The 121,896-nt window shown below is 53.6% G+C and overlaps 1 protein-coding gene across 5 annotated transcripts; it reads right to left on the bottom strand.

Annotated features, from left to right (window-relative positions):
- Positions 1-60,755: 60,755 nt before the first annotated feature.
- Positions 60,756-121,488, bottom strand: PTPRU (protein tyrosine phosphatase receptor type U). Of its 5 annotated transcripts, XM_051637748.1 has the most exons (32): positions 121,408-121,488; positions 106,011-106,136; positions 100,288-100,559; positions 100,109-100,190; positions 99,376-99,491; positions 98,993-99,167; positions 97,885-98,178; positions 97,238-97,546; positions 93,286-93,395; positions 92,692-92,893; positions 91,986-92,088; positions 91,620-91,893; positions 89,890-89,926; positions 89,300-89,438; positions 86,990-87,019; positions 86,128-86,285; positions 84,493-84,683; positions 83,235-83,307; positions 81,873-81,949; positions 81,144-81,161; positions 80,490-80,526; positions 80,076-80,173; positions 79,869-79,985; positions 78,335-78,489; positions 76,266-76,401; positions 76,021-76,170; positions 75,718-75,891; positions 74,930-75,070; positions 71,687-71,812; positions 68,795-68,952; positions 67,627-67,762; positions 60,756-63,810 (listed from the first exon to the last, which is right to left on the bottom strand). In XM_051637748.1, the coding sequence occupies exons 1-32, from the start codon at positions 121,478-121,480 to the stop codon at positions 63,748-63,750; spliced, it is 4,350 nt and encodes a 1,449-aa protein (XP_051493708.1). In that variant the 5' UTR covers positions 121,481-121,488; the 3' UTR covers positions 60,756-63,747. The 5 variants fall into 5 exon arrangements, with proteins under 5 accessions (XP_051493708.1, XP_051493710.1, XP_051493709.1 ...); XM_051637750.1 differs by lacking the exon at positions 86,990-87,019; XM_051637749.1 differs by lacking the exon at positions 81,144-81,161.
- Between the last annotated feature and the right edge of the window lie 408 nt (positions 121,489-121,896).

Genomic DNA, 121,896 nt, shown 5'->3' on the forward strand with positions numbered 1-121,896 from the left:
ACTGAACATGTTTATTATAGGGCAGATGGGAATCTGGTAATCAGTGGCAGCCCCATGCTCCCCTCACTTGTCCTTCAGTTTAATGGGATACAGACATAAATCATAGATCTGATACTGCACATGGGTCCTGGCTATATTTTTTTATAAAGAACATTTGCTCTGATTTATAGTGCACTGGGTTTTGAATTAGTCTAGCTTGAAAACTGAATCAAATCTTTCCATCAAGTCTGTTTTTTTGCATTATGAATGGCTTAGCTCTTTGGTAATGGAATGCCAATCAGCCTGGGCCTCTCTCCATGGGCAATGCTGGGGAGATCATTTTGGAACACAGACTCTGTGATTAACTGAAATGAACTGTAAAATTGTATTTTGTTTAAAGCTCTCTCTTTCGCTGGGAGATTCCTGAGCCAGTCGCAGAGTCGTCTCGCTGGTGGCACCAAGGGGGTGAAAGGAGGAGGGGGGCACAGAGGGGAGATGTGAACTGGTCACCTCCTCTCCGCTGGAGTTTTCTCGTGTGGGAAATGAGGATGATCACTTCCTTCCTTCCAGGGGTGTCTTAGCGGTTAGGGCCAGACCTGAGGTTTGGCCCACAGGCTCACACGGAAGGGTAAGAGCTTTTTGCTTCCTTGAAGAGCAGCCTGTTCTCCCTGCGTGGGGCAGGAGAGGCAGGGAGGCACAGCACTGCTGAGCCCCAGGGGCTGGCACCAGCCCTTGTCTCTGCACTCCTGGATCCCCTTGGGATCCTCAGCTGCCCTTGGAGCTGCTCCCTTGGCTTTGCAAGGAGACAAAGCTGCAACCCAGACCCCTGTTCTCCATGCAAGCCCCGTGTGGGGCTGGTGCAGCTCCTCATCACAAGCTGTCTCTAGGTGCCTGGGGACAGGCAGGTGAAAGCAAGAGCTGGCTGGTTACTGCTCCCACACCCACTCCCTCCAAGCCTGGCTTGATGCAGAGCATCCCATGGACACGAGCAGCAGATCCAAGCTGACACAAAAGCCTCAGCCAACAGCTTCTGCCCCAGCCTCAGAGCTGCACTGCAGCTCCAGCAGCCCCCAGGGATGTCACATCCCACCCAGCAACCCCTGGGGGTGACACATCCCACCCTAGCATGAAATATGACAAATCCTCAAAAAGCCCCCCATGTCCCCAAGTCCTCCAGGCTGTTAATTACCCTCCCCAACAAACGTGCCTGCCTTCCTCTAGTCAGAATTCATCAAGCTTCAGTTTTAATGACCCTTTTGCCACAGAAGGCCCTTGACACCAAGGTGACAGAGCTCTCCACCTTCAACTCATATTTGTTGCTTTGTCACATACACAGGAGCATAAAAATAAGCTGGTTTTCAATCAAACCACCCAAGGTTCTCCAAGCCTTTCATATGCAACGGGAGTGAATTATTCAGTGAATTATTTTGCTGTATTTAATGAGTTCCAGTTTGATTTGACTAAGTAGAACTTTACAAACATGTCCTGTCTGCTCCCATCCATCTCCATAGCAGCTCTGAGATAGGTCTTTAAACTCCTGTTTAGTAGCTTTGCTTTAGGTCTCATTAATACAGTGATGATTTTACTGAAGAGCTCACATGTTAAACCCACTCTGCAGAATATATTAATGAAATCAACTTTAAATGGGCTGAAAGAAATACATTTCTGGAGCTTTCATGATGCAGCTCCAGAACACCTGAGCAGAAATATGCTGGAATGGTGAAGTGAAATCCATTTTTTTTCTGTAGAGAAAACTGATGGAATTGCAGGTGAGAGAATGTCAGGACAGACACAGGGGCATGATTGCAGGTTGCTGATGGGGAGGAAAGAGTTCCTGTCTCATCTCAGCTATTGTTATGCAAATTGGGGCATTTTGCCTGCTGCACTTGGTGCCTGGGTTCCCTCTCCCAGCCTCTGCTCAGCCTCCCAGGTGGGTTTGGCACAGGTTCCCCTCCCCATCCCTACACACCTGCATGAAAACAATCATTCTGGAAAACAAGACAGGAGGGAAAGAAAATACTTACATGAATATCAAAGTCCAGGTTAGCTGGTTTCCTGCAGATTGGTGTCTCCTGGGTGACTGTGAGTTCTTTCCATGTCATTAAGTCTCCTCTGTCCTCCTCCCCACCAGCCCGTGCTGTGGCTCCAACCTCCAGTCGAGTACCTGAAGATGCTGTGAGCTCCACTTTCATGGGGACTTCCTCTTCTGCTCAGCTGCTGGTGACAGGAGATGGCAGAACCATCACCAACCTCTATTCCTCTGCCAGATTTGCTGGACAATATCACAGCATCACAGAATCATTCGGGTTGGAAAAGACCTTTAAGATCCTCAAGTCCAACCATAACCCAACTCTACCAAGTCCAGGGTTTAAACCACGTCCCTCAGCACCACATCTGCACGTCTCTTAAACACCTCCAGGGATGGAGATATCTAACACATTTTAAAAGTTACAGAGGTGGCAGGAAGCACAGATACTTGGACACGCAGTGTGTTTCTTTTGAGCTTCATTTCCCTAGGAAAAGGCACTAAACACAGAATATCTTGGGTTGGAAGGGACCTCTAAATGTCACCTAGTCCAACCCCCTACAATTAACAGGGACATCTCACACTAGAACAGGTTGCCCAGAGCCCCACCAAGCCTGACCTTGAATGTCTCCAGGGATGGGGCCCCCACCACCTCTCTGGGCAACCTGTTCCACTGATCCACCACCCTCATATTAAAGAACTTTTTCCTGATGACCAACCTAAATCCACCCTTTTCTAGCTTAAAACCATGACCCCTTGGCCTGTCCTTACATGCCCCTGGGAACAGCTCTTCCCTTCTTATAGGCCCCTTTCAGGCATTGGGAGGTGACTATAAGTTGCCCCCAAGAGTCTTCTTCAGGCTGAACAACCCCAACTCCCTCCATCCTAAGAGAGTTGCTCCAACCCTCAGATTCCTATTCACAAAGTCATCTCTGTGTGTGGGATCTCACCAGGAAGACCATGTCAGTGGTCAACTGACCAGCACAGCAATGACTGCCAGTGCCCCTGCCTCAGTTTCCCTCCTGGCGAGGTAGGGCTGGTGATGCAAACCCCCCTCTTTTTCACCTGTTTTTTGAGACTGAGAGATGGAAGAGCTATCCAAGGGCAAGGCACTCCTTATTCATTCACCAGTGGGCAATTTTGTACCTGGGAACAGTATCTGTTTGATTTTGTCAGTGCCAATGGATTGCAAGTTCATAAGGATGTCCCTGGAAGGAGCCAGGGCTGGGATCTTTCTCAGTGGGAACAACCATGAGCTGTGATGTATCACTTCACTCTGGAAACATTTATAGCCTGTTCCTCACAGTGGGCATCTGCAAAGCAGCTTCTTAAGCTTTTATCACAGCAGGGTAATATTGACAACCAATGAACTTTCCCTCTCTGTAGCAGTTAGAGAGGAATAGGTATTAAAATCCTCCACCCGCTCGGCTCCCCGTTGACTTTCATCCCTGCTAAGCAACTGGTTTATCATGGGGTTATCTCTCACCAGGAGAGGGGTGTTTGGCAAGGCACTGCCCTGGAGGGAAGCCACCAGGGGGACATGACACACCAGCCCCAGCCAGCCCAGCTGCTGCACATGGGGGTCAGTGCCCTCAGGGTGGGGCAAGTGCCCCCAGAGTTCCCTAAAGCTGGAAAAACAGCTGCAGGATGACACCCAAGAACTCAGCTGCAGCACCACCTACCCCCCTACAACCAAGAACCCCACTGCAGCACCCACCTCACACCCAAAAAACCCCTATTGCAGCACCCACCTGCCCACCTTACGCCCAAAAGAACCCATGACAGCACCCACCTACCCACCTTACACCCAAAAATCCCATTGCAGCACCCAGCTTCCCACCTTACACCCAAAAAAACACACTGTAGCACCCACCTGCCCACCTTACACCCAAAAAACCCCTATTGCAGCACCCACCTTACACCCAAAAAACCCGTTGCAGCACCCACCTTATCCCCTGCCCAACCTGCTGCCTGTCAGGGTGGGCACAAAACCACAGGTGGAAGACAAATAAGGGACCACAAAAGTGTCCTTGTGATAGGGACTGACAACCTTGGCACTGGGTGATGGGAAGGGAGAGTCTGAAGAGGTGGAATTAAATAAATTCAGACAAACACAAGATGTCCCTTTGATACTTCCCCTCCTCTCCCTCTGCCTCTTCCTGCCTGTCTCTTCTCTTTGCTCACCACTTCAGCCAAAGGTCATTAAATCAATAAGCAGATTTCCTGGTATCCAACAATTTGGGGTCAGGATCTTTTAATACCAGGGGGGGATTGTGCCCCTGCAAAGGAGCTGGGCATCCAGCACGTGGCTGTATTTCTTGTCTTGGTGGTTATCATTGAAATATCACTCACGATTCCTCCATCGATTCTGGCACAGGGAGCAGGGATTGCAATCTGAGTTAAAATAACAGCTCCTCTGCAGAGCTGGTATTGATGGACCAGGAGCAATAACATTTCCTGGAATGAAAGGCTCAGGGGGCTTCAAGGTGGCCCAAAAATGCTGGGAGAGGGAAGGGGCAACGTTTGGGACTAGGCTTCGTGCCAGGGTTTTGGGAAGAGGGCTGGAAGGGGAGTGGACAAGAGGTTCACAAGCTGGAGGGATGGCCTGGGTGGGATGCCTGCTGGAGATCATAGAATCACAGAATCATTTTGGTTGGAAAGGACCTTTAAGATCCCCAAGTCCAACCCTTCCCCCAGCCCTGCCCAGGCCACCCCTGCCCCGTGTCCCTCAGCACCACATCTACACTCTCTGAAATCCCTCCAGGGATGGGGACTCCTCCCTGGGCAGCCTGGGCCAGGGCCTGACAGCCCTTTCTAGGAAGAAATTTTTCCCAAGATCCAGTCTAATCCTCCCCTGGTGCAACTTGAGGCCATTTCCTTTTATTCTATCCCTTGTTCCCTGGGAGAAGAGACTGACCTGCCCTCGTTCCAAGCTCCTTTCATATCATTGTGAAGATTCGTGGCACAGCTCCCAGCTCCTAAACATCTCTACCTCTGCATCCTTCTCCCTAAAAAAACCTGGGGAACTTACCACTGAGCAGCTCCTGGAGCCTCAGTCCCCAGGCAGAGGGAAGCTGCCTCCTTTCCAAAGCTGCTGCTCTCACAGATGGACACAGGTCCTTGGGGTCAGCTCCTGGTGCTGTCACCTTTGGGTCAGTGCAGCTGTCCCAGGGACAGAGCAGGACCTGCCATGCCTGCAGATGGGAGGAGCAGGATGTCACAGGCTCCAGCTGTCTGCTTTGATTCATGTTGCAATTCCAGAGGCTCAGAAACACCACGTTATTTGCAGAGACAAAGCCGATGCAGTGACTGTCCCAACAGCATTCTGTGGAACCATCCCGTGCTCAGGCCTGAGGACAGGGGACATGAGCAGCTGCCAAGGCAAAAAAGGAGATTTTTAATGTTTTAATGTGTTTTTTTTTTCCCTTCCTCTGAAATGAGTTCCCTCCAAAGGCAGAGCCTGAGCCAGCAGGGCAGAGCACAGGGTTGGCAGCTGCCCTGGGCACACAGGGAGCAAGGGCAGGACAGGCCTGGCTGCTCCCAAAACACCACGTCCCTTCTCCTTCTCATTCTCCACAGGCACCTTTTGAGGACAAATAAAACCTCTCTCTCTCCACACCATCCTCAATTCTTTCTCTCTCTGTCTCCTTACTTAGGTTTCCAGCTATTTATCTGCTTGTATCGACTAGATTAGATAAAGATTTAGGTGGATGGATGGATGGAGATGGATTGGTGGAAAGCCACCCGACCATCCATCTGCTCCTCTAACTATCCATCTCGCTTTTTAAATCCTGATACATTTCCCATCATAAAGAGAGAGCTCTCCTCCTAGATGAAGACTGAGGGTAGATGGATGGATGGCTAAGTAGATCTTTATTTAATCCATCCATCTATCTATCCTCCCAGACTGACCTATCAGCCCATCTTGCCTCCTAATATTTCTCTGCCTGTCTATGCTCAGAAGCCCTGATCCATCCAGCTCCCAGTTAAGGATTGACTGCAGCTTCTCTCATCAAAGAGCAAATGTGTTTGACCCTTTTCATTACCTATAAAATTACGTGCATGGCTCCTTGGTTTTGGTTTAGCTTGAAGAGAGAGGAGCAGAGCCTGCCAGCCAGCAAACACCCAGGTGCTCTCCCCAATTAAAGACTGGGTTAATTATCACCCAGAAGACAAGAGCAGCATTCCTGCAACCAGGCAGGGTGCAGCCAAGGGTGCACAAGGGATCCCAGCCCCAAGGACCATATCAGAGAGAGCACCAGTGGAGCACATCCATTTGGATGTCACCAACAAATTGCCTGGGAAGAGCAGCCCTGGGCAAGTTTCCCATGAAGGAGGAGTGAAGATTGGGTTCTGCAACTTCTTGATGTGGGGCTGATGAAACACCCTGCTCCTGGCCTGTCTCTCTCAGACCACGCTGGGTAATTTATGAGGGCTCACAAGACAGGACTGTAAATGTCCCCTTTTGCTCTGGCAGCTCCCTTCCCTCCCTGTCACACTGTGCCCCCACAGTGAGCTCAGCGAGTGACCATTGCTGCTGCCCAGGAAAAGGTTCCAGCAAGACTACATCACACCTTCAAACCCAAGAAAATTAAAGGAGGAGGAGAAAAATATTGACCTGGAGGCCAATTAAATCCTCAGCACGAGGAGGAAGCTGGGACTTTAAAAAATGTCTGCTGGGTAAAACTGAACATTGACACAGAGGAGGCTGGATCCTTCCCTCCTGCCTCTGGGACAGTTTTGTCTTTGCTCACGTGGCAGCCTCAGTATTTGCAAAATAAAAGGGATTTCTGGTTTGAAATGATTCTGCACTTCACAATGTTGAGCTGATGATCGTGAAATTAATTACTACAAACAGAAAGTTCACACGGCAGAAAGGGAAACAACCCCCCCCCACCAAAAAAAAAAAAAAGGGAAAAAACCTCCCCAAAATTGCCAAGGGAATTATTTGCACAGATCAAAAGCAATTTCCTCTGCCAAGCTTTCCTACTGCAAACCCTGTTTGAGAGCTTCTCTCTCCATCCCAGCATGGTTGGCAGAGGAGGTTTGTTGAACTCAAACTATTTGGCAGGGCAGGATTTTGGTGTTGTTTTTTTTTTTTTTAATCCAGATGAAGTGTGGGGCTGGTTCCTTGGAGGCTGAGAGGGTCTCAGCAGGTTGGGGAGCCAGACCCAGAGGCCTGAGAAATTTCCCTGAGAAAAACACATCGGCCTGTTCCCGTCTGCAATTCTAACACCAATATTGCAAATTAAGGACCAGGAGCTGAGGGTGGACGAGGCAGAAACATTGCACAGCAAGGGTGAACTGCCCTGGGTGCAATATATTTAGGGAACAGGCAGCCAAAATGCCTGGGCAGGCTGGAGGAGCCAGCAGGCACAGCAGGCAGAGAGAGGGCAGCTGCCTGTCTGCAGATCTGCCATCCCAGGCAGTTTGTCCTTCATTTCCTGAGTCACAAATTCACTTGGACACATGTTCTGAATTTAGAAAGATGCGCATTCAGTGGAATTCATATTTTATGAGGCTCCTTTTAGGGGCATATTGTAAAAGAAATTACTGCATCTGATTTCTTTCCCCATTCTTTCCATCCCCTTAGAGCCAACTGACGAGTGTCAGGAAACATAAAAGGAGCTGCTTAGGCTGTGCCATGAACCAGGAGGTACAAGAGCCTGTGGACATCCCAGAATCTACCATGTGCCAATGAGACATTAAGGATTAGAGGGTGGCTTTTCCACCCATAGCTGTCCAAGAGAGCTTTGTTGTTATCACCCTGAGAACTGATGTAAATCTTACAGACCTGGAGCTCCAGGAGTGTGTTCCACCCCTGCTGTGTGGTCCCAGAGATGGGGTTTCATCTGCTGCTTTATTTTTCATTACATCTTACAAATGGCACACACAGAATTACATCCAGAAAGGTTGAGGCTGTAAAGTCCAGCACTCAGACCTCTGGCAGCTCAAATCTGCCATTTTAATATTTGTAGATACAGAGATATATGTGCATATGTACACTTAAGCTGTCCACTTAGTGCTGACAAAATGTCAGGGACTTACCTCTTCAGAAGTGTTTTGGCTGCCTGAGAGGATAAAGCAGAGACATGTGACCCAGAAGTGGGTGTGGAAAGCAACAAATTCCCCCTGCCAAGGGCTTCTCCCTGGAGATGGAGGATCCTCAAAGCCACAGCTCCCCTAGAAAAGAAGGGCAGTGTTGGTGTCCTTGGCTATGTCCACATTAATAATGACATTCCATGAGTTTGGGACTGGCCCCAGCCCTATCCCATGGTCTGGACATGGCTGGGATTCTCCCAGAGCACACATTGGACTGGATCCAGCCCCTGCTCTCCAGGGTGGCTCCAGGTGGTGAACCAAAACACAGGTGATGGGAAGAGCAAGGAGGGTCCCTTCACCGACACCTCTTCATCCCAAGGGACAGAGACGTCCCGGGAGGGCCAAGCCACCATCCCTCACCCCAGCCAAAGCCCAGGCTTGGCAATTCAAGAGTGCAAAGTTTCTATCCACCCTCTCTGATCTATAATCATCCCCTTGCCATTTGTTTGGGGGAAATACATGGTTCCTGCCACGAGCAGCGTGAGATAAAGCATCACAAGTGTTACAACACGCAGCTAATCCCTCCCATAGATCTCTGGCTAGTCATTCCAAGCCTTGCTTCGGCTGTGCCAGGGCCATTATCCCTGTGGATGATGTCTTCAAGGTGGCCTATCTGCTGTGTGCAAAGTTTCCAAGTGGGGAGCTCCCTTAGCATGCAGCACAAACCAGCCAAGCCCCTTGCAGAGCCCCCGAGCTGGGGAGGCGTCAATCTGCCGCCCGTCTGGCGGCGAAGCAAACGCTGCCAGGGAGAAGAAGGAAGAGGGCTCCACACCATATCATTTAGCAGCAATGATCTCCAGCGTGGCTGCAGGGAGGTGGAATTTCCTCCTCCCCTGACTAGCGAGACGGTGCATTTTCTCAGCAGCCTTGGAGGACAGTTTGGGGAAGGGGAGAGTTGAGCTGATTGTCACCAGAACAAACCCCCGTCCCTTTTGCGCCTTTATAATTGGTGTGCTTGGGCATGTTGAAGGTCAAGCAGCAAGGTTTCCTTTCTGACCTGATCACAGGTGGATTTTTAAGAGACTACAGAGAGTAATTGAGGAGCCTCTGTGCCCTTCCCAGAAGTTAACGGGCCCTGACGCCTCGCAATCTGGTGCTGAGAGACATCAGAGCTTCAAGGATGAGCCTCCAACTGGTGTCTCCCCGTAGCCTTCGTGAGTCCCCAGCCACCAACAGGCTGTGTCTGCAGCCCAGCAGCTTTCGTCCTCACAGAAGGCAGGGAAGAGCCATGTCTGAAGGAGAGGGATGAACTGACAGAGCACCTGGAGAGAGTCCAGAGGAGCCACAGAGATGATGCAAGGGCTGGAGCAGCTCTGCTCTGGAGACAGGCTGGGAGAGTTGGGGTGTTCAGCCTGGAGAAGAGAAGGCTCCAGGGAGACCTTAGAGCACCTTCCAGGGCCTGAAGGGGCTCCAGGAAAGCTGGGGAGGGACTTGGGACAAGGGCAGGGAGGGAGAGGACAAGGGGGATGGATTAAAACTGGCAGAGGGGAGATGAAGGTTGGAGATGAGGAGGGAATTCTTGGGTGTGAGGGTGGTGAGAGCCTGGCCCAGGTTGCCCAGGGAAGCTGTGGCTGCCCCATCCCTGGCAGTGTTGAAGGGCAGGTTGGAGCAACCTGGCCTGGAAAATGGAGACTTGTTTTTTTGTGCGGATTGAGCTGTGAAGCACGAGGGTGGTTTGGTGGGAGAACAGCTGAAATGTGCTCATCTACCCAGGAAACAGGCAGCCTGGCACGAAGTGTTGCAGTGCAAATTACACTTTCCTTTATTTGGGCCTTAGATTATGGAACTAAAATTAAATTTAAAGTCTTTGAGGAAAGGTAATTTTTCCTAATCACTCACACTGCTGCACAGATCTCTACAACTTGATTACATTCTAATTAGATTAATTGGATGGAGAATAATTTCTTTCTCCAAGAAGATCAACTACAAAAGACAAGCAGTTCTATAGACTCTGCAGGAGAAAAAAAAAACAACCACAAAACCAACAACAAAAAATCCCAACCCTCACTCAAAGCTTTAAAACCAAAGCACAAAATGCACAGTAATTAAATTGTTAAAGAATTTATGAGCATATCTGGGTGAGCTAGGGGTTGTTTTCTTTCCCTTTTTTCCCCTTTCTCGTAATTTTCCCTTGTGTTCTCCCTCTTTTTCTCCTGGCCATAAAATGAGATGTGGAATTCCAATTCCTTCATTGATTTTTGAGATAAAAATTTAAGAAACTCAAGTAACAAAAGGTTGCACTCCCACGTTCTGCATGTGAAATGGATTGCCTTTGTTACAGGGGCAGAAAATATTGAACTGTATAATGCTGTGAGGTCTTTGGCCTGAATACTAATTGTCATAGCTTACCAGAAATGAACACAAGCCAGGGAGGTTCAGCATCTCCCAATTGGCTTTGGCATCCCAACAAAGGGAGTGAGGGAGGGACCTGGGAATCAAAAAGGGGTCCTGGACTCAGTTTGTCTCTGCCTGGACCAATAGAACTGAGCTGAGCTGCCTGTGAATTGATGCCCTGTGAATGGATGCCCCCTCAATTGTTGCTGCAGGGATTTTTTGCTGGATACATCTGGTGGGCAGCACATGTGGCCGTTTCAAAACAGGCTGCAAATGTGTTATTAGGAGGTTGTGTCCCTCATGTCCTCACTGGGTCCTCTCACTTGCCCCAGCTCTCCAGGAGCTCCACGTCCTTCCTGTGTCGGGGGCTCCAGAACCAGACACGGTTCTCCAGGTGGGGAATGAGAAGACACATCTTGCCCAAGACGATGGGGAGTGCAGTGGTGAACAGAACTGGGGTTTTAAAGCTCCACTTCAGGGTTTCAAGGCCTGGAGGTGCTGCCAGCTGGCGGGTTGGTGGCACCAGGGTGCTCTTCCCAACCCTGAGCGTTGCTGCGGCGCTCAAGTGGGAGGGAGTGAAATCCTGCAGCAAGGAAGAGTCCACAGGGAATTTTCCTGCTGTCTATATTGCCTCTCCACGTTAAGAACCAAAATTAAAGCCTTCAGATTTATCTGTGCAATGACATATTTCCAAGACAGTCGCTTTCCACCACGTCAGGAGGTTTCCAGGGCCATAAATAATAGTTCAGGAAATCGGAAAGAATTAAACTGGCATTTTTTGGTAATTTTCTAAATTATTCCTTTGGCTTTCAGCCTTCCCATTTCCACTCAGCCGAAACATTTCACTGCAGAGACAGCTTTTCTTTCTCTCTGGGAAAGGTTTCAGGGGTGGGAGGTGTTATCACCACTCAGCTCATCAGTGCATCAGCAAAGGCAAAGACAAAAAGTGTCACATTAAGCTGCATTAAATCTCTCTGAAGCTGGCGAGCAGAAAAGCTGCCCTTCACCTTAGACAGCTGCAACCATTACCAGCACCTGGATCTCAAAAGCCCACCCAAAATCTTGCCCCAGTCCCCTCTGCTCCAGCCCACTGCCTAGATATAAATCATCCTTCCAAAATTCAAGCAACTGCCTTCCAGGGATGTTCAAATCAGATCTTGCTGAGCTTGGGCCAGCTGCTGAGCCAAGATCTCCCCTGAACTGCTGAGCTTCACCCTTGAAACCCCAGTTCCCATGTTCACCAGTCACAATCCAAGCAACAGAGGTGGTTTTGTGATGGGGCACACAGACACAGTGTCCATGCCCTCATCCTTGTGTGTGCAGCCCAAGAGGGGGCAAGAACTTTAAACAGATCCCATAAGAAGTTCCTACTCTCCTTAAACCAAAATCTGAGGCCAAGGGGTGGAGAAGACATTACTACCCTCTTAGTTGCAGGAATACCCAGTTTAGACTCATTCCTATTGCCCAGTCAGCAATAAAGAAAAAAAATGAATAAAATTAAAAGGCAAGGGAAAAAAAATTGATATTGGTGCTATCGTTCTCAGCTCTATGAATTCCAGAACATTTTTAACATTGTCTGTAACAAAACAAACAGTTTCCCACCCTTTCCTTCTTTTTTTTTGCAATTGCTCTGGAGCATTTTTAGGGGGCAAATCTTTTTTCAACAGAGGAGAGAGGAGTGGGGTGGCTGCTCTGCTGTGACACTGTCCCCCCCTGTCCTACTTCAGCCCTGGCTGGAGCAACAACGATGGGGATGAAGATGTTGTCTCCTCAGGACACCCTGTGACCACTCAACACGTCCCTTGAAGGAAAGGGGTGAAGGGAAAGGGAAAAAGAGACAGTGGGAAGGAGAGTGAGGAAGAGAGGGGGGAGAAATGAATTGCTTAAAACTTCTATTATTCTTCATTACCTTCTGTTTTATGTAAGTTCCAAGGTTCATTTACCAGCTGTAAGGAGCCCAGTGCCTTTGTGTGTAGGAGTTGTCATGCCCACTGCTCCCATTAATGTACTGGATGGAAGTGAGGGTAGCTCAGCTGCTGCTGGGAAGCCAAATCAAGGTGACTGATGGACCTCGTGCAACAAATCCCTAATTGTCCATTGCTGGATGAGATGGATGAGCTCTGAGTGTTTGGTGAGGACAGGGATGGAGAGGGAGGTTTGGAGCTGGAAGTGATGGGGCTCCTGAAGCTCAGAAGGTTGCTTCAAAACCTTCTCTCCCTTTGGTGAGAGGTGGCCCAGGTGATGGTGTCAGTGGCCAGAGGGGTTGGTTTGGATGAGTAATTTGAAGATCAAAATGTGCTTTTTGAAGAGGAGCTTCGGGATTTCTTTCCAATCACAGAATCTTTAGGGTTGGAAAAGGCCTCTAAGATCACTGAGTCCATCCATCCACCCAGGGGAAAACAAAACAAAGAGAAAAAAAGACAAAGAAAATAACAACAAACAAACAAATCCAACAACAAAAAAGAACCCAAACCAATCAAACAAAACCCAAAACCACCAAACCATCAAACAACAACACATCACCACCCCCCATGCCCACTGGAGCATGTCCTGAAGTGCCACATCTACACGTTTTTTGAAGCCCTCCAGAGATGGTGACTCCACCACCTCCCTGGGCAGTTCCAGGGCCTGATCACTCTTGCAGTAAAGAAATTCTTCCTAATATCTGGTCTAAATCTGCTGGATCTCTGCACAGCCCCACTGGTTGGGTATGGCCAGGACAGCCAACATCTCCATCTGTAAAACCACCGTGGGCTGAACTCAGGAGAACATTCATATTTTACCTGAGGGAACAGAACTTTTTACTCTCTATTTCCTAGCACATAAACCTGCTCATGCCCTGAGCTCCACTCCCACAAGAGGCAACTTGGAGGGATTTTTCTCTGGGCCTCTCTGGACAGAAGAAATGTTTTTCAAGAAAAGATTGTGTCACTCCATACTCAGGTGTGGAAACTTCTCCTGGTGATAATGAGACAACCTGGATTATTCAAAGCCCTTGGCTTTTCTGGGTTTGAAGTTGGGAACTGAGGTTCTTTGTCCTGCCAGGAGCTCCCAGGGTTGGTGAGGTCTGAGGTTCACTGCCTGTTTTCCTGCTCCAGGTCCAGCCTTCATGGAAATGGGCTGAGTTCTCCTGTTTGCAGGCATCAAAATAGGTCCAGAGATAGGGTTGTGTCGTGGAAATACATATTTTAGAGAAGCACTATAAATATTTTGGGCTGTCATTCATTAAACATGTGTTCCTTCAGAGTTTGCTGGGAAGGGAGGTTGCAATAAGCTGTGAAGGACACAGCAAAAACTGGTCCCTGCCCCAAAAGACCTTGGAACTGAAACGCATGAGAAGTTCAGAGAAGGAAGGAGAAATGAGCACTGAGAGGGACAGTGATTTACCCCAGGTCACCCAACAAATCAAAGGGTTTTCCAACCCCCACAGAAGTCCCTCAAAGCACAAAAATGTTTTCTTGTAATGCAAAAAATCCTCTTTTCTATATTGAGCTGCAGAATTACTCCTGGAACACGTCAGTTCTCCAGGCTCCTTGGACAAAATAATGTTATTAGGACCAAATGCCAGTGGAGGCAAAGATGATTTCATAGGATCATAGACTGGTTTGGGTTGGAAGGGACCTTAAAGATCATCTAGATCCAACCTTCTGCATGGGCAGGGACACCTCCCACCAGCCCAGGTTGCTCCAAGCCCCATCCAACCTGCCCTTCAACACTGCCAGGGATGGGGCAGCCACAGCTTCCCTGGGCAACCTGGGCCAGGCTCTCACCACCCTCACGCCCAAGAATTTCCTCCTCATCTCCAACCTCAATCTTCCCTCTTTTTGACTTTTCACTGGAAATTGCTCCCAGGACTACTAAGGAAGGAGAACTTCCTGGTTTGTGCTGCAGGCATGAACTCTTCAGATTTACACTTTTCAGGCAGAGCTGCTTGCAACCTTTCTGCAAAACTGGAGCAGAATGTCATGCTTTCCTCACCCTCCTTCCCCCCTCTTTGTCTCTTTACACTGAGACAAATCTCCAGGAAAATTCATTACGTGGTTTAAGTGATGGGATTTATCATTCCATTCAGCTTCTCCAACTCGGAGCTCTCCCTGCTGTCACACCAGCCAGGCAATTCTAATTTGTTTCTTTCATATTTCCCCCATGAAGGGGGAATGAATGACAGGAAGGAAATAGAGATGAGAGCCTAGAATGGCTCAGGGCTAAATGTAGCTCTGCAGGATGTTTTTCCACCAGCTGGGGCTGAGGAACCTTTGGAAAAGGGGAGACACTCTAGGCCAGTTCATGGGGACCTCATGCAAACCTCTAGCAGGGGTCCTGAACAGCCTTGGTGCAAATCAGAAGCCCAGATGGATCTATCACTTACCATGGAGGAGGTTTCTCCCCACCAAAGCAGGGCTGCTGGCTCAGCTGGCTCTTGTGTGTGGTGGATTTCTCAGAGGTCTCCCCATGATCACAGAGCTTCTTCCCATCCAGTGTCTCCTCCCTGCAGAGCACGTGGGTGAAAATAAAGCCCTTCACTCAAGGGACTCACAGATCTTCTGTGTGATGAGAAACCTCTGCGGGGTAGTCAGCATCACTGGGAGGTCACCATCCTCCTGAGACAGGACTAAAGAAGTCCCACGAAGTGGAGATGGGCAATGGCACAAGCTGGAGCATTATGAAAAAGCCACCAGAGCTTGAACGACACCAAGGCAGCAGTGTGGTCAGGACAGATTAAGCAGCCCCACTCCTGTTCCTCATTATCACTCAGGGTCCAAGTCCCACCTCTGTTGAGATGACAGTCCCTGCATCACATCCTTCCTCCTTCAGGCTTTCCAGGGGTGGTGAACCTCAACAAGGCACCATGAAGCTGGGGTGTTCAATATCTGTATTAGACAAGACCCTAAATCTGGCACCCAAGCTCTGTTTTCACAGAATCAGACTGGTTTGGGCTGGAAGGGACCTTCAAGGACATATAGACCCAACCCCCTGCATGGGCAGGGACACCTCCCACCAGCCCAGGTTGCTCCAAGCCCCATCCAACCTGCCCTTCAACACTGCCAGGGATGAGGCAGCCACAGCTTCCCTGGGCAACCTGGGCCAGGCTCTCACCACCCTCACACTCCAGAATTCCCTCCTCATGTCTCACCTCAATCTCCCTCTTCCAGTTTTCATCCATTCCCCCTCATCCTATCCCTCCCTGCCCTTGTCCCAGGTCCCTCCCCAGCTTTCCTGGAGCCCCTTCAGGCCCTGGAAGGTGCTCTAAGGTCTCCCTGGAGCCTTCTCTTCTCCAGCCTGAACACCCCAGCTCTCCCAGCCTGGCTCCAGAGCAGAGCTGCTCCAGCCTTGCATCATCTCTGTGGCTCCTCTGGACTCTCCAGGAGCTCCATGTCCTCCTTATGTTGGGGACCCCAGAACTGGACCCAGCCCTGCAAGTACCTCTCACAAGAGCTGGTAGCAGGGAGGTTCCCCTCCCTTGGCCTGCAGGTCATGCTGCTGATGGTGCAGCCCAGGATCATTTTAAATGTCTATGTCCTTTATTAGCTCTGGCCTTTATTTAGTGTTCACACTGAATTGATGGGGTTTCCTATTAGCCTCATATAAATACATCCTTGTCTAATAAACACTGTGACCATATACCCAGAGAGTTTGTTTCTATCAGCCTGGAGTTATCACCCCATAAACAAGCAGCTGCTCCACACCATCATCTAATTGATATATTTTGCTTGATTCCCAATAAGCTATAAAAAGGTGCATTTATTGTGAGGCAAACTAGACTTTTTATCATCTTCTGCCTCATTTTCAGGGAGGGTGCAGGGAAGAAATCCACTTTATGTTTACTAAAATATTTAGAAGAAGCTGTGGAAGGTGGAAAACATTTTAGAAGGACTCCAAGTGGTATTAATATGATGGTCTGTCCTTGAGAATGAAATGTGGCCATAGGTAGGTAGGCAGCTATTAAAGAGATAAAGAGATCTTACTTTAAATTGGCATGTATCTTATTTGATTGCAGCACCATTCCCGTGCAGTTCCAACCTTCTTTCTCCACTACCACCAAATTAATTCCTTTTGATTATTGTTATTGCAGCACCAGGGATGAGCAGTGATGGATCAGGCCTGTACTGCTGGATTTCCCACCTCCTGTTGAGACACCACGAGACCCTGTGCACAATAGAAAGCCATAAAAGTGATGGAAGAAAATGGGAAGGAAAGCAGCTGGCAGATGAAAAAGGTTCCTTGCAAGGTGGTGTCTGCCAAACTTTGTGCAAGACCTAAGATCATCCCTGTGACCTACAAACCAAAGTGGGGTTTTTTGCCTCGTTTAACTCCATTTTTGGCTCAGGAAAGGACTGAGCCTGGCACAGGGCTTGGGCAAAGGGCCATTTCTGCAGCTGCAGGAGAGGCTGCCCAGTGGAAAGGCAGATTTCAGGAGGAGAAAACCTCGCAGGGCTTCAAAAAAGCAAATCAGGTCTGGACAGCAGCTGCAGGGCTGCCAAGGGGTCTGAGATCCCATCTTGCCTGTACCGTGTTTGCAGCCACAGGATCACAGAATCCTGGTTTGGGTCCCTGCTCTGCCTCAGGTGGGTTTCAGCCTCTCTCTACCCTCACAAAGGAGGCTTTTGCACTTTCCTAATATCTGGGGATTGGTAGGAAAGCAGGCATCAAGTCCCACCTGTAGACCAAATTCACCTTGAAGGGCTAACACAAGGCACAAGACCCAGCAGGAGCCTCCCCTAGCACAGAGACCTGCCCTCAGGTCCTCTCCTGGCTCCTGCAGTAACAAGCCCAGCAGCCTCCTCTGTGCCTGGTGCTCCCAAGGCTGGGTCCTTTGCATGGTCAGGATCATCTCTGTCCATTCAGGAGCTGCAAGACCAATGCAAACGTTGAGAAGATAAAGCCACCGTGGTGCAGACACCAGTTCTTTACTTGCAGACACTGAGGAACACCACGGTGCCATCAGCATCCCAAGTCCTCAGCCATGTGGAGCAGGCAGGGAAAAAGCAGCATCACTTCTCCCTCTGTTCAACACAGTGGGAAGGGAAGGGCAGCCTTAGTAGAGAGGAGAGAGGGAGGTGGCCATGCAGGAGGGAGCACAGGGAGGGCGACACCGTGGCTGGCAAAGGATGTGTCCCCCATGTGCCAAGGCCACTGCTTGTTCCCTTCCTGTATCTGAGCCCAGCTGGGTTCCCTGAGGGGTGGGGATGGAGGGGAGGATGGTGGGGTTGGGAGGGGGAGGGACATTCCTCCTGCCAAGCATCCCTCGGGGGTGAGGTTTGAGGGGGACTCTTTGAAGGGGGGTGATCCCAGCAGCTGTGATTCCAGCAGACAGAGCCTGGGAGGGAGGGGAGTGCCCACATCTGCCTCTCACAGCCTCCAACCAGTCTCAGCGTGGCCCAGGCTGACCTAGGCTCCTTCAGCAGAGCTTTCCTTGCCATCCTGACCACTTCGGGGCTCCATTGTCCCTCCCCTCTGATGTAACTCAAAGCCTCTCCCTCTCCCCCTTTCCCACTTCCAAGAGATGCAGCTATTTCTGTATTACAGGGAAGTTTTAGGAGCAGAATCCATTAGGGGCTCATTTACAGCCATGCCCTTAGGCAGAGGCAAACCTCACTTCTCTGAGATGATAGACTCATCCATCAACTACTTCACTGCTGGCCTGGTCTGTCTGGAAGCAGCATTTCAAGTCCCCAACACCAGCCTGTTCCTCTTTCCTTCCTCTCTTTGCAGCCTGGACCTTCTCCAATGCTCCTCATAGAATCACAGCCCGGTTTGGGCTGGAAGGGACCTTAAAGATCATCTAGATCTATTCCCAACCTTCTCAGATGGTTGTGCATTTGCCCAAACAACTCTGTCCCCTTCCCCCTGCAAATTTCCACCAGGCCACTTCAGCTCTGGGCAGCCTTTGATACCTTGGACTGATGCAGACCTCATCACCACTTGGCCTCAAACACGGTTTCAGTGCTGAATGGTGATGCTTTGTTTTCTCAGAGCTCCCTCCACACCCCCCAGGTGGTGCCAGTGTTCCTTGGGCTGGTTTCTGAAGTAGATGACAAGAAAGGAAGGGTCGGGAGAAAGAAAAAGGAAGTTCCCAGCAAGAGAAGGGATCAGTACACACCTCCATCCTCCTGATGTTGAACACTGCTGACACAGGCCCTGTGCTGCACAAATCTGTAGCTTCCTTTAAATTAGCAGTTCCACAGACACAGTAGGAGCTTGCATAAGAATTGTCCATAAAGGGAAGAAAGTCGCAATATCAGCCGAGCATGAAACCCTGGTTTCTGCCTTTTAATTAAGATTTCAAGCTTGTGTCTCCCCTGAGGTGCTGTGGAAGGTTTTGCCAGACACAATAAGCAGCCAGGGTCCCTCTCAACAAATTGGCTTCTCATGGGATCCCATCTCTGCTCACATACCTTTTAGACCCAAATTCTCTCTGCCAAATTTGGGGTACAGCATCCACAGGGAAGTAAAGCCCAGAAGTTGGGAACAGGGCCCAGTCCTGCAAGGATCCTGCTCCTTTTGTAACTTCTCCTTCTCCTCCAGGTCCTGCTGATCACATGAGGAAGCAACAGGACATGAGTACACATCACTCTCAGTGTTAAACAGAAGCACAGGAACTCTTAGGATGTCATTTCCAGTGGGAACACCTGTTTTTATGTACTTTCAAAACTGTTCTTCCCTCTTCCATGCTCTCTTCATATTCTCCTGGAACTTCTCTTTCCCCAGCTGCTCCTGCCTGCCACACATCCCTGCAGCTGAAAATGAAGTCAAAGAGACATCACAAATCAAATAAGTTCTCTTCCAGCATTGAAGGCAGAGGTGGGTATTTGCACTTGCCCTGGTCCATTCCTCCATCACAACCCTGTTCTCCCACCTGTAAATCCAGAGCAGAACCTTGTGGACCATAATCACCTCCAAGATGAAGCAGCAGCAAAACTTGGGCTCCCTGTAGAGTTCCAAAAGAACCTTACAGGCAGAGGGGTCAGAACCAGAACCCCTTGCCCCCCTCCCTTTTACATCACTGCTACTTTGGGAGGACCCAGAGGCACCACAGAGACCCAAGCATAGCTCTCCCTGGCATCAGGATGCACTGCTGGGAGCATCCATCATCCCCATCACCGCTGAGCTTTCCTCAGCCAACAGGAGCTCCCATCTAGCAAACACCCCATCTCCCCATGTCTGTGCCTGCCTCCCCACAGGCAGGGCTGGATCCAACCCCAGAGCAGGGACTTTGCTGCCATTAGAATCCCAGATTGGTTTGGGCTGGAAGGGACCTTAAAGATCATCTAGATCCAACCCCCTGCATGGGCAGGGACACCTCCCACCAGCCCAGGTTGCTCCAAGCCCCATCCAACCTGCCCTTCAACACTGCCAGGGATGGGGCAGCCACAGCTTCCCTGGGCAACCTGTTCCAGATCCTCACCACCCTCCTAGTGAGGAATTTCTTCCTAATGTGTCATCTAAATCTCCCCTCCTCCAGCTTGACATCACCCTCCCCCCCTATTTACAGCTGAACAGGGTCCCCATCAGAGACTTCAGAGCCACCTACAACGTGGAGAAGCATCTCTGAGAAACACATCCCACTGCTGGCAGCCACCGTGTGGAGGAGCCAGAGAGGAAGGTTGCACTGGAAGCACCTCTGAAGGTTTCACAATCACTCCCATAAAGCTTTTAATGTGCAATAAAAACAGCAAGTGAGTTATCAAGGGCTGGCGTGGAGAAGGAAGCTAATGCCTGGCCCTACAGATGTTCATAAAATATTAAGTAACTTTAAAAAAAACGAGGAGGGGAAAGGTGCAGTTGGATGGACCACAGTTACAAGCAATTCCACCCTGCCAAGCAGCCAGTGAAAGGCAGGATTTCTTTAGGACTCATTAACTCCCATGCCAGGGTTAATGGTCCTGCAGCCGTCCCTCCCTTGTTCTCCACACCCCACCAGAAGCTTTATTTAGAAGCTGAGATTGGAGCCCAGCTCCACAAATAACATCTGCCTGGATGGAATCAGGCATCAGCAGAGCAAAACTCCCCAGCCAAGGGAGAGTGGAAATCCAGGTCAGGTAGTTTTCTGCCCACGGCTGCCTCCACCCAGCTTGAGAAGGAATGGATTTGGGAACTGCAGGCAACTGTGTGGAAAGTTTAGAATCACAGAATGATTGGGTTGGAAGGGACCTTTAAAGGTGATCTAGTCCAACCCCCTGCAGTGCACCGGGACCTAAGTAGATCAGGTTGCTCAGAGCCCCATCAAGCCTGACCTTGAATGTCTCCAGGGATGGGGCCTCCTCCACCTCTCTGGGCAACCTGTTCCAGTGCTTCACCACCAAAGTGTTTCTTTGGAAGGAATGAGCTGGCTGCCCTTGGTGCTGAGCTGGAGGCTTGCATGCCCACCCTGCCATGGGGTTGGACCAATTCAAGCCAGAGCCACCCAAAGAAGACCTGCCCAGTTCCTTGTCCCATTCTCCCAATGGATTTGCAACCAGGGCTTCTTCAGGCAGGGCTTTTTCCCCTCCCTTTCCAGGTGCAGGCAGCAGAGGTGAGACCAGGCACTGGTGGGCAGCTCTGGGCAGGGCTGTGCTACCAGACCTGGGCAGGAAGGAAGACTGAGGAGCACCTGCCTTCAATAAACGAGGGCAGAGCAAGTGACTGGTGTGGGAAGAGCTCTCCCAGGAGCAGTCAGGAATCAGGGGAGATGCTGCAGCACCAAGTGCACCTGATCTGTCAAGCCTGGGTGAGACAAAGGAGCAAAATGGCATTGTCTGAGAAACTCAGAGACAAGAGGCAATAAAAATCCAAAAGTTCTGGTTGGACATTTGCTTGTCTCAAATGAGGACAGAAAATGAAACACAGGCAAGGAAGAAATAAAGTGGCCGAACCAGAACCCCATGCAATTTCCATTCAGATATGTCAAAACTGCCCCTTTGGGCACAGCAAGACATCAACCTACCTCTGCCCACACTGGAAAGCTGTGGGGCAGGCACCAGGGCTGGGCTGGTTCCCTGGAGCCCAAAGTCCCAAAGGAAAAAGGGTCCATCATGACCCTGAACATCCCCCTCAGGGCACGAAAACGCTCGAGTTCTCATTTGGCTGCAACCCAAGTAAGGAGGAGAAAAGCATTTTGATAGGAATAAAATCTATTCATTAGACTGAAAAGGCTCGTTTGGTTGGGTTTGTTTTTTTTTTTTCCTTTTTCCACTTTTAGTGGAAAGGCATTAAGTGTCAAAAAAGGAAAAAGAGTCCTTCTGAATTAAGGCTCATCTCGTTTCAAAACTGTTGGATGGAAGAACACCACGTGTTGTGTGGAGGCTTCTATGTTCACTGTCACAGTTCCTACACAAATTTGCAAAATACTTTGACTCAATCCATTCTGATTTTTCTGTCCAAAACATTCCAAGGTGACAATTTCACCCAGAAAGCTCCACTTGTGGCAATTCAGACAAAACAGCTTAATGTCAGCCTAAAGGGAACTAGTTCGTTCTTACTTTCCTGAAGAAAATAAATGAAATGGTCCAACAAAATTGACACTTGCAGGGGGAGATATTTTGCAGCATTCGGACTGGTTTGGGTTGGAAGGGACCTTAAAGATCATCTAGATCCAACCCCCTGCATGGGCAGGGACACCTCCCACCAGCCCAGGTTGCTCCAAGCCCCATCCAACCTGCCCTTCAACACTGCCAGGGATGGGGCAGCCACAGCTTCCCTGGGCAACCTGGGCCAGGCTCTCACCACCCTCACACCCAAGAATTTCCTCCTCATCTCCAACCTCCATCTCCCCTCTGCCAGTTTTAATCCATCCCCCTTGTCCTCTCCCTCCCTGCCCTTGTCCCAAGCGCCTCCCCAGCTTTCCTGGAGCCCCTTCAGGCACTGGAAATTTCAGTCTCAATTTGTACAGAAACCCAGCAGATCCAGGATGTTTTCATGGAAAAATCCTTGTGGAGATGCTTTTTCTTGGCATAAATGTGCATTTTTGGACTGGCAAAGCAGGATTGCTTCCAGGCTCACTGTGTGAATAAAGGGAGTCAAGTGATGTGCATTAGAGCAGACCCTAAGCTGGCCTGATTTCAGCAGACCTGCCACCAAAACAGGGCTGGCATGGGAAGGAGGAACCTTCCAAATGATCCTCAACCAGTGTTGGATTCATCTGAGCCCCACTCAGTCTTCCCAGGTTCCTGTTCCTGATTTCATTGCACATCTTGGTGGAGAGACCCACCAGTAGGGAATGGCAAAAGCAAATGGAAATGCCAGAGTTGATCTGGGCTTTGAGGACAAACATGGGATTTGGCTCTCTGGACCACTGGGAGTCAGACTTCACAGCTTGGCCTGTGTGCTGGGAGGAGCCAAACAGCCAGTCATCATCTCTGTGTGGTGTTGTTGTTATTACTATCATCATCATCATTATCATTGTTCTTGTTGTTCTCGTTATTACTCCTACTACTACTATTACTACTATTATTACTAGTGCTATTACTACTACTACTACAGCTTACCACCTTGAAATCCCCATCAAGCCCCTGCAGAACTGCACTGTTTAACAAATAAAGGAAAAAAGGAAAAACCCTACAAACCTATGGATGGTCCTTCCAAGCAGGGTTTGTATTTTCTTGGCCCATCCTATGATTCGGGTTGAGCCAGATCCTAAATTCCAAGAAAATCTCAGGCATCCCCCCCTTCTGTTTGAAGGGAAACTGCCAACATGTCTCACCAATCATCTGGATCTAAGGAGAGATATCCAGCTTCCTGACAGGAGGCAGGCAGCCACGTCCCCCTGATCTGCAGTGAAAATCCTTCAGGGACACATCCCTCAGCCCCTGTCCCCAAGAGCTGAGCTGGTTGTTCCACAGCACTTGTCACCAGCAGGGCTGGATTCCTATTCCTCTCCTGTGATTTTCTCTGATTAAGCAGGGTGGAAGAGGAAATGAGACGAGTCCTCTGTGCTCTTAGGCTTGCAGTGATGTGTCTGAAGCAGCTCTGTTTAACCCATGTTACCTTCCAAACCAAATTCCCTGGGAGGGTTCTCAGTCTGCCCCTCCTGAGCTTGGGCTTCAGGCTCAGGCACCTCCCCAGTGGGGCAGGGCAAGGCCTCCATTTCAGTATTTAAAGCCAGCCCAATAAATCCCTAAATGACTTCCTAGCAGTGCAGTCAACTCCTCAGAACATAATCAATGCACATTAACACAGCCAAGAGGTTCGTGAGGGGGGTAAAGCTCAGACCATGAATCTTCCCCATGTTGCTGTTGTACCAGGCAGGAACCTCCAACTCCCTGATGGCATTTGACATCTAGAAATGGGAAACACTGCCTAAAGCTTCAGAGCTTAACCTGGGTTTTTCAAAGGGGTCTTTTGGAGCAGAGAGGGCTAGGTCTGGTTTCTTTTTAAGGTACAGGACTAGATTCAGGTGCATACAAAAAAGGATTTCTCCGTATGAAAGAACCACAAACTAATTTTAGGCTGAAGGAGCCTCTGGAGGTCTCCAGTCTGATCTCCTTCTCAGAGGAACTTCAGCCAGCTTCAGTGTTAGCTCAGGTCCTTGTTCAGTCACCTTCTGGCTATCTCCAGGATGGCAGCTCACCACCTCTCTGTGGGGCCTGTCCCAGGGCTGCACCCCCCCTTGAAGGGAACCTTGGTACCAGCCAGCATTAGGAGCTTCATGAGACCTCACCTGGAGTTCCCTGTACAGCTGTGGAGCCCTCAGCATAGGACAGACATGGACCTGTTGGAAAGGGTCCAGAGAAGGGCTATGAAGATGCTCAGAGGACTATGAAGATGCTCAGAGGGCTGGAGCAGCTCCGCTAGGAAGACAGGCTGAGAGAGCTGGGGGTGTTCATCCTGGAGAACAGAAGGCTTTGGAGAGACCTCATAGCAGATTTGCAATACCTGAAGAGGCTACAGAAAAGGTGGGAGAGACTTTTCACCAGCGGGGGTAGTGATGGGACAAGGGGTAATGGTTTAAAACTGAAAGAGGGGAGATTTAGGTCAGATATTAGGAAGAAATTCTTCACCATGAGGGCAGGAAGGCACTGGCCCAGGTTGCCCAGGGAAGCTGTGGCTGCCCCATCCCTGGCAGTGTTGAAGGGCAGGTTGGATGGGGCTTGGAGCAGCCTGGGCTGGTGGGAGGTGTCCCTGCCCATGCAGGGGGTTGGGACTGGATGATCTTGAAGGTCCCTTCCAACCTTAACTACTGTATGATTCAAGGGATGCCCATTCCCCCACTGAGAGCTTCTGTTTAGTCCTCTCCATCTCCTGGGGCTCAACACCACAGGACCTGTCACTGATGACACACTGGACAAGAAGATACTTAAAGGACCTGCTTGCTTTTTCTCTGTGTGCCAGCAAAATAACTCACTTCTAAACTTTTACACCTTCAGGGGAATTGAGCCCTTCTCTCAAAACCCAGACTTTGGATCAATTTAAATTACACACCTTCAGCTCTCTCTATAATCCTTACGGAGAAAAAAAACCTCAACAACAAATCATCTCATGCTGCATTCAGCTCTAAGGTAAACTCTGGGCTTGGAAACCAGCTCCAACTTGACCATCTATCAGTGTTTCAGGCCAGACAAATCCTGCCCCTGGACCACCACTAAGCTCTGAGCTCCAACCAGGATCTCCAAGTCATCTCAGTGCCAGTATCGTTATGGGATCCAGAGGTCCTGATTAGCCACAGCACCAGGAGCTGCTGACAGACACAGAGCCAAGTCCTGGCCCAAAAAAGATTGCAATAAAAGTAGAGAAGACAGGTGGAGGCCCAGATTGATGGGAAGTGACACAGCAGGTTGGAAGCGAAGCTGAAACGCGGGCAAGTAGCAGGTCTGAGATCCCTCAATTAATGCTTTTTCTTTGGCACTAAGGCACAAACCATGCACTTCAAATTGGTCTAGCCCAGATGCCACCTTGAATTCAGAGCCCAGAAAACTGAAAAGGCTGTTTCAGAGCTAACTGGTGCAGAGCCATCGTGCCTGAAAGCAGCTACAGCCCCAAACTGCTGCTCCCAAGACCCACCGTTCATTAATGTCCCCAGTTTTCTGTTTCCTGTGACAATTTCTTCTGAAGCTGAGCATCCCTTCCAACTCCCACAGCTTTCCCCGGGCTCTGACTCACCAGACTAACCTTTTCCCAAACCCTCCTTCCTTTGGAAATCAAGAGCTGTTGCCACAGCCTCCTGAGCTGTAACAGCAGGTAGTGGTACTGATCAATGTCAGTAACGATTAGCCCAGCAACCAGGAGGAGTCAGCTTTGTGTCCATCACTGCAGGGCTGTGTTTGTGCCACCAGAACACTCACTAATAGCATTAATAATAATTGCCTCACTAATAGCACCACAGTTGTGAAATGTTGACATAGCATCCATCTGCTCAGAGACCCACTCTGACAGAGAAGGCTCCAACCACCTGGCAGCGCTGGGTGCCTTTGGCTCCTACTTATGGCAAATTGGGCAGACATCTCCACACCAGGACCTCCCACTGGTTTGGACTCATCATAAATCACCTCCAGACTGGAGAGGGAGACAGGAACCCCCAGGCAACATTTTGGAGCGCTAGGAATTAAAGCAAGAGAATCATAGAACCATGGAATGCTTGGAAAGGACCTTCAAGATCATCTAGATCCAACCCACCTACATGTTCAGGGACACCTCCAACCAGCCCAGGTTGCTCCAAGCCCCATCCAACCTGCCCTTCAACACTTCCAAAGAAGGGATAAAATCATTAAGGTCAGAAAAGACCTGTAAGATCATCAAGAGTGCTTCTTATTGCAGGGTGCAAAGAGGCCTGGAGATGGGAATCTACAAAACCACAGTGAAGTAAGGAGAGACACACCATGGCAAAAGCACAGCCACTCTCCCAGCAGTTGGTGGTTGGGTCTCAATTGCTTTGAAAAGCAGCCTGGGAGTGGTTTTGGCTTTGGGAGGAGTCCCTCTGTCCCTGGGCTGGTGGGTACTGCACAACAAACCCAGCACCCCTCTAGATGCTGCAGCCAAGGTGGTGTTTAATGCCTGGAAAACATCCAATAATGTAGACATCTCACCTGCTTCTGTGCAGGGCTCCCCATCAGACTCACAGCATGGTTGACCACAAGTCCTGGATCCTGCAAGGAACATCCAAGCACACACACATGCTGAACTGGCCACAAGCATGGCTGACTATGGGTGCCAAGTGCCTGGTGAAAATGGCTAAAAACACCCCAAAACTGGATCTTCTTCAGCATCTCCCTCTTTTCTTCACCCCCGTGACCAAAGCAAGAGCTTGAAGGTGAAAGGAAGAACAGTTAGTCCATGTTCTCCTACCATTGGAAAACCCACAGGAAGAAGCTCTTCAGGAGAATTCACTGCAGCTGGAGCAGCAACAACAGTCTGGCTGGGGAGTTTTGGTCTTGGTCAAGGTCTCATGAGCAGGATTTCAACCCAGGTCTTTCTGAGGAGGTCTCCCAACCAAGCAAGTCTGAAAAAGTGTTTCAAACAGATTAATGTTCAGTCCTGCTTCTCATCAACCCCCAAACACTTCCAGAGGAGAATTCAGCACCTCTGCCCCTGCTGTGGCTCTGCAGAGCTGCATGAAAATGTCTTACAGAAAGAACTTCATGGCCAGATTTGGGCTCCTCAGGCAGGAGGTCCTGCAGGGATGGACAATGTGACAGCAAGACCAGCCCCCCAGGAGGTTCAGGATCTCCATATTGGCTTCATAAAGCCTTGGAAAGCTTCTATTTCCTTCCAACACTGAGATCCTCAAGCAATACACTGATCCCAGGCACTAATTCCCTGAGCCAGCCAGCAGGGATGATGCTGTTTACCTGCCATTAGGAAGCTCTCTGCTCTACCCAGGCAAGTCATTCAAACAGCACTTGCAATTTTAGAAGATTCACTTTTACTTGCTGTAGCCAAGACAACCTAAAAAAAGGCTGGATTGCTGGAAAAATCTCTGCTCCTGGCAGCTGGAGACACACTTCATGGCAAGCTGGGCACCCACTTCTGATAATCTTGCCCCATAGAGAGCAAAATCACAGCAAATCCCAAGCAGAGCTTTGTGCCAGGGGGGGGGAAGAGATGGTCTCTGCCTCAGCAGCTCCATGGGGTTTGCCCATGAGGAAATCTAAAGCAGAACAGTTCAGTTCCAACCTAGAAAATGAGCTATTGCAGTGAAAATGGAAGAAATCGGCCCCAGAAAACTTATCTTCACAAACCTCATAGGAATTCCTTTGATACACTCTTTGAGTATTTTTTTTTTACAAGTTTTGGGCCTTCCACAAGAATTTCTGCTTGAACCCCAAAAAGACCTTTTCTTGTCTTGTTAGAAATGGCATTTGAAGGTCAAAGGGTTCATTCCAAGACAAAACACCTTCCAAGTATCCTCATCAAACCAGGAATAAGTTTCAGGCAATCTGGCTTTTTATCTCCATGGAAAAAAAAAAAACCCACTTTTGACCCCACCATGTTTTTTTTCCAGCAGGAACATCTTTCTGGTACAATGATGTCTCCTTCAGGAAAAGCAGCAAGACACGACTGGTCCCTGCTCACCAGACACCCCAAAGTTCTCCAGCTAAAATGAGGTGAAATCATGACAGACAAAAAGAAAGAGGGGGAGGGAAGTTTCAAACAAACTCTCTTCTCTTTGTGGCTCCTCCCAGCTCAACTGCAGGCTCTTCAATGTTTCTCCTCTCATTGAGTTGAGTCATTAGTCTTCAGATAAGTGATGCTTGAGCCTCTGATTAAAATGACTGGGGAGCTTCTCTGCATGATTAAAGAGAGATAACACAATAAAAGGAAGAGGACTTTACACCAGTATTATGGCAAATAAGTGCAATTCCCGACCTGAGAGCTGCATCAACTTGTCTAATGTCATAAATGCTTCCCCTGATGGAAAGATGGCAAACCAGACTTCAAGGTGTCAGCCTTCCCTTTTCCAAGGCCTCGAAGCTTTTTGGGATAAAAAGCTGGAAGGTGATGCCAGCCCAGTGAGCAGGAATAGAGGGAGCTTGTGAGCAGCTGCCAAACACCAGAGCAGCCTCTGCCACCCCCAAAGGTAAGAGAAGGTGCAGGTAGAGATAGAGAGATGTGGTGCCCTATGGAGACAGGCTGGGAGAGTTGGGGTGTTCATCCTGGAGAAGAGAAGGCTCCAGGGAGACCTGAGAGCACCTTCCAGTGCCTGAAGGGGCTCCAGGAAAGCTGGGGAGGGGCTTGGGACAAGGGCAGGGAGGGAGAGGACAAGGGGGATGGATTAAAGCTGGAAGAGGGGAGATGGAGGTTGGAGATGAGGAGGAAATTCTTGGGTGTGAGGGTGGTGAGAGCCTGGCCCAGGTTGCCCAGGGAAGCTGTGGCTGCCCCATCCCTGGCAGTGTTGAAGGGCAGGTTGGATGGGGCTTGGAGCAACCTGGGCTGGTGGGAGGTGTCCCTGCCCATGCAGGGGGTTGGGACTGGATGATCTTTAAGGTCCCTTCCAACCCAAACCATTTGTTTATTCTATAAAAAAGCAGGGTCCTCCTTCTGCCAAGGCACCTGGAGGAGATGTGGTCCCAGCTGGGGCCCCACTGTGACCATCCATGAGGTGAAAGGTCTGGTCTCAGCTCCTTGGTCAGCATTTCAAGAGCTGGTGCACACTGAGGGCCTTGCATTTTTCACAGCTTGAGCTCCCTGCTTCTGGGAGTGATTTGCAAGGGTAAAAATAATGCATGATCCAATCTTCTCAAGGCTTTTCACTTCCTGGAGGGTGAAAATACCAGGCAGAGAGGGGAAAATAAATAAATAAATAAATAAAATATCTTGGATTATTTCAGCCCCACAAATTGCTCCCTGAGGCAAGTGAATGTTGTAAAAAACATACACAAATATTCAGATTCAAGTTTAACCAAATACCAGGACGTTGGGATTTATTCAGGTGTCAGCAGCCCCCAAGGTCTCCCAGTTATTTTGGGCTTCCTTCCATCAAGCAAATCTCTTCTGCTTCACAGAAACTCAGACTCAAGCCTAGGGGCTCACAGGGCCTGAAAGAGTCAAATAAAAACATTCCCTGCCTGGCCCTGGAACCAGCTCCTTACCCTCCAGCCCTCACACTGCTCTCTAGAGGGAAAACAGCTCCAGTGATTGATGGAGAATCAAAGCTAAAATCCCATCTGTTTACAGAGGCAACACTTGGCTTTGGGGTGTTGTTTTAGAGGGGTGAAATGGAGTGAGACATGAAGACAAGAGCTCCTCAGTCCCACCTTGCCTGAGATGCCAGTCCCACCCAAAAGCCAGCCCAGCCCTCCTCTTCTCCAGCACCTCTCCCAGGTCCCCTATCCCATCCATCACTTTATGTCTTCATGGGCACCTTATTTTGAAGCACAAGCTCTTGTCTGACCCGTGCTCCAAATTCCAAGGCTGCTCTGAGCCTTTAGGCTAATATTTTTCACATCTGAAAAACCATCCCTCCCCCCCTCACACATGTGCTCTCATTCCTTATGTTCTCCTTCCCCTCAGGGCTCTGTGGGCCTGAAGAGACAATAAAATTTCAGTAAAATAGGTGTTTCTTGGGCATTTCCTAACAGGTCATGACCCCCTTTCAATCCTTTTGAGAAACACAGTAGGATGCATCACATCATGCTGAGAAAAGATGGGTTTGAGTTAATTGCTTCCAAAACATCCATTGATGAGAAATCCAGCAGTATCAGCAAATCATTTCCTTTCCTGGACTGGGCTGTCCTGGCCAAGCCACCCAGTCCCTGGTGCTGGGACAGCTCTTCCCTGCCCTGGTGTGAAGCTCTCAGATATGATCATTTCTCTTCCCTGCAGGTGTAGTGGTGCCATCAACCAGCTATTACCCTCTTTTTGCTAAATTAAGCAGATCACACTCCTTGATTTGGTCTCCAAAAGGTGTGATTTTCTTTTCATTAGTCTCTTTCTAGCTTTCCTTTGAATCTCCTCCAATATTTCCACACCCTTTTTCAACTGTGGCCTCTGTGCCAAGTACAGAGGTAACGTAACCTTCCTATGCAGAGCTGGCTGGAGGATCACAAGATGCTCATCAATGACCTATTGTCTCCCCAGGGCTTTCCTGAGTCACCCCTTGCCCCATCCTGCAATTATTCTCTGCATTTAGAGACTAGAGATTGGGAAGAATTTCTTCACCCACTGGAATGGATTGCCAGGGAGGTGGTGGAGTCACCATCCCTGGAGACCTTCAAGAAATGTGTAGATGTGGCACTTCAAGGCTTGCTGTGGTGGGCATGGGGGGTTTTCTGGGTGGATGGCTGGACAAGGTGATCTGAGAAGTCTTTCCCAACCTTGACAACTCTGTGCTTCCCTTGCTGCACAGCTGGGCTTCCTTCCCAAGCTTTAGCCATCTAGGAGTCCCAGGTTTTAAGGAAACCACTCCAGTTTCTCCGCATCAGCAGAGAGAAACAGGCATTAGCCAGAGGAGATTCAACACACTCTGAGAGATGTCTGAGATACAATGAAGAACTCATGCTCTGGAGGTGCCTCCACCCCTCCTAGGACTAGAAGTGGACCCCACACCCATCCTGCTTAGATGGCCTCAAACAAGTGAGATGAATGGTCTGACATTTGACTGTATCCAAATGCCATGTTTCCCTGCCCCAGGGCTGCCAAGCCAGCCCCAGCCTCTCTCATTAACTGGGGCTGCTTTTCTGCCCCAGTCTCTGTGTCACTTTCAACATTTATCCATAAGGATTTAAGATTCTTCTCTTTTTTTTCCCCCTGGCTCATTGCTGGGGACATTAAATAGGATAAGGTCAAGACCTGCCATTTAGTGTCTCCACAAGAAACAAAGCTGTTTGGTGTGGACTCTCCTTGCAGGATTGCATTGGGGAACCAATTACAAATCCCATGCATTTAATGTGCACTGTGTTGATGTTGGATGGCTCCACTTTATCCATGAGGATGTCCTGTGATATGAAGCCAAATGCTTTTTACAAGTTTGCCCAACTTAGGAATAAGTGTGGGGGGTGACAGCTGCCTCCCTGAGACTGATGGGCTCTGAGAGCAGAAAGGATGACCACAACTAGGGCTCTGACCTCCTGAGCCACACTGGCTCTAAAATTCCATCTACTAGGCTCGTTTGAAAAGCCCAACTATAAATCTTCCAGATCCAATCCTTTCCCCACCCAGCTCCCCTGGAAGCACCATAGTTGCTCAGAAAGCTCAGGAGGGTCCAGCTCCAGCCACGCTCCACTCTCTCCTACCTGCCTTATCCTCCCAGCAGAGCCCCAAAGGACCCATATTTCCCACACTGCTAATTTTAGGCCTTTTGCTTTCCAACACCCACAGACTTGGAGCCACAGCCTGCTGCCTCACTGCAGCTTCAGCTCTTTCTGATGGCTCCAACCCAGAGATTTACACTGAGCCAACTCGCTTGGAAACCCTTCCATAAAAAACGCCTCCTGCAAACAGATTTGTTTCATTAGTGTTGGGCCTGAAAGTGCCTGAAGTAACAAACAACTTCCAACTCCTTCAAATTTATGGTGGCACTGGGTTTGCACTCCATTTAAATCCTGTGTCACCTGTCTGGGGGGGTGGGAGGGACAGGCAGGGGAGTGGGGTGGAGAACCCTGACGTAACGTGTCCCTGATTGTGGTGCAATAAATATTGGATGGAGGGTCTGTGATAACATCTATGACTGCTTTATGAAATATTGATGGTGTCTGGAGACATATTGCCTCCTGAACAGCTCGTTCTGGAGATGTTTAATGAAAGACATCTGTTGTTTCACCCTTCAGTCCACACGCAGGCCAAGTGCAGTCTCCCTCCTGCCTGGAATCCCAGTGAGGGCTTCCAGAGCCCGTGAGGAAATGGGATGAAATGTTCAGGCTCACCCATGCAGAAGGGTGGCAGGGAAAGAGAGACTCTTATGAGTGCATGGAGTCTTTTGTTTTGGAAATTAATTCACTTCGTGCTCCTCTGAAATCGGTCCCTGCCCAGGCAACTGGTTTTGATGGGACCAATAAGAGACTGGGCAGGCTGCTGTGGGGAAAGGGTGGGAGAGAATAGGGATTCCCAGGAAAGTCAGCTCAGCCTTCAGGCTTTCAGCCTTCATCATAGAATGATTTGGATTGGAAGTGACCTCAAAGATCATCAGGTTCCAACCTCCCTGCCATGGGCAGGGACACCTCCCACCAGCCCAGGCTGCTCCAAGCCCCATCCAACCTGCCCTTCAACACTGCCAGGGATGGGGCATCAACAACCTCCCTGGGAAACCAATTCCAGTGTCTCACTGCCCTCATGGTGGAGAATTTCTCCCCAGTTGTGTGCTTCTCACCATCTAACCCTGAGTACAGCACCAGGACAACACATCCCTCCCCTGCAGGATCCACACTCACTAATCCCTGATCCACATTCACACCCAGTGCTCAACATACTCCCAAATTAATGACACCTGGTGATGTGTCTCCCCTTGTGAGCTCCCTCCAGGCATGTACACACATGCATACCCAGAAGCACCTCGTACACTTGATTATTTTTATCTTTACACCACAGAATTGCCTTGGCTTTTAGCACAAATCCCAGCCTGCCCTGCTCAGCTCCTCCCAGCCCAGGGAAACCAAAGCACACTGAAATTTGGGGGGGGGAAAAACTTGCTCTCAATCTACAACCTCCTTCTTACTCTCCTGGGGAGGGGGGAAGGTTTGACTGGGGAAAATAAAGGTTTTCATGGCATCTTCACAAACAGACAGAAGGCCTGGGAGGATATGTCCTGAAGTCCTGTCCTGGGGACAAAATTCCCACAGGCTTTGCAGGTGTGGGGAAATGTCCATGCAAAACTGCCTGTCAGCATCATCCCTGTTCCCTGCTCCTGTCCCTGCTCACACACTCTCATCTGGAATTAATCCTTTCACTTTGGGTTTTAACTAGAAAGGATAAACTTTGCCAGCTCAGGAAGCACCAAACGGAACCTCCTCAATCATCCAGTCGTCTCCCCAAGGATCAGAACAGTCATGAAACCTTATTTCTCAGAGTTTACCTCCCCCACGCACAGGATCCTTCCACTGAACCACAGGCACTCAGGACAACACCAAAAGATGAATCAGAGATGAATGTGATGCCTCAGACACACGTTTTCTGCAGCATCTCACAAGCTCAGTCCCCACTCAGGAGCCAACACCTCCCTGGGAACATTTTCCCCCACCGTGAACCAACTTATTCATCCAGCAACAGCCAGAGTCACCAAGGGACAACACAGCAACTCTCCCACATTTTGTTACCACGCAGGAGAGTGTCTTGTATTTACAAAACCAACACACTGCACTTCCCAGCTCTCTGAACTAATGATCGTTGTTCTCTTTCCTTACTCAGCAGGAGGACCCAGCACTGGAGCCACCTCTGCTCAGTGTGCAGGGAACCTTCTCCTCCTCAGCCTGGGTGTGAGAGAAAAACGCAAAGCACTTGAAAAACATTGTCAGAGCTGTTTCTTGGTCCTGCCTCTTTGCACTCATTTCATTTTCCTCCACATGGGCTGTGAGGCAGGAGCAACATCTCACTCCATGTATAGAGGCTGGCCTGACAAGAAATCCAGAATCATAGAATGGTTTGGGTTGGAAGGGACCTCAAAGATCACCCAGATCCAACCCCTGCATGGGCAGGGACACCTCCCACCAGCCCAGGCTGCTCCAAGCCCCATCCAACCTGCCCTTCAACACTGCCAGGGATGGGGCAGCCACAGCTTCCCTGGGCAACCTGGGCCAGGCTCTCACCACCCTCACACCCAAGAATTTCCTCCTCATGTCCAACCTCCACCTCCCCTCTGCCAGTTCAAAACCATTCTCCTCTATCCTACCCCTCCCTGCCCTTGTCCCAAGTCCCTCCCCAGCTTTCCTGGAGCCCCTTCAGGCACTGGAAGGTGCTCTAAGGTCTCCCTGGAGCCTTCTCTTCTCCAGGCTGAACACCCCAACTCTCCCAGCCTGTCTCCAGAGCAGAGCTGCTCCAGCCCTTGCATCATCTCTGTGGCCTCCTCTGGACTCTCTCCAGCAGCTCCATGTCCTTCCTGTGTTGGGGGCTCCAGGAAGGTGTGTGGGTATAAATAAATGCAGGTGATAGGTGATTATCTGCTTTTGTTGCTGCTTTGTTTTGTCGAGGGTTTTTGGGGTGTTTTTTTTCCCAGTTTCATTTCTTAGTCTAAAAGATGTTCTGTCTTTAGTGAAAACTCAGCTTCTCAAAAAATTGGCTCAAATTAGCACTCTTATTTTATGAAAATGAGTGTAAGATTTTGCCTCTTCCAGGAAATTCTACCACTTTCTAGTTGAGGTTTCAAACCAATTCACTGAACACCCTGAGAGCCCTTATGTGGACATTTCTTAGCCTGGTACCTTCAGTGGGTTGTTAAGTAACATCTTCAGCTAAATAGATGCAAGTTTAAATAGTATCACAGAATAATTCTGGTTGGAAAAGACCTTAACCCAACCATTAACCCAACTCTACCAAGTCCACTGCTGAAACCATGTCCCTCAGCACCACATCTACATGTCTTTAAGCACCTCCAGTGGTGGAGACTCAACAGTCTCTCTGGGCAGCCTATTTCAGTGTTTAATCACCCTTTCAGTGAAGAATTTGGGGTTTTTTTTAATATCTAATCTAAGCCACCCCTGATGCAACATGAGGCCATTTCCTCTTGTCCTGCTCCCTGTTACTTAGGAGAAGAGACCAAGCCCCACCTTGCTACGACCATTTTTCAGGTTGTTGTAGGGAGTGAGACGGTCTCTTATTGACATAGGAAAGACAAACACACTCTCCTACTGATCATTTATCCACTCCCTGGATTGCTTTCCCAGTTCCAGTTTGGGAGCCAAGTGCTCCAGGCTCTCAATTGATCCATCCCCAAGCAAACTCAGATGGATGTTGTTAACTGCAGGTTCAACACTGACGTGCACCATGGTTGGTGTTGCTGTTTCCCCTCTCCTGAAGAGGAAGGCCCACAGGCTCAACCCATCCCGTGTTAAGGCTTTCTGTCTGAGCACACACTCCCAAAACGACCCTCTGTCCTTTCCCATCCCATCCTCTTTCACCTTCCATCTGCCACAACATCCTATTTCTCCTACCTCCCTCCGCCAAACCCTTTTCAACGGCATTTTGCTTCCCGCTGCCAAATGGACGCTTAGGAGCTTGGAGACACTAAAACACTGCTCTAATGTCCCTTGCTGCTGCAGAGTCTCCTCCCATTATTGGTATAACTGCACTGTTAATGGCCTTTCCACTTGTTTATAGCTCCTCTGGCATCGTTTCTGGATCTCGCACCGCTGGTTTACACCCCCTCGCCTCCCCTCAAGCAGCAGGGCTCTCATGCCACGTGTAATTCAACTCACAGGAGCTGGCAGGGGGGTGTCACCAGCAGCCAGCACCTCAAAACCACACCACAACAGAGCCAGGGAACCCCATCTTGGACAGGGTGGGGAGCTGGGGGGGAAAGGAATATCATAATTTGGGGGGAAAGGGAGTGAATAATTCATAGGCGAACCACTGATACGATAAACGTCTCCGTTCCTCCTTTTCTGTGAACTGACAATGAACAACTTTCCAATTCCTCCCCTCTGCATCCTCATTACCCGGAATTACTCACTAAACAATTGCTTGGAATAATTCTGAGGAGCAAATTCTCTGTTGGGAAGGTCAGCACTGGTGTCAGAGGAGCCAGCACCAGCAGGAGCTGCAGCTCAGAGGCAACGGGCTCACCCGAGCCTTTTATCACCAGGATTTGGCCTCTAGGTTTTGAGTCCTGCTGATGAGCTGTGGCAGAGCACGGTTCAAGAGAGACAGGGAACTGCTGGAGAGACTCCAGACGAGGGAAACCAGGGGGACTGGGGTTTGGAGCATCTCCCTGATGAGAAAAGGCTGGGAGAGCTGGGGCTGTTCAGCCTGGAGAAGAGAAGACTGAGGGGAGACCTTCTGAATGCCTGGAAGTATCTAAGGGTGCAGGGAGGATGGAGCCAGACTCTGCTCAGTAGTGCCCAGGGGCAGGACAAGGGGCAATGGGCACAGGCTGGAACATGGGGAGTTCCATTTAAATATGAGGAAAAGCTTCCTTACAGTGAGGGTGACAGAGCCCTGGGCCAGGCTGCCCAGGGGCTTGTGGTGTCCCCTTCTCTGGAGACATTCAGAACCCACCTGGATGCAGCCCTGTGGGATGTGCACGGGGTGAAACTGGATGATCTCTAGAGGCCCCTTCCAACTCTGACAACTCTGTGAAGGCAGAGGCTGTTTCTCTTCCACTGGACCAGCAGAGCTCTGCAGATGAGGTTTTGCAGCGTGCACGCTCACGTGTCCAACCTGCCGAGCTGCGCTGGCGCTTCCAGCTGCCCTTCTGCCAGCATCTTCCATCTCCAGCCCCGCAAGGCCTGTGGGAACAACATGGGATTTCAACATTTCCACTTCAACTGCTGCAAACGAGCCCTGCCCTTTCCAGGAGAGCTCCTCTCCCTGCCACCCGGGCTGGCTGAACCCACCAGTGCCTCTCGCTGCCTCCGATATTGATGGGAAGCGAAGGAAAACAACCCGAGGTTTGCTTTTTAATTTCATGGGAAATTTGGAAAAGTGGCTTTTGCTCGGTTCTGCACTTCATTTATTCATTTACAGACTGACCCAAACCCCAGATGAACAACTCAAGTTTTTCAGTAGACTGCAGCTCTGACTCAGAAAGTCCTTGATATTTATCTCCCTGCAGTTTCCAATAAGTTAAATCCGGCTGACCTAAAATACCAAATTCCAAGGGAGCTCTCTGGCTGATGACTCCCAGTATCTGACAGCGATTGTCTGGGGTGCATTTTCTGTATTTATTTATTGTAAATGAGACACCTGACACCATGAGATCATAAGCAATTTCCAGCTCTCTCCAAATCACTGCTGGGGTTCTGGTTCCGAGCCTCGCAACATCATCAATTCTGCAGCATAACTTTCTGTGCTGAGGGTCAGTTCTTTGCAACATGTAACTGGGAAGGAGAGAATTGCTTCCTGTTCTCCCCTTCATCTCCTCCTGAAAATCAGCCGACGTTAGGCAGGCCAATCAGACTGTCAAAAATGTACAGGTCTGGGGATGTGACTCTGTTCTTTGACATGTTTCAGGTCAGTGGCAAAATATAAACGTCACATCCGTGTTTCCAGTTCTGCTTCAGGGAGGATATTCACTTCCTTGGTCATTTCTGATTCTGATCCATCTGTTTTCCCTGCATCGTGCCCCTGAATTTGGATTTAGGTTAATTCCTGTCACCATCCTAGACCTGCATGTTTACACAGTTGACAAAGTCATTTCCCAGCAAGTGTCAGGGGGTCATACACATAAAACCAGTTTCTGCAAAAAAATTAGGATCTTTCTTTGCTGCAAATAAAAAGCCTCTGGTTGAAAGTTCTCCCATGGCAGAGAGGAGAATTTTCCATGGAGGAAACACAAGTGCAGAGCAGCCAGCTGTGCTTCTGCTGTGCAACAGCTAATTCCCAAACTGCTGGAATCTTCAGAGCCTTTTTCTCTTTGAATCCCACCTTGGTGCATCACTTCTGCACCTCACAGCAGGGCTGCCCCAACCTAGCTGGCCACGTGTAACCTGTTCCCCTTTGATCCCAGAGCTCCTCATCTGTTTCCCTACCAGGAGCAACATCCCAGAAGGAATGTGAGTCCCCAGCTCCAGCAGGGGTGCAGACAGAGCCCACAGCTGATGCATCAACCTGAGCATCCTGGATTTTAGCACAGGAGCAGGACACATCCATGGGGTTATAGTTTCAATCTCACTCTTTTTAGGAGATCATAGAATCATGGAATGGTTTGGGTTGGAAGGAACCTTAAGGGTTCTCACTGCCAGGGTCTCACCACCCTCACACTCAAGAATTTCCTCCTAATGTATCATCTAAGTCTCCCCTTTTCCAGCTTGAAACCATGACTTCTAATTCCTCCATCTCACTACCACAACCTCCAGCTCCAGGCTCAAGTCCACCCAACTCCAGCTCAACTAGTAGCCAACAGCAAATGCCTTGGGAAGGACACAAGGCGGGGATGTCCACACAGAGGGGCACTTTCCAAAAAGCCTCTTCCAGCCCTTACCCTTTTGCAGCTTTGCACTGGACAGCCCTGGCTGGACCCTTCTGCCCAGTTACCCTTGGACTCCTCCCCTTGCTCACATCTCTCCATTCTCTTCTTCAGGACTTGCAGACAGGGACAAGGGTTGTCTCCATCTACTGGGACCTGGTGGGGTTCCCAGAGGAGATGACAACCACCCCTTTTGCTCTAGTGGTACCTTGATCCCACGGGTAGAAAGAGACCCAAGAAAGCCTCAAAAATAAAAAGGCTGCAATGATTGAAAGCAAATAGAAGGTGCAGGATCAGGCCTTGCACCTACAACCTGGAGTCAGCTTCAGGTACAAACCCCACTGTAACTCATCCCAGTTTTTCCTTCTGCTGCTCTGAACTCTTGGTGGTTTCATAGCACCGAATATCCAGCCTGTTCTGTGTCGTTTCAAAGCCATTATGCAAGCTGCTCTCTCTCTCTTCCCCCCATCTCTCGATGTCTCCAGTCGATGTGTCAGAACCTAATTAGCTCTTGATGGGATGTTAAGATCCCTTGAGCTCCTGTGGAGAGGCAGCCTGGGGAGAGGGGAGGCAGCAGGTTGTGATTGTCACTCCCCATGGTAAGTGCTCAAAGACCCTGCAAGACTTATTTGCAAAAATATAAAAATACAATCAAAGAAAGAAAGAAATAACAATAAAATCCCAAAGCAACGTGCCCAACAGGCTGTGGTTTCAGTGAATGAAATAACTGAGATTTTTTTTTTTCTTTTTTTTTTTTACCTCTGTGCTTTCTCCTGCTTGGAGGAGAATGTGAATTAACTGTCTGATGTCCTAGAGAAGAGGGCCAGGATGGGGCCATGGTCAGGGCTCAGCCCAAGAGGCTGGGAACATCCTGAGCTGTTTCATTCCTGCAGTTCTGACCCAGGCTTTGCTGCAACCAAGCTCATGAACATTCCTCCATCCACACCAGGACCATGTCCTTCATCCCAAGCCCCCAGCTATGCCAGGCAGGACAGTCCAGGCAGGCAGCAGCAAGGGCAGGGGGACGTGATGGTTTCGTGCAACCATCTGACCATGGCAAGGTGCAGCCCCCAGATTATCTCCAAATAAGATGGCACTTGATGTCCAGCTCTGCAGTTTGAGGGTAGTTTGGTGCCTCTAAGCAGGGTGGCAATCTCAGCTGCTGGGGCTGAGCTCCTCCAGTGCTTATAGCAGCAAATTGCAGCTTTTCATCATGGTGAGGCAGGACAGCAGGTCCTGCATCCCAGTCATGGGAAAGGTGCCAAGACACAGGGTGCTTTCACCAGGGGACACCATTCACCAGCAAGGCCAGTTACTTGAGCTTCTGGTTCATCATATCATGGGATCATAAAATCACAGAATAGTTTGGGTTGGAAGGGACCTTAAAGATCATCTAGATCCAACCCCCTGCATGGGCAGGGACACCTCCCACCAGCCCAGGCTGCTCCAAGCCCCATCCAACCTGCCCTTCAACACTGCCAGGGATGGGGCAGCCACAGCTTCCCTGGCCAACCTGGGCCAGGCTCTCACCACCCTCACACCCAAGAATTTCCTCCTCATCTCCAACCTCCATCTCCCCTCTGCCAGTTTTCATCCATCCCCCTTGTCCTCTCCCTCCCTGCCCTTGTCCCAAGCCCCTCCCCAGCTTTCCTGGAGCCCCTTCAGGCCCTGGAAGGTGCTCTAAGGTCTCCCTGGAGCCTTCTCTTCTCCAGGCTGAACACCCCAACTCTCCCAGCCTGGCTCCACAGGAGGGCTGTTCCAGACCTCTGATCATCCCAAAGTCCCTCTGGCTGAGGGATCCCATTGGAAGAGAGAGGACACCAGGGTTCTGGAGAAGGACACAAGTCCTTATTTAGGTGAACCATGTGGGTGTTTCAGGGATTATGGCCCCAACTTCAGGTGCTGCAACTCAGAAACCTGTCCTGGAGCTTTTACAAAAACAAATACATATTGGTGCCACTTCTCCAACCTCACAGAGCCTTTCTGATGGAGCCCTGCAGGACCCGCTCCCTAACGACCCATCCAGGAGGCAGCACATCTTCAGAACCTTCTCCACTTGCTGCAGCCCATGGCCACATCAAACCAGGCTGACAACTCCCCCAGAAGAAGTTATTTGCAATCTGGCTGGGCCTGGATGTTCACAAGAGCATCTGCCCTGGCCAACAGCAGCACATGGAGCAGTGACACCCCTGAAGATGGTGCTTCTGTCACCAAGCAGTGTGTCTGCCCACACCCCAGCCCTGCCCCAAAGCCCCAGCAGGCTCAGGGTGAGGTTGGTTTGGGCAGAGTCTCCACTGGTGCAGACAGAGGTGCCCAAGTGAATCCTGCAGGATGCTCCAGGAAGGGTTCAGGGCAGCCACATGGACATGCCCTAAACACAAACCTGCCACAAAGCCCTGCAAGATGCAGGTGGCCTGACATCCATGCAGCCCTGGCTCTGAACTGGCTGCTGCTGTGAAACACAGACACATCCAGTGCAATAACCAGCCATTCCCACCAAATGCCAGTTCAGCTGGATAATGGGCCATATTGATTGCTTCAAGGGCCAGACCAGTTTCACTTGTCCTTTTAATGATTATTATGACATTATCTACATTATTTCTGCTCAGCAAAATTAATTCCTCTCTCCCCACCCCTTGGTCCCTCTGGGTGTGAGACCATTCAAGTCCCCATTCCTGCTGAGAGAGAAGCTGAGGAGAACTCTGCAAGGACTGGACTTAATTCAGTTCTAAAGTGTTGTCAGGCAATTGGATTTCTTTTTTACTCTAATACTGCCACTGGCATTAATGGAAAGAAAACAATAAATGTATCTGGTCACCTAAGCAGTCAGCCTCCCTTTCCCTAGCTCTGCTGACATTTCTGTCACCAGCCTGGACAGTAATGCATTCCATTTTAATTTTAGCAAAATGCTCTCTTTATGACCAGAGACATTTTTCATTTGTACTTGTTTGCATCTCCCTTAAAAATTCAATATTTCATTTGGGGCTGCAGTGCTGCAGCTCCTCAAAAGAAAGCATTTGTGGCACAAGGATATTTCAAATTATTTTCTCCCATTTCCTCCACTCAAGAGCAGCAATTGCCTTTCCAGCCACCCCAGGGAGCAGCCAAGAGGAGCCAGACCCAGTCCCTGCACAGTGTATGTGACCAGTGAGGCCACAGCAGGGCTTCTTGGAGCTGCCCTATCACCAAAATAAAGCCAAAAATAAAAGGAAGAAAGAAATTAAAAATGGTTTGAACATGTTTTTGTCACCCTGAGCCAAACACACCCGTGGCTGCATTAACTTCTGTAGCAGAAGTTGTGATATGCAATAGACCTGTGTCATTCTGGTATCAAACCATCAAGCTGGTGAGATTCCTTTGCAGCAGCCTGCTCCTCCCTCCCCTGCCAGGTTCATACAATCCCAGACTGGTCTGGGTTGGAAAGGACCTTAAAGATCACCCAGTCCCAACCCTCTGCCATGGGCAGGGACACCTCCCACCAGCCCAGGCTGCTCCAAGCCCCATCCAACCTGCCCTTCAACACTGCCAGGGATGGGGCAGCCACAGCTTCCCTGGGCAACCTGGGCCAGGCTCTCACCACCCTCACACCCAAGAATTTCCTCCTCATCTCAAGTTAAGGCCCTGCCCAAAGGCAGAGCAGCAGAACCTGCCCAGAAGCAGTTTCCCCCTTATTATCCACACCCAGGGATTTCTGATTCCATGTCATTCAGCCACTTGGCTTTTCCCCAGTGGGAGCAGCTGCTGCTCCAGCAGCCCCTGGAGCCCCCAAGGACCCACCCACCCCCTGTGGGGCTGGTGGCTCTGCTGGATCCCCCTCTCAGCCACAGAAACATCTGGCAAAGCTCTCCTGAAACCACCTCTCTTGTGCTGTTCTTTTGCTTCACTAATTTCTGGCAGCTTTACAGGACATATTATCATCTTACTCATAGGTTGAGGGTTCATCTACTACACCAAGATGCTACCTCCCCTCTTCTGCCACCCTGCTTTCTCCCAGGCCTGATCCTCTCACGCCCACAAACATCTCTATTTTGGTTTCTGGTTCAAGGAATTACATTTTTCATCCCTCCCCATCCTCAGACACAACAGAAGATGTCGTGCAATTGTTTAACATCCACAGCTCCATCAGCTCTGCTCCTGAAAACATCACCCACTATGAGCCCATCAGTGCAGTGCCTTGTGTGTCTGTCCCTCTGGATGCTGAAGGACATCTCCTCTGGTGAAGAAGAGCCCAGCAATAACAATCCATAAAACTAAACTGCATTAAGAAACCCCCTAGACTCATCTTCCCATCTCCAATTAATTTATTGCTACTAACTAGCCCTATCATCCAGCCTTTTCAGGTTTTATTACAAGCTTTTTAATGGAGTTGGAAGGAGAATTGACTCTCCCTTGGTGGAGGGAAGTGAGATGTTAAATGTAACTCCCCAGAAAAGTCAGATAATCAGTATTAAGAAAGGAAAAGAAATGGGGAAAAGAGGAGGGAAGGAGAGGAGACCAAATGAAGCCTCCTATGATAGAGAACATTTACTGTGCCCACACTGCCAGATAAACCTGATTTGAGCTCCTAATTTGTTTCAAGCCTGCCAAGAGCAGGCAAAGATCTTTCTCTTAATCAGCTCAGCCCTGTCTCTCCTACAAGCCTGATGACACCAGCACATGAAAACCACGGAGATAACAGAGGGTTCCCAAGGGCCTGGAGCTGGCAGCAGGATTTCCTTGCTGTCTTGAAACCACAGCAATCAACAACCATTTCTACAGAGAGGTTGGTGCCTCCTGGCTTTTGTTTCCATGTTCTGCTCTAACCTATGTGGTCTCCTTCACCCCGAGGTCCTGCCCTGCCAGGCTGGCCCCGAGGAGCAGAGCTCAGGTTGCAATGATGTGGCTCCAGAAGACTGCAAGCACAGAACTCCCTTGGCTTGGAAAAGATCTTCAAGATCATCAAGTCCAACCCTTAACCTGACACTGACAAGCCCTTAACTAAACCATATCCCTCAGTGCTGTGTCTATAGACCCCAAATCCCCCCAGGGATGGGGACTCCACCCCTGCCCTGGGCAGCCTGGGCCAGGGCCTGACAACCCTTTAGGGAAGAAATTCTTCCCAGCTTCCAATCTAAACCTCCCCTGGTGGGACTTGAGGCCCTCTTGTCCTGTCACTTGTAACTTCATTGAATGGAAATCTAGGGACAAGACCTGCCCTGGGGACACCAACACACACCAGGAGTTGCTCTTTCTGGACAGGCAGCAGCAGATGTCCCAGCATCCATCCACTTCATGCCTCTCTCAGGTTGCACAAAGCCACATCACTCACCCCTAGTACAAGATCATTCCCACCATCATTCCCATCACCTTTAAGCTGCTAAAAGTTTCAGACATTCTGCATAACCCTCAAGTCCTCACAGCCCTTTCCCTGGGAATACTGATGGGGTTTTTCCAACCCCCAGCAGAGGTACCCATGGAAAACTTGCTGATCTCTGCTTCACCAGATTTCTCAGCTGGGGAAGCTCTCTCCCCTGCTCTGATCAGCCTCCCACCAGCTCCTGTGTTAATGCAGCTACCCCTACCACCTCTGACAAGAGCCCACTTACCTGCTTTAATCATCCTCAGATGTTGCATTTACCTTCTCCAGGCAGCTTCTTAAAAAGGATCTGTTGATGCCTCCATCGATTTCAGGTGCTCTTCCCACTCCATGTCCTGCTTGGGAGTGGATTTCAAGCTGCTTTTGCTGCAGAGCTGCTCCCCTCCCTCAGGGGTGCTGGCAGGGAGCCCCTCCTGTGTCCCTGCTCTTAAGTCTCAGCTGCTTCTTCTATTATATATATTTTTTTTATTTTTTTTTTCATGGAAATTTGGTGGCTCTGAGTCCATTGCAAGAGCAACTTGGATTCTCCAGCTTTGGGTTGGCTGCATCCCAACCAATCTGGACCCATATCTGGGCTGGCTGCTTGACCCCATGGACTGTACTTGTGAGCTGAAGGTGCTCACGCCTGGTGCAGCACCTTGTAGTGAGAGTTTTCAAGTGAAAAGGGCCAGAAGGAGCCCACCCACCAGCTCACGTCCCCTCTTGGAGGAACTTTTTGTGTGTCAAGGAGGGACTTGTTTGTCTCTGCTGTGAGGTGGCCACTAGTAAGAAAGGGGAGATGGTTCCTCTTTGCTGGGACTGGCTGCAGGGTTGATGCAGGCAGGAAGGATTCTCCAACCAGGGGCACCAGGGAGGTGTTTGTGCCCATTTCAGAAAGGTGAAACCCCCTCTTTTGGGCACAGGAAAGAGTGGGAAGAGGCTACCCACCTGCACAGGGCAGAAAAGGGCTGATGGCACAGGCAAAAACCCTGGTTGCAGCTCTTCTTGCTGTCCAGGCTGGTTTTAATCCAAGCTGACTAAATGCAGCTGCAGAACAGACCAACAATTCATGCAGTTAAGCCCCCCTGAACTGATCCCTGTTAGTTCCCCTCATTTTGTGTTTTGCATCTGGGTGTTTATCAGGATTTAATGGCCACCAACTCATTAATATTTCAGCAGCAGCACATGTTGCTGTTCTGGCACTTTGCTCTCCAGAAGAGAGATGCCCTGGGACTTGCTGTTGGTTTGACTCCAGGACCTTCCAATTCCAGAATAGTTCCCAGGACATCCAAGCAACCAGGCATCAGGATCTGTGCAGGACTGCTGGGTTTCATCCTGGCTCTCATCCCTGGGCTAAGGATGGAGCTGAAGGTCTCTGGGCTCATTCTACCCCTCTGAGCCCCTCCTCAGCTCTCCCTGGACCACCCTTGGCCCCCAGGGATAACATGGGGGGTGGGACACAACCTGTACCAGGCCAACTCTCCTCCAGCCTCTGCTAAATCCACCTCCACCATTCAAAGGACACAGCTCAACAGGGAGTAACACACCAGCCCTGTTTCCATGGCTGGGAGAGAAGAGAGTCTGAGATCTACTATCCATTATATCAGCAATAAATGTCAGCAACTAAAAACCAGGCTTCCATTTCTAACTGTTGATTTCCAATAAAAAAGAAAGGCTAAATCCCAACCAGCTGAGCTAACTTGCAGGCAAAGTGACAGACCCAAGCAGCTTGGCTTCCTCTAAACCCCCTGGCACCTGAGCACAGGCTCAGAGAATGTTGGGGGTTGGAAGGGACCCCCAAAGATCATCAAGTCCAACCCCCCTGCCAGAGCAGGACCAAAAAAATCCTAGGGCAGGTCACTCAGAAAGGCATCCAGACAGGTCTGGAAAGGCTCCAGAGAAGGAGACTCCACAGCCTCTCTGGGCAGCCTGTCCCAGGGCTCTGCCACCCTCACAGGAAAGAAGTTCTTCCTCATGTTGAGCTGGAACTTCCTGGGCTCCAGTTTGAACCCATTGCCCCTTGTCCTGTCCCAGGGCACAAGTGACAAGAGCTTGTCCCTGCCTTTTGATGCCCTCATGTATTGATAGACAACAGACCCTCATGAGAAGTGGGTTCCCCTCCTGTGTGTCCTTAAATCTGAGTAAGCACCAAAGTCAAACCTCTTCCAGTGCAAAAGGTCTCTTATCCCCCAAGTGCTCTCATATTTACAGCATTTCTCCCAGTATTTCTTTTTCCTGGCATTTCTGTCCAGCCCAGATGTAAATGACTGAAGTAATAAAGCTCCCATCATTTCCCCTGGAAGATTATTCCATGGTCTAATAGACTTTGCCATTTTTTATATTTTTTTCTCCCCTTCCTGACAGCTGAAATTTGATGCACTTTAATTTCATCCTGTTATGTCAAATATGGAAAGAAATGAGAAAAACCACAAGTGTAGAGAAGTGTCTGAGAGGGCAGAGGGACCTGGAGTGGGGACACAGAAGGGTCTTGGCAAGATGAGGCCAAGGAGTGACAGATCCTGTTCCAGTCCCAGTGCTGTTCCCAGCCCAGTGTTGCATCTCTAATCACAGAATCCCAGACTGGTTTGGGTCAGAAGGGACCTTAAAGATCATCTAGATCCAACCCCCTGCATGGGCAAGGACACCTCCCACCAGCCCAGGCTGCTCCAAGCCCCATCCAACCTGCCCTTCAACACTGCCAGGGATGGGGCAGCCACAGCTTCCCTGGGCAACCTGGGCCAGGCTCTCACCACCCTCACACCCAAGAATTTCCTCCTCATGTCCAGCCTCCATCTCCCCTCTGCCAGTTTTAATCCATCCCCCTTGTCCTCTCCCTCCCTGCCCTTGTCCCAAGCCCCTCCCCAGCTTTCCTGGAGCCCCTTCAGGCCCTGGAAGCTGCTCTAAGGTCTCCTCAGATTCTTTTCTCCAGGCTGAAGAAGATGATTCTCTAATTGCACTGGGCCACATAGGAAAAAAATAATTAGTTGCAAATGAACTGCTTTGATTAAAATGACTGATAATGGAGCTGTTAAGACACAAAACTACCCACTTTACAGGAAGAGCTCTTTGCAGGAGCTGGTGGCTGTAAAATTGGTTTCTCATCTGCTCTGAGATCAGAGCAGGGGTGGTAACTTGAGAGGGACAAGAACTTCCTCTGCCAGAACTAGCATGGCTGAAGCCTTCTGATTCATGTCCCCTTGTCTGGGGCTGGGGACACTGGCCAGGGCCCCTGCTGGCACCAAGAGTTCAAGCTTTCTCTGCCCACTTCAGGCTCCTCTGAGGTGTCCAGTCACAAGCAGAACAGAAGCACCTGCACCCACTATTGAGGATTTGAGTCCAAGGGCCAAATTTTTCCTCTGGGTGAATTCACCTGTGGGAAAATTCTTGAAGCAAATTAATGACATTTAAGATGACAGAGATTTCAGCTCCTCACCAGGCCTGTGGCATCAACAAGATGCTTCATCTACCAACCAGCAAGGTGACTTTTCTGATCCTCCATATGGCTAGGCCACCAGAACCTTCCAGCATCTCCTCTTACTCGGGTTTTCAAGGCAGCCCTTGAGCTGAGAGCCTCTTGCTCTTGGCCAAGGGCAAAAAAATTCATTGACAAGGAACACTGAAGCTCCTTGGGAAGCATCAGAGGCAGAAGCCATTCTCCAGGCTGTGGAACTGCTGTCGATGCTGGGCACCAGCTGCCCTGGTTGGCCTGTCTGGGCTGTGGCCAGCAGTGGGGTCATGCTGGTTTTACTGGGAACTAACTCACCTCTGTGTGAAGAGCATCTCCCTGCCAGACACACTAAGGGATCCTGGCTTCCCAGTAAGATAATTAAGTTCCACTTGCTGATGCAACCACTACAGTTCAAAGATTAGATTGGATATGAGGAACAGTTTCTTTACTGAAAGAGTGGCCAGGCCTTGGGACAGGCTGCCCAGGGCAGTGGTGGAGTCCCCATCCCTGGAGGGTTCAAGAAACACGTAGACATGGCACTTCAGGGCATGGTCTGGTTGGGTTGGGTTGATGGTTGGACTTGCTGACTGTAGAGATCTTTTCAACCCTAATGATTCTATGATTTCCACGTGGCTTCTTCACTCTCCATGACTTCTATGATAAAGAACATGCACAGAAGGAATAAAGGGCTGGGGGGGGGGGGGTTCCCCACTAATTAATACAATTGGTTTTTACCAGCTGAAGGTGTTTCTTCTCCCCTTTGAGCAGCAGTGCCATGGTGAGCTGAGCCCACTCAGTCCTGAAGCCACCAGGACAGGAGGCTGCGGAGCTGGCTGGATGCACACGGAGGATTTCTGCTGAGTTCATGGCCTAAATCAACCAAAAAATCCCTCCCCCCCTGCCTCTAGGAGCATTAATTGATGTGAAAACAGAGAATTGCTGGGCTGACAGCCTTGTGTTGGCTCTGCTTCTGGAGCAGGTTTGACATCCCCAAGGGAATGAACACCCCGGTGAGCTGGCCCTGCTGTTGCCCACACTGTGGTGAGAAATGGAGGCATGACAGCAGGGACAACACTGCCCTGGGGGGTCCCTGGGCTGGGTAAAACTGAGGCATCCTCAGGCCTGTCTCTGTGCTCCCATCTAGCTCTGGGAAGCCCCATATGGAAGCAGCTGTTGGCACCCATGAGGTATTAAAGGCTGCTTGGATGGAGCCTCCAAATCCCATCTGCCAACATGGGCTGAGCCTTCCATGTAGGGCTGGCACGAGCAGGGGCTGTTTCCAGCCCAGTGAAAGCCTGGAAAGCCTGAGAATCTCAAAGGGAGTAGGATCCAACTTCAGAAACCTGTGAAACTTCCAAACTTTGGACAAGATTGTGGTGTTAAATACCAATATTTTCACCTGGGGATCCCAAAGCATCCTGACCTGCTCCGGCACAACCCTCACAGTCCTAGAGACACAAAACTCACCCAGCAGCCAAATTTGGGCTGTTCTTACCCAGTTTCTGAATCAGGCCCATCTGTGGCAACAGAGCTGTGCACCTCAGCATCCAGAAAGGGTTAAATTCCTAAGTAAGCCAGTAATTACATTTTTATTCTAGTTTTAAAAGGCCATTTTGAGGTCCTACGGAGCAAATATTTTCCCCTTTTAATGACACCATCATAAATTAAGAAGGACCCACCTCCCAGCAAACATCAAAGGAAGGAGCTGGATTATCCTGATGACCAGAGTGAGTTGATCTCCTGGGCACAGCTTGTGTGGAGACACCAGGAAAACAGCTGCAACAGCTTCAGCCCAGATGTGGCCCAGCAGGACAGGTTTCCTTTGCTCAGCTCCCAACAGCCACTGCAGAAGTGAAGCTGTGCCAGGGGGAACGAAGAGGAGAGAAAGTTCTTCTGGGGCTAGAGGAGGTGTTACTGCAGATGGTTTGGTTATTGCAAGATACTGTCCAGGAGGAGGAGTGAAAGGGAGAGACAGCAGGAGGGAAAGGAAATATTTGTCAGGCAACAAAAGAAGCAGATGGTTGCAAGGGGAGGGAAGGGGCAGATGGGACAACTCCAGCAGGAGGCAGGATTAGTCCCTGCCTTGTAAAGGTTTTAAAGTGCTGCCTGCTCTGGGTCATCACATCACTGCTGGAACCCCGGGGTGCCCTGTCCTAACCTGGGTGCTCTGTGCAGAGCTGGGTGCTGGTGTGTGCCCAGTGACAGGGGCTGCTGAGGGGTCCCAGGTCTGGCAACACCCACCAGCAACACCCCCCGTGCTTTGCTCCGAGACAGGCACCCAGCCAGGACACGGGCTCCCTGCCTTGCCCCTGGGCCATCTCATCATCCAGGAGCCTTGGCTGCCTCCTGGGCTGCCCCCAGGATGTGAACCACCTCCAGCCAGGACTGGGGGACACACACCAACCCCTTCCACCTCCCGGGAGGTGGTACCAGCCTGGCCAGTGCATCCAGCTCCAGGAGAAGCGCCTGCGACTGACAGGATGGAAACCTGCCTAATTAGAGCCAGGAAAAGCAGCAGCAGGGGCCCGGGCAGCCCCTGCCAAGCAAACATGTTCAAATCAAACTCCAGCTCTTTTACTCCAAAGTTTACAAGATGTTTCTTTCAAGCCCTCATTAATCCCTTCTGTCATCCCCCCGTGCTGAGGCTGCTGCTGCTCCCACAGACGCTGCTCCAGCCCTGATCCCTGCTCTGCTGCTGCTGGGGAGGGGGTGTCAGCACGTTTGGGATGCAAGAGCCCAGAAAACCAGAGGGGCTGGACTTGTCCTCTGTCTGGGCCATCCTTCCATCACAGTCACCTCTGTACGAGGACACAGGACAGAGCTTTTTGCAGGGCTCTGGCAGTCTCAGGCAGCAGGACAGCTTCCCCTGCAGGTGTGTGAACCTGTGTTTAAAGCCAAGCTGACCAGCCCAGACCCCAAAACACCTGCAGAGGAGAAGGTATCTCCAAGGGGCAACACCTCTCAGACTGGGGCAGGTACAGCACGTCTGCTCAGGCTGGGTGAAAGATTCAGCTTGTGGGAAAAGGCTGGGAAGCTCATAGACCCCCAAGAGGGGCTGGCAGGGAGATCAATGGGGAGAGAAATGAAGGCAGGTGATGGACACGTGAGACATCTCACCTCAGAGCATCAGAGACAGGTGACAGAAAGGAAGGGTCTCCATGGGGAGGAGGCCAGTCCCTGAGGACGGGTGCAGGTGGATCTGTGGGGATGGGATGGGTAGACAGCTAACTGGGACACGGGGTCTCAGCAAGTCCCTCACCATGGAGGACAGTTCGTACTTACCGTGTCTTTATTCTCTCCTCTTGACTTGCTCTTCTGCTGTTGGAGACCTGGGGTGCTGGACTCCCAGCCCCTCCCTGCCCAGACACCTCCTGGTCAGTGCAGCACGGTGTGGCAGGGGGACAGAGCCTGAGCTGCCCCTGCACACACCCGGGGCAAGGCAGGGATGCAGGCAGGGAGGGCAAACACATCCCTCCCAAGCTGTTCCTTGGCGTGGGCAGAGGGATCTCAGATGGGAACGGGCCAGGCCTTGAATTTTTAAAAACAAGTTAATGTCCTTGGACTCTACTCAAGTGCTCAGCAGCAAGTCCCAGCTCTGGGTGAGTGCCCAGGCTCCTCCTGGCACGGCAGCATCCCAGCCTGCTGCTCCACTGCTAATTGTGCCCAAAAGTGTCCCTTGGCCAAGCTGGATGCAGCAGGAAGCCCCAGCCTGCCAAGCCCCACACCCTGCCAACATCTCTCCCTCCCTGACTGCATCAAGAGGACCTGGGAACACCTGTATGGGGGTGGGGGACCCCAAACTTTGTGCCAAGAGGACAGCAATCCCTTGGCACCTCCAGCCTGGGAGCAGCAGGATGGGTCATGGCACGAGGCTCTAGCTGTGCCCAGGGAGTCAGAGCCAGCAGCACCCTGGGCAGTGGGACAGCAGGAGCACAACACCAAGATCTATCCAGCCTTTTGACCAATTAGTCCTTTTCCTTTTCCTGTGCTCACGGGTGTGCTCAGCACAGTTCAGGGGCAGGGAGATGCCTCTGAGAGGCAGGGAGGCAAACAGCAAGAGGGGAGATGAGATAGTTCAGCCTGGAGAAGAGAAGGCTCCAGGGAGACCTTAGAGCACCTTCCAGTGCCTGAAGGGGCTGCAGGAAAGCTGGGGAGGGACTTGGGACAAGGGCAGGGAGGGAGAGGACAAGGGGGAATGGATTAAAACTGGAAGAGGGAGACTGAGGTGGGACATGAGGAGGAAATTCTTGGGTGTGAGGGTGGTGAGAGCCTGGCCCAGGTTGCCCAGGGAAGCTGTGGCTGCCCCATCCCTGGCAGTGTTGAAGGGCAGGTTGGATGGGGCTTGGAACAACCTGGGCTGGTGGGAGGTGTCCCTGCCCATGCAGGGGGGTGGGGCTGGATGATCTTTAAAGTCCTTCCAACCCAAACCATTCCATGATTCTATCATGATTCTAAAGCAATGCTGCTCATTGAGCTTCCATCTCCCCACCTCACACCCTTTCCCCCACCAGCAGTTTTCTCCCCACCCTGCTGCAATCATCAGCCAGGCTTTCCCTAAATGAAAAAGCCCACGAAAGCCACAAAACTGAGCCAAGATGGGCTTTGTAAACCACTGCAGCCTCCTGCTCTTGGCAACATATGGAAGTTCAGCCAGAGCAACTCCAGCCAGGAGGGGCCTTTGCAGTTTGTCTCTCTGCAGAGCAGCACAGGCTTTGAAGAACTTTATGGCCCATCTTTGTTGCTGCAGCAGCACAGAAGGGGAAAAGCACGTGGGGTTTGGTGGATCCCAGTGTCTCCGTGCAGGGTTCCTGAAGCATCAGCCTGGGTGGATGTGGTTCAGGCTTCCTAGGGGGTGAGAGTCTGTTTATTTGTGCCTGTCTCTGCAGCTCTGCTCTGGCTGTTTGTTGGTAGGGGCTGGGTTTCCCTCTGCATATGTCTGGGTGGCTTCATGCCTGCTTGTGTAGGAGAGCTTCCCCGTGGCTGTTTTGGTGCCATTCCCAGGCAGCTCCAACAGCACAAGGCACACTCTGCAACTGGGAATTATTAGGCAAGGAGGGGAGAGCAGGGGAAGCTCTGAGAAATGGTTGATTTGCAGAGGAAAGCCAAGTGGGGAAACCCTGGAGGGTGTCTTTGGGGGCTCCTCACGGACACACGGAGCAGATGAAGGGGTGTTGGGCTGGAACCATCGTAGGAACAAGAATGGGGGCTTGGAAGGGGCCTCTGGAGATCATCTGGTCCAACCTCCCTACTTAGAGCAGGATCCCCTGGGGCAGGTCACACAGAAATGCATCCAACAAGTCTGGAAAGTCTCCAGAGAAGGAGACTCCACAGCCTCTCTGGGCAGCCTGTCCCAGGGCTCTGTCACCCTCACAGCAAAGCAGCTTTTCCCTCCTGTTGGGGTGGAACTTCCCCTGTCCCAGTTTGTGTCCCTTGCCCCTCATCCTACCACAGGGCACCAGTATCAAGAGACTGGCCCCTCCTTGGAAGGGTCCTCCAGTTCTTCCCAGTCACTCCAATCACAGCAGCTTCCAAGATACCCGACCTGAATCCCCAGCTCTGCAGCTGGGACAATGAGACAAGACCAGGAGACACCAAACACTGAGCTGTGATGGCCCCAGGAGGCAAGTCCTTGGTGCCTCTGCACTTCAGGAGCCACTTTCTCCCAGTCTAACAACAGGCCCAGCACCACCATCCTGCAGGGACCTCACACCTCCTCACCAGGGGGTTGCTTAAGCACCCTGGGGTGACAACCCCCAGCTCCACCAGCCCGAAAGCTCCTGACTTTCCAGGGGTCTGTACATGCACCCTCTGCTGGCCTTGAGGTCCTGCCCTCCTTCCTTGCCATCACCTGTGAAACCCCTGAGCCCTGCCTGCCCTTGCTAATGAAGGTTAATGACTTAATGAGTCACCCATCCTTCAGCTTCCTTTCAACCCTTTCAGGATGGGCAGCCCCTCCCTGATCTAATGGACCTACAAGAGGATTCCTGGTTGCTTCAGGCCCCCAGTGCCATTCTCATGTGGTTCCTCACACTGTGTTCTGGGCACGTCCACCACTTGTGACCAGATTTCCCTCTCCTGGGTGCCTCTTTGCACATGAGGGTGCAAAGTGTGTCCTTCTGCCTGCCTGGTTACCCCCACCAAAGGCAGTAGGAGCCACCAACACACTCCATGAGGGGTCTCAGCCCCATAGCAGAGCAGGTTCCCCTTCCACGAGGAGCTTTGTCCCTTCTGATCCCAGAAGGTGCTCAGTGGCCAGACTCTGACCTACCAAATTCCTTGTCATGCCTGTGGGGTAACACAGAACAGGAGCTGCCCTTGGAGAAACATGGGCTGCAGGTGCAAATAAGCCCCCAGAGCAGCTTGAAGGCACCAAGTGGTGTCAGGTCTTGGTGTCTTCCCCCAGCCAGACCCACATTGTCATCCCCATGGTGGGTCATAACAGCCCCATTGCTCTGCACCCCTTACATGGAGACCAGCCCATGCCATGGAGTGCTGGGCAGGAGCTGCTTCACCTCCATAAGATTCTCCCCAACACCAGCTCTTCTTCCTCCCTTTTCCAGGCAGACACTGAGCTTCAAGCTCTCCTCACACCCCACGAGGTTTCCCTCCCATCCACAACAAGGAGCAACCCACACAGGCCCCTGTGCAGAAGCAACACTTGGGTTATCTCCAGGACAAAGGTCCCTGGGGGTCCCCTCTCTGACCCTCCTCTCAGCCCCCCCCTTCCTTGGCTCATTTCCTTAACAAATCTTCCCTGTGCATCTTGGTGGAAAGAGCCCAGAGATAATAACAGCAGATATGCCTTGACCTGTGGGATCCCTCGAGTGATCAAACTGTCAGATAACAGAATAAATCTTTCTCATGGGCCGGGGATTAAATCAGAGAGTGTTTGAGCTGCGGCTGCTTATTTATTTCTGTTCTCTTAAATTGCATTTCCCTTCCCCCCGTGAGGAGCACTCGCTGCCTGCAGCTGTAAATTACTGCAAACCTTGCTGGGAAGTTTAGATACTGAGTCTTCTTAACCTTGCAAACTGTTCTTGTTGCTCTTCGTGGCCGCTGGAAGCTCTTGGGAAAGAGGAAGCGAAACGGGGAGTGTGAGGTGGGGGTGGGTTCTCACCTGGGGCTGCGTGGCAGAGTCACCTGCTCTGAACATCACCTGGAACACACGGGCTGAGGGGGTGACCCTTGGCTGCTTTATTGGCCAGTTTCATCAAAGAATCCCAGACTAGTTTGGGTTGGGAGGGACCTTAAAGATCATCTAGATCCAACCCCCTGCATGGGCAGGGACACCTCCCACCAGCCCAGGTTGCTCCAAGCCCCATCCAACCTGCCCTTCAACACTGCCAGGGATGGGGCAGCCACAGCTGCCCTGGCCAACCTGGGCCAGGCTCTCACCACCCTCACAGTGATTATTTCCTCCTCATGTCCAACCTCAATCTCCCCTCCTCCAGTTTTAATCCATCCCCCTTGTCCTCTCCCTCCCTGCCCTTGTCCCAAGCCCCTCCCCAGCTTTCCTGGAGCCCCTTCAGGCCCTGGAAGGTGCTCTAAGGTCTCCCTGGAGCCTTCTCTTCTCCAGGCTGAACACCCCAACTCTCCCAGCCTGGCTCCAGAGCAGAGCTGCTCCAGCCCTTGCATCATCTCTGTGGCCTCCTTATAACCTTGGATGCAACATTTCACCTTTGCTTCACCCAACTCTTGATCCATCCCTGCTTCTCCACAGTGTCTTGGAGCTGGGGCTGGTCTGTACCCTCCAAACAGGGCTGCAGGAGCTGAAGGCTCTGCCCTGGTGCATAAGGCCACATCCTTCCCTTGAAATGGAGCATTTTCCCATCTGCTGTGGCTCTGCCAACAACCACCATCCCACCCTGCAACTGGGAAGGAGCAGCCAAGTTCAAATCCAACCCTCCCAAACCACCCCCTGCCCTGACACCGTGGGGCTCCAGCCAGGGGTGGCTTGAGGTCTCCAGAGATCAGGTGCCAGGGAGATGATGCTCCTTTTCATGTCCCCATTTAGAAAACAAAGCAAAGAGGACCCTGGCACAGTTTGCCCAAACCAAAGAGCTCCCCAGGAGCAGAGGGAAGACCCCTGGCAGCAGGAGGAGGAGGAAAACCAGCGCGAGCAGCGCGGGGACAGCCCGGAGGTGGGGAGGTGGGTTGGAGTGGCTGATGCACGGGGCATTTTGTTTGCACCCCCTACCCTGCCACGGGGGAGAAACGTGCCTGATCCTCCCCACCACCAGCACTCGGCCAAAACCCCTCTGGGGCTGGGAAAGCCCCCCCAGAGCCACCCGAAGAGGCACCTGCAGCGGGCACCGCTCCTGCGGGCTGTGCTGCTGCTTCAGCAACACCCTGGAGATCCCAGCAGATCACTCCTGGGAGGGCCTGGGGTGGTCTCACCCTGCTGCTGCCCTCCTGCAGCCCCATCTCCAGAGGCCTTGGTCATTCTGGGTGCATTCAGCTCTGACTGCTGCCAAGAGAGGCCCTGGAGCTCGGGCACAGCTGAGTGCCTCCTTGGGAAAAACCTGGCAGCTTTGCCAACCAGCTGAGCCCTTTTGAATGGGCAGCAAGGGCCTCCCAAGAGCCCTGAGCAGGTCCTGCTTCTGCTGTCCCTGGCCACGAGCTCTGCTGGAGCAGGGGAGGGCAGGAGGACAGCAGGATCCTCGCCCCAGGGTGACCTTGAGCCATGGGAGATGCTCTGCCCTGAGCCCTTCCCCAGTGATGCCACAGGCAGGGGAGCAGCCCATGGACTCCAGCCCAGACAAGGTCCTCCTAGGAAAGGAGAGGTGAGGTGCTGAGAGATCTTGTCCCGAAAGTCCCTCAAAGAACCTCTGACCAATCCAAGCAGCCAGCCCAGGTCCCCTCCACTCCTGCCTTACCTGAGGAACTAACCTCCAGTCCACCAGCAAATGGGCAGTTTTTCAGTCCATCAGCACCACCACCATGGTCTCTTTGTGGGACTGAAAGTCCTCCCATGATCTTCTTCTCCTCCTGGGACAGGATAGAAAAACATCACTTGGCCATTAACCCCAAAGTGTAGAGTCTGGCATGTGGAAAGATGGATCCAGCACGTGGAGATGTGGGTCCAGCACATGGAGACACGAGTCGAGGACATGGAGACATGAGACCAGGACATGGAGATGTGGGTCCAGGACATGGAGACATGAGTTCAGGATGTGAAGACACGAGTGCAGGACATGGAGATGTGAATCCAGCAACCATTAAGGCGGAAGAGCAGATTGAGCACCCCTCATTGGCCATGGGAGATTCCCAAAGGGCTTCCAGGCTGCTCAGGGAGGATCAATTATCCACTGCACTTCATCTGCAGAGACATCCAAGACCACAGATCAATCACAGCTAAAAACTGTTCTACCTCTTCCAGCAGGAACACCTTCCCTGTCCTGTAAACCTCAAAGACACGACACCAAGAGGAACATCCAAGGATTAATTTGTTTTTCAGAACCACATCCTGTGAAGAACACATCAACTTTTCCAACCAGAGGAAAATCCTTTTGGCAGCCTGAACCTCCTGAGCTATTTTGGAGTTGGTTTTAGTTGACTTGAGTGTGGTTAAACATCTGTGATTAGACACTTAACTCCAGAGATTTAATTTTTTTTAGCCTCCCTATTCAAAATTCTCCCCAAACTTCCCCAGCAGGATTTTCTTGTCCAACCATTTGTATTTTATATCCGTGCTGAAATATTGCTTTATAAATAGCAAGAGCTTTATCTTGACTCTAACCAGCAACCTCAACTTAAACCTAAATGCATAATTTACTGCAAATTAAACTTAATGGGACTGGAATAATTATGTTGACTTTCTGGAAGTACTTAAGGATAAATAGATGATTAGATATTTTGCACACCGTGAGGAAATATTTATTTCGAGATAAAAATTCTTCCCATTGAGCCTTTTGAGGGAACATTTAGAGGTGACACCATCAGCCTGTAGATTACAGGACCATTAAGGCTACTTAACTCAATTATCCTGCTGCATTTGTGGCACTGGAGAGATGGGAATTCTCCAGGGAATTGGGGGTGTCTGTGCCTGCGGTTGGGCGCACGGTCATGGGGAGCTCGGCCCTGGTCTGGGATCTTCAGCCTCCACTTCTTGTGCCCATCAAGGAAGAAGAAGTGCCCTGGGCATCCCTGCAGAGCTGGGATGTCCTAGAATCATGGAATGGTTTGAGTTGGAAGGGAGCTTAAAGATCATCCAGTCCCAACCCCCTGCATGGGCAGGGACACCTCCCACCAGCCCAGGTTGCTCCAAGCCCCATCCAACCTGCCCTTCAACACTGCCAGGGATGGGGCAGCCACAGCTTCCCTGGGCAGCCTGGGCCAGGGTCTCACCACCCTCACCCCCAAGAATTTCCTCCTCATCTCCAACCTCCATCTCCCCTCCTCCGTTTGAAACAGCTCCCTCTCATCCTATCCCTCCATGCCATGCCCAAAGTCCCTCTCCATCTTTCCTGGAGCCCCACATGCTCCAGATGACCTGGGAGGTCTCCATCTCCACACACACCCACGTGGCCAAGGGCTGAGGATGCCCAGGGTGAAACATCAGTGAGGAGACTTCGTGCTATCTGCAGGGCATGGACTGAGTTGTGGAGCTGAAACATGAGACATGCTGGATGGGGGGGATGGTGCCACATCCCAGCTCTCCCCTCTGGGCTGCTCCAGCTCCCAGGTCCAGAGCCAAGCTGGGCTGCTGCTGGGGGCACCAAAGGAAGAAATGAGCTGGGTTGAAACTTCTTACCATGGGCTCCAGCAGGAGCCAACAGGGAGCCTGAGGAGCACCCCAGGGCCCAGCATGCAGAGGGCATCTCCCATCCACCCACTTGTCCTCAGGGCCACATTTTGGTGCCATTGAGACCAACCACTCACGGGCAACCCAAGCTGTTGGGCTCATGTGCAAAGCACAGACAGACTCTTCTCCCAGGGACAGGAGTATGACATGCTTGTCCCCATTCCAGTCCCACTGGATGAGCTTGGGAAGTGTTGATGCTCAGCAGGTTCTCCAGGGGCTGGGGATGAGGGAGGGGATGGAGATGACCTGCCCAACCTCAGCCACGGGCAGCACTTGGCCTCAGAGATCCATCACAGGCCATGAACTGGCAGCTGTGACTACATTGAATTTGGGTTTTGCTTTAATGAATTCATCTGCCAAGGTTAAGCTGGGAGGTTTTATCACACCCTTCCCCCAGCCCTGCCTCTGCCCTCACCCTTGGCTCAAACCAAGGGATGAGGTGGGGAGCCCCAGGTAGGAGCCCCATGCCAGGAAGGGACCCGCTTCACTCACCTGGACATGCTGATGAAGCAAAGCTGTGAGAGGAAGGACATCTCCATGAGATGGAAGACCTGGACTCCTGGTCCTGCCCCAGGATGATCCTGGTTACCTGTTGGTGCTCCTGGGTTATCCGTGCCTCTTTGAGACGTTGTGGGGATGAAGCAAGGAGGGAAGGTGATGGCACCCACTTCTCTGAGCTCTGAGAAAGCCACCAACCCATCCCACCACCACCATTGGCCCTGAAGAAACGGCTCCTTTTTTACCTTTCCAGTGGGAGCAGGAGCCCAGGGAGCAGCTGCTGCTTCTCTCTTCATTCCAGCCCCACTGAGGGCCCAGTGGCTTCTGTACAACCAGGGAGAAGGTTTGTCCATCACTGGGGCTTGGAGGAACCTGCTCTAGTGGGAGGTGTCCCTGCCCATGAAGGGGGTTGGAGCTAGATTATTTTGAAGGTCCCTTCCAACCCAACCCAGGCCATGATTCCATGATGATGGCTGGTGACAGCTGGTGCTCAGGGAGCTGTGGCTGGAACACAGCTTGGGAAGAGCCAGGCTCCAGCTCCAGAGGGGGAGCAGAGTGACCAGGCACTGAAGGAATTAAAAGTGGCTCTGGAAGGACAAGCCACCAAGCTGGTGGCCAGCCTGGCCAGCTGCCCTGGGTCACTGGTGGCTGCAGGGCAGCTGGACACCCAGAGCTGCACAACCAGCCTTGCAGAAGACTTCTTGGTTTTGAGAAGTGCAAATTCACCAAATGCTCTCCAGGTTGCTTTGGTTGCAAGGGTGGGTTTTCTTGCACACAGTCCCCACCACGGATGGCAGGTGGGAAGGAACTGGCAGCAGTGGGACACTGCTGGTGGCTGGGTGGCTCCAGCTCTGCTAGGAAGCTGCTCCAGTGTGGAACTCCTTCCCAATATTCCCCAAAACCCCAAACCACAAGCACAGGAGGTTGCAGGGCCCAGCCCAGCTCCTGTCCCCAGCACCTCAGGCCGTGGGGACACTGAGCTCACCCCCAGGGCCACCCCTGACCCTGCAGCCCAGAGGCAACGTGCACACCCAGGAGCCCTTCCCAGCTCTTGATTTTCATTTGCATTCTCTCCCTTTTTATTATCTATTGATCACACATTATTACCACATCCCTCACCAACCTTAATTAAAGATGAAACAGTCCTGACGAGTCAATTAGATTTGTTTTTTTGCCTTGGTCTCCATTAAATTAAGATTCAAGTGTTCCTGGAAGTGCTTAATATCACAACACACTAAACCAAAGGCAGCTTTGTAATCAACAAACCACTGAAGACAATGCAGGAGTTTTCTTCTCCAGAAGGTTCTTCATAAAATAGGATCTCATCTTCCAGCTGGGAAACGCTCTGGAAGTTTCCTCTTGGCCTGTAATACCTCTTCCAGCACTGGAAAACTTCCTGATGGAAGTTACAGAACGATGGAATCATTTGGGTTGGAAAAGGCCTTTAAGCTCACCAAGTCCAACCCTTCCCCCAGCCCTGCCCAGGCCACCCCTGCCCCGTGTCCCTCAGCACCATCTCCTGGGCTTGGAAACCCCTCCAGGGATGGGGACTCCCCCCTGGGCAGCCTGGGCCAGGGCCTGACAGCCCTTTGGGGAAGAAATTCTTCCCAATGTCCAATCTAAACCTCCCCTGGTGCAACTTGAGGCTGTTTCCTCCTGTTCTATCACTCATTCCTGGAGAGCAGAGCCCGACCCCCCTGGCTCCAACCTCCCCTCAGGCAGCTGCAGAGCCAGCAGGTCTCCCCTCACCTCTTTGTCTCCAGGCTGGACACCCCCAGCTCCCTCAGCTCCCCCTGCTCAGACTGGTGCTCCAGCCCCTTCCCCAGCTCCATCACCCTTCCCTGGACACTCCCCAGCCCCTCCATGTCCCTTTTCTGACCAAAACTGACCCCAGGGTTCAATGCCCAGCCTCACCAATGCCCAGCACAGGGGGACAATCCCTGCCCTGGTCCTGCTGGCCACTCTAGTGCTGATACAAGCCTGGATGCTGGTGACCTTCTTGGACAATCCAAGAAGGACTTTGTTGGACATCCAATCTCCACAGGCTGGCTGGCAGGTCTCACTCAGTCCAAGATGTTTTTAAGACACCATTCACAGCAAAGCTCTGAAGGCAGAAGGCAACTCCATCTCCTCTGCATGGTCCTTCCCCAAAATACCCTTGAAAAAGCAAAATCCAGCAGATCCAAAGGTGTTTTCTCCAACCTACCTGCTGGACACTGCATCAGGGCTCCCTATGGCCCAGGGCCAGCAAAAGAAATCCAGAGGCCATTACAAATTTAGAACATTTATTTATGCAACTGATTTTCTTCAAAGGAAAGAAAGCCAAAAAGAATCATAATTAAAAAATAATAATAATTTCACAACAGCTGGATGTGTGTGGTACAACCCATATCTGACCTGCTCCTCCTTCCCCAACCCTTCCTTGGTCCCACCACATCTCGTGGTACCTCATGGCACCAAGTGGCAGCAGCACTTGGATGCTGCCAGATTTTGGGAGTAACTTTCTCTGCATATAGACAAAACTGTTCCCAATCTGGTGGGTTTTTTTTCTCTTGGGTTTTAATTCTTTCTTCCTTTTGTTGTTGTTGTTGTTTTCTTTTTATTAAAAAGAAAAAAAAAAAGCACCACTCCAACCTGTAATACCAATAAACATTATCCATCTTAAGAACAGTATTTATATTTTTATATATATATTTCTATATATATTTCTATGTACAGGATGTCCTTGCCTCATGTCACACGAGCATCTCAGGAGGAGCTGGAGAGGGGTTGGTTTTTATAGCACTTTGATTTCCAAGTCTGCCCTTCAGAAGAGATGCCCTAAAAACCCAGAGACATCCAGCAAGGAGATATAAAAAAAGAAAAGCTCTCACTTTCAAAACATATATATACACCTCCTGCAGGCTCTGTGCCTCCTCAGGATCCAATGGGGTTTCACTTGTCCTTTTTCTTTCTTACTTCCTAGCAACACTTCACCTGTGAAGCACTGGGAGATGCTCCCTCCTCCGGAGCACAGAGAGGATGGACACAGGTGGCCCAGGCTCCTGGAAGGTTTGGGATGAAGCAGCTTCATCCCTCCAGCACTGGGGCTGAATGACACCACCACCATCCTATCCCTGGGGAATTTCAGAGGTTCAGCTCAGCCATTTTCATACCAAACATCTGCCACACTCTGGGACTTCTCTGCACCCACCACAAGGCCCCTTTCCCTGGGACATCCTTGGACACGTCTACAGACAGATGGGGATTGGGAGAGGGACACTAATTTATTCCACGTCAAGACTTGAGGTGGGAGTATTGATGGTAACAGGTACTGGTGTAACTGGACTGTTTTGGAGACTCTGGTGGAGTAAAAAGACTACTTGGGTCATGAGACAGCATGGGCACACAGCAGGGTTAGAGAGCAGGGATGGAAACGAGGGGGAATAACGTTGTGTAGCCCTTGGAATGACTTCTTCTCAAATAAGAATTATTCAGTGAGCACTTGGGAAAGCCAAAGGTCTGGGCAAAACCTTCTGAGGCTGCTGAGATCCCCATCACCACCCTCAGGAGCCTGGAAGGCAGCGGGTGGGACATCTCCCCAGGGGAAGAAAGGGCAGAGGTTGATCTTGTTGCTTTCCTCCACCCTTGGAAGGTGGGTGGAAACACCTCCTGGGTTTGCTCATCCAGGGCTCAGCCCTTTGGGCTCTGGGGCCTTGGTGCTGCAGGTGGGTTCAGCCAAATGGATCTACCAAAGCTCTGAGTTCTGGTATGGGAGAGACATCCCCAGTCTCTGAACAGGCAAGGAGGGGAAGCTGCCCCTGCCAGGGGGAGATGGGGCTGAAGAGGACAAAGGAGGGGATGAGGGATGGGAGGGGACAAAGGACAGGGCTGCCCACATGCAACCTCCAGCACAAGGAGGACAGTTTCTCATCTGTCCTGCTCCACGCCCCCAAACAATGACTGTGAAGGGTTCTGCCTGGCCCTGAAGACAGAAGCAAACTCCCCTCAGTTCCTCAAGTCCCCAGGGCAGACCCCAGACCCATCATCCCTGTGACTGCACCTTCTCAAGGTCATTTGCAGGGAGAGCAAACCCTGACCATGGCTTGATCACAGCCAGGCTCTCCCCTGTAGGCAGAAACCCCTGGAATTACCACAACATCAGACAGAAAAAGTGACATCTCACCACCAGCCAGAGCAGGATCAAAGTATCAGGCACCAACCCCCCACACTTGTCCCCAAGTGGCACCAGGGCTGTGGGGACCTCCCCGTGCCCAGCCTCAGAGCACTGCCAGAGCTCAGGTCTTCAGCACAGCCCACCCCACACCAACACCAACCCCAGCCATCCTGCTCCACCAACCCCAGCAAACATCAAGATGCACTGATGGGCTCCTGGGGGAGCCTTCCAGGGGGCACAAATGATGGACCCAAAATGTGAGGATTTGCTTCTGGGCACCAAAGGTGTCTCATGTGGAGCGATTCACAAGGGGAAGGGTAAAAACAGCCCTGGGGGCTGGTGCCTGTGGGTCAGCCCAGGAGGACAGCATTACTACAGATGGAGAAGATGCTGTGGAGATGCAGGGGAACCATCACTTGAAAAGCTTGGTAAGGGTGCCAGGAGAGGTCTGGGCTGGTCCCTGCAGAGGGACATCACGTGCCCTCTGCAGCCCACCACCATCCCAGGTCCCCACTCTGTCCAGGGCTGGATGTACAAAGGGTCACAACTCACAGAACTCAAAACAGTGAAGATCAAACTCATGGTGGGAACAGGCAGAAACTGAAGAACTCTTCTCAGGACCTTTGCTCCAGCTCAGAGACTGTCCCCACCACAGGCAAAACCTGCCGGCCGCCGGCTGGGCTCCTCGGAAGAGCAGCTTTGACTCTGCACACAATTTTAAAAGCCACGTCTCTTCTCCAAATATCCATCCTTCTCTGCTGGGAAGTGGCCTCGACTCCTTCTGTCCACCTCCTCCCCTCCCTGGCCTCCTCTCCAGCTGCCCAGGCAGCACCACGGGGCCACATCCTGCTCACACCGACCCCACGACCACGACTCAAAGCGACGCAGGGACAGGACGAGTTGCTGGGCCACGCCTGGGGTGGGAAGGGAAGATGGGGAGTGGAGGGTGAAGATGGGGGAGCAGCCAACACATCCCCACGTCCTTTTGTTTGCCTTGACCTGATGTTTCCTGGGGGGTCCTTCACTGTGTCCCCTCCTCAAGCATCACCCGAGCGCCAAAGGCGCCGCTGGCACCAGCCCTTGGGGAGCTCTCCTGGCGAGGTGCTATCTGGTCTCCAGGGACTCCAGATATTCCAGTGCTATGTCGTAGCAGAAATGATACTGCTCCTGGTGGGACAGAGAAAAGAGGACATTATCATCCCCAGTGAACTATTTCCCAAAGTTATCCCTACTTAAGGTGAAGTAAGTTTCAGTGGCCCCAAGGAAAAGCCTCTGTGAGGGCTCCATGGGATGGACGCAGGTGTCACCCCTCCCTGGGGCTGTGTCCCTCTCCTGTCCCCTGGGACAGTCCTGCTGAAGCAACAGGCAAGAGAAACTGCTTTCAGCAAACAGGTCCCACGGCCAGGGAAGGAGATGAACCATATCCCAGATCCAACAGCAAGGTATCTGCCAAATGTCCTGCATTCTGGGGGCATGTGGCACCTTCAGCTCCCCTGAAAGGAAGGACAAGGACTGTGACATCTCCTTACCACAAAAACACACTTTATCACCAGACCAGGGCACAAACCAGGCAGCACCAGGGTGGGGCTCCACCCACCAGCCTCACCCATGGAGCCCCATCATGCCCCCAGATCAGATGGTGGCAGAGCTGTGGGAATGACAGGGTCTGGGGTCAGAGGTGTCCAAAATGGGAGAGGTGTCACCTCTCCTATGGAGACAGGCTGGGAGAGTTGGGGTGTTCAGCCTGGAGAAGAGAAGGCTCCAGGGAGACCTTAGAGCACCTTCCAGGGCCTGAAGGGGCTCCAGGAAAGCTGGGGAGGGACTTGGGACAAGGGCAGGGAGGGAGAGGACAAGGGGGGATGGATTAAAACTGGAAGAGGGGAGATGGAGGTTGGACATGAGGAGGAAATTCTTGGGTGTGAAGGTGGTGAGAGCCTGGCCCAGGCTGCCCAGGGAAGCTGTGGCTGCCCCATCCCTGGCAGTGTTGAAGGGCAGGTTGGATGGGGCTTGGAGCAACCTGGGCTGGTGGGAGGTGTCCCTGCCCATGCAGGGGGTTGGATCCTGATGATCTTTAAGGTCCCTTCCAACTCAAACCATTCTGTGATATTACATGATTCTATGATATGATTCTATGATACAATATGAAAACATGGGCATGAAATCCAAGAGTGGTTTCATTTCTGAGTCCAGCAGAGGCTGGAACAGGGAGGGTTCCCAGAGCAGTGGGAACTCTGCTGTGGCCTCACTGCATCCACCGCCCAGAGACGCCCTGTCCTGGCTGCCACCACGTTCCTCACCACAACTTCTCCTGCTGCAGACACAGAAATGCCATTTTCCAGCCCTGGCAGGGCTGTGGTCTGGGTGTTTGCTTTGTGTAGGGGGAGAGGCATGAACAGAAGGCCCAGGAGCTTCAACTTTCAAAAAATCCAAAGTTTCCAAGCGAAACAACAAACAAATGAACCATTTGGTGCTCAGGTCAGTCTGACTCACCTGAAGCCAAGGGGTGGGAAAGGTCCTCTCCAAGCCCACGGCTGCTCCAGGCTCTTTGTCCCTTTCTTTCCCTTTCCTGAGACAGCCATGGGTGGTCTCAGCACCTTCTTACCCTTTGCTCCCCCCCTGCTGCACAAAGGGAAAGCCCAGCCTGGCTGGCTCCTGGTTTTATAGCAAAAATCCCTGAAATTGGGTATGGGAGACTTTGGGCTTGAGAAAACAGCCTCATCCACCCTTGTTCTCCTTCATGTGACCTGTTCTTGCAGTCTCCTGTTCTCCAACAACTCACAGCAGAGGAAGCTGCAGGGGAACTCAGGCCTTGGAAGTGTCCGTCCCCATCAGATGTTGCCCCTTCAAGCATCCAACAAGCAGAAGCAGCCAGAGTGGGGGAAAAAATCCAAACCATCGAAAAATGAGGTTTCTGATGGTGCTGAGAGCACTGGGACATCTGGGAGCTCCTGAAATCCCCCTCAGCAGCTTCAGCAGCAGCACAGAATTCCTGTTACCCCCCAGGGGTGGGTGGCTGCTGGGGGACCCCAGGTGGGAGTAGGCAGAGGGGGAGAAGGGCTTCAAAGTGAGGACAGAGAAGATTAAAAGCACGTTAATGCTTTTTGGATTAAGAAAAGGGATTGCTTCCCTTTATCCTCCCATAAAAACAAACCCCAGAGGCAAAGAGAGGAGGAAGATGCAGGGGCAGCAGGAAACTGCCACGCACCGCCTGCTCTCCATGGGGCTGCAGCTCCTTACAGCAGGCAAGGATCCAGCCTCCCAGTGGCTCCAGTAGATTGGGATTCCCAGAATAGACAGTTCAGGTTCATTTGAGGCTGGAGGATGCTTGTGTCCTGATGGGAAATGCTGCCTTTTAATACCTTTCTAATTTAGCCCAGTGGGTCTGGTGGTTTCATGCTTGTCACATCATCATTATCTTCATCCCTCCCCCTCCCTCACCTTCTCCTCCACTTTAAAACCTAATGCAAATCACATCCCCTCCTTGAAACCATTTCATTTTGCAATTGAGGGATTTTATAATCCAAACAGGGTAAACATTTCTGCCTGACTTGCTTTTAAACCATTATGAGGCACCTGGATTCCTCCACCACGGGGACAGACACACGCCTGCTCCAGCCCCATCCTGTTATCCAGGGTCTGAAACAGGGGGGAGGCTTCTCCCCCTGACCTGCTGCCACCTCCAGCCTCCCCATCATGAAACCTGGCTCCACTGTTGCCCCCAGCAGCTTGGCCATCAATTAATTTCACTCAAAAGGCAGGTCCCTTTCATATTTCCAACAGGAAATGTGTCTGGCTCCACCTCAGAGCTGCTCCCAGCACTACAAACCCTCCAAAGAACTGTAATTACATCCCGTGAATTAATGTCAACCTGCCTTACTGCTCCAGGGAAGGATTTCTGACAAGCCCAGCACTGATGCCAAGGGCATGTCAGCATGGTGAGATGAAGGCAAGCCCAAGGCTGTCTCTCCAAGAGCTGGCTCCCCAAGAGCTGCCTCTCCTCCCTGCCTGCCCAATCCACACCACTAGTACACTCACCAAGACGTGCTCTGCATACAATCCTAGGATCATGGAATCATTAAGGTTGGAAAAGACCTCTAAGGTCATGAAGTCCAACCATCCACCCAACACCATCACATCAGCTAAACTATGTCTTGAAGTGCCACATCCACACGTTTTTTTTTAACGCCTCCAGAGATGGGGACTCCACCACTGCTGTGGGCAGCCTGTGCCAAGGCCTGACAACCCTTTGGGGAAGAAATAGTTCCTCATACCCAGCCTAAATCCTCCCCTGGCACAACTTGAGGCCATTTCTTCTCATCCTGTCACCAGTTTCCTCAGAGACCCAACTCCACCTCACTCCAACCTCCCCTCAGGCAGTTGCAGAGCCAGCAGGTTTCCCCTCACCTCCTGGTCTCCAGGCTGGACACCCCCAGCTCCCTCAGCTGCTCCTGCTCAGACTTGTGCTCCAGCCCCTTCCCCAGCTCCATCACCCTTCTCGGGACACACTCCAGCCTCTCAATGTCCTTGTTAGAGTGAGGGACCCAAAACTGACCCCAGGAGTCAAGGTGCAGCTTCACCAGTGCCCAGCACAGGGGAACAATCACCTCCCTAGTCCTGCTGGCCACACTACTCCTGATGCAGGCCAGGATACTGTTGGCCTTTTTGGCCACCTGGGCACACACTGACTCATGTTCATCCAGCTGTCAACCAGCACCCCCAGGTCCTTCTCCACTGAGCACTTCCCAAACACTCTTCCCCAAGCCTGGAGCATTGCCTGGGGTTGTTTTGACTGAAGTGCAAGACCCAGCACTTGACCTTGTTGAACCTCATACAATTGACCTCAGCCCATTGAGGATGCTCTTGATGCTAATCAGAACCTGGGGTGGGAAAGGTGTTTTGGGAGGTGGGCATGCCCCAGCACCTCTCCTCTCTATTGGAAGGATGCAGGGACTGGGATGGCCACCAGTGGTGGCTGGTGCTTACCAAGGTCTCTACCATATTTGGCTTGTAGTTGCGCAGGGTCTTTGCAGCATAGAAAACATCTGCCATGTTGTGACACTTGAGCATCTCCAGGATCATGGTGGAGGCACAGAAGGTGCCACTACGGCCACCTCCATTCCTGGTGGGGGAAACACACGTGTCAGGAGTGAGATGATGGCATCAGAACATCCTCCTGCATCCTTTAACTCCCTCCTTTCTGCATCCATCCGTGCAACACAGATGCCCTAGATCACAGGGTCATACACCAGAGTCCCCCCAGACTGAACCAGACCCCCCTAGTGGCAGTTGTGATCCTGCCCTCTGGTCCTCACAGGAGCCACAACCAAGCAAGAAACCACCTTTTTGGACCATTGGGGCCGGATCTCAGACACAGACACTCAGTTTCCAGCCCTGCCATGGATCGATTCCTCCTGTGACCTTGGGGAAGCCCCTTTATCCCTCTGCTCCCCTCTTCCCACCTGCAGAGTGACCCTGGGCCAATGACCTGTTGGGGAGCACTGCCCACAGGAATCACCCTACCTTCCACCCAGTGCAGAGGTCCCTGGGTACCTCCCCCCACCCTGGGTTGAAACCATCCCACAGCACCAGGGCAGATCCTGGCAGCAACGGGGAGCAGGGAGAGGAAGGGAGCCCAAGACTCATGTTGCATGAAGCACGTTCTCAAATCATCCTTTGGCTAATGAAGACAGACAAGGCTGTAATTAATTTTTGATTAAAGGCTCATCTGATGTCTCCACCGATCTGCCAATGTGCCAGGTCCCAACCAAGGAGTGTGGGGGGGTGTCTGTGTGAGCCAGACCCAGCTGGGAGGAGGGGGATGGAGAGCACATCCACCTCTATGAGAAGCAAGTGGTGGGACTTGCTCCTGCCACATCCCTTTGGAGCCTGTTACAGGCACAGCACATGGGGACAGGGCTGGGACCTCTGCCAAGCCCCACTGCACCCCCTGTCAATCCCTCTGAGCATCCATCTCATGGAGGAGGTTTGACATGGTGACCACAAGGTGCCTCACCCAAAACTCATGCACCATTTGGGCACAAAGTCACTTCGGTGAGGACTTCGTAGAGGATGTCCAGGCCAAAATGTGGACACATGACCTGGTGGCATCTCCCCCCACGCCAGAACCTGCTCCTCTCCAATGGACACTCACAGGCAGTGCACCACGGTCCTGCCATCACCACTCTCCTTCTGCCATCTCTCCACTTGGGCCAGGAGGTGCAGGAAGGATTTCTTGGAGTCTGGGGTGTCTCGATAAGCCGACCACCGCAGGTACTGGAAGTGCCGGACCATCAGGTGCCCCTCCTGCAACTGCAGAGGCAAACTTCATCAGCAGGAACCCAGGGGCTGCCCTTATCTGCCTCCAGTAGAGGTTGGATGGAGGACATGAGGGGATTGCCAAGCATTAATAGGAATGACATGGAACTCCTGGAGAGTCCAGAAGAGGCCACAGAGATGATGGGAGGGCTGGAGCAGCTCTGCTCTGGAGCCAGGCTGGGAGAGTTGGGGTGTTCAGCCTGGAGAAGAGAAGGCTCCAGGGAGACCTTAGAGCACCTTCCAGGGCCTGAAGGGGCTCCAGGAAAGCTGGGGAGGTACTTGGGACAAGGGCAGGGAGGGAGGGCACAAGGGGGATGGATTAAAACTGGAAGGGGGAGATGGAGGTTGGACATGAGGAGGAAATTCTTGGGTGTGAGGGTGGTGAGACCCTGGCCCAGGTTGCCCAGGGAAGCTGTGGCTGCCCCATCCCTGGCAGTGTTGAAGGGCAGGTTGGATGGGGCTTGGAGCAGCCTGGGCTGGTGGGAGGTGTCCCTGCCCATGCAGGGGGTTGGAACCTGATGATTTTGAAGGTCCCTTCCAAACCATTCCATGATTCTAAGACTAATCACAGCAAAAAAGAGGAAAACCCCTTCCTGGTGCTTTAAGCTGGATGGTTCAGCTCTCTCCTCCACAGCTCACACTGACCCACTGGTCCCACCATCCCTGAAGCAGTTCCACTGACATGGCTTATCCCAACTCACAGCACCTCAGGCTGTCTGTGCATCTCCCCAAACCTGTTACCAGACTCCTGAGCCTCCCAAAGGCTTCTCCACCACATCCTTGTCTCACAGGCAGAAGGTCCCAGGGGACATGTTTTGTTGTCACTGTAAACCACCGGGCTGATGAGAAGCTGCCACCCACGGAGGTGGGAGCAGTGCAAGTGTGCCTTAATACCCAGGTAATCTGGTTAGTTCTGAAACCTAATCTGGTTAGCAGGCTCCAAGGAGGGAGATTACATTTGTACAGCTAAACGAGGCCAGGCTTCAGCCAGGATGACATGAGGCTCTTGCTCAGAAGTCCTCGGAGCATCAGGAGGACCTGATGGGATGAAACCAGGGATCACATATTCCAGCTGGACCTCAGGGCTCAGTGGCACATGTGGAACAGGCAGAGGAAAATGAGGAGATCAGGCACACAGATGGGGGATCCCCAGCTCTGGAGGCCTCCATCCACCCCATTTCAGATGCCTGAAGAGCAGGGTGAGCACCAGACCATCTCCAACCAGCAAGACCAGGTACTCCTGGGGCTCTGCAGGGACCCCTCAGCCTGCAGGGTGGGTGTTGGGCCATTCAGTGCCTGCTTCCACCAGCACATCCCAAATGCCATGGAGCTTTTCTGAACCTTTTTGGGAGCTCCAATGTGGGTTGTTGATGTGGCTGGGGTGGGCTGAGCTCCCGAGGCTTGAGCTTTTCCATCCAGCTGGAAACCAGGAGGGCAGAGGAAGATGAAACAAAGAAGTGGAGTCAAAACAGAAGAAAACTCCTCTGACAGCCCAGGTGAAAACTGGCTGGCTCTGGAGGACTTGTGACACCCCCAAGGTCTGGCTGCTCTCCAGCCAGCAAGGCTTGGCAAGAAGCAGCTCCCTGTGCTTCCCAGAGCTCCTCCAGCAATCTGCTCCTTGGGGAAATCTCTTCTTTGATCCAGAGCTTTTCATCACGCTGCATTTTAATTGAGCATGGGGTAAATTCTACCACCTGAGAGCAGAGCACATTTGGTGAAGGATTTTGTTGCTGACACCCAGGAAATGCCAGCTGCTCCCACGGGGAGCATGAACCAAACCCCTCTTTGTGCTGAGTCCAGATAATCCAGATTTATCTGCACCAACCCAGCTCCAACCTGAAGCATCCTTCCCAGCCAGGCCATCAGTCAAGCCATGTCCTCCATTCCAAGCTCCCTAATTCCCATCTGCCCAATGTCCTCCACTGGGGCATCAGCCTCGGCCTCTTGCAACCCTCAGGAGATTTAAAGACCTCCAGGATGCCACCTTTCCATGGATGGCTTTTGCAGCTAAACTGGCATTTTGCCCACCTACAGCTCTGCACCCACTAGGCTGCTCATCCTAGTCCCTGTTGCTTCCCTTCCCAGTTTCACTGCATTTCTCTTCATGTAAGGGCAAGCTGAAGCAGCCAAGCATCACTGCAACAAGGACAACAGGTGAAAACCTGGGCAGATCTTCTCACCCAGCAGGACAAGGGCTCTGCTGGTCCCAAGGGACCATTCCAGGAGTCTCCATCCTGTGATACACATGTGGAACAGACCTCCAGGCAGGATGAGGCAGGTCTTCATACAGAGTTATCTAAAATCTTGCAAGAAGCTGTGAGCACCAGAAAGGTTGGGAGGTTGGATGGAGCCAATGGCAACTCTACAGGCTGCTCTCTGCCAGAAGAGCTTGGGCTGCATCCTCTGGAGAAGCTGGATTAGGCTGAAGAAGACATCAGCACCTACAGCACCATTCAGTTAGTCTACATGGAGAATTACCCAGCTGGGTGATGCCAAGCTGGGTGAGCCTGCATGGCCTCACTAGATCCACCACCCTTCTGCTCTCAAACAAGGTCTTCACTCAGGTAAAGAAGCTCTTAGTGATGCCCCAGCCCTTCCCTACAGCAGCAGCTAACAAAACCAATCCATCCCCTGCACCCAGCCAGGACCTCTGCACTGGGAGGTGCCTGGAGCCACCTGAGCACTGACACACATGAGCCTGGCACTGAGCCAGAGGAGAGACCCTCACCCGTGTGATGTTCTGGACTCGGAAGAGACGGGACACGATGTCCTCGTCTGCCGCTCCGGAAACGTACTCCACCTCCATGGGGCCGTACTGCTGGAGCCCTGGCTCAGGCCAGTACTGCAGGCAGGGCTGTGGAGAGAAGAGGCACAGCTTGATGGGACCAGGGGCAGGCACTGGGACAGCAAAGGGCAACGTGCATCACAGGCAACATGGAATGGAATGGAGAGTTTGGTGCCGGACACCCAGAGGGGCTGTGGGACAGGGGGTGGCCCCAAGATGAGACACTGGAGCCATGATGCTGTTAGTTCATGCAGGACCCACTGGTGGCTTCAGCTTGTTGAGGAATCAAAACCAAAAGGTCACGTCCAGCCCCCAGCAAACCCACAGCCCTCTCCCCTCTGCACAAACACCACAGCTGATGCTCCTGGCGATGGATGTTGCTGGTCCAGGAGGATGCAGGATGGTCCCTGGCAGGCACAGGCCTGATCGTGCACTGTGATGAAGAAGGGTTTGGCTGCTCCAAGTCTGCTGTCAAACCCCACTGGTTTCAGAAGCAGCTCTGCCACCAGCAGCAACAGCAACATGGGACAACAGGCTCTCTTCTCCCCATGGCCAGGACACCCCTCCAAGCCAAAGCAATCCCAGCCTGCAGCCCAGGAAAGCCACCCCTGTTCCCCCTGTGTCCAGCACAGCACTGATGGATGGCTCGGTCCAAGGGTCACAGATGGGAATGTTTCCACTCCACAACAGCTGGGAAACCAGCACTGACACAAAATAGATGATGTTTGTCACCAGACTCTAACAGGACATTTAGCATTTCGGGCCATCTAACGGCTTGGGCCTAACTGCATGGCAAATGTGTGTGAGAAATAATTGGTTATTAATAGGGGCTATAAATCTCCCAGGTCCCTAAACCTTCTAGACTCAGAGCTATAATTTGGATATTAAAACTTCCCTTGGCAAGATGTGGTTGAAGTGAGGGATATACCCTCTAAGTCACCTTTCAGAGCTGCCTGCCGTAAAGGTTGATTTATTACCTGTTGGTCCCAACCTGGTAAACATTTAAGATCCAGCTAAATATTGTAACACACACATCCCTGAAGAATAGATGTTCAGAGAAAGAGGCAGGGCTGAATAATGAAGAAAAATGGCAGAGGCCCCATCAGAGGGTGAGGAGGGGACAGTGGCTGGGGACCTGGGGGAGGATGGCACAGGAGCAGGCAGGTGCTGGGGGTTGAAGGGCATTTCTGGGTCGTGGGAGGAAAGAGCAGGTTGAGAGAGAGGAAGAAAACCTGGTTTGCTGCCTCCTTCCCTGCTGTGGAGCCCCTGCAGCTGGGGTCAGCTCAGTGCTGGTGCTGCTGGTGTGCAGGGACAGCAAGATGGTGGCACTGGTGGGATTTTCAAAGGGGCACTTGGTCCCCAGCAGGTATCTCAGGGTGAAGGAAGGTGAAAAACGCAGGTGGGAGCATCAGTTGCCCTCCCCTGGCTGGACCTGTGTGTGCTGGGGCAACACAGCTGCTCTCCTCCCTGCTGCCCTCCAGGCTCCACACAGAGGGAAGCCAGGCAGGTCCATCCCATCAGAAGCAAAGCCCAGAAGGCTCAGGGCAGCTGCCAGCCAGGTCTTGATCTGCCCCATCCTCACACCAGGATCAGAGCCTGCCCACCAAGGGCAGGGCCACCCCTGGGTGCTGGGTCTGCACTGACACCACCTCCCTGCTCTGGACTCACAGAGGCAACAACCACCACTCACTGTTCACATCTTCAGTTGAAAACACCCTTCAGGGCAGCTCCTGCTCCAGCCATGGCTTCACCAGGCTGTGTCACACCTCCTGCCCCAAAGAGTCCCTTCACTCCAGCCATCAGACTGCTCATATTTTGGAAACAAACGTGGCTGCTGTGCAAGTCCAGGGGCTGGCCTGGCTTCAGGCTGAGCTCCATGGCCAGCCCTGCCTGAGCTGCCAGCAGCTTCTGCCCTTCCTGTGCCAGGAAGAACAAACCCATGGCTCATCCTGCTCCTGTGGAACAACCCCCTGCCACAGGGCTGGGCCCAGGGGGCTGGAGGAGGGACAGCAGAGCTCTGGGGGGGGTAGAGGGGTTCATGAGGTAGAACATGACATTGATTCTCAAGAGTTAAATCTTTTCCAGTTGCCTCCTCCTGTCTTTCTGCTCCCAGCTGTGGTCTCAACACCCAGGGCTGGGGGGGCCTTCAGGGACATGGAGGGTTTGGCCCCAGGCCCCACAAAGCCCTCAGCAAAACCAGCAAAAGGTCAACCTGGGGCTCACCCAGCAGCTGCCCCAACACCCAGGGCCTCTCACACCAAACCAACCCCTCACAGCCCTGGGGGAGTCCATGTCCCTTCCCCCCACAGCTCAGACCAGGGGCTGCAGGGAGGGGACTTGGCCTCCTGCTGCCCATCCTACATCCCATCACGAACAGCACAACTGCTGGTTTGGGTGATTTATATCGAGTATGTGATCTCAACTTGTAAAATAAATCAGCTAATGAAGCCTTCTCCAGACATCCATTTGGAGTCTATGATGCTAATTTTATGTAAAAATCCAATAAGTTTCTTCATTGAATTAACATTACAGACCTGGAGCAGACTTCCATGTCCACCCTGGTGGCAGCAGGAGCCCTCCAGGCATTCCCTGGGGAGACTGCACTGGGAAAGCAAAGCAAGCTGAGGCTGAGCATGGGCCCCCCTGCTCCCTGCCTTCTGTCCCCTCTCCTCCAGGCAACACCCTCCTCTCCAGCCTGGCAGACCTGCACATCCCACCACACCACAAAACCCACGGGACAGTCACTCTGCAGCTGGCTGAGTTACAAAGCAGTGTTCACAAGCCACCAGTGCCCTTGGAAGATGAATGCAGGAAACTCCCCCCGTGCCTCAGTTTCCCCACTGTAAACGGAGGATAAAAGTCAGCTCTTTACAACAACTTGGTTATACTTGTCATGAACCTTGTATCTCCCTGGGCATCCACAAAGATTATGGTAGAGTAACCCAACTCAACGTCAACCTAACGCCAACCCAGCCAGGATGCTTTGCTGCTGAACACATCTTTGGCTCCAGCTGGCCAGCCCTGTGCTTCCAGGGGATGAATCCTGCAACCAGTCCCACCTCCCCTTGCTGAGGAGAAGGAGCTGAGCAAGCAAGGCAGGGGCTGCAGCACTGCCAAGGCAGTGGGGACAGAGCAGGACAAGGCCACCCACAGGGCCTGCAGGGTCCCCAGGGCAGGAGCACTCACCCAGGCAGAGTTGGACTGGTTGAGCTGGTTGAGCATGACGATGGAGGTGCAGCCATAGTCGTACACCAACCGCCAGAAGTCGGTGGTTGTGTTCTGCAGGGGGTGCAGGGTGACAATGAAGGCAGCACTCCTGGTGTAGCTCTGGGGGGAGGGAAGATGAGCACTGCTAAGGATGAAGCCACTGCTGTCACACCCCAAAAAAAAACAAACCAGTGCAACCAGAAGGTGGGTGCCACCAAAGGCATCTTCTCCGCACTTGGGCAGAGCTGGGCTCCCTGGCACAGCTTCTGTCCTTCCCTGCCTTGGCAATGGGGAGATGCTGCAAACACAGGTCTGTGTTTGGGAATCACAAGGGTGATTCCCACCCTTGAGGGGACAACAGTGCCCACCTTCTGCTCTCAGATCTTGCAGGAAAGGGTGTTCCACACAAGTAACTGGAGGGCTTGGAGCAACCTCCAAGGAGGTGTCCCTTCCCGTGGCAGGGGGGTGGAATTAGATGGTCTCTAGGGTCCCTTCAACCCAAACCACTCTTATGATCCTATGAAAAGATGTCACCTTTGAGCAAAGAACAACGTCCCTCTTGTCACGAGGGGCCCAAACCTGAACAAAACTGAAGGACCCCACAACACTGGTCCCAGCCCTTCCATCCCCCCACACGCAGCCGGGACTGCCACACGCCCTGGTGCCCTCGTGCAAAACGAGATTCCAAATTCAAACCATTTGGCAGTGAAAAGCTGCCTGAGACGACCCAAAGGGCCCCCCCCATCCCTCCCCTCAGGCCTCCTCACATCAGTTAAGGCAGCATTGATGTAGTTGTTGCTGTCTCCATCCACGGAGATGAGGAAGGGAAGGCATCGGTCGGGCGGCAGGACGTCCATGCTGCGGTTCCTCTCCCGGTTGCGGGGCAGGAGGGCGATGCTGCACTCCTCCACATCCAGGTGGGGAGTCACCGAGTTCAGGGTCTGCAGGGACACGTGCTGCCCTTTAGCTCCCTTCCTGCCTGCACCCCTGCCTGAGGTGGGCAAGGAACAGGAGGGTGTTGCAGGTTTGGGGTCGGGGGGGGGGGGGGAAGAGATTTTGGGCCCACTCGCCTGAAACTCCTCCCGCAGCTGCGAGGAGTTGCTCTGCGGCTCAATCCTCACCATCTCCTTGTAGGTGGGCTTGAACTCACTGGCAGGGATGCTGGTCTCCCCACACAGACAGGCTTCCAGGATGGCATCGTGGATGAAGACATACTGCTCCTTTTGGGAGGAGGGAAGAAGAGAAGGCTGAGCCTCCACCACGGGCTGTGGACCGCAGCCCCACGGGTCCCCAGACGTCCCCAAGGGCCACCCACCTCAGTCTGTATCATGTTGATCCTCCTTGAGCACAGGGTCTTCACACAGTTGTAGATGTCCACGACGCCCTCGCACTCAGCCATGTCCAACATAACATCCAGGACAATGTAGCAGCCAGTTCTCCCCGTGCCAGCACTTGGGATGGAGGAGGGAAACACAGCAAAGACATTCCCAGTCTGCAGAGCATCTACACGCAGCCCCAGGTGATGGGTGGCAAGGAGGAAGGTCTACATGGGCAAGGGCTGGATGTACAGTCCCTGCTCATGGATGTGGGGGCAGCTGGGTGTCCAGGACCTCACACACCTCCATAACCACAGCCTAGATTTGCCCCACCAGCCCCCCAAACACACAGCTGCAGCAGCCCAGGGGTTGCACAACGGTCAGGCAGTGGGGTGGCAGGGTGGGCACCCAAGTCTAAGGTTCATTTTGGCTTTAAGACAGGCAAACACTAAAGCAGCAGCTAAACCATCTGAGTGCCAACAGTCCTCTGGGATCCCATCCCAAAAGGGCCCAGGAGGATGCTCTTCACCAAGCCCCAAGGGTGAAGAGAGGTACCCCTGGATCAGAGGGGGTCTGAAATCCCCCAGGGGAGACCCTCAGGTTCAGGCTGAGCCCAGCAGGATGCCTGAGGCCACATGACCCAGCACAGTGACATCCCAAGTCCTGGCATGGTTGGATTTGCAGCCAAAGACCTACCAGTGTGGCAGGAACAGAACCACTCCCCTCGCTCCTTTCCTACAAAGTCTTCTTCCAGTGAAATATTAATTTCTGGGGCTGATGAATCACTTGTCGTGATTATCAGTGATTACAGGCTGCAGGCACTAATCACACTGGCTGTTGCTGGTGAATGAATACTGATGAGGCAATTGACAGGGAGAAATCAAATAAAATTTAAAAAAAAAAAAATCCCTGCTGCTCATCAGCTCCTCCTTGTTTGCCCAGCAGAGGAAGAGCCATTAACCCACTGCGTGGGGACCCCTGCTCAGGGGACAGAAAGCCACCACTCCTGCTCTGATGTGCCACTGGTGTCCTCCCATCTCCAGTGGCCAAGCCTCCCTGGGACACCCTGCAGTCCCCTTGGCCCTCCCTGCCTCTCCATTTGACCAGACTTCATGTCCTGGCCACCAGCAGCAGCACAGCTGCCCTTCCCCCTGTGCCACCCTTGTCCATGGGGACAAAGCTGTGTCACAAGTAATGGGTGCTGGGGCAGACCCCAAAAGAGTGCTACTGCCTGCCTGCCCATCTGGACCAGACACAAACCTCCCCCCCTATTCCTGCTGCCAACAGCCTGATGGTGACATTTTACAGCTGGATGCCATCACAGAGGGACATCCAACCCCAGGCCATCACCCCAGTGCTTTCCCTGCCCCAGCCTTCCCTTGCTATGAACTCAGTCTGCACATTTTATATCCTCTGCTGAGTACTGGGGGTGTTCAGCCTGGAGAAGAGAAGGCTCCAGGGAGACCTTAGAGCACCTTCCAGGGCCTGAAGGGGCTCCAGGAAAGCTGGGGAGGGACTTGGGACAAGGGCAGGGAGGGAGAGGACAAGGGGGATGGATTAAAACTGGCAGAGGGGAGATGGAGGTTGGACATGAGGAGGAAATTCTTGGGTGTGAGGGTGGTGAGAGCCTGGCCCAGGTTGCCCAGGGAAGCTGTGGCTGCCCCATCCCTGGCAGTGTTGAAGGGCAGGTTGGATGGGGCTTGGAGCAACCTGGGCTGGTGGGAGGTGCACTTGCTCATGGCAGGGAGGTTTGAACCTGATGATCTTTATGGTCCTCTCCAACCTTAACCCTTCTATGATTCCATGAATATTTCAGCATTATTCAGAGCTTTTAGCACCATTCAGAGCCACAGGTCGAGCATCACAGGATCACAGAGTGGTCCAGGTTGGAAGGCACCTTCCAGATCAAGTCCCAACCTTCCTGCTTTGAGCAGGAACACCTCCCACTAGACCAGGCAAGACACAGTGTGCTCCTAACCCCGGGGCTCCCCATAACCCCCACCAAACCCATCCCAGAAGGAGGATATTCCCCCCCAGAGCTGGCTCTGCCCCACGGGCACCCAGGTACCTGCAGTGGATGACGATGGGGCCGGCGTCGGGCGGCGTGGAGGCCTTGACCCTGCGGATGAAGGCCAGCAGCCCCGTGGCGTGGTACGGGACGCCGTGCTCAGGCCACGACGTGAAGTGGAACTGCTTCACCTCGTGCCGGGCCGAGTAGCCCCTCTGCAAGGGAAGGGTGAGATGGGAGTGAGGGGGGAGCAAGGCTCTCTTCAGTCACGTCTAGCGATAGGACAAGGGGCAAACTGGAGCACAGGAGGTTCCACGGAAACGTCAGGAAAAAAAACTTCTTTCCTGTGAGAGGGACAGAGCCCTGGGACAGGCTGCCCAGAGAGGTTGTGGAGTCTCCTTCATAGAATCACAGAATCATAGAATCCCAGGGGTTGGAAGAGACCTCGAAAGATCATCTAGTCCAACCCCCCTGCCAGAGCAGGGGCACCCAGAGCACATCACACAGGAAGGCGTCCAGGCGGGGTTTGAATGTCTCCAGAGAAGAAGACTCCACAGCCTCTCTGGGCAGCCTGTCCCAGGGCTCTGTCACTCTCACAGTAAAAAATTTTTTTCTGATATTCACCCTAAACCTCCTGTGCTCCAATTTGCATCCATTACTCCTTGTCCTATCACTGGTCATCACTGAAAAAAGCTGAACTCCATCTTCCTGACACTCACCCTTTACGTATTTGTAAACATGGATGAGGTCACCCCTCAGTCTCCTTTTCTCCAAACTAAAGAGACCCAGCTCCCTCAGCCTTTCCTCATCAGGGAGGTGTTCCACTCCATCATCTTTGTGGCTCTGGAGACATTCCAAACCCACCACCCACCCTGTGTGATGTGCTCTAGGTGATCCTGCTCTGGCAGGGAGGTTGGACTAGATGATCTTTCAAGGTCCCCTCCAACCTCCAAGATTCTGTGATTCTGTGCATGGGGGTAAAATCCTGCCCCAGCCACACAAACGTGTCGCTTTCCTTGGGAATCCATGATTTTGCCAGGCCAGCATCCAGGCAGATGGATCACACAGCAGGTGGCTGCTTCAGCAGCCCAACAGCCCCTGCCTCCTCTCTGCATGAGGGTTGAAAACCAGCTAAGGAGGATGAGGAGGAGAAGGCAGCAGCCACAGGTCTCATTCCATGAGCATGTTTGCTACTTGCCCTATAAATAAACAGTAATTTTCCACTCCTGTAGATTAAGGGGTAAATTACACCAGCTCCATCCACACACACTACACTGCAGAGTAATGGCCACATAACCTGTGTTCCAGCACAGAGGAGAAAAAAGCCTCCTTCATCCTCACTGCAATTCCATGGTGCTCACGTGGAAATTAAACACTCACTCACTGCCCAAACCAAAGCTGGGCTGAGCTGCTGGCGCCAGCAGAGAGCCCAGAGATGGGGAAAAGGCAAAGAAGAAGCTATAAGCATCAACCAGGGTTCAGAAGCTGCATCTCAACCTGGGGTGAAAACCCCACGTTGGGGTAGATGAATAGGGAACTGGTAAATGCCAATCAACCAGGGCTGGCTCCCTGGCAGGGCAGGGTCAGGACGTACCCTCTCGAGAGCGAAGGTGCGGACGGCGTACTCAGCCAATGTCTCCGACTTCACCAGGGTGATTTTGATGTCCCCATACATCTCGGAGTCATCTGGCCAATATTTGGAGCATTTCACCTGCAAGGAGGGGATGGGATGAGGTTATGGTGCCGTGGAGGAGGCTTCTAGCAGAGCTGGATCTTGAACGGAGAGGGATGGTGTCCTCACCCGGCCCACCTCCACCAGCTTGGTGATCATCACGATGCTGGAGCAGTGCTCCTGCCACACCATGCGCCAGAAGTCGTACACCATCTCCTGCTTGGGCCCTGTGGGATGGAGGAAAAGCCACCAGGGATGGACAGACAGCACAGGCAGAGCCCACCTCCAGCAGCACCACCATGCCCCTGCATTCCCTCCCTGCCTCCGCCACACCAACCCCTCCACAGCATTTCAAGCCCCCTCTTTCCCAAGGGACACACGATGTGGTGGGGCAGTGGGAGGGGTGGGAGCTGCTCCTCGTTCCTACCACCTTGTTTGGCCACAAATTGTCCTGCTCCCTCCCTTTCTTGCCCACACAAGATTAAATCCCACCAGGGACAAAACCTGGCTGCTAAACCAAGAGCTAGGAGGACAGCCACTCACCTTGGGTGGCTATGAAGTGGTTGGACCTGTGGTAGCCCTGCAAGGGAAGCAGAGATGTCAGTCCCAAGTCGTGGGGACACAGTAGGGCATAGCCCTATAGAACATTTCACAGTCACCCAACTGGTGGCAACTGCTGCTCATGTCCACTGGGCCAGGTCGTGGCCACCATCCCATCCTGCAGCAGCCACACAACGCTGGGTGACAGCCCCCTCCCTTCCTTCCTCCCAGCCACTTGCTGGGGCCACTCCCAACTCCTTACAGGAACATGCCAGTCCAAAGAGAACATCCCAGCAAGGCCACTGCCAAAGAGACCAGAGACCCAATGTCCCACCCCTTGGCCGTGGACCCAACAGAGTTCAACCCCATCACGTGCATGGAAGTGACTGTGGCTTCTCCATCCAACCTGGGTCCCTTCCATGGGGGATTTTTGTGGGTTGAATTCAACAGCTCCTCTGAGCACACAGTCCCTGTTCCTCACCACCCCGAGGAGGACATGCCACTGAGACCTCACATCCACCTTCCCTGGCCTGAACCCAAGTTTATCCACCCATTTTCCCAACCTGAAAAGCTATGGAACACCAGACGCTGCCAGGTACGACACCTGAGAGGAGAAGGGAGCAGAGAGAAGGAGGGAGAGGGGAACCAGCTACTTACTTCTCGGTTAATCCGAATCTTAACGATCCCGACACAGGTTTGAGAGAAAAAGATCAGAGACAGAGACATTAGTGAAGGCACAGATCAAGAGACAGGTTAGAGCACCAGCCCTGGAGAAGGTCATGGAGAGCCACAGGGAAGAAAGGACACACAGAGACAGGCAGAGGGATGCTGCTCAGGCACAGGGAGCCCATCATGGTGGCATCAAGTCACTGTTGACAGATGATGTCCTCCAGGCAAGAGGGAAGAGTGGGACTTGTTCCTTCTTCCAGGAGATGCTTGAGCCCTGTGCCTGATGGAGCCTTTCTGCACCTCTCCTGGTGCTGGCATTGCTGGAGGTGACAGGACACGGCTCTTGGGAGACACCCCTCTCAGAGGACACCAGGGCCAAGCTCTGCCCACTGACATGTAGGATCTAGATGTATCCCAGTGTGAGCCCACAATAGGTCCCTTGGCCCCCTCAGCATCCTTCATCCAGGGAAGGAAGAACCATGGCCACAAAAGCAGGCAAGGGGAGAAGATGGAGAAAGGGAGAAGAAAGGAGGGACAGAGCAGAGGAGACGCAGCAAGCATTGCTGAGGAACATAACCAGCCAGGCTCTTCATGGCATGGCTCTTGGTTCCCAAGCTCCTCCCAATGCTGCTGGTTCTTCAGGGACAGCCCACAGGCTCCACAGGAATCTCCTGCCCCAGACCAACCCCTGTGGACACAGGCACCATCCCCACTTACATCGATGTAGTTGGCGTTGATGTAATCAGAGTTGGGGTCTCCCAGCAGCGGGTGCAGCTTCACACGGTGACGGTCGTCTGCAGAGCAAGGGGACAAGGGACCATCAGCACCCGGGGGAGAAGAGGGTCACCCCAATGGGTTCCAGGGCTCCCTCTGCAATCTTTTTGCACCAGGAATCCACAAAACACTTGGGCTTGTAATGAGAGGACAGGGGAGAACAGATCAAAACTGGCAGAGGGGAGATGGAGGTTGGACATGAGGAGGAAATTCTTGGGTGTGAGGGTGGTGAGAGCCTGGCCCAGGTTGCCCAGGGAAGCTGTGGCTGCCCCATCCCTGGCAGTGTTGAAGGGCAGGTTGGATGGGGCTTGGAGCAGCCTGGGCTGGTGGGAGGTGTCCCTGCCCATGCAGGGGGTTGGATCCTGATGATCTTTAAGGTTCCTTCCAACACAAACCATTCTACGACATGATTCTAAAGCAATAAACACAAGCTGGTGGAGGTCTTTCCAAAGATATTGATTTAGACCAGCAGGAACATGAGTCAGCAGCTTTCAGCCTGGTATTTCCCTGAGCTCTGCTCAGTCCTGCCAAAGACACAGGGCACCCACCCTCCAGCACCCTGAGCCTGCCCCAGCAGGGCACCAGAACAGCCACAGCCCAGTCAGGCCAGTGAAGAGTTCTGCCCAACCTTCAGTGTCCACTGGACATTGCTGGAGCAGAAGGGATGAAGCTGCAGAACAAAGCACATGGGAAGTGGAGAGCACCAGAGCTCCAGGAGAACCAAGATGGTATCTTCATCCCTGCAGGAACATCACCAGAGATGCAGCAGGGAGCAAGGCAGCCATGCCACACTGACTGTGGAGGGACCTGGTGAGGAGCATCTCCCTTCTGGGGGGGTCAAGCTCTTTCCCCTTATTCTGTCCTAAAACTCATCATTTAACCCTTTTGTTGCATCCTGCATGTCCACCCCAGAAGCTCCCTGAGGAAGGGCTGCAGTTTCTCAGAAGTCCATACAAAAAAAACACACTCCAGGTTATCTGGGGCTTTCTGGCACCACCACCGTATCATGGTGACAGCATCACCAATTTTAAAGCACCCCAAGATGTTCTGTCTTCAAGGGTTATCCAGCTCCTGGGGTCAACACTGGCCCAGCTCCAACCCTCCAAGTTGCTCCAGCAGTTGATGCCCAACAGGAGCTCAAAGGCTGGGACTCCTGCAAGGACATTTGTGCTGCCCTTGACCAACCAAACCTCACCAGTTCATTCCTTGCCATGGACCAGATATCTACTAAAAAAAAGCCCCCAAAGCCATTAGAAGGTTGCTCAAGCTGTCCAAGGGGTCTACGCCTCTTCTGCAGCCACTCACATGTCGATACATGATCCTGTCTCCCTTTGGTCTTGTCTTTCTTCTTGGAAGCATCCCAGCCTTCAAAGAAGCTCTGTAAGGAAAGGATGGACATCACCACCTGAGAGCAGCCTGTGGGGCCCCTCAGCCCCATAACCAACCTATGGAGCAGGACAGACAGGGTTGGTCCCTCCATCCCAAGCCCTGGGTCCTGCAGTCCCATGGCCATCTCCATAACACTCTTGGCCAGGTACACACTTCTGGTGCATCCACAAAATGCCTCCTTTTCTAGCAAATTACAGACTATCAGGTTGGGTGGGTTTTTTTTCCAAGGCTGGTTGTGGTGGTTTTTTTTTCTAAACCTCCCCAGCACAGAACAGGTTTGTGTGTAATAACAGTAACATTCAGAGATTGGCATAAGAGGAGAAAAGTGGAAGGAAATTACATGTTTTCTCCCCTCCCATAATATCTGAGTGGTTCCAAATGAGTGGTTCTAAGAACATACAGCAGCTTTTCAAGGAGCACTAATGATTATAGCAAGCCCTGGTTTGTCCAATGCATGAAAGGAGGGGGGGGGTGAGGAGGGAAAGGTTCCTGTACTTCAAGCAACTAAGCATTAAACAGTAATTTCACTGGAAAATTTCAATGGCCAGACCTGTGGGACAACATGGAGTTGGGAAATCAACCTGGCTGGGCATGGTGGGGCTTGGTGTGGCATGGACATGCAGAGCAGTGCACTCTGGTACAAGCTCTGACCATGTGGGATGGGTAGTGTGGCCAATGACATTAAGGGGGAACTTCCCTCCCCTTGGGAATCACCCTCTTCCACATCCTCTCCATCATGGGCTTGGGAGCTGCTGGATTGTCAAGGATTTGCTTGTCCTTAGGCTATGGCCACGCTTGTCACAGAACAAGTGTGCTGGAGAGCAGAAGAACAAGACATCATGGTGCCCAGGAGGACCCAAGAAAGGGAGAAGCATCCCCAGCCCTCGCAGGAGAGGTGGGATGATGCACTGCAGACAGGAGAGGTGCAGGCTGGGCTGGCAGGGCTGCTTTGGCTCAAGTCAGGGACCTGTTCAATTTAAGAGATCCTCAGCTGCCAGGTCCACAGATTTGACCCCACATGCTGATAACTGCTGCCTGGAGAGCTGTGAGCTCCAGCTCCTGCTGGCCCCAGCACCGCAGCTCCGGGTTGGGAGCATCTTCTCCTTGCACACAGGTCCCACCCGTGCCACCTTGTCCATCTTACTTCCCACCCTCCCCAAGACTCTGCTCTCACCTCGTACTCCTGCTTGAAGCCATAGCCTTCAGCTGTCTTCATCTGGTTGATGTGCTGGAGGAGATCAGCCACCCGCACGGCGGGATGGAGCTGCCCCGTGTGGTACGGGGACCCTTTGCGGCCGCACTGGCGGCGGGGGGAGCCCCCCAGCAGGCTGCTGGACTCATTGACCACACTGCTGCGCTGGTCACCTGCAGCAGGGGAGAGAGAACCAGGGCCATCAGGGGAGCAAAGCCTTGGACACATCCCCAACCACCTCCTCGCACCCGGAGAGGAGGGATAAGAGGGCACCTGGAAACCTAGATCCAAACCCCCAGGAGATGCTGGTGCTGCAGCTGGTCTCTCTCCAGGAGACACAAGTGGTCCAGAACCCCCTGTGATCTCTGCAGCTCTTCCCACACCACAAAGCAATAAACTCCCATGACAGCCTTTCAGGATCATAGCAAACCTGTCAGAAATCAGTGGGCAAGAGGAACAGCTGACAGGCAACCAGCCCCTGGGTTTAACGAGGAATTAATTGCAGGGGTTTGCAAGGTGCTGGTGGCTCCGTGCAGCCACACACTGAGGACCCACTTGGGTTTCCATGAGAAGCATTAGTGACTTTGTTTGACTGGAAGGAAACTGAGGCACAGTAAGGAACAGCCCCCAGACAGTGATGGAGCAGCCCATTCATTTACCTTCATTAACTAAGGATGTTTGCAACCAGGGGTGGCCTCAGCAGAGAGTGCCCCCAGCTGTGGCAGAACCCAAGCTCCCCAGATCATCTCCTCGGCCAAGGAAAGGGATGAGGAGATGCCAGCAGGAGGCAAGAGGGTGGGAGCAGGATGTGGCCCCACAGCCCCTTCCCTAAAACAGCAGCAACCCCAGCTCAGCCCTGACAGTCTTGGAGCATTTCAAAGACAGTAACTGAAAGATACTACACCTAGCTAGACGTTAGATGTGTCAAGAGGAGGAAAGGTTTGCCCTCTGGGCTTCTATTATCCAGGAGACAATGCCAGGAGGAGACTGAATCCTGCAGCCGGAGGAGCCGTGGCTGAGCAGCCTCTCGAAGCGACTGCGCCAGATGTCATTAGCATATGGTGGAAACTGGGGCATCCGAGCTCTTTTACAACTAAATCAGCACGGAGATGTACACTCCAGTGGGTGTTAAATTATCAGTCTCCCTCTGATGTGAAGGCTCTTCAACCCTTCAAGGCCCAGGGCTGTGCAGCCAAGCCAGGGGTGCTGGCTGGAGGCTGGTGGGAAGCCCTCAACCTCAGTGTAAGGCAAGAGTTGGGGTTCACTCAGCTTCAGGGGGTTGCAGACAGTGACTGAGCCCACAAAGAGCCTCAGTACCCCCCCAGCCACAAGCTCAAATCCCCACCCCAAGAGGCTGAGATGCAGAGACCCAGCTCAAGCCAGTGGTTTTCCTTCAGCAAAGCCTGGATGACCACAAAAGCTCCCACAGACACTGGCAAAATCTGCACCCTTGGAGGTTTACGCAGGGCAGGGAGAAGCCTCCAAGGTGCTACAGACATCAGGCTAAAACAGATGCACTAACTGCTCCTGAGCCTTGGAGAAACATTTCAGCTGGTTCAGGGATATTCAGGGATTACTGGGGAGCCCTGCTGTGGCTGGATGGGTCCCCCACCTTACCCCGGTTGCTGTAGTTGTGGGTGTCCATGAAGGAGAGCCCCAGGCGCTCGTCCTCCTGCAGGGTGCTCTGGTCAGTGAAGCTCCTGTCGATGGCACTCATCATGTGGGTCTTCTCGTGCCGGTAGTTAATGGTGGCTTTGGTCATGCTGACAGGTTTGCTGCAGCAGGATGAAAAGGAGAGCAGGGAAGAAGCCCAGGTAAGCAGGACTGACCCAACGGGGCTGTAAACCCCCCCCCCAAAGCTTGGGTTATTTGGGAGAGCAGGACGGACTATTTCCCACATCACCACACTTCAGTTTTCCAATGCTCTGAGCTGGTCACAGCCCCACATAGATCATCCCTCACCAGCTGCAGCAACTGCAGCAGCTCATCCTTAATGTCTCCTCCTGTCTCCCCCTGCCAAGAATCATAGAGTTGTCAGGGTTGGAAGGGACCCCTGGAGATCATCTAGTCCAACCCCTGCTAGGACAGGATCCCCTAGAGCAGATCCCACAGGATCCAGGCGGGTTGGGAATGTCTCCAGGGATGGAGACTCCACAGCCTCCCTGGGCAGCCTGTCCCAGGGCTCTGGTACCCTCACAGTCAAGAAGTAGGAAGGATGGAGAGGAGACCTGAGCCCATACTGGCACCTTGGTGGGGTTGGGACACTTCAAGATGCTGCTAAAATCCAGAATTCAACCCAGAGTCACTGACCCTTCCCCTTTAAGCTGCCTTTGGTCTTTTAACAAGCTCAGCAACATTATTTTTAAGGGCCCCTGGCTCAGGAAAATGTACTCAGCAGAGAAAAGGACTTGTTGGAGCAGGCAGGCAAGGGGGTGGCCGGGAGGAAGAGCAAAGGAGAGAGAGAATGGCAATTACTTACGGGTAATAGGAATAAGAATAGTAGTTCCTCCTGGCAAGCATGCAAACAAAGAGAAGAGCAGATATTGCATAAGCAGCTTCTCTCCAGCACAGGGAAGGGGGGTTACAGCTGCCAGAAACTCAGCTGCCAGAAAATTAAATGCACCATCAAAAAATCTGGCTCCCCTTTTGCATCTGTAAGTTATTTAACTTCAGGTAGGAGCTGGTATCCCCATGGCAGAGCCCAGGCACGAGCTCACAGGGTGACCATAATCCTCACACCTGGCTTGGGGTGTCCATAGCACCCTTGTTAGAGGGGTTATTCCACAATTTTTAAGACTGAACAGGAAATATGTCCAAAATAGGGCATCCCCCAAGGAGCTGGTGCAACCCCCGTGGGGAAAACAGGGTCAGGGCACCACATTTCCAGTGCACTGGTGCTTAAAGGTGAACATCTTCTCGGGGTGCATTTCTGTTCCAACATGTCAGTGTTTCTCCAAGAACAAAATGCTCTGGAGGAGATTTACAGGGTTGTCCCAGCTTCCCAACAGTACCAGATTCAGAGGCCTCAGCACCAGGTCTGATCTGTGGCTCTGGTTTGTCCTTTGGCAGGTTCACCCTGGGATGGTGAAGCAAAACTGCTCCTCCTCTTACCCCACCACACGGACAACAGGAAGGCAGCAGCAGCACTCACAGCTTCCAACCCACCATCCCAACAGCATCACTCCCAAAACCACATTTGCTCCATCAGATCCAAAGCCATACACACAGACACCATCCCAGAGCAACAGGGATGCTCCAGCCTTGCTTTGCCATAAATCACCACGAACCCTTTAAGGGCAAACGGAGCCATCAAGAAATCTGCAGATTTACAGGGGCTGAGCTTGTGTCCTGCTATTTTTCTGTCTGCCCCCCCAGGCTGTTAACATACTTTCCTCCCATCATCCCAAGCCCTACACAGGGAAAGCATTTCAGAGCTGGCTTTTTCCCCCCTGCTTTCAGAGCCCCCCCGGCTCGGCGCTGCTTTGAGCCCCGCACAGCAAGAAGCTGCTTTCCAGGGCACTGAACCCAAGTGAAAAGAAGCAGCAGCTCCCAGGGATGAGTGTCCCCAAAAGCCCTCACCCTCCTCCCTCCCACCCCACCAAGCTTCCAGAGTGAAAGTCCACAGCTACATTCATGCCAGCTCCCTGACAAGCAAGATGGGGAGAGTGGGGACTCCCCAGGGGGGTGGGGGAGCAGTCTGGGGATCCCCAGGGGTCCATCAATCAGCCCTGGGAAAACCTCTCCTCTGGTGTGCACCCAAATTTGAACGACTCACTCAAAGCCAGCTGGAGGTTCTCAGCCAGGGATTGTTCCCATTTCACTGGAAGCTCAGTGGCTTCCCATTAAAACAAGGCCAGGAGGAGCTGGGATGGTCCAAGCATCTGCACCCCAGGCATGGGCAGCCTGGCCCTGGAGGAAGGGGAGATGCTGCTTCTCCCAACAATCCCAAGGAACTGGAGCCTGGGACAAGTGCCAGAGCCTGCCCAGGTGTTGGAGCAGGACCCACTGCACCACTTTTCAGGCAAGAGCCAGGGGAGGAGCCTTCTTCCAGCCATTCTCCCAGAACCAAGCACCCCCAGGCTCTACCCCCCCAGTGCTGGGTGCTCACCCACCATCTTGGTGGGGTAACAGCAGAAAGGTGCAATTCCTTCCCCTCCTCCCCATCTCAATGCCAAGGAGCTGGTGTTCCCCTTCCCTAATCCATCCCTAGAGTGGCCACCAGTATGGCTGGAGCCAGGACAACAATGCTGCTGCAGACAGACCCAGCTCTGGGCTGACCAAGCAGCAGGGAAGCCCTGAGACAAGATCTCAGGGCTAATTAAGCTGATTTTTGTAATGTTGGGCTGGAGAGGTGCAGGGCTGCACACCCTGGGGTGTCCTGGTGGGCTGGGGACAGCTGGGCTCAGCCCAGGACCCCTCCAAGCCAGAAGCATTTTCACTGATTCAGAATCAACAGAGCATCACCAAGCTGAGAAGGAGCAGAACAAGAGGAAAAAGACTGAAAAATATGGGGGAGAGGGACAGTGAACAGCACTGCAGAAGGCAAGGGGACATCCCTGGGATTCCTCTCCTTGGTCCTCAGTGTCCCCTGTGCCTCCCACAGTGTCCAGTGTCACAGAGCAAGGAAGACACCAGGATGCACGAGCACATGGAGCCACAGCTCAAGGGAGGGTTTGGAGTCTGCCCAGTGTGGCAGTATCACCACCAGTAACTCCCAGTTAGTGCTGGGGTGGTGGGGAAGGGCTGAGCTGGGAGGAGGGGACAGATGAAGACACCAGGGACTCCTCACCCTTTCCGAATGACGACGATGATGGCTCCCAGGAGGATGATCAGGACAATGAGCCCTCCAGCACAGATCCCCAGGATCAGGCCCATCTCCTCCGAGTGCTGTGACACCTCCAGGGGACGTTTGCTCTCTTTGCAGGCAGCTGCCAGGGGACAAGGACAGGCAGGAGGAGTCAACGCTCAGCTCCAGGGGGTCTGGCAACACCAGCCAGGGAAACACTGGGATTTGTCCCATGGGATGCACGTTGCTCCTTGAACACATTTTACTGCATTTTATTTCTTTTTGAATTACAGGGCTCTGCAGTGCCACACTGGGACCCCAGGCAAGTCCCCTCTTGGGTCCCCACGGGGTGAGACAGTCCCTTTGTGCCACCTTTTGTCACACCCCACCCAAGCTTGTCCATCCCTGGTTCAGCATCCAGCACCACTGACTCCAGCCTCCCACTGTCTCCACAATCACAGATTCAGGAGGAAAAACTCAACCAAGGGGAAAACCGGGACACCAAAGAACACGGGAAACAAACCATCCCCACCACTGGCAGCACCAGTTCCACCACTGGGAGCAGCCACAGGTCCGGGAAAGGGAGGACTCACCTTTGCGGGCGATCCGGACACAGTTCAGCCGTGTTTCCTATGGAGGAAAAAGAGGAATCAGTGTGGGATGAGCATCCCAGCGGCTCCACTCCCTGCTCCCAGCAAGGCTGGGGGGACACGAGGCTGATCCATGGGTGCTTGGACCCCCAAATTAAGGGAGTTTGCAGGTGATTGGTGCTGCAGGACCTGCCGCTGCTGAGCCGACGTGGCTCTGGCGGATGCACACACCAAGAGATGCTGCTGAATGGTTTGTCCCCAGAGTCCTCAAACCAGAGTCCATCTGTTCAACTGAAGCCACCACTCCTGACACAGAGGGGACAGCAAAGCTCAGGAGCACCAAAGGAGAGACCCAGCAGAGCCAGCACATCACTGACTATGGTTAAGACACTCCCAAGTCATCATTCAGAGCTTTGTGGGGTTTTATTCTTCCATCCATCCAAGTTTCCAAGCCCCATCCCCAGTGCTCCGTGGGTGCTGCCAAGGTTGCTGTGAGGGCTTCCAGCTCAGTTCTCCAAAAGATTATTTCTTTTTTTTTTTGCACTTTTAGGGATGGGTTCAGCTAAAATATTCCATCTTTTCATGGATCCAAATTCCATTGCAAAATAAAAAGCACCATTTTGGCAGGACTGTCTTCTTTCCCGAGCATCCTCCAGCCCCCTCAGGACACCAGTGCTGGCAATGCTGCTCCATCCACCCTCCAACCAAGACCTGCCCCTGCAGTGTTCCCAGGGCAGGGCCAGCTCCAGCACTGCTCTCCCTGCAGTCACCAGCTCTTGCTTCTCCTGCTTCTTGCTTCATCTGGCACAAAACCCACAAAAAACCCAAGCTGGGATCCAGCTTTTTTCACAACATCTGACGGCAGCAGGGACAACTCCACTGCCTCCCAGCAGGAAGGCAATAAACCAGCATCAGCCACCAGTTATTATCCAGCAGCATCCGAGCGAGCCAGAGCTGAGATCCTCCCCATCCATAATTACAGCCCAGTGAGGTGTGAACAATCCCAGAGCAGAGGAAAGGATCCAAAACCCAGCACCTTTCCAGCAAAACAGAGCCGCGCAGGATGAGGATGCTGCCGTGGTCCTGTTGCTTCTCTTCCATAGCCCATCCTCTCCCACGTGGGATGGAGCTGCTGGAGCAGGTGAAGCCAAGAAGGGTCCCAGTGGTCCCACTGGGAGGAAAATCAGCCCGGAGGATGCAGGGGCTGCTGCTGGAGTGGGGCTGTGATGCCTTTGCTGAGAGAACAGGCAGCGGCAGGCAGGGAGAAGGCAGCCCAGGAACTTGGCAGCTTCCCAGGAGCTCTCTGGAGCAGTCGCTGTGCCAGCAGCAGGTCCCAGTAAGGCACACGTGGCTCCTGCTGCCCAAACAGTCCTTTTCCACCCCAATTTTAGCCCCAGGAAGGTGAGCTCCTCCCCCAGCACTGGTTGGGGTCCCAGCCAGTACTGCAGTGCTTGGCAGAAGCTTCATCACCCCCAGCTTTGGCACCAGGAGGGGGACAGGCACAGCCCAGGGGTGCTGGGAGGAAGGAGGACACCCACCCATGATCCCAGTGTGCCACAGGGGTGGCCCAGAGCACCAGCTCCCTCCAGACAGGACACTGAGTGTGATTCCCCAAGGGGATCTAAAACAAGTCCCATTTTTTCTGACCTCCCCAGACTCCAGGCAGGTTCCTGCCCGGTCCAACCACACCCCATACACCCCATTGGATGGAGTGACATCCCACAGCTACTCACCCCTTTGAGGTTGCTCATGGCTTGGAAGTAGATGAGATAGGCCTTCTTGGGCTCCAGCGGTGGGTTCCAGTAGCCACTGTAGGTCTGGTTGTCCCCCACAGTGAAGGGTTTGGCTTCAGTGAGGCTGCTGGCAGGCAGCTCAGCCCCAAAGTAGTGGACAGAGCCACGGGACACGGCGTCGTCGAAGGTGAGCGGCACCGGGAAGCACTCGGGTCCTCCCAGCTCCCGCTTCAGCTTCTTGGGCCGCTCTTCTTCCACGATGACCTGGTAAGTGCTGGTGAAGGGCCAGGCATGGGTTAGCTTCATGGGAAGGATGCTCCTGGCCTTCCCCCACGGGGGTCTCACCCTCGTGCACCCCCAGCCTACCTGATGGGAGCCCCCCTGCCCTGCGCCGGCCGCAGCAGCACCGTGATGGTGCTCTCCGACTCGCCCAGCGGCGATGGCATGTCCCCGTAGTCGAAGGTGGGAGCTGCAAAGGGGACAGGAATAGAGGGGGCAGGGGTGAGTCCTGGTCCCCAGGGATGCACTCGGAGCTGTCTGGCCACTCAGGGGGAAACTGAGGCACAAGCAGCCTTGTCCATGGCATCACCAAAGGGTGTCATGTGGATTATTGCAAAGAAAGAAGAGTCCTCCAAGTCTCAAGCATCCCACCCAGGGCAGAAGCACACCCAAGCCAGCCCAGCAGCACCCCAGCACCAAGGCAGGGACCCCCTCATGCCCAGCACAGCCCCCCAGCCCCTATGAGCTGCCATTGGGATCCAGTGCCCCCATTAGGACCTATGTCAGCTTATTTGTTGTGGTTAATAGCGATGCCGCAGACACAAGCAAACAGTCCCAAATATTGTGAGGTTAATTAACAAGCCCAATTAATCCCTTGATTAAACACTGATGGCTCAGACAGCACCAGTGCTCCAGGTGTGGGGGGCTCACAGCACAGCTGCCACCACCAAGAGAATCCTTTAGTAGCAGCAGCCAGTTTCCAAAATCCACAAGAGGGTGGCGGAGGCTCTGGCACTGCCACCGTGTACCAGCGTGGAGGAGAAGCACCATGTCTGGAGCCCAGGGAACCTACCAGAGATGTTGGTGGTGATCTCAGTGAGTGCTGTCTGGCCAAAGCCCTTGCCAGTGCGGGCCCGGACTGAGAAGAGGTAGGTGGTGCCAGGGTGGAGGTTGGAGAAGACGTGGTAGGTCTCGTTGCGCAGTTTGGAGACGGTGCGTCGCGGGCCGGGCACGTTGACCGCTGGGTCGGAGGACTCGATGCTCTGGTAGCTGATCTGCAGGGACAGGGCAACAGCCATGGTGAGGGGAGAGAGCCCAGGTCCCAGGAGAAGGGGTTAGAGGGGATGGTCACAGGGGCAGCCTGGAAGGCAGGCACTTTTGGTGGAAAATAAGGGGTCCACTGGAAATGCCAGTGTTGGATGATACTGGTGACCCCGAGAGCAGCACCCTGAAGAGCAGGACCCCCAGCAGGACCCCGTCCCCAATAAGATGAACACTGCCTGGATCCATGCTCCAAACAAAGGGCTCAGGGCAGCAGTAACACCACAGCCACCCTTAGTCCCAGTGATCCAAAGTGGTGGCTGCCTCAGGTCCCACTCACTGCATCCTCCTGACACCCCCCATGTCCCCAGGGGTCCCCCACAGGTGCCGCAGCCTCAGGACGTACCTCGTACTGCGTGATGAGGCCGTTGGGCTCCACTGGTTCCTCCCACTTCAGAAATATCATGTCCTCCAGTGGGGTGAAGGTGAGGGACTCCGAGGCAATGCCACCAGGCACTGGAGAGGGAAGGGGGGACATGCTTGGATACAGAGAGAAACCCATCTGGAAGGATAAATCCTCCAGGAAAGCCCTCCAGGTGGCTGCAGCAGCTCTGCCCTGACAGAGCCACCATGTCCCCTCTGCTCCAGAACATGCCACTAGACAGGCTGGGGACTCCTCAGGGAGATGGGGCTCCCCAGGGAGATGATGCTCCTGCTGTGCTCCTGAGCCCACTGGTGGCACTTTGCCATGACACAAACCCAGCAGGTCCCATTTCTGCCAGCAGAGCAGCAAGCCCTGGGTGCCACCACGGGCAGAGCTCACCTGAGCTCACCAAGGAGAGGAAAGGAAAAAGAATTCTCTTTTCCCACACAACCCAAATTCCCTCTGGAGCCACCAGCATCTTCTGGAGATGCTGCCAACGCTCCCCTGGCGAGAGATAAGATCCTCATCTGCAGAGAGGCTTGACGTGCCCCAGCCTTCCACTCTAATTAACACCCCCAACAATAAGCACAAACAACAGCAGCCATGAACAGCACCAGGCTCGATACTCGCTTCTTTACCACAGATTTCTTGACCCAAGGGGGTCAGGGAGGGGGACAGGAGGGGCGATGGCCCTTCAAAGCCCCCGATCCCCAGCAGCATCCTCCTCTCAACACCCAAAACACGCCCCCTTCTCCTTGCAGTGTGTCCTCAGCTCTTCCCCTCTGCCTTCCCTTCCTTGCAGGGTTTGTTCAGATCTAATTACGGGGCCGGGAGAGCGAGCACCGGCCGCGTGTTCCCCACCGTGCAAAGACACCGTTTCCACTTGATTTACAAGTTCATTTCACCAGAGGCACCGTGTCCTACACGTGTACTCAAGGCACTTATTAAATTCGTGGAGAATTAGAGAAACCTTTAGGGCAGGAACGTGCATCTCTATAGATCCATTTATATACATGCATTGCTAGATGTATGTCTTGGTACAGGCACCAGGCACTTGTGCAGGCACCAGGATGAGACCAGGGGAGGTACACAACAACTCCCAGGTGTGTGTACACCCCTCTGCCATATATATATATAAATATATAGGCATATATATATATTTAATGCATTTACTTTATTTATTCATGCACTGCACATGACCTGCCTGCAGAACTGGCTCCCTGCACACTCATCCCCATGGCACCAACACACTGCCATGGCATTTCCACATGCCCCTATGTGGGAAGCTCATTGTTTCATGCAGACATAGTCAAGAATCTCCAGCTGAGGGTCACCAACCTTCCCAAGCTCCCCTGGATCTATACAGGGCCACCTCAACACCAGCTGGGCAACCTACAGATCAATCACCCTCTTCCCTGCACCCAGGACCCAACAGGACTTCACCTGGGGTCCAAGGGGGATGCTGTGAAAAACACCTATGGTTTAAGCACAGTTATCAATGCTCCAGAAATGGATTTTCTAACCCCAAAACCAGGGTTTCTCCCCTGGGGGGGTGGAGTGAGCATCTTTGCAGCCCACACCAGCCCCCCCACAACAAGCCCCAGGGCTGCAGCAGTGGATGCTGCAACTAGAGCTGCCCTGGCACCAAAATAAATCCCAATCAAGGGTCCTATTATTAACAAGTTTGGGCTTAATTGCACAGGCTGCTGCTCATCACCCAGCTCGAGGGGCTGGAATCCTCATTACCCTCCAAGCAGGCTGAGAGGTGCTGGGACAAGTCCATGTGTAGTACCTGCAGTATCTATGGGCAGACATCCATCAATCCATCACCCTTTAGACCCCAGGGGGGAAGCCCCAAACCCCAGTTGGTCCAGGCACAGGGGAAAGCAGCTGGAGTGATGACAGCAGAGCAAAAAACATCTGGAGTATGAATATTCCCTAGGAAAACAGCTGGAGCAGTCACAGTGCAGTGAGAACAGCTGAAGCAGCCACAGACAGAAAATTAGCCAGTAGGAGCATGAAGCTCGAGCTCCTGGTGGGGCAGATCAGGGCTGGGGGTGTAGGAAGAGCCAGAGAAAGGTGACAAAATTCAGGCAGCCGAGATGGAAACAGGACCTAGAGACCTTCCCAGCTCTGCAGGCTTTCCCTTCCAGCCTGGGAACTGGGAGTGCTGAGCCAGCCAGGCTTTGGTGGGTCCCCATTCAAGGCAAGTCCCAAGCAGGGGGTTTTGTGGCAGGATTCTCCTGGGGATCATCCCAGGGCTGGGAGCTGCTCGGATCCTGTGCAGTTATCAGCTCCTCCACCTTCACTGCTGACTCGTGATGCTAAAAAGTGTTTTGGAGACGAGTTCCTTTCTTGCTTCACAGTAAACTCTGGTGACTGCACAACAGCCAGGGATGCTCCTGCCAGACTCAGCATCCAGCACCCAGCCCAGGGCACAGTGGGTCCCTGTCCCCACACCAGCCCCCACCTCTGCCCTCAGCAGAGCAGGATGGGACCCCCCAGCCCCACCAGCTGCAGAACCAACCACCAGAGCAGCAGTTTCTGGGGGCTGCTCTGCTGTCCTTGACAGGGCTGAGCCACCAGAGCATGTGGAGGAGATGCTGGTGGGGCTATGACAAGGACATGATGGGCAAGAGTCATTAGCAGAGCTGCCAGTCCTGGAATGTGGCCTGTCACTGATGGGTGGCACTGGAGACAGGGAGCCAGCTCCACCCTGCACCTCTGCCACATTCACTGCATCTTCAGAGTCCAAAATGATGGAGAGCTGCAGCTGGGGAACACAGTGCAGGGTCAGGCCAGACTTGGGAGACCTCTCCAGTGGCCCCAGCTCTGGGACATCCTCAGGGAAGGGCTGGGAAAGAGCATGAAACGTCAGACCCAGGAGTCCTGGAGCAACGCTGGAGCCTCCAGTGAGGACATCAGCCCCACTCAGGTGCCAAGAGTGGGGACTCAAACCCTGGGCATGGCCAGGACAGGATGAAGAGAAACAGCTCAGCTCTTCAGAAGCAACACTGCTGGCAAATAACCAGGGCCAGACACCCCTTATCAACACACGCTCATTCACAGAGCTCATCTGCACAACCTAAACCCACCTGAGAGCAGAATTAACCAGGGCAGAGCTCTGGGGGAAGCCAAGCAAAGCTGAGCTGGGCTCTGGTTATCAGCAATTAACCCTGAAACATCACATCGAGTTAATCAGCAACCGAGCAGGTGAAAGATGCCACCCAAGTGCAAAGCATTGATTGTTTTAATTGTAATTGTTACTGCTGCTGAACTTTGGTTCCACGCTAAGGGATGAGAAGGATGATTTCTGCTGGGATAAGTTCAAAGAATCAGAGTGGTGGGGGCTGGAAGGGACCTCTGGAGATCATCCAGTCCAACCCCTGCTAGAGCAGGATCCCCTAGAGCAGATCCCACAGGATCCAGGTGGGTTGGGAATGTCTCCAGGGATGGAGACTCCACAGCCTCCCTGGGCAGCCTGGCCCAGGGCTCTGCCGCCCTCACAGTCAAGAAGAATTTTCTCACATTCAGGTTCAACCTCCTGTGTTCCAGCTTTTGCCCATTGCCCCTTGTCCTGTCACTGGACACCAGAAAAGTTGGGCATCACTCAACTCCTGCACCCTCCACCTAAAATGCTCCGGCCAGAGGACAAGGGCAGGGCTGGGAAATGACAGACCCAGGAGTCCCTACAGTGACATCCCCATCCTGTCCCCTTGTGTCCCCCCAAGCCACTCCCAGCATTCCCCTTTCCCATCTGCCATCATTGTCCCTTTCTTCCACCTCCCCTCACACAGCCCTGGGACAGCAACCACCTTTCCACCTGCCAGTCAGTGTGATGGCCACAGCAGCCACCCCATCACGCTCCAGGATGTGCACCAGGCCCCAGGAAACACCCCGGCGGGGGGATAAAGCACCTCCCGGGCAAACTCACCATCCTCATCTGTCTGGAATATCACCTCCTTGCCCTCCTTGCGACCCTCGGGGTTGGAGAGGATGAGCTTGACGTGGATGTTCTTGTAGGGCAGCAGGTTTTTGATGGTGTAGCGGTTGGCGTTGCGCTCCATCTTCACGCACTCCCGGAAGGTCTGGTTGTGGCCGGAGCCCACGGAATAGCGGTAGCAGAGCGAGACGGTGTAGGTGTGACAGCGGGTCAGGTTGTAGCCCAGTGGCTCCCACTGCAAGGTCAGCTGCCTGGACTGGATTTCGGAGAAAGCCAAGCCTTTGGGGGCCCGCATGGGCTCTAGGGGGGAAGAGGGATGGGGAGGGATGAGTGACGGAGCAAAACGGCTCGTGGGTTTGTGTGTGTTATGGAGCTGCTGGAGAGGGTCCAGAGGAGGCCACGGGGATGATCCAAGGGCTGGAGCAGCTCTGCTCTGGAGACAGGCTGGGAGAGTTGGGGTGTTCAGCCTGGAGAAGGCTCCAGGGAGACCTTAGAGAGCCCATCCAGCCCATCCAGCCCCAGTCACGCTGCCTGCCCAGGGCCTGGGGTGGCAGGGGACCTGCCCAAAGCCACCTGGGATTGGAAGGTGACCCTGCCCAAGGCTACCCAGGGTGGCCAGGCTGCAGTGTGGGACCCACCTGCACACTTGGTGCGGCTGATGAGGGGTGGTCCTGGTTTGCCAGTGCCCCCCTCGCCAGGGCGGGTGAGCAGGACACTGATCTCATATTCCGTGTCTGGATCCAAGTGCCAGAGCTTGTAGGTCTGCATGTTGACAGCATGGACCTCCGACCAGGGCCCCGAGGTCATGCGGTACTCGATCTCCTTGCGCACAATGGGGCCGTCCCCGATGATGGAGTTGGTGTTGAGCTGGATGATGAGGTAGGTGGAGCCAGCCCGGAGCAGCTGGGGGGGTGCAATGGGTGTGGGGGGCTCTGGAAGAGATCAGAGATGGGGCAGGTGGAGCATCTCGCTCCTGAAGCAGCTCCACAGCATCCCCAGCCCTGAAGTCAGGCCAACACCACCACAGGCACCACTATTTATTGTGTATTATTCTTAGCTAGCACAGTTGAGACATTCACAAAGTCTCTTCCCAAACAAACCCAGAACCTGCAGACTGGAGGGCATGGGACAGACTGGGACCCCCACCCAGTTGATGTGGGGATTGGCCCTCAAGTACATGAGGGCATCATGGACACTGGCTCAGGTTGGCCAAGGAAATTGTGGCTGCCCCATCCCTAGCAGTGTTGAAGGGCAGGTTGGATGGGGCTTGGAGCAACCTGGGCTGGTGGGAGGTGTCCCTGCCCATGCAGGGGGGTTGAATCTAGATGATCTTTAAGGTCCCTTCCAACCCAAACCATTCCATCATTCTATTTTCATCCAGTATCTACACTTCAGCCCATGCACGTGCCCTCCACTGCTCTAACAGCTGCACTAGGGTTTCAGCTGATCAATCCTTAATTATCTTGATAAGGCACACTGCCAGGTGGTGCTGCACAGTTGCAAGGTAATTAATTAATTCCCACCTCCTGCAATCAAAAACAAATGATCTAAGGCCACCAGGAAATGTAGCTTCCTGGTTTTACGTTGTAGTGTAGTGACTCATTCCCATGAGAAACTGCAACTCCACTGACCCCCAGTATCTCACCACCCTCCAGCATCCCACCTTCCTCCTCCTCTGCCAAAGCCAAGCAGAAACAGCCCATCCACAACCCAGAAACCCAGCAGGCAACAGCCAATCTCACCCACCTTTCACGATGAGCTCTGCAAAGTTGGAGACCCCCGAGCCACGGCTGGACTGGGTGATGCAGCGGTACAGGTCCTGCTGCTCCTTGGACACCTGCTCCAGCTGGAAGGTGGCCAGGAAGCGCCGGTGGCTGATGTGCTTCACGGAGGTGGCAGGGACCATCTCACCACTCAGCCTCTGCCCAAGGGGGACAGACAAGATGTCACCAGCCCACCCAGCGTGACACCCAAATATGTCCCCCAAAGGATGTCTGCTTAAAACAGGGCGTTGGTTGCCCTTCTCCCCCTTGCCCAGCAGGGTCTCCTCCTGAAGGGGAGGCCCGGTGGCACCGCAGAAGCCACGGGTTGAGGGTGGAGATGGTGGTTCCACCCAGCCCGTCGCTCACCTGCATGAGGAAGCGCTCGGCCTCGGCGGCCTTGCCGGCGGCCACGCACTGGAAGGTGGCGTTCTGCCCCGCGTTGACCTCCACATCACCCAGGCGGGAGAAATGAGGAGCTTTGGCTGCCGAGGGACACAACCCAGAGGTGACCGAGGTGGCCAAGTGCTGCAAAAATCCCACCGCTCCCCCCAAGAACCCATGCGGGATGCTTGGATTGGAGCCCAGCTCTGAACGGGCTCAGTTCCTCATCCTGGGTTCAGGATTTTCTTCCCATTCCCATAAAATCAGGCAGTGTCCCGGGGAGGGATGCAGTGTTCCGCCTCCAGGATCCCACGGCACAGGCTATGGGGCTGACAGAGAGGGGCAGGTCTCCTACCCCCCTCACAAAGTCTAGAATAAACAGCAGGTGAACCCCAACAGCCAACACGCTGGGACAGCCTAGGATTTCAGGTCCCCGCCAGCCCAGGTGGCCTCTCTCAACAGGAACACTCGGGCCACGTGCTCAGTCTGCATTTCAACAAGGTTTTATAAAAACTGCAACACCATTGGAGGGGAAGGATAAAGGAACCCCAGAGGTACCCAGGAGATGGAGCTGGCAACAGGCCTACCGGGTGCCACCAGGCTGCACATCAGCCTCACTCCATCACCTCTCCCCAGGACCACCCCAACGGGCACCAGCTTTGAACCCACTGCCCAGCCCAGCACCCTCCACCCGCCCGGGTCCCATCCTGACACTCACAGCACGGATAGTTCAAGAGCAAAATGTCGTCCAAGCCGAGGTAGCCCCGGCGCTCGCTGGAGACCACCGCCTCGAAGAGGACCTGCAGCACCCAACAGGGGGGTCAGCTACGGAGAGGGGAGCTGGGCTGTGCAAAGCGGGGGTCCCAGGCCATGCAAAAGGGGTTCTGCTGGGCTCACCTGGTACTCGTTGGGCCAGAACAAGCTGACGGCCAGCTCAGCCTGGTGCCACTGGCGGCCGTGGGAGCCGGAGGCGTTCCAGACGGCGCTGCCCGCCGGGGCGCCCGTCACCCGCACATAGGCGCGCAGGGTGCCGGGGCTGTGGCCGTCCCGGCTGTACATGAAGTAGCTGAACTGGAGGCAGTGGGTGTCATTCTCGCTCAGCGCCTGGAAGAGCAGGTGAGCTTTCTGGCCCGGGGCGTGCTGCGAGGAGTTCACCATCAGGTAGGAGCCTGCGGCGGAGGGAGAAGGGGGGAGAGCGTGGAGTAACCCCCCTGCTCCACGTCTCCTGAGCTTGGCAAGCAGGGATGCAGAATCACAGAATCATTCTGGTTGGAAAAGATCTTTAAGATCTTTCAGTACAACCATAACCCAACTCTACCAAACCATTAATCCAACTCAACCAAGTGCGGTGCTTAAACCATGTCCCTCAGCACCACACACAGACATCTTCGAAACACCTCCAGGAATGGTGACTGGGTTGGAGTGATCTTCAAGATCATCTAGATCCAACCCCCTGCCTGGGCAGGGACACCTCCCACCAGCCCAGGTTGCTCCAAGCCCCATCCAACCTGCCCTTCAACACTGCCAGGGATGGGGCAGCCACAGCTTCCCTGGGCAACCTGGGCCAGGCTCTCACCACCCTCACACCCAAGAATTTCCTCCTCATGTCCAACCTCAATCTCCCTCTTCCAGTTTTCATCCATCCCCCTTGTCCTCTCCCTCCCTGCCCTTGTCCCAAGTCCCTCCCCAGCTTTCCTGGAGCCCCTTCAGGCACTGGAAGGTGCTCTGAGGTCTCCCTGCAGCCTTCTCTTCTCCAGGCTGAACACCCCAACTCTCCCAGCCTGTCTCCAGAGCAGAGCTGCTCCAGCCCCTGGATCATCTCCATGGCCTCCTCTGGACTCTCTCCATAAGCTCCATGTCCTTCTTGTGTTGGGGCCTCCAGAACTGGACCCTGCAGTGGTAGGGAGGGTCTCACCAAAGTGGAGCAGACGGGGAGAATCCCCTCCCTTGACCTGCTGGGGATGCAGCCCAGGACACGGGTGGGTTCTGGGCTCCAGCACACGGTGCTGGGTCACGTCGAGCTTCTCATCCACCATCACCCCCACATCCTTCTCCTCAGGGCTGCTCTCAATCCACTTTGCACCCAGCCTGGATTTGTGCTTGGGATTGCCCTGACCCAGATGCAGGACCCACCTGCCCCAGGCTGAGCTGGTCCCCCACAGGTCAGTAACTGCTTGGATGCCACCCCAGCCCCTGCGCCTGCTTTCCCACCGCGCCCGCAGCTCCGGCTGCCTCAGCGCTCCCTCCCCAGCCAATTCATTCCCATTCCCATCACCTCGGATCATTTACCACGCAGTTGTCACCGAGTTTAAACTGTGCTCAGAAGGCATTAGTGGGGGGAGGGTTGGGGGGCAAAGCACTCGTTAGCTTAACGAGCAGCACCACGGCTCTCCGGAACGCCGGCGCTGCAGCTCTGTGGGATGCTGGCACCGTGGCTCCCGGGACCCCAACTCCAGCCCCACCACCAGCAGCCACTCATACCCCACCTCCCATCACTCAAAATTCCCAGCACTCAAACCAGGAATCCCAGCACCTTGTCCCAGTACAACCCCAAAGCCACACTTCCAGGGGAGGAAGGGTGACAATCCCAAAGGGGATCCCCAAAGGCAGGATCCTTCCCTGTCCCACACACTCCATCCCAGGCAGTCCAGGGGCAGGAGGGGGATGCAGGAGTCCTGGCTCCTTGTGGCAGCTCCCAAGCCATCCATGGGGTTGGGACACAGGGTGGGTGGGAATCTGCCCCACCAAACCCTCCCCCATCACCAAAGGCAAAGGGATTATTAATATCTCTTCAATTTTAGTAACAGCAGAAGCTGTAAGTAACAAAGCTTGGCCATTTATTGAAGTCTACCCTTGTTTTCCTGACAGTAGGTGCTTAATTATTAATAGCTTTCACAGCCACTTAATTTAAATGAATTGACACACTTTCCTCCCAGTGGCTCCCAGCAAGTGGCACAAAGAAAAGCCTAATGATAGTGGTGGGGGATTGTAGGGAGCACCCAGCCATCTCCCCCCTGTGTCTGGGAACTGCACCTGGACTGACCTCAAAACCAGAGAATTCCAGAAGACTTTGGGTTGGAAGGGACATTAAAGATCATCCAGTCCCAACCCCCTGCATGGGCAGGGACACCTCCCACCAGCCCAGGCTGCTCCAAGCCCCATCCAACCTGCCCTTCAACACTGCCAGGGATGGGGCAGCCACAGCTTCCCTGGGCAACCTGGGCCAGGCTCTCACCACCCTCACACTCAAGAATTTCCTCCTCATCTCCAACCTCCATCTCCCCTCTTCAATTTTCATCCATTACCTCTTGTCCATCCACTACAAGCCCTTGTCCCAAGTCCCTCCCCAGCTTTCCTTTAGGGAATTCCACAGCTCAGCGGGGGTCAGGACACAAACCTGATCCTGACTGTGCCTCATGTTCCATGCTGGACCTTCCCCAACCAAATCCATACAGGGCATGACCCAAAGACCTGGTTTATTTTGGTGTGCATTAAGTAACCTCAACTTGTGTTTCACCCCAGGAGCTCAAGAAATCGGCCTCATTTCACTCCTCTGCCCCATCCCTGCCAGCTGGCTCACCCCACCACTCCTCAAAGGGCTTTGGGATCTGGCCAAATCCTGCAAGCCCTGGGGGTGCCCAGCCGTGCCAGGAGCTGCAGAACAAAGCACAAGCTGTCCCTCCTCTCCCCAGCTTTGGAACAACAGGGCTTCTAGGAGATGGGATCCTGCAGAACCTGGAGGCAGGTGAGGAGCAGCCTGGGACACAGAGGTGACACCTGGGGGAGAGCAGGAGGAAAAAGCTCCCCAGGCACCCATGGAGAGTTATTTTGCTGCAGACACAGCGATGGGTGCAGCCTCACACCTGCCTCACCTGGCTCCTGCTAACTGCTCCTTTTAGAAATAATAAAGAGATGGAAAAAAAAAACAAAACAACCCAACAAAATCACGATGACAACGTGGGAGAGACCCAAGCCGTGGGAGAGGACCAGCCACGGTCTTTAGGTGGAAGTGGGAGACAAATCAAGATGGGAAGAGAAGGAAAAACACCCAAAGCAAACAAGAAAGGGAAAAGAAAAGAGGGCTGCAGAGGTGGAGGCGGGTGGCCAGCAGCCAGCATCCGCTCCAGTAAATCCTACGCTCCTTGAAACTGGCTGATCTCCAATAACAACTCGTTTTCATCTAAGACCACGAGACTCCTTTGCAAAGTGCTCCCTGGAGAGGCCCTGGTGTTGAGAAATCCTCTTCATCCACAAGCTGCTTGGGGGGGGGGGACTGAGCGGGGTGCTAAGGCTGCAGCAGCCTCCTGCGATGCTCCCCGTGTGTGCTTGGGTGAAACTGCACTAAAATGGGGTCCCTGCACCCAGTGGGTGCCCTGAAGAGTTCACCTGCACCTTTGCAGCCCCACTGCCTGCCAGGGAAGAGATGGGGGGGGTTATAAGGGGCACCCCTTGGGGTGTCACTAATCAACATGGGGGACAGGGGCTCTGCCCAGGGCTGGCCCCTGCCACACTCACAGCATCCCACCTCAAACTGTTCCCTCCAACTCCCCACCAACTCTGGAGTTTATTTCTTAAATGTGGCATTAATTTAAACCCCCATCTCTTGCTAACCCCCAGTTATCTACTCAAACAGAGAGCAACCCCACTCCCCCCCCCAACCCCTTCAGCCCCCTGCAAGCACCCCAGGCTTTAAACCCAAGCAGTTTGCTGCAGATTTTAAATTACAGCTGAAAATCCAGCAGGAAACCCAACTAATTACAGGTTTCCAACCCTCTATCTTCAACCATCTCAATCCCCACCTCTGCTTCCCCCCTCGCTGCCCCAGGAACCCCCCTGGGACACACACAAATTAGGACAGTTCCGTTTAAAACAATTATTTGGAAAATTAACAAGGGAGAGCAGGATCTGTCAGCAGTCCTACCACCAGGCTAAGGGTTGTTTTGCCCTTGCCCAGTGCCCAGGACATGCCAGAGGGAAGGAGAAAGGAAGGAAAAGATGATGGGAAAGAGGAGAAGGTAAAGAGAGAAGAAGGTTAGTGGATGAGAAAAGCCAAATTAAGCCCTGGCACAAAGAAGCCATGAGATAAACAGCTGGAGGCAGGTTGATGAAGCAGTAAAGGGTTTTCTGTAAAGCAGTTAATGTTTTAATAAAAAAAAGGCATTTTTACTACCAAGCTCTAAAGCAGCTTTGCTCTCCTTCTGCCCATCCTCAGCGTGGGACCTGAGCTCCTCCCAGGGCAGGAGCTGGACCACCAGGACCAGGCAGGAGCCAGCAGCCCCAAACACCAGGAGGAACTCCAGCCCAATGCAGCTCTCAGAGGTAACAGGTACAGGGAGGCCACACTGGGACATGTTCCAGAGCTTGGAGTGAGCAGAGCCCCCCAGATGCCACCCAGCCACCCATGGCAGGGTGTCCATGTCACCCCCCAGGAGAAGGGGAGATCCTGGCTGGCTCTGCCCCAGGCCTGCTCATCCGAGCAAGGAATTTGGACCCAGAAAATAACAAAAAATAGTTTCAAATCTACAAATGCTTTTAAGAAAAGAAGAAAGTCCATTTGCATTTTCTTCCTTAAGAGTTGCCAAGACTTTGGAGATGCCTCCAATCACAGCCACGAGCCTTTCCCCACACTTGCAAGAGCCAGAAACACATTTTCCCCTTCTTCCACACCTTCCAGAGTTGGGAATTCCTCACAGGACCCCAGACTTGCAAAAGCAGCACGAGCTGATGTGGCAGCCAGGGAAGAGCCAGCAGTGGGTGCAGCTCCTGGGCAGGAGCAGCTCCCAGGGTGCCCCTTTCCATCAGGATCTGGGTGCATCCCAGGTGCTGCTTTTGACGCCAGATGGAGAATTTGTCACCAATGGAGATGCTGCCGAGTCCCATGGGAAGCATGGAAAGCTGCCCAAGCTGCTGCCACCCCAGAGGTGCCGTGGAGGAGGGGACATCCCCCCTGGTGTCCCCAGCCAGCCCAGGGACCAGGGCTGGGGGTGCCCAGGCAGCAAGCAGAGTGATGCCAGAGGGAGTGGAGCTGGAATTCCTGGCTTCCCACCCCAAAAATACACATCTGGAATCTCTGCTCTGTCACACCCTGCCAGGGCAGTGACAGGGGGCTCAGAGGTTCCCAGAGCCCTCCCATGTCCCTGTCCCTGCTGGGCTGTTAAAAACTCTCCTCCCTCCAGCAGCAACATGTCTCCCATCCCCTCCCCAGGGCCACGCAGAGGACGGACACAACTCATCACACCCTGCTGGCAGGCCCAGCAGCACTTGCCTAATGCACCAAAGATGGACACAATTCATCACGCTCTGCTGATGGGCTCAGCAGCATCCTGCCTATTGAGCTGAGGACAGACACAACTCATCACACCCTGCCGGCAGGCCCAGCAGAGCCCTCCCCAATGAGCTGAGGACAGACACAACTCATCACACCCTGCCAGCAGGCCCAGCAGAGCCCTCCCCAATGAGCTGAGGACAGACACAACTCATCACACCCTGCCAGCAGGCCCAGCAGAGCCCTCCCCACACAACCCAGGACAAGCCAAGCCTCAAACGCTGTGGGTACGTTCGAGCAGGGGGTGCAGCTGTGGAAACAGGACAGAGGGGCAGGGGCCCCGGGACTCACTCACCGTGGGGCAGCTCGGGCAGGTGCGGTGCCGCGTGGCTGCGGAACAGCTCCCAGCTGAAGTCATCGTCCTGGCCCTGCCCGTACTCGCACTGCGCCGCCGCGCCGTCCTCCTCGAAGGTGCAGCCGCCTGCGGACACACGCACCCGTCAGACCCTGCTCCCTCCCCAGCATTCCTGCCAGGAGAGTGTCTGCCCCCCCCAAAAAACGCAGGGGGGACCCCACACACCCCCCACGCGCACCCACGTCTGCTGCGTGTCCTCATCTCTGTTTGCCCACCAGTGAAATGAGCTGGCAGGTCTCAGCTCCCAGGGAGGTCTCAGGAGCAGGATGCAGCTCCAAGCTTTTGCTTCCCACAGCTTCCAGCTTTGCAACCTGGGCTGGGGGGAGGTGTCCCTGCTCATGCAGGGGGATCAGCACCAGATGACCTTTAAGGTCCCTTCCAACCCAAACCACCCTGGGATTCTGTGATTCCCAGGAGCCAGTCACCCACCAGGGGTTTCTCCCAGGAAAGAAGCACCACAGCAGCTGCACAAGGATTCACAAGACCCTGGCAGCTCCTGCAAAAAAATTCCTGCTCTGCCCTGAGCCCCCCAACTGCTCCCATGTGCTCTGACCCTGAGGTCCTGGGGGTCCAGCCATTGCCTGACACAACAGCACCAGGTCTCAGCCAGGATGTCCAACAACAACACCCCTATAAACACATCCCTGCCCCCCCCAAGCTGCAGGCTGGCACTTCTGAGCCCTTTCATTTATATAGAGATCTGGGGGAGGGGGTGTGGGGGGGTTGGTTTTTAAAAAGCCCCACACCACCCCCCTTGGCTGAGCGGGGAGAATCGGAATTAACATCAAGAAGCCACTTGTCCCCACGGGTACCCAGGTGACACAAAGACAGCACACTGAGATGCCATCCAGCCCCCCCAGCCCACATCCAGCTCCCCCTTCCCAATGCCACAACCAGCCCCTCATCCCATATCCAGCTCCCCCTTCCCAATCCCACATCCAGCCCTGCCATTCCACATCCAGCCCCTCATCCCATATCCAGCTCCCCCTTCCCAATCCCACAACCAGCCCCTCATCCCATATCCAGCTCCCCCTTCCCAATTCCACAACCAGCCCTGCCATCCCACATCCAGCTCCCCCTTCCCAATCCCACACCCAGCTCCCCTTTCCCAATCCCGCAACCAGCCCTTCATCCCACATCTAGCTCCCCAATCCCACATCCAGCTCCCCCCTCCCAATCCCACAACCAGCCCCCCCTCCCACATCCAGCCCCCTCCCAATCCCACAACCAGTCCCCCAACCCACATCCAGCCCCCTCCATCCTGCACCCAGCCTCCCCCATTCCGCAACCAAACCCCTCAACCCCCCCCACCACCGGCCCCCCACCCCCAGGTCTGGCTTTGCCCAGGGAGCCACTCAGGGCTGGTTCATTAACACTGACCCATTATCCCATTAAACCCAGGGATTACCCCCAGACCGGGGCCCCAGCACTAATTAATCGAAAGCCCTGAGCAAGCAGCACCAACAAAGGCAAACATCCCCTAATGGGCCAGCACAAAAGCAGAGCCAGGCCTGGAGATCACTTCTGCTTTATTTTTCCCCTATTTTATCCCCAAATTACATCAGTAATTCCCCCCATCCCCAGGGATTTGCCAGTTAATGGCCTCACTGCTGCTGGTGTGGGTTGTGCTCCCCCGTGCTGAGGGGGGCTCAAACACATCACTTGTCCAAACACAGGTCCAAAAATTGGAAAAAAAAGCCCAGAAAATGCCCAGAAAATGATAATTCCCAACTCTTTCACATATATAAAAAGACATTTAGGGCTGTTTCCCCCTTTTACACTCATTTTCTAAAGCACCAGGGTGCATTCCAGCTCCATCACCACGGGGTGGTTTGGTTTTTTCCTCCCAGAATCACAAGAAGCTGCTTCTTTGTGTTATTTTCAAGACAAAAAAAAACCAAAAACTAAAAGCAAATTCTCTTCTATTCATATTCCTGGAGGCACCCAGAGCTCCCAGCTTCCTTAAAAAAATCCTGCCCAAAATGGAGTGTCTGCCCAACCCACACAGGGATGTGCCCCCGCACCAGAGCCTGGTTCTTTTGGCTCCCACCAGGAGAAACGTCAGATTTTAAGGAGTTTGAAACTTGGCTTCTCAGGGGAGAAAAAGCACAAATCTGTCAAAATTCTCCAGGAAGGAAAGGAAAAAAAAAAAAGCACTTTTTTTTTCAAAATAAACCAAGTGTCAGAAACGAAATGCCAAGTGATTTGAAGAAAAAGGGGGAGAACAAAAAAAAAAGCCCAAGTGTTTCTTTCCAAGAGCTGCTGAAATGGGATATTCTGGGAGGGAGAAATTCATTCCTGGTGTTGGGGTTTTTGCTCTGAGAAACCAGAGCAGAGGAAACAAGCAACTCCTTTGCCCCAGATAAATTCCTTTGCTCCAAATCATAAAATCTCAGACTGGGTTGGGTTGGAAGGGACCTTAAAGATCAACTAGGTCCAACCCCTGCATGGGCAGGGACACCTCCCACCAGCCCAGGTTGCTCCAAGCCCCATCCAACCTGCCCTTCAACACTGCCAGGGATGGGGCAGCCACAGCTTCCCTGGGCAACCTGGGCCAGGCTCTCACCACCCTCACACCCAAGAATTCCTTCCTCATCTCCAACCTCCATCTCCCCTCTGCCAGTTTTGATCCATCCCCCTTGTCCTCTCCCTCCCTGCCCTTGTCCCAAGTCCCTCCCCAGCTTTCCTGGAGCCCCTTCAGGCACTGGAAGCTGCTCTAAGGTCTCCTCAGAGACTTTATTATTCCAAGCTGCTCACAATGTTGGGGGAGATATAGTCCCCCTCTCCAAGGCTGCATCTCCCTCACATCCACCTGCCATCCCAGCACAGCCACCACCCGATCCTGTGCCTCAGTTTCCCCACTGCTCCCTCACGCCAAGGCTGGATCCTCAGCCACCCGCCAGACAATGCCCAGGCTCCAGAAGCTTAAAATGCAATTAGGTGGAGTAGATATTTTGCTGGCAGAGGCACAGCTGGCCAAGCCCATCCATCTCCCTCCTCAGACAGGTTTATTGTTCTGGCTTCTCCCTGCACGAGCGTTCCCTCCCGTCCCCAGCACGGAACGAAGGCGGCTCCACCAGCCACTCCACCTCGCCAACACATCTGTGGTTTGTATCCACAGGAGGAACAAAACCAAAAAGGGTTTTGCAAAGCCCTGGTTTCCATGAGCTATGGGATGCTTTGGGCACCATCCCTCCCCATCCGAGGGCAGGGCTGGGGGGAAGCTTGACCTCCAGCCCCTTCTCCCCTCCCACCCCACAAGATGAATAAGGACATAAGAAGTACAAGTCCAAGGGGGAAAACCCAGAGAGGCTTGAGAAAAATTTAAGAAGAGGTGGCTTGAAGGATTCCCCAGGAAGCTGAGTACCAGTGCCATCCAGCACCCCTCCTGGATGCCCAGGGATGGAGAGGAGGAAAGCAAGGGAAGGGAGGGTAGAAGGAATGAGGCGTTCAAGAAAGAGGAGGAAAAGACCAAATAACCAAGCACAAGGGTTGGCACCTAATTCCATCTCTGTGGCCACCAAGGACCGTGGCCCCCTGCCCACCAGCCAGGTGCTCTTCCACCCACCAAGTCAATCCTGTCCTCACCTCAAAGTCAGTTACACACTTAAACCTTCTACACCTTGGGACTTGCTACACAGGTTTATTTTTTATCAAGCAGCCTTGAAAAGGCTCCTGCACCAAAGGGGGGGGCCTGGGGTGACACCCTCGTGTACCCCCAGGGGTAACACCACCACACAGACCCCTCCAGGCATCATGGGGTGGGGATGCTACACAAATAACATACTTAAAAGGGGAAAAGCTTTCAAAATAAAATAAAATAAGGGGTTATACCCAAACTTAAGCAAGCACAGGCTCCTCAGAGCTATGACATGTGGGATGGGAGCCCAGGACTCCTGCTCCAGGATAAGGCAAAGCCAACTGACAGGGGAAAAGCCCAATTTGCTCCTGTTTTGGCTTAGCCAGGACAGGATTAGCCCCAAGGTCACCTCTGGGGTGCAGCACCTTTCAGGGCACAAGCCCCCAGCACCACACACAGCTCAGGCACCAGACAGGAAAGCTAATGCAGGTCACCTTTTGGAATCAGGGTCAAGTTTTTCATCCCCATCCTTTTCCTGCAGCTCCTGCCCCCATCCCAGGTAATTATCAGCAGGACATCAGGACTTGGTACCACAGGACACACCAGGCACCCCCTGGCTCCTGAGCCCTATGTGAACACCCCCTGCAGCAAACCAGGGCAGCACAGAGATGCAGGGAAGGGGTGAGTGTCTCCCAGCCCCACACCTCTCACCCATCCCCAGGAGCAGGGACAGAGCTGGAAGCCACACCAAGTCATCCAGCCCCAGACTGTCACCCCTGGCCTCCCTTCAGCCCATCAGACAGATGCTCCTTCACTGCACCAAGCTCCTCACACAGGGTCAGGGGCTAATGGTGCTGCTGCAAAGGGGGAAACTGAGGCACACCAGTGATTTGGCCAAGTCCCACAACACCAGCAGCCTGGCTTCATCCCCTGGGAAGGGCAGGAAGCCCAGGGAGCCCAGGTTTGCTGGGATGCAGGAGTCCAGTCCAGAGGATGCCAGGGTGATGCCAGCCCTCCCCTGCAGAGCAGCTCCCACCTCCCAGAGCCCAGCTGCTATTTAAAGGCAGTTTCCCCCACGTGCTCCTACAGGAACGTGCCCTGGAAAGGAAATGCCAGGAGCCACTTTCCTCCAGGCACCAGGAGAGGCAGGGAACACAGACTGCAATTCATCTAAAATGAGATGTATTTAGGAACCAGCAAGGTCTTGTACGCACCATAGCACAGGCTCCCAGACAAGCTTAGTACTGGATAAGGGGTCAGAAATCCCATTTCCATCCTGGGGGGCTCAGGCTCCCCAGGGAATGAGGTGATCCAGGGGTCTGGGACTCACTTGGGGGGTGCAGCACCGAGGCACCCAGCCTAGCAAGCCCAAGCAGAACAGGTCCTGGGCTGCAGGAACTGAAGGTAAGACCCTGGCCCAGGTTGCCCAGGGAAGCTGTGGCTGCCCCATCCCTGGCAGTGTTGAAGGGCAGGTTGGATGGGGCCTGGAGCAGCCTGGGCTGGTGGGAGGTGTCCCTGCCCATGCAGGGGTTGGATCCTGATGATCTTTAAGGTCCTTCCAACTCAAACCATTCCATGATTCCATGCAGCATCCCAGCACCCACAGAGACCCTGGGCACAGGGCACCCCCTCATCTCCATGGCCATCCCCAAACCCCCCAGGTTTGGGGCTCAGCACCAGGATCACCCCTTCTGGTCCTGAACTTTAAATCCCCCCTTAGCTGCACTTTGCACACTTACAGGGCACACATTCAAGAGGCACCTGCAAATGTTTTTGTGCATTACACACCCAGGAGATGACAATAAACACCCCCCTGGTCCCCTCTTCTGCAAAATAGTTGTGTTGTTTTTTTAAATCCTGATTTCCTGGCCCTGAGTAAAGCTGATTAGAAGAATATGGAAAGCAGCTCCATTAGAATTCTCGCCAGTAGTTTGTTTTGCTTCTCCAAATCATTTTAAATATTGCATTTAATAGAAAAATAATTTGCTCAGCTGTAAGAAACATCAATTTGCAACTTGAAGCCTTGTATATTAGCCAAAGAAGCTAATGTGTAAACATTAGCAGCTCCAGTAACGCGTGGGGTTCAGCCAATGCAATTCCAGGGAGAGAGCAGCCAGATATTAAGACAGAGGATTTGCATAATAAGTCACTTAGGCCTGATAACCTCAGTGTTTGGAAAGTGCAGGACTAGGAGAATGGTATCAGTCTACCAGTAACTAGAGAAGACATAAATCTGGGGGTTTTTTGGCCTGTTAAAAGGCTTTATGGTTTTTAACTGCAGGTCCCCGTGGAGGTGTTAACACCTCCTGCAGTGAGTGCTCAGCTCCAGCCCCAGGAGGCTCCAAGGGACCAACATGCAATGGGACAGGGGGGACTGGGAGACGTGGATGAGCTACAGGCAGCCCCAAACTTGGGGGAAACAAATGTAAGTGGGGAAATACAGCTCTGAAGGGTTTGCAAGGCTTGGGCAAGGCCCGAGTGCACCGTGCATCACCTTATTGTCAAGTCACATTTAGAAGCACAAGCGAGATTCATTAATTTTGCCAGTCAAGTCCTTCCTTGGGGCACACCCAGCTGCAAACTGCAGCTCTCCTTCCCTCCCAGCCCCAGAGCAGCTCCTGGAGGGATCAGGAACCAGGGTGCTGCATCACCCCAACGAGGGTGCAACCAGACACTGCAGCTCCTTGGCTGTCCTGCCATGCTGCTGAGGGGCACAAGCCAAGAGGTTTTAGCCCCACAGCTGGAGCAGACACATGGATTTAACTGTTCCCTGTCCTGGTTAAACCTTGACATCCCAACACAAAGCCTGGATCCATCTGGTGCTGCTCACAGGGGAAAGATCCACATCGTTCCTGTTATTTACACCCAGGTTGGGTGAGGACCTGCAGCACAGAAACACCCTCAAGCTCCCAGGCCAGGAGGCCACCAGCCTGACAAATGCTTTAAACAGAGGTTTGAAGGTGGTGATGAGGGTGAGGTGGAAAATCCACCCCCACCAGCTCAGCTGCTGGAGGCTGGGGCTCAGCCAAACACTTTGCTATTAAATGAGGGGAATAGGAGGTTCATGGCACAGGCAGCAGCCACCATGAGGGGAATAAAAAGCAGCCCTGTGCCCAGGGAGTCACAACATGACTTTGAGGAGTGTGCTGGACCAAGCCATGCAAAGGTGGGGACATGGTTAATGAGCCCACAACACCCATCAGGGTGGTTTTACCAGTCCCCAGGTTGGGCTCAGCCAGCCACCATCAGTGCTGGCTCAAGCCCCCATCCATCCCCAGGCCAGGGTAAAAACCAGCAGCTCCAGCAAACCCACTTGGGGTCTCCCCCAGCATCCCAGTGTCCCCTTTTCTCACCAGATCACCTCCCCAGCTCCCCAGGTGCAGGCACCCTGCAGACATCAGGCACAAAAGCAGCTGGGGCTCAGGGACAACCCCTTGTAAATCCAGAGTCCCGGGAGCCTGCAGAAGCCTTTCCTCAACAGCTTATTTATGGCTTTTAATTCCTCCCCTTCCTCACTGGCAGCACCAGCCACAGAGCCAGGTTTGCTTTGCAAGCAGTGATTAAATAAATAAACAAACCACATTTCCCATATTTCTGGAAAGCTGCTCAAAGTCCATCCCACTGCCTTTATTGTCACAGGTCCTATAAAAACTCAGCCGAGTTGCAGGCAGGCACCCACCTCCCAGCAGCTCTGAGGGGCAGGGACCAGGCACACCATGGTGCCACTGCACTGCTGAGACCTGGCAGACTTGCTGCATGGAACCCCTGGACTTGACTCCACATCCCCCAAAAGCCAACCCCTGAGCTTGGTCACACAGGGTGAACTTGCTGCAGGAGGGATTCCATCCATCCCACATCCCAGCTCCTTCCTTCCATCCTCCCCAGTTGCTCTCACACACAGGGACCTCACTCCCCAGCCCCACAGCAGCACCCCCAGCCCCCATTCCCTCCCTCTGCCCCCACCCTGCCAGGGCCTATCCCCACCTATCCAGGCAAGGGGAGGCATCACCCACCCTGGAGCCCCCCAAGGCTGGATGTTCAGCAGCCCCTGGGATGCAGCACCCACCCACCCCACATCCCAGAGGAAGGTTCAGCACCCTCCATCCAGCACCAGGGGAAGGAAAAGAGCTGCCAAGCAGGGAGCAATGCTGCAGGCTGGGCAGGGGGGCTTTGCACCCCCTTTAGTCCCCCCAAAATCTCCCTCAGCACACAGAACACCCCACTCCTCTGCCATCACTAACACCCAAAGGCTCATCCCCAGCAATTCCCCCCCAACACACACTCCAATTATTTTCTTCCTTGCTCCTGCAGCTCCAGGTACAATCACTGCACTAAAAGCCTCTGGGATTGCACTTAATTAAGCAGCAATAACTGAAAAATTCAGTGTGGCTCATGGGTGGTCAGAGAAGAGACCCCACAGAGGTGCTAAAAGTGCCTCCAGCACCCATAGCACGTAGCACTTTGCACCCTCTCCCTGCAGGCATCCTGCCCAGCCAGCTCCCATTCCCAACTGGTTGTTGGGAACCCAGCCCAGGCAGGGCAGTCCAGCCATCCCATAGGAAGAAAGGCAGGAAAAGGCCTCTCACCCCAAAAGATGCTCTTCAGAACCTGGCAAGGTCAGCAGCAGGTCCCTGGACAGGAGCTGGGTATGATAATAAGTTCAACTCATCTAAACAGCAATAGCCCAGCCCAGAGATGTGCTGCTTTAGTCTGATACTGCTATAATCAAAGGCAAGCAGGCTGATTGCTGGCTGTGGAAAAAAATCAATGGGACATTATCACTCAGCAGACAGCTGAAAATACTGCAAAACAAGAAAAAAAAAAAGCAGAAATGGCAAAGTCCTTGGGAAGACTCAAGCAGGTATTGACCAACCCCCCCACTGCATCCCCCTGCCCAGAGGGAGAGAGGCCAGAGCCTGCCCTGGCACTGGGAAGGCTTCACAAGTCCCTCTCTGGGCTGCTTCTTCCCTCAAAACATGCTGGGAAACTCCAGCAGCCACCTCCATTGGCCCCATCACCACTGGAACTGCAGAGCCAGATACCCCAGGGGGGACTTCAGGGTGACCAGGGATCACCCACCTCTGCTAATTCCATTAGCCACATCACAGCACCTACAGATGATGTGAGGAACATTTATTCTGCTAATTACAGAGAACATTAATGTGCCTCTGCTGTCCTGGGGTTAGGAGCTTTGCATGACCCAGGAGCTGGCACACAAGGGGCTGTGGAGCTGCTCTCTGATGGGTCCTTGTCCCCACGAGGCTGCCAGGGGCAGGGGAAGGGCTTTGGAGGAGACTCCGTCCTCGGGCAGATCTGCTTGGACTTGCTGCCAGGATTTAAGATCCCTGCTGCTGAACCTTCCACCACCACAGCTCAAGATTCAGGGGAAACTGAGGCACCAGGGCAGCACAGCATGGGATGGGGAGGGGGCTGCACCCCAAGGAGCCCTGCACAAAACTCCAAAACCAAAGCAGCTCCACAAGACACCTCCAAATTCATCCAAGCAAGATGTCCAGAACCCATTTCTCCTCCTGCCTCCACATCCATGAACAAGCAGTCATGATGCTCCATCCCCTCTGGCCCACAGGAGGAAAAGCCATTTCCATCCTCTCCTGTCAGACAGTGAGGAGACCCCCGGGCAGCCCCCAAGAGCTGAGCACCCCCCCACTGAAGAGGGGCTGGGCTGCAGCAATGGTCTCATCTCCTCCCCCCAGACCAGCCACCACTTGCCTCCTGGTGACATCACCTCCCAGTGACATCCAGCAACTGATGACCCAACCCCAGGATGAAGCTCCCTCCTCAGCTGGGCTAATTGGGCTAACGAGGCTGATGGGCCCCAGCAGGAATCAGCTCCCCAGGCTCAAGCACCCAGGGGCTGCCACAGCTTGTCCCCAAACGTGGTCATTTGCAGGCACATGGAGTGGCCGTGGGGACAGTGGCCTCGTTAAGACACATCAGGTCATCAGTGTCCCCTTGTCCTGGGAGAGCTCAGAGCAACTCAGCCAAGCTGCTGTGTCCACCCACAGCCCTGATTCACTTAATGATGTCCAGAAAGGTCTGATCCACACGGGGGGGGTTCCAGGAAATCAAAGCAGTTTGCTGGGTTATGTAGGGGTCCCCAGTCCAAGGGGGTCCCCAAACCAAGGGGGTGCTGCAGTGGGGCAGAGCCCAGCACCAATCCTGTGCCAGCCCCACACAGCTAAGGCTGCACCAGCACAGCCACCATCCTGCTGTGGGCAAGACTCTTTTTTTTCCAAGCCAAATCAAAAGTATCAACAAAAATAGTGTATGACAACAAAAAAATACTGAGATTTGCTCTGACTCTGCAGCCCGTTCACACCCCCCAGCTGCAGCAAGGGTGCAGTGCTCCATCCCTGCAGCATCCCTGCCTGGGAGGGGGGGCTCTGCCCAGCCCCCTGCCCACCCCCAGCCTCAGCCCACCCCCAGGGGAGCAGACAGAGGGGTCCCCAGGCAGTGGGGTGCACCCCCAGTGTCCCAAACTCTCCCCCCCTATCAAGTGACAGGGCTGCCCTGCAAAGTGTCATCCCCCCCCCCCCTCTGGGGCCACCAGACCCAGTGCAGGATGCTGTGGGGCAGAGCAAGAGGGGCACAGGCACCCACCCACCCTCCCCAACCCCCTGCCATGAGCAGGGACCCCTCCCACTAGACCAGGCTGCACAAAAACCTCATCCAACCTGGCCTTAAAAACCTCCAGGGATGGGGCATCAACAACCTCCCTGGGCAACCCATCCCAGTTCCTCACCACCCTTAGAGTGAAGTATTTCTTCCTGATATCCAACCTAAATCTCCCGTCTCAGCTTAAAACCATCACCCCTTGTCCTCTCACTATCTTCTCTGAAGAGAGAAGGACCCAGCAAGCAGGAGCACCATTCCCAAGCTGGAAACACTGGCTCCAAAGGGCAGCTGATGCATGAGCCCCTGGTGCCAGCAGCAGCTGAGGGGTGGGCAGGGCTGTCCCCACAGGCAGGGGCTCTGCCTTTGCTTCCCAGCAGCTGGAGCAGAGCTGGACTTTGGATTTTAATCCAAGCAGAGGGTGTAGGAGCAGCCGCTCCCAGAGCCAGGAAAGGAAACAGCTCAGAAAACATCCAGGGAAGTCCCTCCAGCATCTGCCAGCTCTCCAGCTCTTCTCCCAGCAAAGAAAAAGCAGGTCCCATGTCACCACAACCACCCCCCTGAGAGCCAGGGAAGGTCAGGACATTCCAGGCTGGCACCTCCCTCCCCACCACCCACATCCCACATCCATCCCGACCAGTGGCAGCTCCTGCCAGGCCACCTGCAGCAGAAAGGAAAAGCTCCACAGCCAGGACACAGTTATTTTAAGGCTGTCAACAAGGAGGCAATTAGCTCCAGGGAACCAACTGCTGAGAATTCTCCTTATCCAGAGAGGAAAGTCTCCTTTTCCCCCCCAAGTACAGGGAAGAGGGTATCCAGCCTGGAATGGGAGAGAAGGATCCAAGAAAAGCCACAAAACAAATCCCAAGCCGTTGTCAGGGAGGAGGTTTGGGAATCTTGACATTTAATCACGCAGTAACTAAAGGTTCCCAGACATGCCTAATAAGACAATTATAGTGCATGTTAATAATAGATTATTAAAAAGTTTATTTATGGAGGTTTGAGCAGGCAGATGGTAGGGTTGTCACTAAGGCTCTGTCCTTCCTCCCAGCTCCCAGCAGGAAGAAGGGATTTACCTGCCTCTGCCTCACAGCCCCTTGTCCTTAACCCCTCACAGCTGCTGAAAGCCAAGCAGCAAATCCCTGGAGGGGCTGCACCCAGGAAAGGCCTTTTATGGGGTGCTTTGGGGTGCTCAGGGCTCTCAGCAGAGCCAGGATGGGTTGTTCCCTATGGAAAAGCTCCATCCCGGGTGCAGTCAGGGGGAAAACCAACATCAACAGGCAGCAGGGAAGCTGTCACTGCCAGGGTAGGGGTCAAAGCCACCAACAACCATCTGCCTTTGTCTTCCAGGAGGCATCTTTGCCCTCCAGGGGTGCTGATCCTGCTGGCTTTGCTCCGGGAAAGCTCTGGCTGGGAAGCTGGAATGGGGCTGGTTTGTCTTAGTTTGGATAACAAAAGGAAAAATGTGCAGTGCTGGCCAGGAGGTGACTCACCAGGATCCCTGTTCCCAGAGCCAGGGCAGGTCCAAGCACCCGGAGGAAAAACATGGAACAATAGTTTTGAAGGAAAAGGAGGGCAAAAATGATGCACATACAACTGGAAGTGCTGGGGGCCACGGGCATTGCCAGCCTGCACCATGGAGCTGTGGAGACAGAGGAACTGGTCCATCCAGGAGCATCACTCAGAGCATCCCTAAATTCTGCTTCACCCCCTCCCAAACTGTGAAGGTCCATCAAGATCCAACGCACAGAAAGGGGATACAGGAGAGCCAAGGGCTTGGGAGCAGGAAATCTCCATCCTGGGCACACTCGGGTCCATCAGCTTGAGTGGGATTTTCTGGAGCACCCCCTGGAGCACTCCCAGGACCCCGGGGGAGTTTGCAGTGTCTGGGAAAAGCCATGACATTCCCAGGGCATTAAACACACACCTGCAGGAACAAGCAAAAGAGACTCTTCCCCAGCTTGGAAGAACAAGCAGAGGGGAGGGGGAAAAAATAATCCAAGGCTCAAAACAAGCTAACAAGGAAAATGATCCTGCAGGTTTTGTGTGCCTGGTGAAGGCAGGGTGGGGAGAAAAAAAATGCCCTGGCACTGGAGAGCCCACGGGCAGCCAAGGGGAAGGAAATAAACACCGGGCAAAGCGCTGGGAAGAGCAGGATCAGGCAGCCAAGCAGACAGAGAGGACGGGCACGGACAGCGGTACCGGCAGCACCCGGGGACAGCGCCCTGCTCCTAACCCCCCCCCAAATATCCACCCCACGAAGGGGCTGCCGTTAACGGCCGGGCTGGGGGACGCCAGCCGGATTTGTTCCGCTCCCCGACCCCAATCCCAGCCCCGGGAACAGCGTCTGCTCCGCCCTCCCCATTGACAAGAGTCCCCGCGGGGTCGGGGTCACCCGTGTCACCTCCTGCCAGGGGGAGGGGACAGGACCCTGGGGTGACCCCAGCCCTCCTGCCTGGCCCCCAGCAAAGGGGCTCAGCCAACACAGCCACCAACCACCCCCCCCCCCCCAAAACCGGTGCCACCAGAGATGACACCAACCCCAGCCTGGGGTTCACTGGTGGCACCAACCTCCCAAGGGGAAGCTCCAGAACCCAGGTGTTTTATTGGCTTAATCGCTGCCAACGCGGTGGGATCGCGGTGGGATCCCAGTGCAGCTCCCAGTGCAGCTCCCAGTGCAGCTCCCAGTGCAGCTCCCAGTGCAGCTCCCAGTGCAGCTCCCAGTGCAGCTCCCGCAGGATTAGGGCGGGAATGCCACAGAGCCAACATGTCCCTGCTGCTGGAAAACAGCCCGGGGGGTGTGGGGGGGGGAATACACAGGCTGGGAGCAACTTCTCGGTGAAGTTTTGGGGTGAATGGGTGCAATAGGGGGGCACGGAGCCGAGTCTTTTTTGGGCAGCGGGGAAGGCAAAAGGAGGAGGAAGGAGCTGCCGTGGCCCTGCCTGCTCCCAGCTGGAGCAACGGGAAAGGCTCCGTGTTCGAACTGCAAAACAGCCCCGGGAGGAGAGGAGGGGCTGGCACATCACAGCGGGGACACCTCGCAGGTGACAAGTGACACGGTGAGAGCACAGTGGGTTTAGGGGGGGGCAGCGAGTGCCCTTCACCCCCACCCCGGCCCCCTCCAGCGCAGGCACAACACAGACAGCTCCATCGCCCCCAAATCCTACAGGAACCGCCAAAGTTTGCAGGCTCCGGGAAGGAACGAGGAGCATCCCGAGCCCTGGGTGGGGAGGCGGGGGGGGAGGCTGGGACTGCAGCACCCAGCTCCGCCACGGCGTGCCTCAGTTTCCCCACGTGTGGAAGGGACCACGCCACTCCCCTTCTCTGCAAAGGGCCGGCAAGAAAACCAGCCACCTCCCCAACACCCCCAGAGCCAAGCAGCCGGTGTGTGTCCCCCACGAGTGGCTTCAGGGTCTCTGGTGACCCCAGAGCACACGCAGATGCCTTCAACATTTTTCACCAGCCCTGGAGCCCCGAGTCCCAGAGGGACGAGCCTGGCGATGAATCCCACAGCCGGGGGCTGCACCACCAGGAAGAAGCCCCAGGATTCCTGCAAAAAGCAGCTGCTGTGAGGGTGGCAGGGCTGGAAGCAGACCCCTCGCCCCCCACCCAAAGCCCGCCCCTCCGGCTGCACCGCGGAGCTGCGCCTGCTCCGCATCCAGCAGGAGAAACGCCGGAGGAACCAGGCTCCGGAGTCACACCGGGAACGGGCTCCGTCCTGCCCCTTGGCAAACCCCACCTCGCCGGGAAGAAAGCCCACGGAGGGGAAAGGGTTTGCTGGGGACAAGGGGGCTCAGCCGTGACGGCCACCAAAGACACACACACCCCCCCCCCCCAGGACCGGGAAGCAGGACAAGCCCACCGAGCCCCCCAACACACGGACAGGGTGCAGAAGCCCCTTCCTCTGGCAGAGGACTCAAACCTCCTCCCCAGCTGCCTGCCTCAGTTTCCCTGCTGCCTCCTTCGTGAAGCCCCGGGGGCCGTTCCCTCCACATCTCAGCATCTCCCCCAGCCCAGCAGCACACAGCAGGACCCCCTCCCCACCTCCCCACCTCTGTGGAAGCCTCGGCTGCCTCGGATTTCCCATCCCACCCAACATGTCCCCTCCACACGAGTCCATCTTATTTCGTTTTCTGCCGATGGGTATCGATCAGCGCGTATCATTTTTGGGGAGAGACCACCACCCGCCCCCCTCCCCCGAAAAAAAAAAACAACACACCTCCAAATACAGCACAGGGACTGCATGCTGGAGGAGTCGCTTCGTTTCGAAAGGTTGAAGAGAAACAATCCAAGAACCAGGCAAAAAAAAAAAATACACCTTCACGCACCTGAGGAGCGGCCAAGAGCTGGAGGCTGCAGCACCAGGTCCCCTCCGGAGCAGGGACCAGCTCCCTCCTCCCCTGTGCCTCAGTTTCCCCCGCAGCCCCAGGCAGCACCTCGGGAGCCCCGAATCCCCCCCAAACCCGAGGGGGATCGGAGCCCGGTGTGCGTGTCCCGGACCTCCCTTCCACCTCCCCCTGCCCGCAGGGGCAGGCCCGGCTCCTTCTCCAGCCGGCAGAGCCGCTAAATAAAACGTTAAACCGAAATCAATCGGAAAAAATCGATCGCGCTTTTGGTAAAACTCCCGTCAGACCCCGGCGACACGGAGCCGGGGGACGAGGCACCACCTGGAACCCCCGGAGGGTCCCCAGTTTCCCCCCCACACCCCCCCAGGACCCCCTCAACGACCCCCCCCGGGGTCCCGCCGCCCCCTGCCCGCCTCTCCCCGCGTTCCCGACGGCGGGACCGGGCTGAGCTCCCCGGGAAGGGGGAAGTTTTCCGGGGAAAGGGAAGCGGGAAGGGAAGGCAGAGCAGGGGGGAAGCGGCCCCGCTCCCGGGGACCACGGGGAAGCCGCGGGGGTCGGGGGGAGCTCCGCACCCACCGCCGGGAGCCCCGGGGAGCCCCGGGGAGCCCCCCCCGACGCCCGCACGAAGCCCCGACGGCGGGACAGGCGGCAGCAGCCGCGCACCAGGCAGGGCTGCCGAGCCCCCCCGCTTCGCCCCGCCACCCCAACCTCCCCATCACCCCTCAAGCAACCAACAACACCCCCAACGGGTGCCCCCCCCCCCCACCCCGGTTCTTACCGGCGGGTGTCTCGGTGTCCAGGGCGTAAACCCGCAGGGCGAGAGCGAACAGCAGCGCCCGGGCGCTTCGCATGGTGCGGGCGTGGGGAGGGGGGGGGGAAGCGGCGGGGCCGGGAGGGGCCGGGAGGGGCCTGCGGGCCCCGGGGGTTCGGCCCCGCGCTCCGGGCCCGCGCCCGCCCCGCGCCTCAAATACCGGCGGCCGCCGCCGTGACGTCAGCGCCGCGCGGGCCCCGCCGCCGCCGCGCGGGCAGGCCGAGAGCGCCCCCTGGCGGCCGCCGCGGGTACCGGCAGCGGGGGGGGGGGAGAACCGGGGGGGGGGGGTATGGGAATGGGGGGGAGGGTGATGGGAATGGGGGGGGGTGATGGGGGGGTTCGGTGTGGGGTACGGGAGGTACCCCCCGGAATTCCCGCCCCCGGTACCGGGGGCTGCCCGGGAGCGCTGGGTGCGAGCTCCTGCGGAGTTGGAGGCGGGGCGGGTGTAAAAGAAGA

Source organism: Apus apus, chromosome 21, assembly GCF_020740795.1.
Source record: "Apus apus isolate bApuApu2 chromosome 21, bApuApu2.pri.cur, whole genome shotgun sequence".
NCBI lineage: Eukaryota > Metazoa > Chordata > Aves > Apodiformes > Apodidae > Apus > Apus apus.

What these genes read in the sequence shown, in the direction of transcription:
- PTPRU (XM_051637748.1), bottom strand. Translation starts at nt 121,480, where the DNA reads ATGCGAAGCGCCCGGGCGCTGCTGTTCGCTCTCGCCCTGCGGGTTTAC. An exon ending in GCCTCATCACGCAGTACGAG is followed by an intron (nt 92,894 to 93,285) that starts GTACGTCCTGAG and finishes CTGTCCCTGCAG; the next exon opens with ATCAGCTACCAGAGCATCGA. An exon ending in GCTTCAAGCAGGAGTACGAG is followed by an intron (nt 83,308 to 84,492) that starts GTGAGAGCAGAG and finishes CTTTCCTTACAG; the next exon opens with AGCTTCTTTGAAGGCTGGGA.